The 122,433-nt window shown below is 50.8% G+C and overlaps 8 protein-coding genes across 8 annotated transcripts in view; 4 read left to right on the forward strand and 4 right to left on the reverse strand.

Moving 5' to 3' along the window:
* LOC118244706 (olfactory receptor 1020-like) overlaps positions 1–1,161 on the reverse strand; it is a 1,493-nt gene extending 332 nt beyond the window's left edge. Inside the window, exon 1 of the mRNA XM_035539849.1 lies at positions 268–1,161. Coding sequence (XP_035395742.1) covers positions 268–1,161 — 894 coding nt within the window. The remainder of the gene's footprint in view (positions 1–267) is intronic.
* Positions 1,162–12,686: 11,525 nt separating this feature from the next.
* Positions 12,687–13,667, forward strand: LOC118244727 (olfactory receptor 1052-like). The gene has a single exon (XM_035539870.1). The coding sequence runs from the start codon at positions 12,729–12,731 to the stop codon at positions 13,665–13,667; it is 939 nt and encodes a 312-aa protein (XP_035395763.1). The 5' UTR covers positions 12,687–12,728.
* Positions 13,668–19,665: 5,998 nt separating this feature from the next.
* Positions 19,666–20,631, forward strand: LOC118244302 (olfactory receptor 1020-like). Its single transcript, XM_035539189.1, has one exon. It carries the CDS (start codon positions 19,666–19,668, stop codon positions 20,629–20,631), a length of 966 nt encoding a protein of 321 aa, XP_035395082.1.
* Positions 20,632–24,988: 4,357 nt separating this feature from the next.
* Positions 24,989–25,933, forward strand: LOC118244303 (olfactory receptor 8I2-like). The gene has a single exon (XM_035539190.1). It carries the CDS (start codon positions 24,989–24,991, stop codon positions 25,931–25,933), a length of 945 nt encoding a protein of 314 aa, XP_035395083.1.
* A 2,829-nt stretch (positions 25,934–28,762) lies between these two features.
* LOC118244304 (olfactory receptor 1052-like) lies at positions 28,763–29,833 on the reverse strand. Its single transcript, XM_035539191.2, has one exon. The coding sequence runs from the start codon at positions 29,729–29,731 to the stop codon at positions 28,763–28,765; it is 969 nt and encodes a 322-aa protein (XP_035395084.1). The 5' UTR covers positions 29,732–29,833.
* Positions 29,834–33,544: 3,711 nt separating this feature from the next.
* Positions 33,545–36,123, reverse strand: FEN1 (flap structure-specific endonuclease 1). Its single transcript, XM_035539833.2, has 2 exons — positions 36,023–36,123; positions 33,545–35,489 (listed from the first exon to the last, which is right to left on the reverse strand). Exon 2 carries the CDS (start codon positions 35,486–35,488, stop codon positions 34,343–34,345), a length of 1,146 nt encoding a protein of 381 aa, XP_035395726.1. The 5' UTR covers position 35,489; positions 36,023–36,123; the 3' UTR covers positions 33,545–34,342.
* On the forward strand, positions 36,086–37,542 carry TMEM258 (transmembrane protein 258). The gene is made up of 4 exons (XM_035539868.2): positions 36,086–36,238; positions 36,500–36,609; positions 36,698–36,850; positions 37,396–37,542. Exons 1-3 carry the CDS (start codon positions 36,089–36,091, stop codon positions 36,822–36,824), a joined length of 387 nt encoding a protein of 128 aa, XP_035395761.2. The 5' UTR covers positions 36,086–36,088; the 3' UTR covers positions 36,825–36,850; positions 37,396–37,542.
* A 990-nt stretch (positions 37,543–38,532) lies between these two features.
* Positions 38,533–102,772, reverse strand: MYRF (myelin regulatory factor). The gene is made up of 27 exons (XM_050711298.1): positions 102,672–102,772; positions 77,486–77,573; positions 76,334–76,669; positions 72,284–72,345; positions 67,631–67,740; positions 67,430–67,593; positions 66,813–66,985; positions 66,369–66,492; positions 56,452–56,647; positions 55,927–56,003; positions 55,517–55,627; positions 55,137–55,227; positions 53,409–53,609; positions 52,600–52,708; positions 51,908–52,017; positions 50,410–50,570; positions 49,817–49,889; positions 49,408–49,496; positions 48,984–49,052; positions 46,144–46,229; positions 45,768–45,929; positions 44,695–44,988; positions 44,052–44,139; positions 43,638–43,712; positions 43,387–43,489; positions 42,880–42,954; positions 38,533–42,501 (listed from the first exon to the last, which is right to left on the reverse strand). The coding sequence occupies exons 1-27, from the start codon at positions 102,715–102,717 to the stop codon at positions 42,415–42,417; spliced, it is 3,360 nt and encodes a 1,119-aa protein (XP_050567255.1). The 5' UTR covers positions 102,718–102,772; the 3' UTR covers positions 38,533–42,414.
* Between the last annotated feature and the right edge of the window lie 19,661 nt (positions 102,773–122,433).

A 122,433-nucleotide genomic window follows, 5' to 3' on the forward strand; every position in this document is an offset into this window, starting at 1 on the left:
TGAAGTGAAATAAAGCTTGAGGTTCCCCCTCCTCCTGGTTTCCTTCAAAGGAAGATGTGATTATGGGGTCTATTTCTCAGGGCTAAACCCTGTAATTCACTTTTGTGCAGAAACTATGGAAGAACCTACATAAAGTTTTGAGGTCTAGGGAAAAATACATTTTTTAATGCAACATGGGCTTTCTCACATGAGATAAACTATTCATTTCACAGCTGGTTTACCTTCTTAATGTTACCAGTGGCTTAACACCTTTCTCCTGCTCTTGACAAGAGCGTCCTTCACCTCCTTGTTCCTCAGGCTGTAGATGAGTGGGTTGAGCATGGGGGTAACCAAGGTGTAGAACACAGAGGCCACCTTGTCCAGGCTGCCATGGCTGGATGCGGGTTGGAGGTACATGAAGAAAATTGTCCCATAAAACAGGGAAATGGCCATCAAATGGGAGGCACACGTGTTGAAGGCTCTGGACCTGCTCCCTGCTGAGTGCATCCTCAGGACAGTGTGGAGGATACAGATGTAGGAGAGCAAGATGACCATGCCTGTGCCCACCGCGTTTATGGCAACAGTGATGAAGATGACTATCTCACTGCTGTGGGTGTCAGAGCACACAAGCTTTAGCACGGGGCTGGCATCACAGAAGAAGTGGTTGATCTGGTTGGGTCCGCAGAAGGAGCCCCCAAACGTGCAGACCGTGTACACAATGGCGCTGAGAAAGGCAACAACGTAGGAAGCTGCCACCAACTGCTTGCAAATGCGCCTGGAGATGACCACCACGTGGAGCAGTGGGTTGCGGATGGCAACGTAGCGGTCGTAGGCCATGACAGCAAGGAGGTGACACTCAGCAGTCGCAAAGAACACAAAGCCATGGAATTGCATCACGCAGCTGGCAAAAGAAATTGTTTTGTTCTCTGATAACAGATCTGCTAGCATTTTGGGGGAGATGACTGTGGAATAGCAGATGTCAGTAAATGAAAAATGTGTGAGGAAGAAGTACATGGGAGTGTGAAGGCTGGGAACAGCCCAAACCAAGACCATAATCCCAATGTTCCCCACCAAAGTGAAAACGTAAATCAGTAGAAACAACCCAAAGAGAGGCACCTGCGCAAATGGACTGTCCGTAATTCCCAAGAGGACAAATTTAGTCAGCGTGTGATTTCCTACCATGACCAGGTGTTACCTGCTGAGGCAAAAGGAAGAGAAATATCAAAATGATAAAAAAAATAAAAGTACAGAGTTTCAGTGTTGGGTCATATTTCCCTGTAATCAGTCATCAGTTTAACTACTACATCTTTGTATATTCTGCTGTATTGTCCAAACCCAGATTATCTACGTTGTTTTTTTTTTTTTTTCCTTTTGAAGTGATGAAAAATTAATATGGAGTGAGTTGGAGTGAGACAAATGATGATTTTATTTTTTTAACCTATGCCTGGACACTTAAAATTATGTTTTGTTTGTTTGTTTCTAACACTTGTATTTTTGTATTTAAGACAACAATCAGGTATTTATTCAACTTCAGTTTGACAGAAATGTTGAGTTCCCACAGCTTGTGTTCATAGATGAGTTGGAAGGGAACTTTCCCATGATGGAAAAAAAGCCTGCAGAAGGTATAGTAGTTTTTACAGGAGATTCTAGGAAATTCATAAGTCAGCAAAACTCAAAATGGAAAATACAGTTCAGCTTTAAAGAGCAAGGCCTATGTCGTCATGCATTTTTAGAGCTTCCAATTGATTCTGTTTTGGTGCTAGTGATTTCATTTCAGAAGACACCTCAGAGCAGCCTTGTAGACTTGCACATAAACCTAGAGCAAGAAAAAGTCACGGTACCAGTGAAATCACAGATTACATAATGTAATTATGTTCAGACATTTTCCTTTGGCTTTTAATCATTATTGTGGTCTTAAAATCACATTTATCAAATTATTATATTTAATTTACAGTGGATAAAAGTCACATTGGTAAATTCATGATTTATGTCTTTTTGAGGTCCAGCACATCAAAGCATCCTTAAAAAAAAATAAAAATAAAAAAGGAGCATTAGGTTAAGACACTTACTTCAAAAACTGAGTAAATTTTAAAACATACTGATTCCAGAAGCTGGTTTGTAGGTGACTATATTCCTATTCTGCTGACAATTGGAAATGTCACATTTCTTTATAACAAAATGAGACCCCACCTTGTTTAACACCTGCATAAATTGATTCATCTTACTTTAATTGCCTAAGTAAAAGAAAAACAATTTGTATGAACCACTGTTCCCTCTTTTTGTAATGAAAACCTACTTTGGTACAGCTGATTTCTGAAAGAGCCCAAAAAAAGGCGGAAAAGAACATGAGCAAGAAAGCCAAATGCCTAAGCACAGGCAGGGCTCTGCTTTGTCACAGTGCTACAGCCCCTCCTGTGCTTTTGCAGCTACCAGGTGGTGGAAGACAAGGATTTATGTCAAATGCAGCAGAGAATATCGTGGGTTGGCAAAACCTCCATTAACCGGCAGAGAAGCTGTGGGGTTGTAACTTGCCTGATGTGAAGCAAGAGGCGCTCCTTTTCGGACTCCAGCAGCTCAGCTCCTGTGTGAGGGAGCAGTAAATACAGCCCCTCGTACTACCATGGGAGAAAGCCCCCAGGGCTCCTCACGGCACGATTTACCAGAGCAAAAAAAGAAAGACTGGAATGCATTTCCAGAAGTCGTTGTGCTGCTGCAGGTGTCTGAAAGACACCACGTGGATAAGCCATGGCTGAGGACAGGACACAGCAATGATCATAGACAAGCTCAGCAAGTGTAGCCTAGATGCGTGGGGGGTGAGGTGGGTTGGCAGTTGTCTGGATGGCAGAGCTCAGAGGGTTGTGCTCGGCGTTGCAGTCTAGTTGGAGGCCTGTAGCTACAGGTGTCCCCTAGGGGTCAGTACCGGGTGCAGTGTTGTTCAACTTATTCATCAATGACCTGGACGAAGGAACGGAGTGCGCCCTCAGCAGGCTTGCTGACGACACAGAGCTGTGAGGAGTGGCTGGTACCCCAGGGGGCTGTGCTGCCGTTCAGAGGGACCTGGACAGGCTAGAGAGATGGGCCAAGAGGAACCTCATGAAGTTCAACAAGGGCAAGTGAAGGGTCTTGCACCTAGGGAGGAATAACCCCAAGCACCAGTACAGGCTGGGGCTGACCTGCTGGAGAGCAGCTCTGCAGAGAGGGACCTGGGAGTCCTGGTGGACAGCAGGCTGACTGGAAGGGAGGCATCAATGCGCCCTTGTGACCAAGAAGGCCAATGGTACCCTGGGCTGCATTCAGAAGAGTGTTTCCAGCAGGTCAAGGGAGGTGATCCTCCCCCTCTACTCAGCCCTGGTGAGGCCACACTTGAGGTATTGTGTCCGGTTCTGGGCTCCCCAGTAACAGAGGGACACAGAACTATTGGAGCAAGTTCAGAGGAGGGCTACGAAGATGATCAGAGAACTGGAGCTCCTGTCATACGAGGACAGGCTGGAAGAGCTGGGCCTGCTTAGCTTGGAAAAGAGAAGACTGAGGAGAGACCACATCAATGTACATAAATATCTGAGGGGAGGGTGTCGAGAGGATGGAGCCAGTCTCTTTTCAGTTGTGCCCAGTGACAGAACGAGAGGCAACAGGCACAAACTGAAGTACAGGAGGTTCTGGCTCAGTATGAGGGGGCACTTCTTTACTGGGAGGGTGACAGAGCACTGGGACAGGTTGCCCAGAGAGGTTACGGAGTCTCCTTCTCTGGAGATATTCAAAACCTGCCTGGATGCCATCCTGTGCAACGTGCTCTAGGTGATCCTGCTTGGCAGAGGGGTGGACTAGATGATCTCCAGAGGTCCCTTCCAACCTTGACCATTCTGTGATTCTGTGATTCTGTGATTCTGACACACCGTGGCAGTGATGACCTGTTGACAGTGCTTCTGGGATGCCAGCAGACCATGCAAGGGTTTCAATCCGACCTTGCCTCTACAAAATGGAAATAGATTAGTTTCAGATTTTCCATAGCCTGTTGCTGTGCCCCCAGGGATGCATAAAGCACAACTAACTCCCTTCTCTGGAGCTGCTGATTTCCCTCCATTGACCCTGGATGGCCCACTGTGCCAGCTAGCATGGGCTTGCTATTGTCTTCAATAAGTTGGCAACATCTTGTCTTAAAATTTGGTTCAGTGATCCCTGTGACTTTCAAGGCTTAATTTTCTTTCTGACTATCACATGCATTTTTCCAAAGCCTCAATATGGCAATCACTTTCCAGTGTAAAACTGCATTGTAAATACTCTAAATATCATGACAGCCAGTCATGCCTAGTTAAGTTCAAAATTATGCAGTGTTAATACATAACCTTAAGTGATAACACAGGCGGAAATGTGTAAAGGGAAAAGTAGAAATCATACTTCTCCAAATCAATGAAGATGTTGATCATCATAGTCTCTATGTTAGGTTCATTTGCACTGTAGATGTTCAGATTTGGTAGATATCCATAATGATCTATCACATATACTGCACACAAACATATGTTTCCAATCAGTGTTGGTTCCCTGTTGCTCCTGGGGCTAGTTGAGAACTTTGGTCAATCTTTCCAACTTGTGTGTTTCCATAATTACAAGGTGCTAAGATGCTGCTGTTTCTTGATGATATTACAGCAGTTCTTGACCTCGGTGTATCCTTTCTCCCAGAAGACAGCCCATCTCAAAGGTTAAGGAAGTAATAGCTCCACACCTCTATCTTTCTCAGAATCACCAAGGGAAGCTTGCAATTATATCTGAAGTATAGAAAAAGTAAGAGATTGGCCTGGGGCGATGTGCCCAATGAGGCTGTTGGCAGCTTATCCCAGCCAGCTAAGCTGGAAAGCAATAAACAGTGAAGACAATAGCCTCTGGGAGGAACATTCATGTGTGGACGTCTAACATCACGTAAAATTAAGAGAGAAAAAGACTAGGAATAAATTCGTTTCTCTGAATCTCTGATTTATAAAGCAAGCTAGAAGGTGGAAAAAAATAATATTTTAAAGTCAATGATTGTGTGAAATAGTTGTTCAGACAGGTAAGAAAGATCAGGTTAGAGGCAATGTCAAAGAAATGTAGCAATAATTGACAACAGCAAAAAAAGCCATTTCTCTTTGAAAGCATCTTTGCCAACTGTTATGAGGTACACTGGGACAAACGCATTTGTTCGGAAGAAATCTTTAGTAGGTGTCTCTCTCCCCAGGGACAATCCTTTTTTGGAACATTCTTATTATTTCATCCTATTTGAAATAGGCACACACACACTTTCAGATGAATTTAATAGGATATTGCCTTATTTTCTGTATCGTTGCTGTTCTAATTTTCCTCAGAAGTAAAAAGGTGTAGATTCTGGCAATATCTTGTGAAAGATCTCCTCAGAGAAACTAATAACAGAGGTGGGCACAGAAGTAGTTAAGACTGAAGAAGTCTAATTCTTTTATAAGAAAACAGAAGAGGTGGAATCTAAGGTACTGTTCGGGGGGGTATTGGTGAAATTAGTGGAGAGCAGGAATACAGGGCAGTAAAAGTCTTCAGTTAAGTAGAGGACTGGATTAGGAAATAAAGAAATTGGCTATTGAAGTATATCCTAGCCCGGTATGAGGGCAGACTCTGGTTTTCTCATTGAGAAATAGGAACTATTTTTGTATTCCCCTCAAACTTCCACACTTAAGAAATACAAAGATAAGTCACAATTCTTTTCTGAATGAAAGAAACAATGCTTTACTCTCTAACTTTAATTTAGCATGTTAACTAGTTGTTTGAAAGTACTTAAGAAGTTACTGTTTGCTTAAAATGTTAACTTATGATAGAAATAAAGGAAAAAGCACAATTTTTAGGAAGTCACCAGCTAAGCTGCAAGATACAGTCTTGCAGAAAAGTATTTACCTCCTTCTGTTCACGTAGCTGTTCTCATGGGATGTGAGCAGTCATTGAAATGTAGAATGTAGTTAATTCGCCAAAGTAGTAACTAACTTTGTTAGTAATCACCTAAAAAAACCAACAAACCAAACTAAACCAAACCAACCAACCAACCAAACAAAAAAATTAGTTTTGTTTTTGAGCATTTAGAATAAAATGTCCTGAGCAGCAAATTCCAATTCTGAGCTACCTGGGATAATAAGTCTTTGGGACATTGTCAACATGGAAAGCAGAGTGGTTGCTGATACCTCTCCAGCTGGAGTGTTATCAGAGCAAATGTTAATGAATATGGGTTTCTCTTCCCTTAATGCGGTGAAAACTGCAGACAGACAGAAACAATGTGCATGGAGAAGACTAGGGTGATGTCAAAGGAAAAGCTTGTTTTATCACTTTTTTCTTTGGAATCAGTGTGTGAAGGCAGAAGTTGTATTTAAAGCATGGTTGAAAGTGCTTGAGTGGCCAGGAGACGTGGGTCCCTGCATCACTGGGTGCTTGTGGACCTAATGAGCAGCCTGCCAGGGTGTCCAGCAGTGTTTTGTTAGAGAGCTTCATTATCTACAGAGCATGGGATTAAAACCACACATAATTAAGCAAGGGATGAAGTCAGTGTGCTAAGGATGACTGATCTCATGGAAGCTGCCATCTTGCATGAGAGCAGTGTGTTCTTGCACACTGATGGCTTTGGGAAACCAGACTAGTCACAGATTTTATGTTCAAGGGTTTCTTGGATTACCCTGGCCTCCAAGCTACCCTCTTTGGAGTTTTCCTGCTTATCTGTCACCACGGTGGTGGGTAACCTTGGCATTGTCTGGCTTGATTCCCAACTGCAACCCCTGTGTATTGGATCTCTGCTTCTCCTCAGCTGTGACACCCAAAATACTGCTGAGTTTCTCAGCAGCTGCCTTGTACAGGTGTATTTTTATGTTGTATTTGTAATTGGAGTGTTACCAAGTGGTCTGGTCTGGGCTTTGGGGTTGTCAGAAGGAAGCTGTGGCAATTTTCTGTATATCATTGGGCATCTTGTATTGTGTCTGGCCCTACCAATGTGGGATTAACTTGTACCTTTGCCCCTAGATAGTTTATTTTGTAACAGCAGAGGTACAATGTATCCTTGAAGAACTGCCAGAGGCAGATTTGTGAGGAAAATGTGCTAAAATTTCCAGATTGCTACTGAATGTTTGGAGGTTAGCATGTGCTAGGTATCCTCGTGGATCTGTCATTCATTAGGCAACCCCAAGTCACCTATATTTTGAAGGAAATACAGTGACAAGGCTCAACCTTCCAAAAACGAAACATTTGTTAGATTTCTGCTAGTAACTCAGACAGTTTTCTTTACTTCTCAGTCATTTTTGAACTGGTAGACTCAGGTCATCATGATAGACCTGCTCTTTGTGTTTCGGTATTGTTTATTAGCCTGGTGGATTAAATCCACCAAATGGAACCTATCAATTTCAGGTAAGCCTCAATGCTGGAACAAACTTTTTCACAGCTGCTGAAATCAGCTGAAGTCACGGCAAGTGTTCCCTGACAGACTTGTCATGGGGCTGGTGTGCTGGGAGGATGCCCGGGTTATCTCCGCTTCTGCCAAGAAGTGAGTGCTATGGGCCCTTTCTTTATGGCCCTTTCCTTGGGACTAAGCCACCAACTTCATAGTAATGGTTTCAGTTTACTACCAGGCAATCCCTGCTCCAGACGGGAGCAGGCAAAGGAGCTTTGAATATGGTGTGTTTCCTTAAAGCTGCTGGAAACAGGGAAATTGGAATTTCCCTGGGAATCTTCCATAATGACCCATTCAAGGATGTATAAAGGTATTTTAAAAATTACTCTGCTGCACTTTAATCTTCATAATGCTTTCTATAGCAAGTAAATACCTCAAATGAGTTTAATACAGAACATTAAATATTGGACAGTGACAGTTCCTAAATGTGCTATTTAATGGAATTTTTCAGTATATATATTCAAACTGAGGATATACAGTAAAGCCATGGTGCACTAGTTGTAATGAAATTAATACTTTTTTTTCTTTGTTATTTTTTTTTCCAAACAGTTATCTATTACATTCACATGAGATTTAACTGGTCAAATTTGAGTTTAGTAGATAAATATTGCATCTGACCTTAATCTTCCTCCATAGCAGGAATGAAAGAGCAAGATCCTTGTTAAATTAAACAAATTAAACATGCATAAAGGCATAGCTTTCTCCCTACAGAAAATGTAGCATGTCTCTGACATTTCTTTTCAAGATGTTTGAATCAGAGTTGCAGTAACCCATCCAGCCCATGGGATGTATCACTTTGATAAGTCAATATTGCTGCCTTTCACTTTATATGCTATTTTAATGTGTGATTTTTTTAATTGCAATTCCGCCTTTCCATTTCTGCCTCCATTATAAGATGAATGTTAACAGGACAAAAATACTTAGATATAGCAATACATGACAACTGCAAAACTAATACAACAGATGTAAATAATTTAGTGATAAACATTTCAAAAGTTCATACCTGATTATCTGGTAAATGTATGTGTAACTGCTTTCCAAAAAAACCAATGCTTTTCCTTTGTCATTTTGCAGGAAAGAAAACTAGCTTATCTTTTAGAAATGACTCATATGTTTTTCCTTTTCTTTTCAAGTAGGGTATGCTCTGAGCTCTACCTGGATGTGTGGACAATAGTGGGAACAGAATTGCAAAACATCAGTAAAATTAGTAACCCCAGAAATCCCAAAATATAAACTTTCCTGTGACAGTATTGTCATTTGTAGAAATACCTTTTGCTCAATGAACACACTTATCTGGGGTCACCCCTGTTTTGTCAGCATTTGGGTTGCTGCTTCATGTGGCTCTGTGGCTGCTGCCTGTGCTGGCTCTGGTCTCCAGCACCATTTTGTGTACCCAAGGGCGTCTGCTGGGCTTCAGCTGCCCTTCCAGAAGGTTTTGGGTTTCCTGCAAACCCTGCAGGGTTTATGCCAGAGCCGCCCCTCTGGTTGTCCAACCGAATTGCACCTTGGACTTCCAGCTGGAACAGAAGCTGGTACCTACAGCTCATGTGGAGCTCTGTACATCATGCTCATCTGTAGCCAGGTGAACCCAAACCTGCCCCAGGTGTCCATCTCAGCAAGTCCTCAAGCCTCTCAGTAGTACTGATGGAGAACTTCTCCATCAGTGTGACCACGTGGGTCTCTCCTTTGGATGTGGAAAATCCCTCTCTGGGCTCTACTGAATCTACTGATGCACCTAATTCCATCTAAGAGGGCATCAACACAGAACTAGCAGATACAGCACAAAATGTTGGGAGACTTGCTTCCTTTGGGGAGCAGGAAAAATGCATGGTGGGCACTAAAAAGTCCTGAGCACCCATGTCTAAGCTACTAAACCACCACCTTCATGCCTACTGACTGTGAAAAGAGCCTAAGTCTTATATATCTATACAATGGATTTCTCAACTGATAGATGAGGAAATTCCACCTATGGAAGTCAGGGATCCAGACACGAGCTGCTAGTTATATAGTTTCTGTATCCGTGCAATCTCTTTAAAAACATGAGCTCCTATTACTGAAAGGGAAAAAAATCTATAGTGAAATTCATGTTATGAATTGGGATCTCATTAAGATGTTTCAGACACTGAAAGAGTGATACTTGAGTATGTTGCACTGAGGTGAATTACACTGAAATTACTGTGAATGTGCTATCCATTTTCTTCTAAACAAAAGTTTGTTTACAGAAAGTACTGAATTAATACCATCTCTTTCCAAAATATACTGAGATCGTTCTGATCTTTCAGTAGAGGTGGAGCAGTAGAATGACCCTGCTCTCTGTTAAAAGGGGGAAAAAACAGGCTGCTGAGATGTTCCTGGGAATATCTGGAACATAGAAAAAAGGTTTAGAGGACTGCCATCCTCAGTCATGTTCTGACAGGTGGGTCCAATACAGCCCTCCCCGTTCTTAATTGTCAGTAGTCTGGAAGTGGTTCAGGCTCATTCATTGTCTGGAGGCTTGGGCCAGCCGTCATCACCGTGATCCCAGCCATCTGTGCAGGCATCCAGCCAGCACCGATTACTGCAGCATAAGCTGCTTACAAGAGGTGTTTGAGATGCTTGGAGTAAATTGCCCTTTGGATCTACCTTCCCATCTTGCCCTTGGTTTTCAGAGGGGATTGTGAAGAGTGACTCGTACTCATTGGGATCTCTACCAGTTCTGTCTCTTGAGGTTACCAATTGTTGTCACAGGTTCTTGATATTTGTGACAACAATGTTGCTGTAGTCCAGGAATTAGCATAGGATTTTGCATCATCCTGCATGCATAGTTAAGCCTTTGTTAGTAGTTCAAGCTGTTATGACTCATGGACTCTCAGTAAGGAGCCAGCAGCATACAACCAAGACTCGCTTCTCTTAGAAACCTGAACTGTAGCCAAGGCAAGGACAAACACCCCCTCCCTGAGGAGGGGTGTCTTTTGCCCACAGAGACTTGCAGACACCCGTATAAAGGCAACATGTTGATGTAAGTGAAGAACTTCACCTGACAGAAATATGCATGAGGCTCTTGAAACCTCAGGAGAGATGTTCTTGTTTACCTGGAAACTGTGAAGATGGCTTCAAGTTTTAATCCCCAAGATTTACCATGCATGTTTCCTGAGTCTGTAGTTCCATCCAAGTGGAAGACAAAGTGGCCTCCATCCACAGGTCAAGGTGACCGTTCCCTGAATGGTCAGGGTGAGCTCTGTTGGGACTGTCCTCCTCTGGTGTAAACCTCTGCAGCTATACTACCTTCAGGGAGGCTGCTCTGATTTACACCAGCTAAAGGTTTTCTCCTCTGTCTTGGTTAAAGGTGAAGTATTTCTGCTGGGATGCACTTGGAATGCACACCAGTATATGAATTCAAAAGTGTGCAGGGATCAAAAGTCATGGTGCTTATGGTATCTTTAAGGAGCCTGTGAGAAGAAGAGAGGAGAGCACTCTCAAGGAGGAATTAACCCACCCACCAAGCCTGAGACAAAGTGTGTGTGTTCAGCTGATGGAAAAGGGCTCTGCAATGAGTCTTCTGATCCTTATGCTCACCTGATGGGGTAAGACTTTGATCTTCATCTTTACTCTTGTAAATTTGTAATTGTTCTGTTCTAAACCTTCATGTTATTAGGGACAGAAACCTATATTTTACCCTTTCACTAAGGTAAGCAGCCTGATTATGTGCCTAAATTCAGGTAACGGGAGCTGAGTGAGCCTGGCTCAGCACAACTCTGTGGTCTCCCCTCTGGCCAAGGGGAGAGGCAGGAGATGCTGGAGGGAGATGAGTTTTGCCTATGAAAAATGGGATGAGGGAAGTCCTCATGAGCATCCTCACCACCAGGATGCTGTGCTGTGCCACAGCCAAGATTCCTCTGTGAAGGATTTTCTTCACAGATTGCCTCTTAAAACAGTGAATTCTCACACTGGCTCTTTTTTTCCTTTTTTCCTTTGGCTGTTTTCCTCTCTTCTGCCAGAACTGTGAGCCATTCCCTGTTCTCACCTGGAAATGAGATGCAATTCAGTTGGATGCTGCTGCCTAAGCGCATTGGGGAAGGCACCAGGTGTTACTTTATATTCCAGGACATCACAGATCCTATTTCTGCCTGGTCTCGGCCAGTACATTACAGCTGGTTCATATTCATATTCATATTCATAAATGCTTGCAGCTCTCTCACCTGACACTTGAATCACTTCTGCAAATCAGGTTTCATCTCCTGGCCCATTTCTGAAAATGCAAGGCATGATGAATGTCATCAATATATTGTGGTGGTTAATGGTGCCTCATGGCAAGGGCAAGTGATGAGCAGGGATGCAACGGGCTCTGGTCAGCTCAACTCCATAACAGCTTTGAGTATTTATTGATAAACAGATTTATTTTCTATTAAATCCACATGAATTCTTTATACATGGGACCCTAACACCCAGAGTAATGTGTTTGCTCTCAATGTCATGGGGCAATCAAGACAGATTTTGATGTTTAACACTTAATTGTATATTCTCTAAGTTATATTAATGAAATGTTTGATGCTCATCCCAGTACAAAACAACAGCTTCAGATTCAAATTGCACTCATGGTCTCCCTGGCTTCCTCTCCCCAAGATTTCTGAGACTAATATTAAACTTCTCATTTATTTCTTGACTTTCAGGATCATGCAACTTCTTCTCACTCCCAAAAACTTTGTCTTTTCCACAGTCTCTCTTCCAAAACCAAGAAAGAAAAGCTATGGTATTTTTACTTTTACCCCAAACTGTTACAGTTGTAGCCAGAAAATGCTGCTGAAGACACAGCCATCCTGTTCAGGGCACCTTCTGATCTGTTCGAAATTGGCGAGGGGAGAGGAGTGAAACAAATAAGGAGAAAGGCTTAATTGCTAGAGAGCAAGGGCAGAGCTGGTAACTTAGCCTATGTCATCTGAATCTCTGTCTGATGTTTCATCCATCGATCTCATCAAACTGCAGGTACCAAAATGAGATCCTGAGTTAGAGATGAACATGACCTAAGGTCTGCCCACAGGCTGGTAGGTAAGATGCCTTCAACAGTGACTTGCTGCAGGCTGGTGTGGGTGTTTAGGAAAGCTGGAATGCCTTCTCTTCTCCTTCCCTTGGACTGTAGAAGACAAGCTCAGACCAGCTGGCTGACTTCTCATGGCTAATGTGTGGTCCCTACTGTCCTAGATCCCTAGAAATGAATGGTCTGGGTATCCTAGCTCTATGGCGTAAATTGTCAACTTATCCAATTTCAGATTAAAAATAATTTTAAAAGGCATCATTTTCATTGTCCTGTGTCTTTGTGCTCTCTCCCTTGGTAGACACGAGGCCCTGAATGGCAGAGGAGAATTGCACCTTGGTGGCAGAGTTCATTCTCGAGGGCCTGACTGACCAACCAGAGATGAAGGCAGCCCTCTTCGTGGTGTTTCTGCTCATCTACATGATCACCCTTTTGGGCAACATGGGGATAATCATCATCATCCAAGGTGACCCCCGGCTCCATACATCCATGTACTTCTTCCTTGGCAGCCTCTCGGTGGTGGACATCTGCTTCTCCTCTGTGATTGCCCCCAGGACTCTGGTGAACTTCCTATCAGAGAGGAGGACCATTTCCTTTGCTGGCTGCACAGGCCAAACCTTCTTCTACATTGTCTTTGTGACCACCGAGTGCTTTCTGCTGGCCGTCATGGCATATGACCGGTACGTGGCCATCTGTAACCCACTGCTCTATTCAGCCGTTATGACTCGGAGGCTGTGTGTGCAGCTGGTGGTGGGGTCCTACATCGGGGGCATCCTGAATGCCATCATACAGATGACCTTCATCATCAGGCTGCCCTTCTGCAACTCCAACGTCATCAATCACTTCTTCTGCGATGTTCCTCCCCTCCTGGCTCTGTCCTGTGCCAACACCTACATCAATGAGATGATCCTCTTCTCCTTAGCTGGTATCATTGAGCTTAGCACCATCTCCATCATCCTGGTCTCATACACCTTCATTTCCTTTGCCATCCTGAGGATCCGTTCAGCTGAAGGTAGGCAAAAAGCCTTCTCCACCTGTGTGTCCCACCTGACAGCTGTGACCCTGTTGTATGGGACGACAATCTTCATGTATTTGCGCCCCAGCTCTAGTTACTCCCTGAACACAGATAAGATGGTCTCTGTCTTCTACACAGTGGTGATTCCAATGCTGAACCCACTCATCTACAGCCTGAGGAACCAAGTGGTGAAGGATGCACTGAGGAGAAGAGCAGAAAGAATCACTGTTGGGGTCTGAGCAGAGTTAATGACACAGGAGCCGGCGAAGACCTTGGGAAACCACAAATGCACAGAGCATCATAGGTCAGGACTCAGGCCACCTGGCTGTGGGGCTTTGTCTCAGGCTGTGGAGCCTCCATCCATGCAGGTGTTCTAAACATGCCTGAATCAGGCCATGTGCAACTGTGTAGTGTGAGGTCAGCCCTGCTTTGAGCACGAGATGGGATTCTTTTGATCAGAAAGGACATCTGGGAGGCCTCTAGTCCTATGAGTGCCAAGTTATATGCATTCACATGTGTGCGTATCCACAAAAATGCAGCAATTCCATATTATACAACGTATTTATGTATTATATTCCTTTGTGTTCACATACACATTTGTTACTGATTTCCATGTCAATCCCTAGCTCAAATTAGCTGTAATACCAAGCTGTAGCCCTCTGCTTGGTAAATGAAGGGGTGTGGGACATGCTGTTGTTGGGTTTATCAGAAAAATGCCTATACCAGAAAAATGCCAAATAATGTCACAGAACATTTCCTGATCCTGCAGAGTTTAGCAGCATGCCATGATTTGGGATCAGCATTTCTCCTCAGGGTTAACCTGGGCTTACATTTTCTTGGTAAGAAATTAAAAATATTTATGTTATCCAGAAGGGTTCATGAAGGCAGGACATCCCCCCCAGGATTAGACCCAGGATCTGGCTGGGGAGGTGGCTCCTTCAAAAGCTCTTCCTGGGAAAGATGGGAACAATATCTGAATGGGTAAATTATGATGTTTTAGTGTTGGGGGTGAGGTGGGGGGGGGGATAACTGTATAAGGTGAATAAGACAACTGAATATGAAATATGATTTTTTAAATAGGTCTGTTTGAAACCAGGCTGCTAAGTTACCAGAACTTTGCAGAGTTAAATTGATCTTTTAGCTTTTTTTTTGGGTAGCCATATGCATTTCTCCATTTTTTTTTTCCTCTCACAATTTCTGACTTTCAAAGGCTTGAAACAAAGCTGTAATTGGCTTACTAATTTATGCCCATAGTGTCTTGTTAGATACAAAGAAAATATTTTCAGTAGCGGCTGCATCCTGTGATCTTTCACTTCACCATGAGGCAGTGGGGAAAAGGACTTTAAAAAGGGGGGGGGGGGAAGAAAAAAGGGGAGGGTAATAATAAAAATAATAAAAATAACAAAGTATGTATTTCTTACACAAGAAGCAACTCCTGCCACAAATTACAGCTCCCACCTTTCACCATTTTACCTAGAAACTGCTGTGGGTGCTGTGAAATGCTACTGTTCCCCTGGTGGGTTTGCCACAATCATTTTTTCCCCACCCCAAAAAACTTTTCTACATTCCTCTAGCACTTCCTCAGTTCAAAGTAATGGGTGTCCCCACAAAGGTCTCTGGAGGACACTCAGAGGGTCATCTGAGGAGAAGGCCAGGGCTCCTCCTGGATGAGGACTCTTTAACTTGGTGTGAGTTCTACCGTCATTTGAGGAAAAATCCTCTCCCAAACACATCAACCAGTGGAACATAACCCACACAGTGATGTGACCTTGGTCAGCACCTAAAACTTGAACAATTATTTTTAACACTGAAGTCACCACCCCAAAGCTGACTCTCATTGCTGCTGGCAAGGCAACACGGCAGGCTTGTACAAGTACACCACAGACAAAATGTTGTTCCTTGGACGTGCCTTTCCTTCTCAAATGCTGCATTTCACCTGCCACTGAATAAAATCCATGCCTGTGTGCACATATATGACTTATTGCTTCTGTAAGTGTTGTGCTGTCAGCCCCTAGAGACACACAATGACCAAAGCAGTCTCGTTCAGGTATTAAAAGGGAGCGCTGCAGGGGGGAAATGCTAAATTATTGGCTAGGAAAGTACTGATCAGCATTTCTTGTACATCGTCACCATCTATTGGGCACTGTTGGAAATATCTACTCCTCCTTCTGTTAGCTGAAAACTTTTTTTTTTTTTTTTTGGTCCTATTAAGCCTTGGGTAACTGAGAGGCTTGGCGTTGAGCAGAAGGACAGAGAAACAGCATGTAAGTAAAACAGGGCCCTTGTGTTGCCTCCACAGCCGGTGACCCATCACAGAACTGGGAGAGAGGGAAATTTTACTGCTGAAATGAGGTTTTTTTTGAGTGAGGCCTCAGGTTAGATGAAATCCAGATTGAATCCAGATTGAATCTTTTTATATATATATATATATATATATTTATTTATTTTTTTTATAAAAAAATAATCCCAGGTGAGCAGGTCTTCTCAGTGCACTCAGATGCTAAATTAAATGGGTTAGGCTGCTTGTGTGGCTGCCTGGCTCCTGCGTAAACATTTTGGATTCATTCTGTTGACATTCCCTGGGAAGAGTGACCCTTCATGGTTAAATTTTGGTTAGGGGGATAGCACTGGAGTCCCCCAACTCCCATTTGTTTTTTCTGGAGCAGATGAAGAGCTGACTTACATCTTCCTCTAGGATGAGCTGCAGCCTGCAGGGCCACACCTCAGCTTCCTGAACAAAGAGCAGGAAGAGTTTCTGGCTGAAAAATAAAGGCAGGTGCATCAAATGGAAAGTAAGGCTTTTCTCATTATAAGCATAAACTTAAAAAAGTAAGTGCTGGATTTCTCATCTCTTGTAGTCTGGACTGGGGGTTGAATGAGTTCAAGAGGAGCCATGATGTGTGTATGTGTGGAATAAGGGCTTCTGAATATAGACATCACATGCATAGTGTGGGGAACTACAAGAAATCATCTCTGGTATGAAACTATTAAAGACAACATTTTTGAGCTGATGTTGTTCAAATAAAACCTTCTGTTGCCATCAATGCTAAAAGACCTTTGGCTGTAGCTTGCCCTGCTGGGTCTCAGGACATGCCTGGGCTCTCCAGAGGCTGAGTTTAGCTCGATGGGACAATTCCCCATTGCTTGCACTGTTATTCCCCCCATTACCCCCAGCTTGGTGAATACTTCAAGCCGATGAGCCCTGGAAGCACAGGTTGATGCTGTGCACCTCTCCAGCATGAGCAGGGAGCAGCTGGAAGTACAACAACTGTCCTCTGCTTGAGGACAGCAAGGACAGCCGCCCTCAGAGACCAGAAGGGTGCTGGACGTGCAAACACAAGGAGCACTTGTGCAATTTGTATTAGTAAGCCTTTGTAATTAGTAATTAGTAATTAGTAAGCCCGCTGAGCAATCAGTGCAACCCACTTGCTCCATGTAGCATCAGTTGCATGATGTGTAGAGGGGACCCTTCCTTTGAACATCCAACCCAGTACCGGCAGTCGGGGTGCCAGGAGGTGCTGCGCTTCAGTACTGACCACTCCCGAAGCAGATCGAACTCCCTCATATGCTGCCAATATCTCCTTTTCGGTTGGAGTATAGCGGGCCTCAGATCCTCTGTATCCCCGACTCCAAAACCCCAGGGGTCGACCTCGAGTTTCCCCAGGTTCTTTCTGCCAGAGGCTCCAGGTGGGACCATTCTCCCCGGCTGCAGTGTAGAGCACATTCTTTACATCTGGTCCTGTTCGGACTGGCCCAAGGGCTACTGCATGAACTATTTCCTGTTTAATTTGTTCAAAGGCTTACTAATTACAGTAATTAGTAATTACTCTTACTAATGAGTCTTTTCTGTACTTTTAGATAATTTGGACTCTCTAGGACTCCTAAAATAACAGCAGGACATTTTAGGTCTATATTTTAGGCATGTTCCCATACCAAGATTTTGAGAATATCATTCACAGTGAGAGCGGATGAATGGCTACCTAAGCAGGACAACACATTGCAGACTGTTCTGCAAGGCATTGCTCTGCAGCCAGGGTCTCGTGTCTATACCTTTGTGGTTGAAGTGCTGGAAAAAACTAATGACGAGCTGCTCAGTGAGTCAAAGAGTGGCTTATTGAATGGTCTTGCAATGCTTTGCCTAAGAAATGCAAGATCTTATTGAATTTGAGCAGGTGGCGTAAATGCAGGTCCTTTTCCCATGAGGAAAAACAAGAATATTTGTGCTTTTGCTGGCAGCTAGTTAGCAGAATATTGAACTACTGGCTGTCAGCACGAGCAGTGTAGGACCCGAGGCAGGAAGGTATGGGTTTAATTTTAATTTATCTCCATTCCGGTCAATGTCTTCAAGAAGCGGGGAGATGTGATTCCTGACAGGGAGCTTCAGCTTCCCATTCTGAGATGAAGCCTGTGCCCCTGGTTAATTGTGCAGCTTGGGCCAATCCTCCCGGTGTCCCCATCTCAGCGTCTGGATGCTGCCTCCAGGGTAGGTCCAGCCCTGGGCCCCGGCAGCTCTGTTTTCATTAGCTGCAGCCCGTCCCCTGGCTCCTTGCAGGGGTCTCAGAGATGCTGCTTCCCCTCAGGCGGTGGAAAAAGTGTCTCTAAATCTCCATTAATAATAACGTGAGGCCAGACACATTGCTCACAGGACATCTGAAATTAGGTGTCTGGCTCTGGAGCGGAACCTCCCCCCTGAGCAAAGTGTCATAAGATCATGATGGCTTCTAAGTGTGGGTCCGCTTGTCAGGTTACAGATGAGATGCACTCTCTCTCTGCTCTCTGGTGTAATGCTATCAAGTGATGATTAATGTTATCCAGGAAAAAAAATCAATGTTTTTTTATTCCATCCATTGCAGAGTGTCATTTTAGGAGCTGCAGCTTTCTGTCTAGTGAGCAGAGAGTCTGAATTTATCTTTTACCTCTGGTTTCAGCATCAAGTCCAAAACAAAAACCCAGCAAGACAAGTCCCGGCTCCTATTACTGCTCCACCTTACACGAGGACAAGTTATGCTGGGAGAGGTCGCATTTTCCAGTGCTTTCACCCAGATGCAGTCTTCCTGGGAGATCTGCTGCCTGAATTCACAGGTGTGCTCACACTGGACATGGAGCACCCACCCAGGCTCTGATGCTGGCTGGAGAGGTGTTCCTGTCCTTGTCAGAAAAGACAGGGCAGATATGACCACATTTAAGCACACAGCATGCTTTAAATTAGATGTATTTAAGCAGAAATGATGCTTAAACTGCAATCTTGATGTGAGTGTGATCTGAGTATGACAGGTCTGAACCAATATAGCCAGATGGTGGATGTGGCATGCATGCTTTGTTATATGCTAACCTGTTACTTTTACTTTCTCCTTTTCTTTGGTTATGTGAAGCTGTACAAATTTGTCCAACAATTAAATCCATTTCCCTGGTGCTTTTGAGCAAACTGCAGGCCAGCAGTAGGGCCCAGACCATGAGCTGCACCACAACGTCTCCAGCAGCTCCATCGTTTGATGAGGTGAAGCCGCTCCAGAAGGTCCCATCCAGGAGGCGCCTTGGTTAAGAAGCTGCCTGTCTTTGTACCTAGCCAATGACTGTGTTTCATCACTTTCTTTTAGAGAAGAATTCACTAGTTACTCTTCCAAAGGCTTCCAAATTTCTGTCGCCTGCAGTAAGTCTGTACGGGGAGCTCAAAGGGTGAACCACTGCAAAGCCACAAGGAACTGGACAGTCTTCTCCTAGGGCTCTTCTGAGGGAGTTTATAAGCTTAAGTGGCAGGACTGTGAGACTCCATTTTAGTGCAATATCTCACATTTTTTTATTGTCTCTATCTGCCTCTTCTGCTGCTGATGTCTTTACAGTGTGGATGACTGTGCAACATGCCCTTATGGAGATGTCCTTACAGTGTGGTTTCCAATTGCATTCGAAACGTGGGTTCCTTCAAAGAGGTACCCAAAGTGTAATGCTGAAGTTTGAAGTTCCTGAAGAAACCACCACTGTCACTGGTCTGATTTTTTGCAAAATGGAGGCCAGAATCACTCACCTTTTTTCTGGTGGGCATGTGTATTCATCTATCACTGTACAGAAGACTGTCCTTGGGAACTTGAGGCTTTCTATAAATCCCTCAGAGATTTATACTGACTTAAAGCTTTGTGGCTGGTAGAAAAGAATTAATATTCAACATTGTTGACAGACTTGGGCCTATTAAGCATTGTCATTTGAAAGATGTATTGTGGGTACACTGCTTGTATACTCAGTATGGTTGAAGACAATTCTACATTTGCACCTGAATTCTTTCTCCTGGGCTTTACGAGCCAAGAAGACCTGCAGGTGATATGCTTTGTCTTATTCCTTGCCATCTACGTGGTCAGCCTAGTGGGAAATCTGGGGGTGATCACATTAATCAGAATTGATTCTTGCCTGCACACACCCATGTACTTCTTCCTCAGCCACTTGTCTCTCCTGGATGCCTGCTACTCCTCCACCATCATCCCTCAGGCCTTGCTGAACTTTTTGGTGAAGAGGAAGGCCATCTCCTTCATGAGGTGTGCCGGTCAACTCTTCTCCTTTGCCACCTGTGCCACTGCTGAGTGCTATGTGCTGGCTGCCATGGCTTACGACCGCTACGTGGCGATTTGCAACCCGCTGCTGTACCCTGTGGTCATGTCCCGGCGGCTCTGCATTGGGATGTTGGCAGGTGCCTACCTGGCCGGAGTGCTCAGCTCAGCCATCCACACGGTTTCCATATTCCATCTCCCGTTCTGCCATTCCAGGAGAATCAACCACTTCTTCTGTGATGGCCCGCCACTGCTAGCCCTCTCCTGCTCTGATGCCCATGTCAGCAGGGCGGTGGTTTCTGCTGTGGTGGGCTTCAACGTGCTAAGCACCACGGTCTTCATCCTGGTCTCTTACTGGCTGGTCCTGTCCGTGGTCCTGCAGATCCGCTCCGTAGCCGGGCGGCACAGAGCCTTCTCCACCTGTGCCTCTCACTTGGTCTCCGTCACTTTGTACTACGGCAGCTCCCTCTTCATGTACCTGCGCCCCGGCTCCACAGCCACCTTGGACCATGACAAGGTGGTCTCTGTGCTGTATGCAGTTGTAGTCCCCATGCTGAACCCTCTGATATACAGCCTGAGAAATACAGAAATGAAGAACGCCGTCAGGAAAGCGCAAGGTAGATTGCTCTCCTTGCTGCCCATCAGAGGTCCCATCAGGGCCAGCTGAAATGAGAGGGCTAGGGAGGCTTCAATATTACTTCCAATTACACACCTTCCAGCAGCAATTTATTATTTGGCTATTAACAAAAATAATAACCAACTTAATTTCATGCTTCAGAGAGCCAAAGGGAGGACATAGGCCCTGTCTTTGTCCCGCACCTTGCTGCTGTTGACATCAAATTGGTCCATGTCTGCTCGTTCATGTCTTCCATTAATGGCTGATGAATTTCCTGGCAATATGAGGCTGTTAACTGAATTTTCCAGCAGTTGGCTTGAGACCATGAATTTAGGTCACATGAAATAATGCTGTGACAGTGTTTTTTGTTTGAAATAATCTTTGAAGCCTGGTCTTGTTTTGGTTTGTTTTGTTTCCCCAACTTCAACTGCAGGTTATTTTTTCCCCGATTCACATTGCTTTTCCTATATTCATGAGCCTTGGTTTTTAGCCTAGTATTGAGTGTGGACAAAGCAAATCAAAGAAAAAAGAGAGTGGAAATTTTTTTCTACCCAGTTCTGGTACATTGCCAGAACTGACAGTCTGGTGCCTTCCAGCAGAAAAACAAATTGACAAAAAAGAAAAAGAAAAAAAAAAAGCACATTAAAACCATCTACATGTTTCTCCATCTCGCTTCCCCATCTTTACACAGTTTGGTGTTCTCTTCTGTCTTCCACTTCTTCTGTATTTTCTAGGTGTCTGGTACAAAATTATCATTTAATATTTGTGCTGTTTTATAACGTCTCTTCATCCAGCAGAAGCTTTCAGGAACATCCTCACTCATACTTTATTAGAGTAAACATAGGAATTCTGAGCTAATTCTGCTGCATCTTCAAAGCAGCTGTGCAAAATGATGCTTTTGAGCAAAGAAAGAGCATGCCATGCGGTCACCACCGAAGTGTATGGAAATATATCTGCTGAGAGGGCTCTCTGTGTCAACGCTCCAGCAATTCATGCAGCAAATGCTCTGTTAGGTTTGTTTTCAGCAACCTTCAATGCAATGTTAGATCAGCAATCAGCTTTTCCTGTTGCTTATAAAATGGTTCTACAGCAAAAGTTTGTGATATCTGGGGATAAATAAAAAGCAAGCTGCCCCGGGATTGTCTTCCAGTCTTTTCCTATCTGACTCATGTTTTCTGAGTTTTCTGCCTTGGAGCATTAACCATTCAGAGCAGAGCCAGCTTAGGCTTTCCTGGCAGTCAGTGGACACGTTGGCCTCCTGAAGGGACAGTTCAGATTTTGTCTTTTGCTGCAACCAAGTTAATGCGGGAAGGTACCAAACAATAATTCAAGCTTGACTGTAATGGTTGCTGCTGACCTGGCATGAAGAAATGTGTTTAGACAAATAATATAGAAGGTATTTAAATGAACATGTAAGCCATTTTATCTACGTTTTCCATATGATGCTCCACCAGTTTTTCTCAAGAGTCCTGCTCCTTTGAACCACATGCATGCTGGGTCTCTCCCAGCCTCCTTTTTGGAGAGAAAAGAGTGGTTCCTTCCAGTGTTGGAAAAAAGGTTAATTCTCTAATGGCTAAATTCAAAGCACACCACCTGGGAGGGAAGCCAGTTGACTAAACACAGTGCTCGAGTGTTGTTTTAGATGCCCCACAGTATTCTGGCTCCTCTTCCCAGAAGCTCTAAGTCTGAGTTATGTTTCCGACCTGCTACCCATCCAGCAGACCCCAAACTCCCAAATACCCATAGTCCCCTTAAATAACACATATTCAGGGGACTGGATTCCGTACCCATGTTTGGTCAGATGAAGTCATTTCAGTGACCGTTTGGGTACTAAATGGGATGAGATGTGAGATCCAGCTTTCATCTTCATACCGCGCAGGAGCACTTTTGAAATTGCAATGCTCTGTATGACAGAACTATTATTAACCATTCAACACGTGCACAAATACTTCTCAGGCAGTTTAGGTTCAGGGAGAAATCTGAGCATTTTGTTGGGAGATGAGTGCCTCGGACTGATGGGATACATGTCCAGACCCCACTGATGCCTTCTGCTTGATGCTTGAGCATTGGGATGTTTATGACGATGGAGAGGCACCCCGATATGTGTTTGACTCATGAGCTGAAGGACCAAACACAGCCCCTGGGATGCCTCCACTTGAAGTTTGAGGAAATAACCAAAAAAAAAATATTTCTGTTTGCTTATTACTGAGAGTTGTATGGTTATGAACAGATCTCAAGCACAAGCACATTAGTATGAAAGCTCTCATTAACAAATAGATTTCAGATCACATGAGTGTTCATTGTTTCTCAATATGACAATTTACTTATAAACAGCTAAATTTGAAAACATTTCAAACTAATTTTCCAAGCCCTGGTTCAGTCCAATATTGAAAATAATATTAATTACAGTGCATCCCTTCTCTCCCAGGCTTCAGACTTGGCATTGCTCAGGGAGCGAGTCCCAAAGGTCAGCAAATGACATCTCCCTTGTAAACACACATACATCTGCCTTATAACCACGCTTATATAAGGCTCAGAAAAATAATTATTTGCAGATACTTGCATAAAAAAATATATTTGCATCTCTCCCGTACATCTCTACTGAAAGAGATGGACTCTACAGCTTTCATGCTGTGGCTTTGGTGACACAGATCAGAGCCTGCTTTGAAGATGCTGCTGGACCGACTTGATCTCTTTTCTTAGGAAAAGGGTAAGAACCGCTCTGTTGTAAAGACAGAACAGTGGAAGCCCCTTAGTGGCAACTTGGGAATGAAATAAGCTTCAGCACAGATTTTCAGCCCTAGGCCATCTGTAGCTTCATTTTCTTTGTCTTATCACACTTCAGGAAAGAGCTGGAGGCATGAGTAGAATCATCTGTGTTGGAAAAGACATTCAAGATCATCAAGTCCAACCTTCAAAGAGAGTAAAGGGAAAAGATTCCGGAACAAGTGAGCACAGGGATGTACAACTGAGAAAGGAGGGTAGATAAGGTAGATAATAGAGGACTTTGGGGGTAATTTTGTTTATACCTTGTACATTTTATAATTGTTTTGCTTTCCAGTGATCAAGCAGCAAGCCTAATCAAAACAGACCAAAACAAATAAGCAAAAAGAAAGAAAGACAGCCTTAATTAGCGTTTCTGTTTATATGGCTGACCAGCAGCTGTTGTCACACATTTCTGTTGGGATGAGAAGAAAATTCAGAAAAAAAACCTTCTGCTCCATGAAACCCTGTAGCGTGTGCTCGTGCTCAGAAGGAGCTTCATCCATGTCGGCAAGGTCTTTAACATCTAGAATATTCTGAACTTTGAAGCAGGTTAAGTAAGGTCTGCTTTGCTCCAGGGCCGGGGGCTCATGCAGGAGGTGGTCGTAACAGATGATTTCTTTGGGATGGGATTGTGCACGTTGAGGTCACCATCAATTTAATTCCCTTGATGAAACTGGATGATTTGTGTCCTCAAAAGCATGCTTATTTCTGTTGACAACAAATGGAGGCTACGTCTACATTTCCAGCCTGTTTTGTCCTAGAAGATCTTAGTCCAGTAGAATAAAATGAGTGACCAGGAAATATGCTCAAAGAACATGCTCCTGATCCCACCTAAAACTGATCCAGAAACATTTTAGATGGCTGGTTGAGGTGTAGACATCTGTAGGCAGATCTTCCATCTGCAGAGTGACTGGACACAGGAGATGGAAATATCCAGGTAACAGCTAGCTGCAACTTCTGAATTTTGGCTTATATATTTATTTTAAGACCATTTTTTAAAAGGGGAAAGCTTGAGTTGGTCGTAGAAAGCTTGCTGCAAGCTCAGCAAAGCTGTTCCAGAGCCAACACCTCTGCTGTTCCCCCTACCTAGCACTGGCAGGGATTTTTCTTCAAAAACAGACAAATTAAAAAAAAAAAAGAAAGAAAGAAATACCAGTTGCAAGTGCACAGCTTTGTGTCAAAATGAAAAGGCTGTGCCCCAACTGGTGATGCTATAGAAGAACACTGATTCTGTCTGAGGAAAAAAAAAAAAAAAAGAAAAAGATGAGAGAAAAATCCTTAAAATTTCCAGAAAGCAGTAGTGGGGATTCCTAGCTTCTCTCTTTTACACATTTTGGAATGTGTTTATTTGACTTTGATTTCTTACATTTGAATAAACTTTATGGCTCCTTAGTATATGCTGTATAAATCACAGCAGTATTTATTTGCTTTTAACACCTGTGTGATTATAGCCTTCACTTGTTTGACTTGGAAGTTTTGGCTAAAGACAGAGTCGCCTTGTAATTTTCTAAAAATTATACCACTTTCTATTGCATTTACTTTATGGGTGAAGCTGTGATTCTTCCACAGTATTTCTCTCTCGGAGCTTTATTTCACTGATTCATTTTATTTCTATGCAATTTCACCAGAACTTGATAAAAATATGAACGGTGAAAACTTCACAGCTTTGTCCAGCTTCATCCTCTTGGGATTCTCTGATGTTCCAGAGCTACAAACGCCCATGTTCATTATTTTCTTATCATTGTATGCATTATTGGTGATGGGGAACCTGCTGCTGATGCTGCTTATCAACACTGACCCCCAGCTGTACAAGCCCATGTATTTCTTCCTGACCCACTTGTCCTTCATGGACCTCTGCCTTTCCTCTGCTGTCATCCCCAAAGCCCTGGAGATCTTCCTGTTTGAGACAAGCAACATCTCTTTTGTGGGCTGCTTTGCCCAGATGCATGTTTTCCTCATGCTTGTCATCTGCGAGTGCTTTCTCCTGGGGGTGATGGCTTATGACCGGTACGCGGCTGTGTGCCAGCCACTGCACTATGCCGCCCTCATGTCCCGGACACGTTGCTACAAAATGACCGTGCTGGTGTACGCCACAGGCTTCATCACCTCGCTGGTACACACGGTGCTGGCGGGGAGGTTGGCTTTCTGCCAGGCGAGGAGCATCAACCACTTCTTCTGCGAGCTGCCCGCTCTCCTGCACCTCTCCTGCTCCAGCACCCGCCCCAACCACATCCTGCAGGTATGCAGTGCTGAGTTCAACATCGTGGGCTCCATCGTGGTGATCCTGACATCCTACGCCTGCATCCTGTACACAGTCCTGCGGATGCCTTCTGCAGGGAGGCGGCTGAAGGTGTTCTCCACCTGCACCTCCCACCTGGCCACCGTCACCATCTTCTACGTGCCGGGGCTGGTCACCTACATGCTGCCCAGCAAAGCCAGACCTCAGGATGAAGAGAAGCTGGTTTCCATCTTCTACACTGCAGTGACCCCCTTGCTCAACCCCCTGGTCTACAGCCTGAGGAACAGGGAGGTGAAGGGGGCTCTGAGGAGGCTGTGGGGCCGAAGTCTGTTCCCACATGTGCCCTGACTTTGAAGCTGCATTGGGAGCTCTGCAACTCTTTGGTGGTAACGAAGGAATAGTCATTAGCCGTCGTTATTGTTGAGCTTACAGACAGGGAGATCACACAGCAATAACAGGTACTGAGTACCAACACAGCGAGTCATCCACTTCAAACAATCACAATTCATTTTAATCATGGCATGAGCCTTCGATAGTCCATCAGAATAATTGTCAGTGCTTTCCCAGCAAAAACAATATGGTACCATGAGGTTTTGTGTATAGGTCATGTTAAATGAAAATGTGGCCAGCTAAAGGGATGCTCAAATTGGAAGTAAAGACTTACTGATGTTTTCTTTTCCAGATTAGTAAGTTTTTTATGCCCAAACTGCAGATGTGCAAATGAGCTGGAAGAGCTGAGGCTGTGTTTGAGTCAGTGCAGTGATGTTTGGAGACCTGCAGCTTGCTCCAGGCTCTGAATTTCTCTAGGAGTTTTCTGCTTGGGCAGCGCGTGGTTAACAAATTGCATTTTGCAGGAAGGACTCAGGTCTTTCCCTCCCTGGGAGCTGCCCCAGTGACCACAGCACAGGTCTTTGCTCATGCCCATGCCCTGAGGAGCCTCCCCATGGAAAGCTGTCAGGGACATCCTGAGACTGTGGGCATCCAGGTCAAGGTACAGATGTGGACTAAAGTGCAGATTTTCCCTGCTGTATAGAAGAAACATCAGAAACCACAAAGCCATGGCATTGGCTCAGGGGACTTGTATCAGTACAAACAACTTTCCATGGGCACACATAGATTAATTAGCATGTTGCCAGAAGCATGTCCCAATCAAAATCTTCACAAAGATCTTCCTGGGGTATGTTTTTTTTTGTTTGTTTGTGTTTGGTTTTTTTTTTGTTTTTTTTTTTACATCTACTTATCTTTTCTTTTTGGATAATGAGAGGCTCAAATTCTTTGTGTGGCAATCACTGAACAACACCTGACAGAATTATGGCTCTTCTGCAGGGTGCAGCATGACTGGGGTGAAAGGTGCTCTAGAGAGAACAGTAGACAGAAAGATTTTTTAACGTTTAATCAACACATGCCCTATATGTTCAATGAACTATACAATTTCTGGAAGAATGTGTACAGCCATTGTTGCTTGTATAAATGCTAAAGTGAATAAATACTGTCTTATTTAAATAAGCATCTTTGTAAACTACACTGTTGGTGGTGTTTTTTTTTTTTCTAAAAGAGTCATAACAAAGAACGAATGAATGAATGAAATGGCAACCAGTTAAAGCCACTATAGAGCTTTTAAACAAACCTTGCGATGGAGTTTGTATGAAAAGCAGAGGCATTTGGGCAGTGCCCCCCACGAGACAGACAGGGGCTGCTGAAGTGCTTCATTCGGGGTGACTCAGGATAGTGGGGCGAGAACTGTCACACATGGCAGAGGAGCTCGGTGCTCCTTTCTGCTCTGTCCTTCCACCCTTGATACAGAGGAACACGTCAGAGCAGATGAAGCGCAGTGCTAGACCTGTTTAGGGTACTGGGTGGGAATAAAATAGTTCCTCTCTCACTGGGACATCAGAGAGGGCAGCCACGGTCATTGCCCCCACCTGGGACATCCACCTTCAGCCACACATCCACACGTCTCTTCACTACCTCCAGGGATGGGGACTCCACCCCCCCCCCCAAGGCAGCCTGTTCCAATGCCCAACCACCCTTTCCATGACTAAATTCTTCCTGACATCCAACCTAAACCTCCCCTGGCACAACTTGAGGCTGCTTCCTCGCATCCTATCACTTGTCACCTGAGATAAGAGACTGACAACCTCCTCACTGTGACCTTCCACGGAGGTGCAGAGAGCGAAGAGTTCTCCCCTCAGCCTCCTTTTCTCCAGACTAAACAGCCCCAGCTCCCTCAGCCACCCCTCATAACTCTGGTTTTCTTGTCCCTACACCAGCTTCATTGCTCGTCTCTGAACACATCCCAGCAACTCAATGCCCTTCTTTTAGTGAGGGCCCCAAACAGCAAAATGCACGAACTGCTCCTCATGCTGGGCAAGACCATCTAGTGCCCAAGCTGAGAGTAACAGAAGCTTTTGTGAAAGGGTTTACAAAGATTTTTGGTTTGTTTTTCTGGTTTTGCCTCTTGTGAAGTGACCCCTGCTAAGCTGGATGCTCCGGGCAGATTTTACTTTACTCTATGTTATGCATCCACAATGCAGACTTTTACAACTGAGAAAAAATAAAATAAAATAAAATAAAATAAAATAAAATAAAAAAGTTGGGTTATTGTTATAACCAATGCAGTGGTTATGCGTAGGTCATGATCCCTGTGGCCATCAAAATAAATCACAGTCACTCAACTATTTAGCATCTTGATAAGTACACCAGAGCACAGCATGTAGACTTACTGCCCTCATCACCTGATCGCTCAGTGTCTCTGCTCCCTTTCCCTTTCCTCACTTTCCACGGCACATCCTCCTGGAAGAAAATGAGATTATTTTCTTGTAGTTTGCAGAAGTGAGGCTTTTTTTGGTTAGACCTCCACAAAGCCCTCCAGTTCTTGAGCTTGCTCCTGGAGGGATCACTGCTTGAATTAGTGCAACTTCTTATGAAACTAAGGCTAAAAGGGAGAATCCTTTTGAGCTTATTTTTACCGCCTTCTCTGATATTACCTAATTTGTGAATAAAGCAAGAGGTGACAAGGAAATGCTTATAAGACCTTTGGAGACAGGATGTTGGGTAACATGGAGTCTGCAAAATTTAAAGCAGGGTTAAAATTTGCTGCATCTGTTTCTCTACAAGTATGTGACTCCTGACTACTCTGCAGAGCTGATACAAACCTCTTGCTGCTTTCCCTTTACATCAGCTGATTGGGGTCAACTTGGTCAGTGGGCAGCTTGCAAAAATGATTTTTGCTGTGGCTCTTCTGAGCACATCCTTGACCTCCTTGTTCCTCAAGCTGTAGATCACAGGGTTCAGCATAGGGACGACCATGGTGTAGAAGACTGCAGTGACTTTCTCCATTTGCAGTGAGTACTTGGAGCCCGGCTGCATGTGGCTGAGTCCGGCGGGCACGTAGAACAAGGCGACGGTCAGCAGGTGGGAGGCGCAGGTGGAGAAGGCTTTGTGCCTGCCTCTGGTAGACCTGATCCTCAGGATGGAGACGAGGATGTATGCATATGAGATAATGATGACGAAGAGCACGGACATGGAAATGGTCCCATTGAAGGTTACGAGCAAAAGCTCATTGAGGTGGTTGTCAGCGCAGGTGAGTTTCAGCAGAGGGTTGGTGTCACAGAAGTAATGGTTGATGACATTAGGCCCACAGAACGGCAAGGGCAGCAAGCAACACGTTTGGGTTAGGGAGTTCAAAATCCCCCCCAGGTACGACCCAGCCACCAGCTGCATGCAGACTCTCTTGGGCATGGAAACAGCATAGAGCAGGGGGTTGCAAATAGCTACGTAGCGGTCGTATGCCATCACAGCCAGCAAGAAAACCTCTGTGGTCACGAACACAAGAAAAAAGAAATGCTGGGTGAAGCAGGCAGAGTAAGAAATGGTTTTATTTTCAACCAGGAAGACAATAAGCAGCCTGGGACAAAAGACAGAGGAGTAGCAAAGATCAACAACAGACAAATTGCAGAGGAAGAAGTACATGGGAGTGTGCAGCTGGGGGGTTGTCATGATCAGTGTGATGAGCCCAAGATTGCCCATCAGGGTGATGAGATAAATCACTGAGAAGACTATGAAGAGAGGAGTCTGCAGCTCAGGCTCACTTGTCAGTCCTAGGAGGATAAACTGGGTCACCACGGTGCTATTGCCTTCAGCCATATCACCACGTATCAGAGTAGCATACCTGTTGGAAGGAGGAAAAACTGGGAAGTACAAAAAAGCAATGGCATGGCTTGCATATGATGCTGCTATCAGCAAGTACCTTATGTTGACTGCCCACTAAATGTACAAAGCTTTGATAGTCGAGGCACCAGCTAACTCTGGTTAGGTTCCCAGCAAGCCCCCACGGGCAGAGCAACTCACCCAAAGCCCTTCAGAAGCTGCATTTTGTCCTCTTTAGTCATGAGGCTGAATTTAAAAATGAGTTTTCATTTTCAGAAAAAAAGACAGTAATGCATGATTCGAAAAAGCATTTAGAGATGCTGTGGTATATTTGTGAGGACTTTACAAATGTGCTGCCTCCTTTCATTACAAGTGGCAGCAGAAGAGGGGAACGTGCTGCTTTGCCCCACGAGAAGGCTGAGTGTGCCGGGGTCATGAAGACGTGGGACAGAATAACTTCTCCCTAACTTCAGAGAGAGGGGAACATCCCCCAGCCAGTGTGGGAATTCAGAGAAATGGGGCTTTGTTACACTTAACGTGTGTGTCTGCTCCAGCTCAATTAGCATTTACATGTTTTTTCTGCACTCAGGATGGGCATTTTCAGTCTGGGCTTCACCATTGCAGGACTAAGACGTGACTTGTACGTAATATGTATTTAGTAGAAATCTGTTAGTTGTATCCATGGGAATCCAGGAGGTGAGGAACAACAACAAAAAATAAATCATGTATTAGAAGGCTCCATACAGCAGAAAGAAAATTGATGCCTTCACTTTTCAAACCACAAAACACTGTGCTCATGGTATTTTTCTAATCAAGACCCTCCAGTCCCCATTACTCACTCTTTCCAGTGGAGCACAGCAGATTTCAGGAATCCTTCCTATGCCTGGAAGCCTGATTCCTGGTATAAAAAGCTGTTCTCCCGTTAATTAACAATAACATGATTGTGATAAACTGCAGTGGAAAACTTTGTGTAGGGATACGTAGGGAAAAAGAAAAAGGTAGTGGAATGAGATGACCCAGAAGGCAGGCAGGTGGGTGGTACTTGAGATGAACAGCAAGGAAAGAGGGGCCCTAAATCAGAAGCTCCTGGAAGCAAACCTGTGCCACCGCATCAGGAAAACCTCCTCTGTGCCTCAGCACCCTCGTACCCCTCCTTCTGCTTCTCTGCAGTACTGAGACCTCTCCCTAACGCTCAGCTGTCTCACGATTTTCAAAGACCCTTGTTCTCCCTTATTAAAGGCATGATTATTACCTACCCAACTCGAGCATGCTGTTCTCTCTACAGCACATTGCCCCGAAGGGTGGCAGGATGCAGGGGGCAATGCCTGGTGGTTCTGCTCATGCACCAGGCATCAGTGAATGTGTTACTTAAACACCTGCGTTGTAGTGGTTCCCACCAGGGAAACCAAATTTGGGATCCATTACCACATCCCACATTTCCCGTATGCAGCTAGAGTCCTACTTACAGTTCCACAGCAGATACCGTCCTCCGTTTACAAATCCCTTTGTGAGTTGCCAACAACCACAGATAGCTGGTAGGATATTTCTTGGTTTTGGCTGCAGCTGCTTTTCCCTTCCACTAAATGAACATCTTCCTGAGTGCACCTGAACACCCTTACCATATAGAAAATCCACCCCACCCTAATGCTGGGACCAAGTTCTCTCTTTCTCAAGCAATGATCAATATTCCATCGGGAGTTGCTCCAGGCACTGCTGCACAGTTTTATTCTGCTTAGAGAAAAATCCTGATGGCCAAAAATCCCCCAGTACCAAAAGTCGTGCTGATTCCTCACGGGCTGAGACCTGTGCAGGTCTCCCAGACTACACAGCTCCTTCACAGCATGCTCCTGCCCTTGGCTTCCCTCTGTCTGCTCTATTCATTTTATGTGTTCAGGGCAGGAGAGCAACTCTTCAAATGTTTTCTCTGAGATTTTGTCCCAATGAGATGGTGACACCTACAAAGGGAGCCTCCAGGTAACACCTAGTCATTAGAATTTCAGATGTATGGAAAATGTAGAGTCTGGGTATATTTTGTTAATAAGCTTTTGCTATGTAACAGTAATCTTACAAACTTGAATGCTGTGTGATTTAACCCTACACTGGATTTGAAGCGTGTGCCTACAGTCCTGCTTTCCCTGCATAACACCGCGCTCTTACCCAGCATCCGAACGTGTTTCTGCGATTTGCACACCAAACGTGCATGTTGTCCTAAGGTAGAAAGAAGAAACACGATCCATTTTTCTCCATTCTTAGAAATATTCTGATGTTACACGCGGAGGGAAGTTTGCAGACGCGCCGCTGAGAAGTGAGGCAGAACGGCCATGGCAGCCCTGCCAGGCACCAGCCTTTTGACCAGGGCGGGTTATGCAGCATCCCCAAGGGCTTGTGCAGGGGGACAGCTGCAGGGTTTATTTACTCCTTTGGCCCTCATTGATAAAATCCCCAAAGTAAGTCGCAGCTCAGCAAAGAGTTTCATGCCAACCACAAAGGGGATCATTAGAAACTCTCGTAAGAGTCTGGGTAAGCGTGGACTTAGGTCTGGTCTCCCCCGGCTAACCATGTGGAAAGTGCTCATTAACCTTTGTTTGCTCAGTGCTGCTGTGGATGGGGTGAGATGAGGTGGGGGGAGGAACCTTCATTTTGGCAAAGCCACGGGGGGGAAAGAAGCCATATGAGTATGCCAGAAAAAGCTTAATGGGATGCCAAGGTTGGGCAGGTGTGCTCCCCAATTCATGTGTTAGGAAGATGGCTCCTAGAGAAGTGGAAGTCTGCTCGAGATGAAAGCGACTACTGGGTGCCTGCCTGAAGGCACCGATCGGTGACGTAGGTGCCCAAGCTCCTTATAATCTAATTGACAGTCTGATCTACCTCTCCGAGCTGCTTTTGCAGGCAGCAAAGGAGAAACACATTCTGCCCTGAAAATGTGCATCAGAGGATGCATTCCATCTGCAACCGCAGACCAGGTTCCTAACATTTAGACAAGCAAATGAGACCAGATTTGTAATTGCTAATAGGTGTGGGTTTGTTTTGTTTTCTGTAGTTTCTTCATTTTTGGACAGCGGTTACATTTGTTCCCTTCACCACGAAATCCTCCCTGTGATTTAAGACGCAGCAGCGCCCACAGCCAAGGCGATTGGCACTGGAACCTCTGTCAAAACCCCCAGACACTGTGGTTTTGAACACACCAGAGAGCACGAGTAACAAGGCCTTTTCAGCCCAAGCAGTGGCTATTTGGCAGCTATTAGGTGTATCATTAGCTTTGAGCACTGTATGTAGCAAGAGCACTTGGAGCACCTGAAGCTTCAGATTAATTTCCCTGCTGAGTGTTGGAAGAGGCTTAAAAACCAGGGTTATCTTAGCAATGTTAATAGGATCCCCCTCTGAAACAAGCCTGGCTTCTTGTTTTATAAGTCTGCAAAGAGCTGACCCACAGATCTGTTGTCTACAAATCTTTCAAGTCACTGTTAACACCTGGATTAAAACATGAATTTCCTGTATTCAGGCCTGAGCTTGATTTGTCAGCTATTGTCATTAATGGGTTTCCTCTTTAAAACTGAGATTTTACTTTACCTGTGCAAGCTTCAGCAACAAGGTTTAAGCTATCACTCCAGAGAATTTGGTAAATGTATTTGTATATAAATTTTATTCTGGAAAGAAAAAAATAAAGCACATTGCTTGGACAAGTAAAAGGTTATGCAAAATACAGAACAAAATTAAAAAAAAAAGGCATGTTTTTTCTCCTTAGTCTGGGATCTATGTCTCTGTGTGCACAATGTGGAAGGATGTATTAAGAAATCAAGAGGGTGAGGAGGTTTCCATTTTAGGTTTATTGACATTTTTCTTATTAAACATAAAATTGAGCCTAGCGGGAAGATTTGGGGTTGGAGAGCTGCAGTTTCAGGTCAGCTTGTCCTCGGTTTATGCATTAAGAGCAGGCTAGGGCTTTGGAATCCACAATACAGCTTTTTTTTCCTTTTTTTTTTTTTTTTAAACAACAAAAAAAATTACTACAGTAAGAGAAGGAAGCCAGTACCTGAGGTCCTCACTAAAGGGAGAAGCTTACATCATTATTTCAAGTCTCCTCCCAATTCCACCTTGCCTTCCATTCATGTCTCCCCATTTTCTGACTCTGCCGCTTGCACCTTACCTCTTTTTAGATGAGCTGTGTCAGGGAGAAACCTCTCCTCCAATACCTGTGCCTGATTCGCTCTCTAGGTGTTCAGCTTTTCATCTCTTAAATCTGAAGGGGATTTGTGGTTGGGTGTCACCTCCCATCCCTGAGGCCTCACTGTCGAAAGCCTCCAACCGACAGAGGCTGCAGCTGAACTGCTGAACGCAGCCCCCTCATTCCTCACCCACCACCTTCTTGCCCCTGTCAGCTCCACCCAGCTGCAGATCTCAACCCTCTTTGCCCCCCAGCCTTATGCCTTACTACCGCTGCTGAAGCACTCGCATCTTTCACTAGCCTAGCCTTGTTGGAAGGACTATGACAGCAACCCGCACAGCATCCTTCCAAGCAGTGACACACAGGACAGAAAGACGACTGTTTGTTATTAGCCAAAAATTCCCAGTTGAGCATAAAAACTAACAGCTGGGGTTTGAGTCTGCTTATTTCCCCTTTTTGAATTTGGCTGCGGCATTGCTGGTCTTGGCTTTCTTCTTCGCCGACCCCTTGGACTCAGGCTCCTTGCGCTTGGCCGACGTGATGGAGCCCGTCACCTTGAAGAAGTCGTCCAGCCGGCCCTGCGTGCTGCCCTGACGGCTTTTGCTCAGCCTTTTGACGCCGTTGCGGACGCGCTCCTCGTTGAACTGTTTCTCCACGCACATGAACTGGACGAGCTGCTCTTCGTTCGGCTCCATCCACTTCAGCTCGATGTCGTCAGGGTTGACCACGTCTGGCTCTAGAAAGAGCTTCTGGGCCTCCTTGTGCAACCAGTTCTCGGGCAGAGGGTACTTCTTGGTGTCTATGTGCTGAACGATCTCCTCAATGGTTTTGTGCTGTCTGATGAGCTCAACGGCCCGCTTGGGCCCGATGCCGCGGATGCTCTCGCAGTAGTCGCAGCCCAGGAGGATGCATAGATCCACAAACTGCTCCCAGGTCAGATCGAGGTCCTGCAGGATACGGTTCAGGTGGAACTCCTGGATGGGCAGCTTCTTAGCTTCACTGGCAGTAAGATGCCGCATCAGCACGGGACTGCCGAAGGTCAGGCAATCCATATCTTCCGTGGCGGCCGCGTAGACCTTCCCTGCCTTCACCAGGGTGGCACAGCTGGCTTCCGCCTCCCCCGGGGCCTCCACGTAGGGGATGCCCATCAGCATCAGCAGCTTCTTGCACTCGTCGGTGTGCTGCTGGGTCACCTTGACCAGCCTCTTGCTGAACTTCTCGATGTTGATCTCCTCTCCGGCCTGCTGGGCCTCCTGCAGGTGCTTCTCGGCCTCAGCCCGCCGCTCGGTCCTCTTGGCCAGCTCCCCCGACTTCAGCTGCGGCGGCTTGCCGTCGAAGACGTACACGGGCTTGATGCCGTTCTCCACCATGCGGATGGTGCGGTAGAACATGCCCATCAGGTGGCTGGTGGTCTCGCCCTCCTCGTTCTGCAGCACCTCGGCGCCCTGCCGCACGGCGATCAGGAACTGGTAGATGCTCATGGAGGCGTCGATGGCCACCTTCCGCCCGAAGTACGCCTTGATGTCGTTCTCACGGATGGCGCCGGGCGCCACGTCGGCGATCAGCTTGGCCAGGCCGTGGATCCCCATCCTGCGGGGCACAAGGGCTGCGCTCAGCGCCCGCAGGGGGCTGCGGGGACCGGGCAGGGACAGGGGGATGGGGACGGCACCCCCCAGCACCGGGAATCCGTGCCCTGCAGGCTGCAGACCCCGGCACCGGTCCCGGTTCCAGACCCTGGCCCTGGCCCCGATCCCATTCCCGGTCCCGTTCCCGGTCCCGTTCCCGGTCCCACCCCGCAGCCCCAGTTCCAAGCCCCATCCCCGGTCCCGGTCCCGGTCCCGGTTCCGGTTCCAGCCCCCGGCCCCGTTCCCGTTCCCGTTCCCGGCCCCGGTCCCGTTCCCGGTCCCTGGTCCCGGTCACAGCCCCTAGTCCGGTCCCGGTCCCGGTCCCGGTCCCGGTTCCAGCCCCCGGCCCCGGCCCCGGCCCCGGTCCCAGCACCGGCCCCGGGCCCGGGCCCCGGGTCCGGGTCCAGCTCCCGGACCCGGCCCCGGCCCAGGCCCCGGGTCCGGGTCCAGCTCCCGGACCCGGTCCCAGCCCCGCCGTTCTCCCCCCGCCGCCATTACCCGCCCCGTCCCGCCGCCGCCGCTCCCGCGCTCAGCCGCGACGCCCGCCGGGAGCCGGCGGAGCCAATGGGGCGCGGCTCCCGCCCGCTCCGTCCCCCCGTCCCGGCACGCACCGCTCGCGGTTCCGCTTCCGACGGGGGCGGGCAGCGGCGGGAGCCGGGGCGACGTGTCGGGACGGGACGGGACGGGACCGGGACCGGGACCTGCGGCGCCATGGTGGGAGCGGAAGCGGGACCGGGACCGGGACCGGGGACCGGGGACCGGGACCGGATAAACGGGGAACGGGGAACGGGAACGGGGGCTGAGGAAGGGAACCGGGAACGGGGCCGGGGAGGAGGAGAACGGGGCCTGCGGCGGAACCGGGAATGAGAACCGGGGCTGGGAATCAGGAGCTGAGGAGGGGAAGCGGGGACGGGGAACGGGGACCGGGGATCCCGGGAACCGCTAGCCCCGCTGCCCGTCGCCGTGCCCCCGCAGGAGCTGGAGGCGATGAGCCGGTACACCAGCCCGGTGAACCCGGCCGTGTTCCCGCACCTCACCGTGGTGCTGCTGGCCATCGGCATGTTCTTCACCGCCTGGTTCTTCGTGTATCCTGCGGGACCGGGGACGGGGACGGGGACGGGGGTGGTGGTGCCTCGCTGTGCCCCCGTTGTCGCCTTAACCCCCGGCCGGCAGCTATGAGGTGACCTCCACCAAGTACACGCGGGACATCTACAAGGAGCTGCTGATCTCGCTGGTGGCCTCGCTCTTCATGGGCTTCGGCGTCCTGTTCCTGCTGCTGTGGGTCGGTATCTACGTGTGAGGCCGCCCGGCGCCCCCCCGACGGCTGTAAGCTGCCCGAGACCTTCGTGCTGTGCGTGATGTCTGCGTGCAGGGGGTGCCTGGAGACCTGCCCCCAGGGCAGCTGCTCTGTACAAAACCCAGATTTCTTCGGGGGTAGATTTAGGGCATGTAAAGGGCCGGGCCCTGATCCCAGCCTCCGCAGGGCAGCCCTGGGGTTTAAGCAGTGCAGCTGCCTCACAGCACACACCTCTGCCGCTGCTTTTCCTCCATCAGCTGCGCTTCTGCCAGCGCTGAGCTGCAACGCAGCCACTGGCTGATTTAAGTGGAGAGGGGTCCTGTGCCCCTCTGTTAACTGCGGTCAGAACTGGTGTTCATCGCAGTTTGAGGAAGCGTGTTCGCTGTGCGCATTCCTCTGCTCAAGGCATGTTTCTGACCCAGCAGCTTCTGGTGGGGGATCTGCCCCCGCACTGTGCGGGGCTTTCTCTGTGCTCACACAGTGCTGGCAGGCTGCGGTTTGAGTGGCTGCAGCAGCGTCCAGGGCTGCTCTGGGTAAAGCTGTCTCACCTCCTTCCTCTCTCCTTTGGTTCCAGGTGGGAGGCCCTGCAGAAGTTCTTTTTATATTTCTTTTACACTTCTACAAAGAAGCCTGTGTCAGGCATGGACTGTGCTCCTGTCAGGTGTCTGCTGCCAGCACAACAAACCAAACCTGAATAAAGCTGGCTTCGTGATGTACCTGCCTTTGGACTTGCGGTTTGTCTTTCAGATGCTTTTCACCTGGCTTTTTGAAACAGCCTCGATTTCTGCACAAAATCCATGAGCCCTGGGATGGTCCCCGTATTGCACTTGAAATTCCAGCAGCCGTCTCCTTGGCTGATTTCAGCAGCTGGAGCAGCTGTTTTGTAAGGAATCAAGCACAGTTTGTATTTCCTTCTAGGCTATTGAACACACAATTGGAATTGAGCTGGACTTCCTACTGCAGAGAATAGTTAATGCTGTGAAACTGCAGCTGGTGGTGTGTGACACATCCCTGGTGTCAAACTTAGGCAGCTTGACAGTGGCTTTCTTTGGTAGTGGAGTTCCTGGGCTGCAGCAAGTGTGGGAAGCCAGGGGAAGCGGCTGTCAGATGTGGGCAGATTTCAGTGGTGAGAGGGTGTTATGTTGGGGAATTCATCAGCACTGTGCTGTGGTCCCAAGAGACTGGGGTCACTGATGTGACAAGATCAGAAAGGTGCTGCACAAAGACAGGTTACTTCCTTTCAGCAGCATGAGGAAGGTAAGGAATGGAGGCCTTCTCTCCAAAGTCGGCTTTTCTTTGCTAGGTGGATGTACTTACCTTCGGGCTGTGCAAGAGGAGTCTAAATTTGTAGTCCAGCTTTCAGAGCAATTAAGAGTTCGAAGTTGGAAATTCAACAGATTCTGTACAGATTTAAAGCCCTAATTTCCTATTTGGTAAAGAAGCTTTCCCTCTGTAAGTAGTCTCGGATGCCTCTGGGTCTGGACCTGGTCTTTGAGGCATGAGCCATGACCTTACATCTGGTCAAAAGTGTGCTGCATAGCAGTGAGCAGCCACAGCCTGCAGTTGTCCTGACCCCAACCTGTGCACGTGTGGAAACTCACGCCGAGCAGGTGGCGCTGGAGTTCCTCGGTCTTGTGACAAGCAGCTTATAACTACTGACCCGAAAGGCTGTTTTTTCATAGCAAGGGAGGAACACAGCCAGGAGCCATCCTTGGATACAAAGCAGTATTTATATATTTATTTATATGGGCATATTTACCTCGAGCATAAAACAAAGTCTAAATAAGCCAAACAAAAAAGTGGGGGATCCGGAGACTCAGCACTCAAATTCGGCAAAATATAAATATAAATCAGAAAGAAAGGAGGGAAACCACGCTTGTTTCCCACAAATAAAAACCGATAATCAATAATACCTGCTAAGAAGGCAATTCTACAAACTTGCTGGCAATATACAGTGATTAAAGCTGTGACAGCAACATTTAAACCAAACAAATTAGTGCTTTACTTTTTTTTTTCTTAATTCTTGCAGTGGTGGCATAGTCTCTATTTACAGGCTTTAAGCTCTAACAGTAGGACAGAATGTTTGTGAATTTGCTTTTGAAACAAACTCCGAAACAGCCAAACTTTGGCAAGTGGCCTCGTATCCATGCTCGTCTTCCTTCCTGCCAAGAATGTCTAGAGAGATGAAGCATCTTGTTTCCAGCTGAAGAGAGGGTTTTCCCCAGGCTGTAAGGCTGGAGACATTGGCTCAGAGCTCCCTCCGTCTCATGCAGGGAAAGGCCTGATTGTTAACTCTCTTGTTACTGATTGGGGATGGGGAACACATCTGTAGTTACCGGTGGGTAGGGCGGGAACCTCTAGGGGCAGTCTGTGCAAACAGCTGTTTCTGTGGGCTTAGAAGCAATCCTATGACCCTTCCATCACTACAAAACCCCTCTGAGCTCGTTCCTGCCTTGCTGTCATACTGCTGTGCAGCTGCCCGTGGAGCTGGTGTGTGATTTGTGATGTACTTTAAGACAAAAGATACGGTTTTCAGCAACATAAGATGCCGAAGATGGCATTCTGAATCTCTGATACTGTGGATCGCTGTCAGCCCATGTGTTTTTCTGCTGTAAAACAACTGTATGGGGGCTCAGACCACCCCTTGCACATTAGGTATTGCCTCCCCTCATTTATTGAGCTAACTGGCCACTGTTTTTGAGGCACGCAGCATTCAGTACACGCATGGGAAACCACCGTTCCCTTGTACAGTCCTGTTAGCAGAAAAAGGCACTAGAGATGTTCCCATAGCCCTTAGGCACTTGGTTCGCCGGGGCCCTGGTAAACCCCATGGCTAAGCATTGCAGGGACACCTGAGAGACTCCATCTCCTCCTGGGCCACCACTGGTAGCGTTTCCAGTGATTGATTGCTTTCTTCCCCCTCGGAGCAGCTTCCCTTGCGGCAGGGGAGAAGCACGCCTGGCTCTCGGCTGCCCTCGGCCATGACCATCAGTGAGGGGGGTCGGTGGTGGGGATTGCAGGCAGCGCTTTCAGCTCTGGCCCTCACGGCACCGCCCATTGCCTCTGCGGGGGCTGAAAAAGAGCATGGGCATTGAGCCCAGTTTGGCAGTAAGGGAAAACAGTGGCTGGGTCTGAGAAGGCTACCTCTCCGCTGAGCAGACCTCGAGGAGCACAGGGCATCGCTCGCCTCAGTAAGGACTTGCCAGCCTGGGCCACTGATTGCCAACTGGAGAGTAAAAGCTGCCAAGAAAGCAACTTCACGGGTTAAGGCTGGGCAAAAATGCCTAGGGCAGGTGGAGAGAAGAGCATCGAGCATCCTCTCTGGAGCACTACGCTGGAGGGTTTCCCTACCAGCTGCAGGCAGCAGAAAATCCTGCTGGAAGTGGAGCTGACTGACCTGTTTGTGCATAGGTACTCCTATGCCTTTGGACCTCTTGCTCTCTCTCCAAGCTCCCCAAACTGGGGCAGAAGGCCTTCGTGAGCTTCATTCCCACTTGGCTGCCTGGCACTCCCTGCTCACCCTCCGTTTCCTGGCTGTCCAGGCTTCAGTGCATTTTAGTAACTGGAGCGCATCACCGATGTAGTTCACTGTTTGCTGCCCACAGGCACAGCATGGGAATGAAGACCTGACCTCGCATCTGCCCTGCAAATAAAGGAAAGGGCCAAGTCCTCTGGAGGCAGGGACACAAACTCCCAGTGATGCTGCAAGGAAGTGCAAGGCTATGGCTGCTCTGCTGGGACAAACTCAGAAGGGAGCTCTGAAGCAGGCTGGGGAGGGAAGGCAGTGTAGGGTCCCACGAGGTGCACGCAGGAACCAACTCTCTATTGGCTAAAACATCTTTGCAGCTTCTTTCTCTGGAGCAGCTGAGCCAGCTGGTGGTGGCAGAGGGATTGCTGCATCCATCTCCACTGACAGGAACAAAATGCAGCAGCCAGAGCCTGATGCAGTTTCCCAAAAGCAGTTTGGTTTGAGCTGCCTGTGTCCAGCGATGGGACCGCAAGGGCCAAGGTTGCTCTTCTCTGAAGCCAGCTTTAGAGTTTCCTCCAGGACTGGAGAGTGGTGTTTCCCCCTCACTGCCCTTCCACAGCAGTGGCTGCTGCTTCCTTAGAAAAATGAGTCACGGCTGTATGGACCCGGTGGTGGCTCAGCCTCCAGGAGTGCAGAGGGCTCCTTCTTCAGCGAGAGGGGCTGGGGCAGGACGCATGAGCGCTGATCACTCCGACATGTCCCGGCACCGCTGTAGCAGTCAAGCTTTAACGTGGAGCTTAGCAGTGGCCCCCTTTGGTTTCCTATGTGAGACACATAGCTCAACAGGGACAGAATTAAGAGACCCATTTTTATACGGCTTTAAAAAAAAAATTCAGTAGTTTAGCAAGTTAAGAACTTGTAACAGTAAAAATACCCAAAGTACACTCAACATCACTGCCTTCTGAGAACGGTGACAGCGAGGACCCACAGTCACTGCTGTCTCCTCCTTAGTGGGAGAAAATCAGCCTCTTTTTGCCAGTGCCTGGCAGAGATCCGTTAGCCTGGTGGTGCATTGAGACCACACCATGCATCCCCAGCGACCCAGCCTGGCTCTGCAGGGCGCGCTGGGTGTTGCCGGTGGTCGTTCTCACCACATCTGGGTGGAGTGGCTGCGTTGACTCAAGAGACGACTGGGCAGCTCCACATGCCCTGTGAGAGGCCACATGCTGCTGGCAAATGAAGGAAACAGGTCCCCATGACACTTAACACAGGTGGCTTGGGGTAATTTTTCTCCCATGGGTTGATAGCAAGCGTCCCCACATGTGGTTTGGCCTGGGCACAGCCTCAGCAGCATCTTCAGTGGAGTTCTTACCTTTATCCATCCAGACCTGGATACAGTGACAGAGTACAGTGAGGAGAGGGGGACAGGCAGGGCAAACGTGGAAGCTGCACCTTCTCTTGCTGTCCGCAGAGAATGGTCGGTTCAGGGGTCCTGGGGTCTCCAGGGGTCTGTGGAGGGGGGCTGCAGGGGATGGCCCTGGGCCAACTAGAAGGAACAGCAACTCCAGTGTACAACTTCCAGTACGTCCAGGCACAGCCTTCCTTTCCTGGTGAAACTCCAGCGTTTCCCTCTTGGAAAGGGCTCCAGTGTTGAGCAATTCCAGTGTTGCGGAGAACTGACGTGACACATCTGGGACCACTAGGCCAGTACAGGATGGAGCTCCCATCCGTGCTCTGGGATGTGGCAGACCTGTCCACATTCAGTCCAGCGTAATGCTTTCAAATCCAGTGTCACAGGGGGCAGGAGAAGTGACGGGAGACACAAGTGTCCCCATAAGGGATGGAGAGGTGTTCGGGGCGGTGTGGGGTGGCGGGAGTTGGTGCTAGGTGAGCCCAGGAGACACTGCAAGGCTGGTTGTGTTTCTGTGGCTTAGGTCCTATGTTCTGTGTGTGCTGTGCTTCAGTATCTGCATCACCAGCCACAACCAAACCAGCTCCACGCCTGAAGCAGGTGATGGGGGTAAGATGGGGCTGGGGGCTATTGGAGGAGGGTGTACGGGAGTCTCCCCAGTGTCACCAGTCCCCCTCCTCTCTCCAACCAGAGGGCACTGGTGCTGCCAGGACTCACTCACAGAGCCAGTAAAACTGAAAATAATAGTCAGTGAAAAGGTGTCCCATCTGTTCGGGAGTAGTGCTGCAGTTGGCTCGGCCCTATGTGAGAAAGCAAGAAAAAGAGCTTACAGACAGAGGCAGGATGCATGCTCCAAGGAGGTGGGGGGGAATTGTGCCTGAACTATGTGCTGGCACAGACAAAGATCATAATCTGTTCTAGGCCTGTGTGTGAGCAGCTGGCTCTATCACACTGCCCTTCCCCATGTGTGGGTAGGCACTTGTTCCCCGCACCTCCCGAATTACATCTCTCTTCTACCTGTGTGCCTTGGAAGGGAACAGCCATGATAGAAAGGGCTGTGGAAGGCTCTCCACACAATGTGGACACTAAACCTGTGCCATGATGATGCCACATTCCCATTGCTCTCCTTCCACTTAGCCCTGGACAAAAGGAAAGGCAAAGCAGCTGCTTGTACTCACAGGCTGTGCTACTCTGAAGTGGTAGGTGAACTCCCTGAAAGACATCATCACGAGAGGCCAACGGTGCGTTGTTTCCTGGGGAAGAAAACAGAAGGGGGGGGGGGATGAGACCAGGGCTGAGCATCCCAGGATGTCCTCCTAGGGCAGACTAGCAAGGAAATGCACAACCCCCCTCCGTCAAGTGACCCTACAGCTGTCTCTGGAGCAGAAGCAGCACCTCCAAGATCAGCAACAGAGCTGGATTAAGAGTGGGGCAAGGAGGCACTTAGACATTTTATCCAGATCCACAGGCATCAAAAGCACTGAGCACTGCGTGACCAGCTGGTGCAGGGATGTCTGAGGTACATTTACAGTAGTCAGTGCAGAGTATGGCTATCAGAGCACAAAGTCCCTTCAGCAACTCTTGCGCTGCCCTAGCCAGACTGCTATAGTCCCTTCTGGAGGCATCTGTGTTGTGTTGGGGTGACACTTCACGAGTGTGGATTCTGTAAGCCCAACCCTACCTACCTGCGTGTCCGTGGCATTGGTGGAGGTGTCTGTGCTCACAGCATCCTGGCAGGGGTCGCTGGAGACAAGGCCACAAAGGGAGACGGTCAACGTGGAAGAGGAGCTGGGGAGACAAGATGTGGTGAGACCCTGGAAGGCACCAGCCTCTGCTGTCTCTTACCCAGGATGGGCAACACCACAGTGACACGGCACAGTATCCTGCTGACTTCAAGGGTGCAGAAACACCGAAGAAAGCAGCCCTGCCCACTCACTTCATCTCCAGGGTCAGGTTGGTGTTCACTGCTGTGAGCTGGCTGACAGGGATGCGGTAGGTGAAGTTCCCAGTCCTAGGGAGAAAGAGAGTGCATTAGACCTGACTGCAGCATTGCAGCTGTCTATGAGATGGCCGGGACAGGACCCAAAGTCTCTGTTGGGCTCGGACTTCAGAGGGGAGGGCTTCCCAGGCTAGTTCCCAAGGGCGAGCTCATCATCAAATGCAGTCTTCCTGCACTCTGGGTGAAGGAGCAGGGCTGGACCCCGAGCCCCAGCTCCTCTGTCCAAGGAGCGGCATGGGCTGCCTCTGGGTGACGGTAGGAAAAGGCCCAAAGCTCCAGGAGCTGCCCACCTGCTTCTGGAGCTCCCCAAGATGCCACCAACGTGCCAGCAGCTATCCCAGCCGTGCTCACCTGCATGCGTTGCTGGCTGTGCAGTACTGGGACTGGATGGCCATGTCGATCTCCAGGATCCGGATGGAGTGCAGCACTGGGCTTGGCCCTGCAGGTGGGAGACAGGCAATGTAGGAACGGCAAAGGGATGACAGCTGGGGCAGCCTGGGTGAGGAGGGCTAGCAGGGACGCCGGGCACTGAGACTGTCTTTCTGCATCCCCATGCCATCAGAGAGAAGGGTCACACTGCTGCAACACTGCGCTAACACCACGACCAGCCACAGAGAGCCAGGAGCAGGGCTGCCTCAGGCTCTGCCAGTGGCTGGTCAGCGAACTCCTTTCCCTCTGCTACCAACGTGACTGAACCTGTGTGTTTCTTCCTCTAAATCTAATTTGGAGAAGGCTGAGTGGTGGGGCTATGAAGGGAGTTGCCTAACGGCAGCCTCAGAAGGGAACCAAGGGACTAACACAACCAGAAAGCGTAGGGCAGCAGGGGGAGTAAGCGCAGGGCTGGAGGTTGAACCTGGCTGCACTGGAAGAGCTGAGGGCGAACAAGCCACAGCCCAGGGACACAGCGAGGGAACCAGATGATGGAGGATACCCCAGAAGGCTGCCCAGGGGTACGGTGCTGCTGTGGGGATGGAAGAGGAGAGGGCCCACCTACCATCTGTGCTAGGATCCTCTGTGCGGGGCCACTCGCTCACCGGCTGCTTGACACTGCGCTGCTGCCGGGCCTGCCCCAGTGGGGAGTTGCTGCGGGAGAGCGAGAGGTTGGAGATGTACTTGGATTTGCCCTGGAGGTGGGTGAAGGGGGAGGAGGGGCTGGCATTGGGGCTGCCGAAGCTCTGAGACCTGTCAGGCGTCTTTGGCCACTTGGTGTAGGAGGTCGCTTTTCCGGTGACACCCCTGGATTTGGCTTTGATATTTGTCACTGGCAGGAGTGAGGTCTGACTTTGGTCTGCAAAGGAAAGGGAGAGAGGTTGCGCTGAGAGGCAGAGGCTGGCAGCATTCCTGCCTCCAAGGCCAGTGCAGAGAGAAGGGCTGTCAGCTCTGGGCTCGTCCTGTCCCAGCGTCACCTCCGGCATTACACCCTCATGTGTAACAGCCTCCGTGCCTGGAGAGAATGGTGCAAAATCCTCGCAGCATAGGGAAGCTGTGACAGGCTGTGGGAACACAGGGCACTATTTAAGGCATGACTCCAGGGCTGTTACAGCTCTGCTCTGACTGCCTGAGGTGCTGTTGCTCCTACAATGGTGATAGAGTAAGAGAGCTTGCAAAAGCCCTGCTTGGGCAGCCAAGAGGCAGCACAGCTCCTGGCCTGCCAAAACCCTGCTCAAAGCAAACACAGGCCTGAGGCCAGACTGCAAGGTATGGCTGCTCAGGCACACTGGCCAGCCTGGCGTAGCCTCTCATGGCCCTGTCCTGGCTGAGCTCCAGAGACCTTCCAGTCCCCACTTACCCTGGCAGCGTGATCAGGGATGTACAAAACCATGCCACAAAGGAAGCAAAGGCTGCGCAGCCTGGCAGTCCCACTTTGCCCCCCGGCTGCCTGCTGGAGCAGGTCTCAGCCCCTCCAGGCAGTGGGTGTGGAGGAAACCAGGTACCTTGTGGAGGCTGCATGTCATTTTCATAAGGTGCAGAGATAGGTGAGAAACCAGGTGAGGGATCTGAGGTGACACAGTGGTGGGACGGACAGCGCAGGGTTGTCCCAGCACCTCCTGCTGGGCTGGTACTTACCTGTCCTGTTAGTGGCATGAGTAGGGCTGGTCTCAGAGAGGGCAATGGAGGAGACGTTGGTGGGAGCAGCAGAGCAGCACATGGAGAAACAAGGTGGGTTGAAGCATGCTAGCACACTGTGACCGGGTGAACTGCTGAGCAAGTCAAGCACGTTTGCCGTGACTGCAGGGCAAAGAGGAGAGACACTTGGGATAAGCCAAGGGAAGGAGCATCACATGCCGTCAGCATCCCGTCCATGAAACCACAGCCCCAGGACCTCTCTGCATGAAGACAGCTCCACATCACTGAACCCGTGGCATGGAGGTACAGCTGTGACCATCATCCAGCACCACAACCCCTGTGTGTCTGCTGTGCCCCCTGCCATGCTGTGACCTACCGTGCTGTGTGGGGGTCTTGCTACTGGCTCTGTCTGACGCAGCTGTGGATCGCACCATCTGTGTTTTATCAAAGTTCTGGCTTGCCCTGAAATGTAGGAAAACATGAGTGAAAACCTCTACCGCAGGGAACCATGGTGTCACTTCTACGTGAGGAGAGAAGCAGCTGTAGCAGTGAGTGGGTCGATGGGACCAGGTACACAGAGCAAGAGCAGGCATAGAGTGCAGTGGTGAGGAGCAGTAAAGACTGGAGTGCTCTGGGAAAGGAAAGCAAGGCAGGAGAGAGGCACACAAGCCACAAAGACAGCTAGGAGAGCTAGGAAATGTCACAAAAGATGGTGTGGCTGTCCCATGGCATGGACAAGCCTAATCTGGTTCAGAGGACACGAGCAATGCTCCCTTGGTGCTCACTGTGGAAAAGACTTTACTCAGTGAATTTACTTTCTAATAGTGATCTCTGGGGTGGATTTACATGCCTGGGTCTCAAGATGTGAGATACTTCCTCACCTTGTGTTTTGTGGGTTTTTTTTTTGTTTGTTTGTTTGTTTTTTTAGAAATACACACAATCCCACCTAGATTTGCCCTACTCAATTTCAGGCATTTCACTGAAGCTGAGGAAGCCACAGGCACCTCATGTGGATGGTGGGGCAAATGTGAAAAGTGAGGAACCACTGCCTGGTGCTGTTTTTCTCCCCTTTTCTTTTTTTCTAGGCACCAGCTACTGCCTGTGGAGAGATGGGATAAACACAGCCTCTTGCCTTCACAGACTGCAGCTGCCCACCAGGCAGAGATTCCTACTCAGTTCCTAACAAAGAAATTAAAGATTCCACCTGTCCGGTCCCTCCTCAGTTCAGTTTTCTCTGTCCCACATCTTGCTTGTCCTGAAACAATGTCCTACCTGTTCCCTTAGCATTGCTCAAGGTTTATCAAAGATAAATGGAGCCTTTGTTCATTTAGAGAAACCCAAATACCACTGTCACCTGCAAGACTTATTACATATACTTCTTTTTTTAGTTAAAGGAGACACAATAGTGGTCTCCTGGTGGACATGTGGACACCAGCCTCTGGAGCCAACCTTTATCCCAGCTGAAGATCTACCTCTATCCCTCAAGGTCCTCCACTGCCTTTGTCAACACTTCCCATGCCTGGTTTTATCTTGCAGCCCACAAGCAACTACTTTTTTAATAGCTTCTTGTGAAATACTGCTGTGTAGTTCTAAAAAGAACAAATTAACATGCCTTCCACTGCTCTTTATGCAGCACTTTGTTCAAAGGGTGCTGACAGACAAATAAGACCTGTTTTCCTTTAAAGGGAAGTACGTTGCTGCAGCCCTGCAGATCACATCAACAAAGATGCTTTACGGGTCTGTTCCTAATTAGTAGCTCAGCCAACTTTCCTGGTGTTGCAGTAAGATATTTAAGGCCATACCTCTCAAACATGCTTTCTATTTATTTTTCTGAAGATATTGCTTTTCCTGCAGTGGCAAAATATAGGAGTGGAGTTTATAGACCAGTTGGACACTTCAGTAACTTGCCTGTTAGTGAGTCAGACACCAGGAGAACTGAGTCAGTACCTTCTCAAGCATTCCCGGTAGTAATGGCTCATATAAAGAAACAATTAAGGTTTTGTTGTTGTTGTTGTTGTTATTGTTTTTTTTTATGTCCTTCTTTTGCACACTAAGCTGTCCTATAATTTAGAGTGACCCTTCATAATAAAACTACTCATATATGAAGAGAGGGTAGGAACATCTTTTGGGCTAATTCTTCAGTCTCCATCCTTTTCAAATACTCCCTTCACTTCTTTCATACTGCCCACTCCTGCTCTACCTGCAGTATGAAACTTCTTTATTTAGCCTTTGATTCACTGCTTCTTCAATCCACTATTCCTAATTTCCCTTTCATATTGCCTGACAGGGTCCATAGTCCTTCCTCCTGGAGCTCCAGCTGCTGAGCTGTATTTGTATCCCTTTCTTTGCCTTCACGTTTTGCCTAAGATTCTTTGTCTTCTGTGGTGCAGATGGGAGAAAGAAGAGGAACTGAGAGAAAGGATGCAACAATTAAATAACAGTAGAATGAAAGAGTAACGTACCGTGGGCATAGAGCGACCGGGACCCCAGGACCCCTGTGCCGAAAGAGGGCCAGGAGACAGGCAGTGGGCACAGCAAAAGAGCTATAGGGCAGTGAAGGGAGAAGGGAAGAAAAGGAGGGTTGGTAGAAGTGAGGAAGGGCAAGGGGGAATTAAAGAGGGCATGGAAGATAATGGAAATGGAAAGACAAGAAAGGGAAAATTAAAGTGAAAGTAGAAAGAAAATGGGTTGGATGGGAGATGTAACCAGAACAAGAGGGAGAGAAGTAGGACAGGGAAAAGAGAGAGAAAAAGAGACTCATTATCTGGTACTGTGAGCTCCCAAAGGAGTGAAGTGTGCTGAAACTGAATGCCCAGCACAGCCTAACTGTGTGCACACTGTGCTGGGGCCATTCCCTCGATACTCTCTCCACATTAAGGACACTGCTTGCAGTCTGCACCCTTGCCTCATACGGACTGGTCCAGCCCCACCAGAGGCAGTGGGACTGTGCTGTTTCAGTCCAGCAGAAGATGCATCCAAATAACATTCAGACAGGCCATGAGTATGTGAGCAGCCAAACATCAGGACATTTTCTTTTTCTTCTCTGTTCCTCACTTCTTGCTGTGAACAACGTAAGGCTCGGATGCACGGATACATTTGGCTGGCTTTACAGTATGGCTCACTGGAACTGTGGTTAGTAAACCCATGGTGGCTGCTCTTTCTGCCTCAGACTGCCCCAGGCACCACATCCTTCCCACAGAGCCCAGAGGTACCTACCCATCGATGTCCACAAGGTCCTCCTCACTGCGCAAGCTCAGCACATAGAGTGTGGACATGGACACCACACTGAAAAGACAGAGAGAGGTACAGGCTGAGGACAGGCATGAGGATGGCACGTCGCATGGTGCTGACCTGCTTCCAAGGGATTTCAGCCCATGAAAGAAACTGGAGGTCCACAGCCACTCAATGTCCACTCCACAGATGGTAATAAAAGCTAGACCTCCTTGTTCTGAGGCACCCGTAAGCCTCCCTACCACCCCATGGTGCTGGGAAGCCTCCAGGAGGCAGTAAGAAGTGAGACCACTCCTTGGAAATGAAGCAAACTGTGTTTCCAGCACTGCCTGTTTGGTTGGCCCAGCCTAGACCAAGCTGATGAGCTGGAGGGAGATGGTGAAGCAGCAGCCAGGGTGCATGGTCTCACCTGAAGGCCATGATGATGACCAGGGCAATGATGGTGCCTTGCAGGAAGCGCTGACTAATACAGGCCTGCTCCGGGACAACCGATGGTGACTACAAGACAGAAATCCCAATGTCGGCTCAGGACTCTTTATCACTCCGGTCCTCTCTGCTTCTGAACACAGATCCCACCCATCACATTCCAAACTTTCCTTCTGCTCCCTTGCAAGCCCTGAAACCCCTCAGAGCAGAAGCCAGATAATGCCTTCATTAGGCATGGACAAAAAGGAAAGAGAGATGAGGAAAATGGGAGCAGTCCGGGTCTCTCCCTCTGCAGCATGTGCAGGAAAACACTGGAGAACCATGCAGAAGACTGATCCCAAGCAGATCACCCTCCCCTGCACAGCAACACTTGGTTGGGAGCAGTCCCTTACCTTGCTGGCTACTTTGTGGGGCCTCTTTTTGTGGGGCATGCTTCCTGCACGGCTGAACTGGCTTCCTGCTTGGCTGCAAGGAGAAAGGGGGAATCAAGCTGAGCTGTGCAGGGACAGGCCCTGCCACTGCACCTTGAGTGGTTCTCAGGCAAAACTGTGATTCTCTGCCAGGGAAGAAATCTCTGTGTGACACGACAGTCACAAACCCTTGTCACTCAGCCTGCACTGGGGGGCAGGTCGGTGCTGGTGCATTGGCCCAGAAAGCCTGAATTCTGCCCCAAACCTTCATAAGCTGACATAGGTCAGTATAACAATTTTGGAAGCGCGAGAAACTCTTTGCTCTGAGAATGCCACTCACTAACTCTGGAAAAATGTGGTGATGATTTCATAGCGGGTTTTTTGGGGCTGGTCAGAGAGCAGGATTTTGGTATGTGTATGCCAGATCCTTCAGCTCTCTGAATCTACTGCAGACCACATAACAACTTGCCAATGCCCCACCACTCCTTCCCATCTCCTCTTTCCCCAAATGGGCTGCCATTCAGGGCTGCCCGGGCTTGAAGAAGACATCCCTTTTGGCTCCCTTGCCCTCATACCTGAATGTCCCAGAGCTCACAGTTGATTTCATGCTGTCGAGCCGTTTGAGCTTGGCCAGTTTGTGACTCCACCTCTCTAGCTCATCGATGCGAGTCTCCAGGTTGTCTGTCAGTTTGCACAGCTCCTTCACAGCTCCCACGTTCTCCATAAATATGCGCTCCTGCCAGGGAACAGGTCAGAAGTCTGAGTGGCCAGGCACATGGAGGCACTCCTTCTCCCCACTATGGATCCATCCACTCTGACTGCTTTCCCGTGCCCTGTTTCACGGGAAAGCCTACACAACACCCCCCCAGCACTGGGGGAGTGGAGACGAGACCCACCCAGTAAGGCACACAGCCCCTGGATGCGAGAACAAGAGGTCTCTTAAAATCCAACCCAAACAATAAGTGTTGTTCATTGATCCCTGAGAACTGTCCTCTGCTGGTGTTACTCCAAGGAGTCCTCCTCAGTTACAAAGGACAGACACAAAGTACTCATCTTCGTCAGGAGTCCTTGGTTAAATTAAGTGAGGAATTCTCCCCACTTGCCCCTTCTCTGCCCCTTCCCAGCCCTCCAAGACTGTCTCCTGCTTGTGGTGCAAGCTGTTGGAGCTATTTTGCATCATTATCCAAAAGCCAGTTGATTCAGACCAATGGAGAGCCCAAATTCAGAAGCTTCTGGAGAGCAGCCTTCCCCCTGCAGCCCCTCTGGTAAAGGCAGGGCTTTCCAGCACAAGCACATCCCTCTGGCGCAAGCACAGCTACATCCCACATACTGCTTCTGGCACTGTGGCATCACCCATGCCTCCTATCCACCCTCAGGCTCTGCTACTCCATATCCCTGTGCAAAGCTCCCTGAGGCGAGGCAGCACATCTCATTGGCACGCTGGTACAGCACTGAGCTCAGAGGGTTTTGGACACTATGGAAAAGCCCATGGTCCTGGCTACTGCTCGTTAGTGATGTAACTGCAGGGATCTAGGCTTCCACAAAGGATAAACATGGCACTAAGGTCAGTCCTGGCCATTCATACTCTGGGCACTGAGGACAGAGTGATGCAGGAGAAAACTGGCAGCTTTGGGAGAACTTTAGGGATTTGCGCTGTCTCCTCAATGCCCAGAGCAGCAAACAGGCTGCCACAGGTTATGGTGAGGTCAAGTAGCCAGGTGCTCCTGGTTATCTTGACATAACCACCTTATCTTATCTAGAAAGGAGAGATTATGACTAAGAGCCTCCCTACAGGCGGCTGCCAACAAGGAGTCCTTCCCGAGGGAGACGCTGCCAACTTTCACCAACATCAGGCTAGTTCCTCCCTGCAGATGGCTGCTGTCCACTCAGGTCTGCTCCTGACATCTGAAAGATCAGACAGGTCTGAAACTCGTACGGGTGGTATTGGCTTAGGAACATTTCCCAGGCACCATTCTCTCCTTCTTCCACTTCCAGCTCCATAACTCCCTTGACCCAGGTTCAACAACCTCCCCGGCTTCCCCACCCTTCCTGTCCCTTTGGGCTGCCACTGACCTTGTTTACTACCAGGAAGTTCTCGAGGGTCTTTCCATTGGAAAAGACCAGGTCCCCAGTGTCCTTCACAGCTTCAGGAAGGATCTCCTTTACCTCCTGTGCAATGACACCTGCGTGGAAATGACACTGTGGGTCACAGGGATCTGGACAGCGCTCCTCCTGCCACAAATCTTTTTCTTGCCTGAGCAGTTGTTGGCAGGAGCCCTCCGTGCTGGGGATAAAACAAAGGCTGTCTTCCCCTTCACCCCAGCCTGGGCAGGGCCAAGCAGAGCTCATAAAGAGGCCTCATTGCCTGGGCAGCCCATAGACCACTGAGTCTCAGCTGTGGAAGAAGAGGCTGTTCAGGCAAGTCTGGTTCCCAGATTACGTGCATGGGTATGTGCATTACCCTGCTGTAGCACATGGCTGTGTCCAGGCTCCCTGTGCACCCCTGGAGGGGTAGGTACTCGGAGGAGCCTTACCACAGCCCAAGTGAGGGGCTAGAAGCCACCTGTGGGAAATGCCACCTTCTTTCCAGCTCACTAAATAGAGAGCTTTATTAAATGCCTATGCTTCAGAGAGGCCCCCCCTCTCCAGCCCTGTGCCTGGTGGGGCTGCCCCACAAACAAAATGCTACTGTAGGTCATAGAATATAAGGTCCGGTGCTGCAGATGTAAGCAGGGTACCACAGCAGGGTTACGCAGGGCCTGTACCTGTCTCAGAGGTGTTGTCAATGCCCACTGTGGCTGCAAACTCGGGCTTGTAGTTGTAGTGTACTAGTCGCATACGGGAGATCCTCTTCAGCTGCTCTGTGGTGTCCACCTGGCACAAAACAGACATGTGCAACTCCTAAGTGGGGTGTTGCTTCTTAAGATCCCATGACTCTGACCCCAGGCAGCAAAACCCACTACAGTTCATGTTAATGCCTTTACGACAGGTCCCAAAGGCAAGAGGTACTTCGTGAAACAGTCCTGAACCCTACTCAGACCAGCCATGGGGACAAAGAGCATTTGCACTGGGATTAATCTCCAGTTCTCATCATTGGATATGTTCCTTGGGCAGAGAAGTCAGGAGGAAACCGAACCCCATTGCACAACCAGGCACAGGGCAGAGGCAGTTTTCATAAACATGAGACACAACTGCACCAAGCTTTCCTGTACAGAGACATCCAGCTGAGGGGACTTCGGATCAGAGCTGAGCCTCTCACCCAGGCTCTGGCAAGCCCCTATGTGCTGCCTGAGGTATTCGCTTGTTTTCAGGTTTGTCAGTTTTGCATGTGCTAGTTCTGGTTAGCAGTGGAAGTGCCAATATTCTTTAAGACATAATGGACAGGCTGTGTCTGGGACATACAGAGAAAGACAGACTGCTAATGTCATTCCTGTCCAGTCAATAAGAGCTCAGGCTTCCTATGACTTTGTCAAAATCAGCTGCTGAAACAAGCTCACAAGGACACCTACGCTTTCTGCAGTGCCTTTTCAGATCCCTGATCAGCCAAGCCTAGCCTGGTTTGCCTGGCTCTTACCTCCTGGATGTCCTCCTTCACTCGGACGTCTGACGGGTGCATCAGTGAACCCATGACCTTCACATTGCCATGGACCACAAGGGCTTCATCGGGGCGGTCTGTGTTGATGCCAACCCGGCCATGGTGAAAAACAGTATCAGGGAGCTGTGCCCGCTGCCAGAGCACGTCACTGTCGCTCTCAAACTGGCCGGGGTTGGAGGCCTGTAGAGAGACAGGAAATTGGGAACTGAAAAACAGCAGTAAGTAAACCAAGCAGCAAAATGCTGCAGTGCTGCTGGGCAGAGGCATTCTGAGACATGGACAGAGGGGTGACATCGGGAGAGCCCCACAGTCCTGTCCCACTATGCACCTTGCAGAGGAACTGGTTTGAAGGGAAGGCCACAGGGAACTGGTGGACATCAGAGAGCTCCAAGCACACTGTCCCCCTTAGTGTGGGTGGGAAACAGCTGGGAAACAAAGCTGGGGATAAGCAGAAGCACCCCAACAGCACGACTGTGTCCTTGCTCTGCAGAAGGGAGCCAGAAATAGGGAAGATCTCAGCTGAAATTGGGGCATGTTGATCCAGGTGGCCTGAGAAGCCAGAGGGGACTTTTGGGATGAAGAGTCCAAGGCACAGGATCTTGGCAGGGATGCCCTCTCCAGCCCGCAGCACACCACATTATGGCCCCAGGAATATCTCAAGGCCAAGCTGTGACAGCACCAGCCCCGCAGGAGGGACAGCAGGCAGTTGGGCAGACAGTCACAGCAGAGCCAGAAGAGGACAAGCAAGGCCATGGAGGTGTGAGACAGAGCTTTGCAGCAGCACAAAGGAAAGTGGCAGGGATCCACTGTCAGCTCTGGGAACAGATCCCAGCCTGCCCTTGCAACCTTGGCATTCATCTGCTTGTCCTGTCTAAGCCTCTTCCAGCAGGAACCAAATTTACGCCCACTCTGCTCCTCTCTCTAAAGGATAGTCCTTGCCTTCTTGAGCTGCCTGTTATCTCAGCTTTCAGAGCTCTTCCAACAATTCCAACCAGAACCATGCAGGACAGCTGGAGACCATAAGTGATATGGCTGTTGCTCCTGAGCCCCAAATCCCGGGGTTCTGGTCTGCTGCCACAGTTCTGTGACCCACTCACAGGTTGGGAGAGGGTAGTCCAGGCTGCCTGCAATTCCCTGAAGTTCTGGGCACCCTGGAGGCTGTGTAACTCATCATGCCCTTGTCTGCAGACTCCAAGGCCCCTCTGTGTGTGTGTTTTACTCCCTGCCTTCAGGCCGCAGAGCTGACTGCTCTCCTAACAGAGCCCTGGGAGGGTCTGGGGATGGTGCCTCTCTCTTCCTGCTCCGCTGCATTCCCAATTGAGCACTGCCACCTTAGTATGTGCAAAAAGTGCAGCCCTGAGAAGGCACCCAGTCTTCCTGCACCTGGAGGTCTTGTCCTTGCTATGAAGTCCTAACAACTGTTCTCCCAACAGCTCTACTTGGCACCAGGGCAGGGCTGGGACAAGGGGACACCTTCCCTGTCCTGCACTAGGTTCTTGCATGCCCTGAAGCTGCTCTCACCAAACAGATGTGGAAAGGCTGGAGTGAGAACCCAGGTACAGACAGGGATAGCTACAAGTAAGGCAGTGACAGTTTGGAGAAGGTATTCAAGGGCAGGGTGGGGAAAGCCAGAAAGAGAATTGCCCAGGTCACCCAGCAAAGGGCTGGGGGCACCCACAGAGGCTGAGGGAGGAGGGAAGGACTTACTCGAACGATGATGCGCTCAGAAATGTGGGCTGCGAGCGTGTAGTTCTGGTTCTGTGCGTGTGCTTGCAGGGCTACCACGAGCATGAAATACCTGCCAAGAGGGGGGAGAGGTCAGCATGTCGTCCTGCACTGGGAACTGCTGAGTCTGCCCCAAGGCCGAGGCACCAGGCTGTCACAGTGGGCTTGGCACATCCCCTCTCCCGTCTGCAACCCCTCATAGAACGGGGACAACCATTCCTGTGGCCACAGCAGACATCTCTTTTCCTCCACACAGAAAAGGAGGGCCAATGCTGGACCTGCCACTCCCCAGGCTGGGGACTGTGACATCCACAGGCCTTGAGAACTCAGAACAGCTTGAAGAAGGTGTCTTTGCTCCTCACCTCTGGTCTGGGTTGGGTTTGCCTTTCTTCCGCATGTTGTTGGCTGTGGTCTCACTGAAGTGCAGCCGCCCCACAGTGACCTTGGTGACCTGTTCTGGAGGCAGGTTGACCCTGGGGAAGGGGAAACAGAGGAGAGAGTGAGGATGCTGCTGGAGAGGAGTCTCCTTGGGGAATGGCCATCTCCTGGCCTGCTCCACCAAGGTAGGTCTATGAACTGGGCACAGAGTGGAGTGGGGAATGTAAAGAAAGGAAAATTTTGCCGTGGGCAACAGAGGACAAAACTAGAGGGTGTGCTACCCACAATACTGTCCCTGAGGCCTCCAGCTCAGCTCCCTTCCCCACCCTCTCCTGCTAATGCTTATTCCCCAGGAGCAATTCCCCGACATGAATGCAGCCTGGGCAATACTCACGTGACAGGGTTGAAGGGCCGTTTGCTGCGGTCAGACTGCGACTGCTCTATGTTGATTGACTGGTTCAAGGCCTCTAACTGGAAAGAAAGGTTTGGGTATGTGACAAAGAGCCCTTCCCCTTCCCGCCGCCTCTTCCCCAGCCTCCGCACATGCCAGCTGTCTGTCCAGCCTCTCCTGTGACTCTGCACAACTAAGGAGCAACACCAAGCTTGGGTGCCATTCTTGTCCAAGCACAGGTGCCTCCCTTGGCAGGGAGGAGGCTGAGGGCGAATGGATCTTCCCAAAGTGCCTGCAAACCTCTGGAGCCAAAGGTGAGTGAGAGGCAGCCCTGACGACACCCAGGGGGCAATTGAGTCTGTCTTAGGACTCATATTTCAAGGTCTGCCTTGTTCTGGCCTTCAGCACTCTCCTACAATCACCCTTATGACTTAGCACGTGAAAGACATGGTGTTGCCTGATCCCAGCTGTTTGCCAAGCTCCCCTTCTCCCTGCTGGATTTGCTACTGGCCCTTAGCTCCTGCTTGCCTTCACTCCGTGCAGCTTCAGGTAGAAGCACTCTAAGGGTTTCAGGCCCTCAGGGGTCTTCACATACTTGGGATCTCCAAGCATGCCGATGTAGACCGTGACCTGGAAGTGATTCTTCTTCTGGCACACAAAGGCGTCATCACCCACTGAGAAGTTGAACCCCTTGTCAGCATCGACGCGGTACGTGAGCATGGGGCTGTGGAAAAGGCAGCAGGTGTTAGACCAGATCCCTGAGCACACCACGAGAGGCTTACGTTTGTTGGGGGCAGGATGAGCCATGCACCCAGAAACAGAGGCAACGAGGGGTCTGTAGGGCATGGTACATGTCCCAAGTAAACCACCCCACCTGGGAAGGTCTCTGGGCTCACCTCCACGTGCCACCACAGACGAACAGTGACTGTGTCATGAACAGTCCCACCTCAACAGACTGAGGCCACCTCTACTTACACATATGGCCACAAAATAATCCTGAGGCACAGCAAGCACAAGGGAGGAGAAGGAGGGTGTGTTGGGGCAAAGGAGAGAGTGTCACATAGCTGCAGAGCACCAACACGTGCTGTGCCAGTCATGCAGGCGGTCCCTCTTGCTCTGCACCAACACTGCTCCGGGGTTCCCAGGTTCAGACATGAACCCAACACCTTGCCCAAGCCCTGCACAGCAATCTGTCCTGCCATGCAGGATAAGAGGCCTGAGAAGGTCTGTATCATCCCCTTAGAGCTGCAAGCATCACTTGAACAAAGCTTGAGTCTTCAACTGGAAAGAAATGTGGTTCCTGTGACTAGGATTTGATGAGGATGCTGGGGTAAACATCCCTCTACATGCTAAACTACAGTACCAACACAATAAAAGAGAGAAGTACAAGAGAAGTACAAGAGAAGTACAAGAGAAGTACAAGAGAAGCATAAGAGAGAATAAAACAAGCAAAAACAAACAAACAAACAAAAAAAAACCATGACAGCCTTGAGCCAGCAGCCAGCATCTCCTTAGCCCTGGCTCAATGCATGCTGCTGACACCGAGCACAAAGCAGCAGCCTGCCCAAAGCCTGGGGCAGACCCTGAGTGCTGCTTGCTGGTGCAGCACCTCGGGCTGGTCCCACAGCTCCGCTTACTCCACCACCGCGCTCCGGATGCTGCCCATGCTGCCCTGCTGCCGGGCGGTGCTGCCTGCGCACCAGACTCCTGCTGACACCACCGACACCTGCTCCAGCTGCTGCCAGCAGCTTCCAGCTCCCACTGGCACAGCCAGAGGAGGAAGAGGGGGCCCTGGCTGCCCAGCCAACACGCACCAGCTGGGGAGGTTTAATCTGCATCTCCCTAACAGGCTGGTGACCATGGGAACAAGGGAAATATGTGGCCTTTGCAGCAAGTCCCCTTTCTCTCACCATCCGAGAGCCCTGACCTGGGCTGGTGGGCCCCCGGGATGTGCTGCCCGCCTGGAGGAGATGCCTCTCGGCTTGCCTCCCCATCAACAATTTCTAGCAGAACACCAGAATCCCACCTTTTTGCCTTTTTTTTTTTTTTTGTGCCTAAAGAAATATTCAGGAGGTGAAAGGTAGCTCAGCCTAGCCTCTGACATAAGTCTTAAAAATTACTGAGTACTCTTCCATGAAAACAAACTACCTCTGACTTCCACCTCTAGGTCTCAGTACAGACAGATGGACACTGGGGAGGAGTACAGACTGACAGTGATGGATGGGGAAGACCGCAGCGAACTCCAAGAAGCAGAGACATGCAAGGGCTACTCTCACCTCCACACACACGCCTGGCTGCCACCTCCTTTCCTCTGCGACAACAGCCCTCCATGCCCTTGCACGGTTACTGCCAGGTGAAGTCTGGGGGGACTTTCCAGGCTGTCATGGATGCCTGTGAGCAAGCAGTCATCGCTTGCACCCGAGGGACCGAGGCCGCCCGTGCCGTCCCTGAACACAAACCAGACGGTGGGAGCAGAGCGCTACCTTAGCCTAGAAGCATGAAAGGAATTCCCCTTTGTGGTCGCCCTCCTCCTGGCCACAACCCCGAGTTCTTCATCTGGCTCTTCTCGCTTGGGCTGGCCCTGGCACCCTCTGTGGTCGCCCATGGGTGCTGGAGCCCTTTTCCCAGCTGCTTCCACCAAGACACCCCCCCTGCCCCTGAGCTGCCTCCGCATGCCCAGGATCCCAGGCATTAGCCACTTGCCTCAGGGGTTTGTAACAGAGAAAGCAGAGGAATGGGAAGGGCTGGCCAAAGTTCCAAACCATGGATGCTTCTAAAACATGCTCTGGTTAACGTCACTCAAACTGATGGCTGCTAAAAACATGCCGAAAACAAGAAGACAGGCTCCCCCTGTCTCCAGAAACACTTGGCCCCTCCACAGGTCTGTTCTCAGAGGCCCCCTTTCCCTGAGCTTCCAAAGGACTGAGCTGTCCCGATGGCTGTGATCGGTGCCAACCTCCAGAGTGGGGTCCCTGCTTTCAGAGTGCACCCCACTGCAAATGGTGCATGGGCTGGGGTATCCACCGGATCGTAAATCCCTCCTGGAAGCAGCAAAGCCATGTCCCCACTGTCATGCAGCCTTTCTTTTGCCCCAGGCCCTATCCTCAGGAGGCAAGCTGGCAGCAAGTCTCTCCCGAGAGATGCTCTTCGGTGGGTGGATGCTGCGACCACAGCGGGCGGAGAGGGAAGGGCAGGTGGCCCCGGGCCAGGAGCTGTTCCTGGGATTAGGGACAACACCAGTCAACAGCTCGGGGACCATTCCTGGGATTAAGGATGACACCAGTCAACAGCTCGGAGCTGTTCCTGGGATTAGGGATGACAGCAGTCAACGGCTTGGGGGCAGCCAGAGCAAGGCTGGCTTTTCCCAGAGAGACCTCAAGGGCCAGAGGGCAAAGCATCAGGAATAAAAGGTCTGGGGTCAAATGGATTATTTTAGCCAGAAGGTCCCCACTGACAAAAGCAGATTACTGCAGGATTCAGGAGGCTGGGATCAGAGGAGGGGCGGTTTCAGAGCTTTCTCCCTGTGCCAGTTGAGGGTGAGAGGTTACAAACTCCCCACGGACCATGTCTGGCATCCACACTTGGAGGAGCAGGGAGTGCCCTCATCCACTACGTGAACGTGCAACACTAAGGGAAAGGAAGTGCAAGGAAAAAAACGTGTCTCTGACAGAACGGGACCTGTATTTATATCCATGGCAGGAAACGGGATTGTCAGAGGGATGTTCTCATCCCATCAGCCGTTCCCCTTCCAGAAAAAAAAATCTCCCCCATCTCTCTCCTTTTACAGGTTCCCCAGTATCTCAGCCACTCCTAAGACATGATGTCTGGAGTCCCCCTAATTCAAGGACCACGAATTTCACACAGTCTCTGCTTTGTTTCTCTTCCAGGACACAAGCACCAGGATGGAGGACAGGAACCCACAGTTGAGCAGCACCACTGTGCCCCCTCAGCCAGTCTGTGTCAGACTGATACAGCCACGGCCACACTGGTGTGGCCGGGGCTCAGCACCCATGGATGGTCCCTGAGACACATGGCGTGAGGAGGTGAGATTCAGTGACCCATCACCAAGGTATTTCCCAGGCTGGCCAACAGGACTTAGCCCAAGACGCTTTTGTCACTCAACCTAAAACACACCCAGCAGGACGGGACCGTGTCACACTGCTCTCTGTCCCCTGCGGGATCTGCAGCAAGGATAAGCTCAGTGCTGTTTGTGAGGACGGTTCATCCAAATGAGGCTTCTGAAAGCCTGTGGGCATGCAGAGCACTGGTCTGCTTGATGGGAAGGGAACGGCACCAGCCCAGTTCCCAGAGCACAGAGGCAGTGGCCTCAGTGTGGAGAGGTTTCTGTTGAGTGCTGCACTACCCTTCCCCAGCTGCCTTACCTCAAACTGTAAACAAATGGGGAGAGGGAGGAGGGAGCCTGCTGGCATTTATCAGAGCACACTGTCAGGGAGATGAATTACTCCTGCTCCCAGGAGTAAATTAGTGAACTGCCTGGTTCCAGGCCTCTTCAGCACCGCTGCTGGAAACTAGCTAACCCTTTTGAAGGTTCAGCGAGTCTGAAACCACAAGACCAGTGCAAAAGGCCAAGGAGAAACATACTGTCAATAAAACTAATCCAGAAACTTTGGTCTCCTTCAACCAACACAGATTCCTCAGTCCACATAACCAAAGCCTGAGACATAAGCCCACCATGCCAAGACACAGATTTCCAGACACTTCCACTTAAATCCATGCTGCAACCCTTCCTTCCTTTCCTCCCTTTGTCCTCTCCTTCGCTTCCTTAATCTAGCCTGCTTCTAGGAGGACTGTATACTGAAATGACACACATGCAGCCCAGGTGAGCCTGGCTCATTTTTGCTCTTCTCCCAGCAGAGAGGGCTGCTGCAGCCCCTGCCTGGGCATGGGCATGTGTTACCATTAACAAAACAATATTCACTGGTGCTAGGTGGGTCTCAGAAGGCAGAAATGCTACCCAGGCAACGCAGGATTAGTTCCAATTCCCCATGGGTGTCCCCATGTCATCAAGCTTAGTCAACGGCTGAGAAGGAACCTGGCCTCAAGGTATAGCACAGAACAGCAAAAAAAAAAATAAAAAAAAAATAGAAATAGCTGAAAGGCCCCTGCTCTGCAGCTTTCTCCAGGAAAACAACTGAACAGAGATGAATTTTTCTACATATTTATAAGCAAGAGAATGCAAATATGATCTGATGTGACAGTGTCCACTCACTGCAGAAGAAAAAAGAGCTGTTATATGAGCCTGAATGGTGCTGATATGAGCTGGAACAAACTCTCATGGGGCTACTGATCATTACAAAACATAGTAGGAAACTTCTGAGGAACAAAAATCTTTCAGCATTGGTTATTAGTGCCTTCACCAAGAGCAGCATGAGTAGGGAGAAAAGGTGTCCTCATGTCCCATCACCAGCCAACACTAACGGCAGTGCAATCAGTTCTTCAGGAAGCCTCTGTACTGGAAAGAAAGGCCAGAGTGGCATCCACATACGTGGAAGCACAAACAAGTGGAAGGGGTCAGCAAGTGACCGCCAGTAGATTCATAGGTGAGCCTGTGCAGCTAGAGAGCTGGATGCAGCTCTTGTGTGTGCAGAACACACTGCATGACAAGGAGGTTGCTGTGAACTGTGTGCAACATGCACGTGTTACTCATCCTTAGCCAAAGAGTTTGGGACCACGAGAAGAGGAGGCTCAGGGGCGACCTTATCGCACTCTACAGGTACCTTAAAGGAGGCTGTAGCGAGGTGGGGACTGGTCTGTTCTCCCATGTGCCTGGTGACAGGACGAGGGGGAATGGGCTAAAGTTGCGCCAGGGGAGGTTTAGGTTGGATATTAGGAAGAACTTCTTTACTGAAAGGGCTGTTAGGCATTGGAATGGGCTGCCCAGGGAAGTGGTTGAGTCACCATCCCTGGAGGTCTTTAAAAGACGTTTAGATTTAGAGCTTAGTGATATGGTTTAGTGGAGGACTTGTTAGTATTAGGTCAGAGGTTGGACTAGGTGATCTTGGAGGTCTCTTCCAACCTAGATGATTCTGTGATTCTGTGAACTTTTATCTGTTCCCAGGAGACACTGCCAGATCAGACAGCTGGTGGGCACAGTGAATGTACGTGCAAAGTCCTGACAGAAGGCTGGCAAGAGCCCAGCAATTCGAGTTCCTCCCCAGAAAAGCAGTACAGTCAGAGAAGGTGGTACCTTTGGTTGACATAGACAGACTGCTGGATCTCCAGGAAACTCCCAGATCCCACCAGGTTTCAGCATCTCACAGCAAGATGTTCACAGCAGAAAGACAGTCTCATCTATATCTCAAATCTGGAAAAATCTTCTCAGCTAATCAACCTCCAAACATAACAGACTTTGAGACACTTCTATCCTGCTGTTGGCAGGGGGACCCGCTAAGGGACCCAATTTTGTGAGCGCAAGAGGAGCAGCATGGAAAATCATTTAGCTGTATTTTTTGCCCTGTAAGATTACACTTAGCATGGAACATTATACATAAATCCACAAGCATTCTATTCTGTATAGGTTCAGAAATATACTAGAGTACTGACAAAGCAATCACTGCACTAACCCAACAGAAAGTGTTGTACTTAGATGCAGGAGCAGAGCCAGGAGCAAAGCCGGGTCTCTTCCAGGCAGCAGTAAGTGCTGGACTGGCTTCCTCTGAGGCAGAACAGGAGGAAGATCAAACACTACGAACCAGAGAAATTTGCCCCCATGGAGGCTGTGAGCAGTTGCCCTGCCTCGTGGAAACACTGTGGGTTGGATGCAGGTTCTTCTCCCTTACGTCAGGGTGGATTAGAGTGACTGCTTTTGAGAAGTCAATCTCCTGCACATGCCAGGGCTCAGAGCTGCTCTTTGTGTGCAACAGTCACTGCTGTAACTCTGGCAAGCTCTTGACTGGTGAGAAGCCATGCCAGGGTAAGAACCTGAACAGCTTCCTATGGGCTCGTGGCTCAGTCTCTCTCCTTAACATGCCTTTCTGGTCTCTTTTCTTAAGAACAAGAGTAGGAAAAATCAGATGATTCAGATGATTCAAATTCCTGGGGCTGTGAATAGGTTGCGGGCACCTCGATGACAGGGGGAAAAATATGTTCCCTCTAGGGGCAGGAAACTATAATAGCACATACAAACTGCAGGACAGCTTCCAGCAGAAAACAGACCAGGAATGGCTGGTCTTTGCTTAATGATCTCAGGGGGAATTAAATTGTTGAAATATTCATGGATCTCAAAGAGACACAGATGCCTGCTCATTTGCTGAGTATACCCAACAGGCAGAAAGGAAGAAGGAGACTCCTACCTGCTAAAACATGAGTTGGTTGACCAAAAAAAGCTCTTACAGAAGAAAGAAAGGAAAGATGAGCTTTTGCAGTTCCTCACAGATCTATTCTGGTGCAGCGCTGTACCAAGTGAACTGTCTAAGTGACTGTTCACTTCGAAAGAGATGTAAGCTCACCATGTACTGCCTCTCCTAGAGCTCCCTGACCGCTAAGCCACCAGAAAAGAGCAGGAGCCCACTGAGGTAGTGCATAACAAGAAAATGTAATCGATCAATCCTTGACCTTAACTTTTTCTTTGGGTCAAATCCAGCTCCACACCAAACCGCATGTGAGTTCCTAAAATCTACATGAAGTCATTTCAAAGGAATTTATCCATTACACAACTGGATGATGACCTAAATGCTGCAGAAGTAGGTTTTTTCTGGCTTTCACCCCAAATCCTAAAAGCAGGTATTAGCAAGTGACCCCAAGCAGAGATCCAGGGAACACAGCAGTGCAGAGCTGGGTTTGTGGGAGTTAAAAGCTGTGGTTCACAGCAATCCAGCGACTTCTCTGCGCCCAGCAGTAAATACTGTGTAGTCTGCATCTGCCATTGTGTCTGTACAATACCGGGGTGCGTGGCAAATCTCTGGAACAGGAACCGTAACATCTGCAAACGGTCTGTGACAAGCTGAAAGAGCTGTGACGCGTTTCAGATGAGAGACCGTTTACCCAACACAGGTAAACAGTGAGATGGAAGGAAAAGGGGGACTCATTATGTCAAAGAGAAAAGTGAGGCCATGCGAGAGGTCTGCTCCACAATGCGTGGAGCTCTTTGGACCCTGCTGACTATAAAAGATGCATTCATGCTTCTGCCACACAGTAAAAACCATGCTGAGACTGACAGTGGAGGAGAGGCCACTTCAGGGACCAACAGGTTGTGACCAAGCATTGCCCAAGTCAGAGAAGGGGAGATCACCTCTCTTGATCTCCCTTCTCAGAACCCCTTTGACATGGGGTAAAGACACTGAGACTTACAGCTAGAGGCAGTACTGGCACAAAAACAGCCCGTGAGAAGTAAAACGGCAGCAGAAGCCGAAGGTGGCTTTGTCAGGTGGGAAAACCTCAGCACTGTAACTGCCCAGTAATGGCCAGGCCCTGGTTGAAAACCAGGAGATAGAGAGGATGTGTCCAGGCAGCGTGCAAGGTGGTGGGGTCCAGCTACAAACACTGCCCTGTGCAGAAAGCAGGAGCTTGGTATGGGGGCTACAGCACGCACATACGTGGTCAGTGAGAGGTGGCCGGCTTCCGTTGTCCCACAGCCTGCAGAAAAGCAAAGTGAAGGTGGAGAGCAGGGGAAGGGCTGCAGGACTGGACTTTGGAGCTACTCACGAGTTCCTAGAAGTAGCCCTCACATCAGTGCAACACATGACAGGAAAAGTTCAGCACTTCGGCAGGTGCCAGGCCATGGCACCCTAAAGACAAGATTTCACACCATGAAGGAAACACTGAAAGTAGAAGAAAAGCTCTGCAGAGGAGTTGCCCACTTCAGCAAACTACCAAATACACTGGGAAAGAGGATCCCAGGCTACATCATGGATTTAAAACTACCGCACAGGCAGAAACCGCATGAACTTGCCTACACTACACAGTGAAACACAGTCACAATGTAGAAAGCAGTGGAGAAAACTACCAGGGAGGGAAGAGGAGCAAAGTCTAGTGGGCAGCAAAGAGCATGCTGCTGTTGGTGAAGGCAGCCTTGCGTCTCAGGGTAGAAATCACCAATTATCACATTATCTCCCTTTTTCTCCTTCCCCCACTAGGAATAGGTCAATTGGGGTGTTGACATTCTACCTGAAGGTGGGAGATGCTTCTTTTATGGAAACAGTTTAGCAAAACGGAAGCAATCACCTCCCCCCATTACCCCTCTCCTGCTGTGCTTGCGGAAACAACCACAACCAGAACCTTTGCAAATGACAGGATGTCACCAAAGAAGTAACCAACTAATGGCCACTTCTCTGCAGGGCAACAACCCCCAGCACGCCATGTTAGCAGGAGAGGTCTGAATTAAAGGCAGTATGAAGACGAGGGCAGACTGAGATCTCTGAGCAGGAACTCTGGGGCTTGCAGCTGCAGCCTCCCTGCACATCACAGACCCTTCCCTGCCTCCACGACTGCTCTCGCCAGGTATCCTCGGTTCCCACCCTGAGCACCGTCTGGGCAAGCTATGATCATAGTCTTGGGTTATTTGGTATCACAAACAACAGAGCACCCCCTCCTCCACATCCCCTGAGAGGACCCTACCAGCCCCTGGCTGTCCAGAAAGAGGAGGAGGGGAAATGGGGGCGTTTGCTCAGTTCCTGGAACCCAGCCTGCTGCTTGCCAGCTCTCTGTCACCTCTGAGGAATGCAGGGAGGATCCACAGCGGTTTCCTCCTGAGCACTCTTTCCTACAAGGCTCATCGATGTGCTGCCCCCACCCTCCTCCGCCCCAATTTCTCCTGACAGCTCCTGACCCCCCCTTCCCACCCAGCCACTCTCTGCTTCCCCATCTGCCTCGGCCACCCCAGGCTTTCCTCTCTGCCTGCTCCTCTGGCCTCTCTGGCCCTCTGGCTTCCCTCAAAGCTCTCCTCAAACCCTTCTCTCATCCTTTCTTTCTCTCCTCTTCTCCCCGACTACTCCCACTCCTCCTCAAGCTCCTTTCTGTGCTGCTCTCAAGCAGTGCTGAAGTGGCTCTGGATTACCTCCAGTCTTTCATGCTATCTATTGTCCTGTAAATCCTAACATACATTTTAAAATCCAGGACATTTTGTAAGCCTGGGAAGGGGAAAAGTGTGCTGCGGGTCCAAACCATGCTCAGGCAAGGCTCTATTTGCCAAAACAACCCCCCATGGCAACCCAAGGTCTGAGTGGCTGCTGAACTGCTTTCTACTGGCTCCTACAGAACAGGCCCCATTTCTTAATCCTCCACCATCCCTGTAGAAGTGCAGAGAAGTGACTTTTCCAAAGGCACCACAGAGAGAGTATCTCCACCACAGTGCAGGCAAGCAGAGATCAGCAGGTGATAAAAGACAAGGGGAAGCCCAAGGTGAACTTTGTGAGAGGATCCTCCCAGCCTCAGTCCCTTGACACTGATAAATAAAAGGTGAATCTGACTTTGGGTGAATTACTTACAGTTCTTTGTAGTTGGCATCATAGAGAGTTGCCCATTTGTTTTGCTGATGCGGCTGCCACTTTATAGACTGGTAGTTGGGATCCAGGTAGGAACCATTTAAACTGTCATTGTCCTGAATCAGGCCTGCAGTGAGGGGGAAATACGTGTTTCAATTGCCCTGACACAGCATTCACTCAGGTTAGAGCACAAGAAAGCAACTTGCATCACCTGTGCTGCCAGCCTCCTGATGGCCAGGGAACTGCCACGGCGAGAGGTCTGGGCCCCAAGGGATGCATTGCCCTGCCCTCCTCCTGGGGGCCCAGCCGGGAGGAGCCCCACTGGCTGGCACCCTGCGGCCCCCACGTGCCCTCCCACTGGCACCCTGGCCCAGCGGGGTGCCCGGGCTGGCAGCAGGGGTTTGCATGCCGGGGGTATTAAGGGATGGGGGGGTGAAAACCACATACCTGGTGAGAGCGGTCCCGGCTGGTGCCAGGGAGGCGTTTGGACTCTGTCAGGGTTGAGCGGCACGGACCCCATACCTGGCTCCTGCTTTATCAGCCCATTGAGCATCTGTGCATTGAGGGTGTTGGGGGGCGACTCAGAGTGTTTCCTCTTCTTGGCAGGGTGCACCGGGAGGCTGCGAGACCAACGGGAGAGCAAAAGCTGAGCAGGAAAGGAAAAAGCTGCCACCTCACACAAAAACCAAGAACCTCTGCGCCTGGAGCCATGGGCTCTTTCAGCACCCTCACCTCCTTCTCCCACCAGGCTCTGCCCACCCACCCGGTGACGGCCAAGCCCTGTGCCAGGCGTGCACTGAGCCACATCTTGGTTTTTCTCTTGTCTTTCCCCACCACCCAGCTCCAAGCTATGCACTGCAATCCCTGCCCCACATTCTGGGTCATCTCCACATCGACACCTCCCCAGCCCGTTCCCAAAGAACCAGGACACGCTGGTTAACTTGTGGTTAAACCCATTAATTTTGCTCACGCACTCCACAAGCCTACATCTCCCATTTCCCCCCACCCCGCCAGGTCCCCAAATCACCCCAAGGACACAAAGTCCCAGCGCCCCGAGGCCTTACTCTGCTCCGTGCTGCTGGAGTAGCTGGTGCAGCATCTGCGACTGCTGGGCATGGTGCAGGTCGGCCGGCGCCATGCCCTGCCCGATGCCGTAGGGTGGCATCAGGGGCTCAGCCTTCATGTACAAATCCCGCTGCAGGCTGGGGAAGTGAGGGTTGTGCTGGGGCTGGTGCGGGTGGGGAGGAGGTGCGGGGGGGCCCTGCAGGTGGGGGGGGTGGTGGCGGAGGCGGCGGCGGAGGGGGGTGCTCCAGGCGAGATGGGGGAGTCATGTGGCACATGTTCTCAGGGGTCATGGTCCGAAGGAGGTGAGGGTCTCGAAAGAGAGAGAGAGAGAGAAAGAGGCACGCCTGTTAGAGCAGCAGGCAGGGCCACCACTGTGCGTCCAGCCCGTGTCCAGCCTCTCCTCCAAACTCACCCATCAGAAATTGTTATCAAGCACTCCTCTCCCCTCAAAACCATCCCAACCCTGGCTATCTTCAGCAACCCATACCTCCCTACCTCTTCTGCCCAGTCTCAGCACGGCTGCATCCCCGCAGCCACCCTGTCTGCTTGCAACAGCTGCCTTGACCTGCACTGACTTCTCCTCTCAGGCCCCGCAGTGCTCCTAGCATCCCAGGCACCCTCAGGGATACCCAGCACGAGAACTGGAGCACAGCTTCCCTTCTCGTGCCCGCAGCACTGGCTCAGTGTCAACCTCAGACACTGCCCAGGCGAGCGTGTAGCCAAGTGCTATCTCTGGTGCAAGGATGCAGCAGGGCACTGGCTGGCCAGCTGACGGGGGGACACACAGCCCCACCAAACCTGCTGTCCTGCACTGTCCGTCTTCTGCAAGGAGGTGAAACTGGAAGCACAAAGGAAGCCAGCAAGGCCCAGCATCTTGAAGCTGAAAGAACCAAAACTCAAGGGAGAAATAGGTTCTCAGGCTGAGGGAAGATTTTCACAAACATTCCTGGTATTTCCTAAACCTAGCTACCATGCATGGCCATTCTGTAGGGAAAGCATGCCTTTAGAAACTCCCAGGCAGCTTTTGTGTTAGCTTTGTATATCCCTTCGAGCAGAACAACCACCAGGCACAATATTCCTGCAGCACCAAGGAACTGCACAGGCCAAGAAAGTGCAGTGGGTGGTAAAGGCCCAGCAGTCAGCAAAAGGCTCTGCCCCAAAGCCTGTGCCTGGAAACACAGAGCTACAGAGAAAGCACCTGGACTTTGCCTAATTTTACTGATTCTAGGAGTGGCCCAAGGAACGTGCCCAGCAACATGTTCATGTGCCAAAGGCCAACAGCGCCCAGGGCTGCCCAGAGAGCACAGCCCCTTGCACAAAGCCAGCTGGGCTGCCCAGAAGCCAGGGGTGCCTGGACCAACCCCTCCATAGTCCCTGCAGAGAGATGTCCCAGGGATGTCCATACCCTGCTTGGGCCAGGGGCAGCAAAAAAGCCTTGTTGATATGTTAGAGTGCTACTGCGCACTACTAAGGACACTCACTGTGCTCTTCTCCGACAGCCGAGGCAGACAAGGGAACAACTAGAGAAGAGCAGGGACAACTGAACACCTCCAGCTCATCAGCGTCACCAGTGAGGATTTCTATGGGGGCAGCACTTGCTTGTTTTTTATTTTTTATATTTTTAATTTAAAACAGAATGAGACTTTGATCTCTAAATTTAAATAAACAAAAAAAAGGCATTCAAATGTGATCCTATCTTCCTCCTCCTCTGTGAGAAACTGGACACTAAAGTGATGCCATGATTAGGGTTGATTTGACTATATCACCATCCGAATAGATGCTTGGTGTCTAGAGGGGCACGCAAATCCATCTCTCTGCAGCTGCTTAACCATAACGTCAATGCCCAGCAATGCCCGTGCACAGCAGAGGGCTTTAACTAAAACCAAAACCCTTTGGGATCTAAGAGCAAAAATTAAAGTGTGTAAAGTAAAGATGGATGATTGAGTATCACTCAACTTGTCTACAGAATGCCTAGAAATTGAACAAAGTAAACAGTACTCATAGTTGTACTAAAGAAAACTAAACACATTGGTAAGAAGGTTGGTGCACTGGCAAACCTGAACAAGCTCAGTGCTCATCTCAGAGCAGAAAATGACTTCTGTGTTCTCTGAGCCCAGGTGCGTTTGTATGACACTGCCTTCAGAACAGTCCTTCCCTTCCATCCTAGCATTGAAACAGAAGATCTTAGGTCTGCTCCAAAAGCCTGTACTTGCTAAGGAAATCAACAACAAAGCCCTTGAAGTGACAGCAAAAAGACCACATAAGCTCAGGCTGCCCTCCAGGGACCTCCCCAGAGCCCAGCCCACCAAATCCGCACCAACACAGCACACGCAGACAGCTTTGGCTGAAAGCTGCGAGCAAGCCAGGTGCAGATGTCTGGCTGAAGCACTCCACCTGAGAGAAGCTGGGACTGAAAGGCCCCAGCAGCCCCAAAACGCGCAGCTGAGCCACTGATGGAGAACAGGAGCCCTCTGCTGGGCCCCCACCTGGGGAAACGGGTGGCCTGTTCCCCAGCCCCACAAAACCAGCCTCCACTGACCTCTACAACAGGACAAAGCTCCTCTGTTTTCACAGCCTGTGCTAACAGCCAGGGGTGTCTCTACATTGGGCACATCCAGGTGTCCCCGCAGGGTGCCAAGGTCCCTGTGGAAATGAGGCGCTTGGCCCCAGGGTGGGAAGGGACAGTGACTTCCAAACACTGGACGAAGCTTCTCTGCACCCTGCTATGGACATCTGGACATGTAAGCTAAGAACCAGCACATTGCACAAGGGAGAAAACACATGCAGGGACCAGCCAAGGCTGTTACAGGCCACTGGGACACGGAGGGGATAGCAGGGAAGACGTCTGCTTGGTCTTTGCTAGGTTGCTCCCCTAAGCAGGTGCCACCGGCCAGCCTTGACCCAGACACTGAGCTGGGTGGACTTTGGTCACTCAACCACCAGCCAGCGGCTGACTAATGCGGCCCAAACACTTGACCAGAAATCAGAAAACTCCTCCCGCTGTGAGGTCCGGGAAGGAAAGGTGCACTTGCGCAGAGTCCTCCTACCGAAGGCTGCTGGGAGGAGGGCTGCTGCCCGTTCTGCTCCCTTCAAAGGCTTTCTGCTGCTCGACGGGATCCCAGGGCCTTTCCCAGCACAGCTCCAACTGGGCTGCTCTGGCCAGGCTCACAGGCAGCGCTTGTGCTCCCCTGCCTCGCTGGGGCCACCTCAGGGACAGCTCAGCTGAGCAGCAGGGCCCTGGTGCTGCTGCAGGCAGGCTGGGAGCTCTCCTTCCTCAGGAGCCCAGGACCAAAAGGCAGCCTTGCTTTAACACAGCGGCTGGGGCTGACAGGTGACATCCCCGGGACGGAGCATCACTGCTTTTCAGCTGAGCACAGAGGGCACCGGGCATGCCATCCCCCTTACCCAGCTCTGCCCCTGCCTTCCTGACCAGCACTTGGCTTCCAGCAGTGTCACCTGGGGCACAGACCAGCACGGCTCAACGACACAGCCACCAGGCAGCTTTGGCACCGCTCAGCCGATGGATGAAGCTTCTAGGAGCCTCCCAACAACCCGCAGACCGAGCCCCTACAGACAGACAGCTGCTTCAGGGCTGGCACAGGAGCCTTGCACCCTCCCCACAAAGCACTGCAAGGAACAAACAGGTCTTTACAGCATCCTTAGTGACTGTCCTGTCCCTGCGGCGTGGGCAGCCTTGGCACTGGCAGCTGGGAGGCCTGTGCAGCTTTCAAGGGACAACCCGCACCCGCGTGTGCAAGAACATGCCCTCATGGCAGACACTCTGGACACCACATCTTCACCATCTCCACAGCACATCGCAATTTCCACGGGCTTCCAACCCAGGGAAGGGACCGGGACTGATGCGTTTGCTGAAGGCAGGACCTGTGCTCTGTGCTCCCAGCTCGGGTGCTCTCCACAGCCTCCTCTCCTCCCCAAGCAGAGGTGCTGCCGCTCCGCCAGTACGTCAAAGCAGCTCTCCCCGTGGTGAGCAACCCGGCCTCTTTGTTATATTTAAGGAAGGGCCAGGAGGAATTCCAGGGATTTTTTTTAGCAAGATAAACAGAACTCTTGACCTCTTCCATCGAAAAAAAAAAAAAAAAAAAAGAGCAGGCGCTGTTCCTGGTGGGGACTGGGCTGGAGCCTGGGGAAGAGGGTGCTGCTGATGAGGGGGAAGGGAGACCAGAAGCAACTTTCCCTCCTCACCAAGGAGTTTCTGCCACCAAAGAGCAGTGAAGGTCACCACAGGGACTGAATAACGCTCAGTGGCTTCCCTGTGGGGAGCCGGGAGTGCCTGACAGCGCCCCTGGCTGTGCCTGGCCGAGTGGGAACTAGCTCTCCCTTGCCCTTTGCAGGGGCAGCAGAAGACCCCCAGGATCAGCTGGCCCCACTGGAGGGGAGGGAAGGGCTGGGAAGGAACTTACTGCTGAACGGCGGGTTCATTTCGGTCTCCCCGAGCCAGGCTCCATTTCAGGGACGCACTCACGCTCCTTGCTTTTTGCTCACCCAAGGCAGAGGGCAGGACAAGGAGGCTCGCAGGCTCCACATCCCACCCTCCGGGGGACAAGCCACACTGCCGATCTCTCCCCACGTAAGTGGATTCACACCTCGCCTTCTCTCCTGTTCCCTCTCTTGCTCGCTCTCCCCCCTTGCAAAGACTAGCAGGCGAACAATAGGCGAAAGTCTAGGGATATTTACTAACTGATAATATCCCCACGTATTGCAGCCGCCTGTTTTCTCCCGTCTGATAAAGATTTCAGAGCCAACCACTTTCACAGAACAAGAAGGGGGAGGATGTTGGGTTTGGGGTTTTGATTATTAAACTTTTCCCCCCTCTCTCTCTTTTAAGCACTTACCATTCACCTGCTGAGGGGAGTAGGCTTCTGATCCAGAGTCCGGGGGAGAGTCAGGTAAAGTGCTGCAGAGCGATCGGGAAAGAAAAGGGAAGGTCATTTTAAACCAGCTTCCAGCACAACCGATAGGGTCCAGTTTGATAAAGGCACCCTCCAGGCTCTGGTTGGAAATCCCAGAGTGGATCCCCATCACCCCGAGCATGGCCAGCTGGCAAGCTGGGGACTGCCATCGCTGTCACCACTGCCCTGCTCTCCACAGCGCTGCCCTGGACCTTGGCCACAGGGACAGACATTATGTTGGCATGCCTATGAGACTGCTCCTCTGCTCAGCAGCTCCTGTCCAGTTGAAAGAAGTCAAACAGAAATGTATCTGTTCCCCTGAGAAAGACCCTGTGCTTTACCATGGGTAAATGGGTGGCTCTGGGGGAGCTGGGATCTGATACACGAAAGCAAAAGCTGGGAAGCCTGTGGGCTGGATTCTGCCGTATGACCTGTACGCACCTGAGCACCACCACAGCTGCCGGCTGTATCACCCTGGCTCTACTCCACTGGCATCAGGAGCAGGATTTGGCCCTGACTGCAAAATGCAACCAAATAAAAGTGGGAGCTCTCAGCTGCGTTCTACAGCACACCCATGGCTTGGAGACTGCAGGACTGATGACTAGACCCACCGTGTGCAGTGTCAGCACAGGTGCACAGCAGGGAGCTTGTTAGCTTCTGCTTGCTCCTTTATTTTACCTGAAGCCAGAGCACGCTCCAGGCAGCTGGACCCTTTAGCCATTTCCAAAGCCCCTTCAAAATTAGTCTGAACCATTTTTTTTCCTTCTCCTTTTCCCAGCCCCTCCTCAATATGCATGCTCCTGCAGAAGAATCTTGGGCCTCGTACATCTTCAGGCCAAGGTAAATCTTCAACTATGCTGGTACACAAGTGAACAATTTGCTCGTCTCAGACACCAGTTCTTCTTTGGCAGTATTTTGCAGATCAAATGTATGGAAAAAATTGAGGCCCTGACACCAGCTAGATTGAGCCATGGTCACCACAAACCAAAGCTGCAGCAGGGATGAGCAGGGAGATAGCAGCTCTGGTGGCTGGAGCAATCGTTGTCTACGCTGTAGAGAAAGCCCATGCAATGTGCTCTGCCCCTGTGCAGGCCTGTGGCGGGAAGATGTCGTTGGGGGGAGATGTCGTGGCGGGGAGATGTCGTGGCGGGGAGATGTCTTGTCTGCCCACTCATACCCTCCACATCCTGGGTGACATCCAGCTGTGGCAAGCCCTGCCACGTTTCAGCAGCCCAGCGCTCTGGCAAAGCCTGTTCTTTCTAAGACAGAAATGGCTGCTTTCCTCCCTGTCTCCCAACACCACACTCCTCATCACAAGCAGATATTACATGGGGAGCCTTTTCCATTCCCCCATCTTACACCATCAGCTTTGTGGCAGCAAAATAGTCCCAGACAAACCAATGCTTCTTGTACAAAAGCTGTCCAAAAAGCAAGCGAGAGGCTTAGGGCTGCACGGGAGGAAAGCTACAGCGTACCATGCACACACCATTCTGAAACCAGATCCCGCTGCTCCTGAGGGCACCTGCAACAGCTGTGAACCAGGACACCCACCAGCATCTTCCTGCACCAGAGGATTCCATGACCCAGTAAATGGGTTCTCCATGACCAGGTGGTGTGCAGCAGTTTTTGGAGAGGGATGGGCTGAGGTAACCCCAACAAAGAGCCCTCAGCACACTTCCCTCATGCTCCACCTTCATTTAGTGGCACCTTTCCATTCCCCTCCTATGCTTGGTCTAGAGCATCCATCACCACCCTTATTTTCAGGCCCTGTCCAAGCTGTCCACAATGTCCTATGGTATTTCCTGTGAATTTATCACGATTTGTGTCTCAGCAAGCCTTGTTTTGAACAACAACAAAAGGGTGAGGGACAATTCAGGGAATAGTAGAGACTGGAAAAAGAGTTGGAACAGAAAGATGGGCACTATCAAACTCAACGCAGGCAGGTTGTGCAGGCACAGCCAGCCTATGGACAGAGTTTGCTGGTATTCAACACTGAGACTGCTTCTCTGGGAAAAGCTTAGTACAGCAGAATGAGTCATTCCGTGATGCTGAAGAAATGCTGCCATCAACGCTGAACCAGTTCATCTACACCCAAACCATCTCCATCTCCAATAGTAACGATTTGCTATGAACCCCACTTCCACTACATGCGATGATCACCAGGTCCTGGTGGAGCCCACTCGCATAGCCATATGATCCACCACAGACAAAGCTGCATCTGTCCCCAACAAATGCCCCAGTGACAGCCTTAAATGATTACAGCATTCTTCTCTTGGCCACAGCGGTTCCTGATGTCTCCATGAGGGGTTTGTTGTCCTGGTGCAAGTCAAGATGACATGTAGCCAGCAGACAGGTAATCTGGCCTGGTTTATGAATGGAGGAGAGCTATGATCTCACTCATGTATCCTCACATCCTGGAGAATGCCAGATGTATGCAGAAGAAAGGGATATGACAAAGGCATCCCGTCATACCTTTGGGTATAGTTCCCCCTCAGCCACATGCAGCCTTCTGGGTATATAGCAACTGGAATTTATTCTGGGAATAAATTACGTGCAGATTTTGTTTAGATTGCCACATTCTGGAAGATCTTTTCAAGTTCATGCAAAGGGCCAAAGTCATCCCAGTGGAGCTATGTTAGAGCTAAATCATTCGTTCAGTGAGCTGGTGGCTTCCGAGCCTGGGAATCACCACGCCGTACTGGCTGGCAACACTAGAGGGCACACAGCAGAGGGAGAAAAGCCAGACAAGGGCTTGTAGAGATGAGCAGTCCTGGGCCCATCCTTGCTTCTGTGTCCCTTACATCCGCAGGCTCCACTGGAGAAGGCACAGAGACTGGCTATGCAGAGAACACAGCATGGCCACCCACCTCCTGTGCCACAGGGATGGGTTGGACCACGACACTGTTCCTTGAGGTACAACCACCACCAACGGGCGAGGCCTCCTCCTGATGGATATGCTGTGGCATGCTTTAATTTCCATCTGCCCTGTTTCAGAACACCTTCTTGTTTTGCTCCCCCGTGGCTGGGGAAGAGCAGCATGGACCAGAGGGATGAGGAGGAAGAAGACACAAGACATAGTCTTCTGTGTGGATCTCCAGGCAGCAAAACTTCCCCCTCCCACCATGCCAGCTCCTAGCCCAGATGCCACTGCCATACCCTCCTGGCACACCACGCCGAAGTGCTCTCCACTGAGGTGATCACTGCAGATGGCAGCTGCCATGTCACCATGCTCTCGGCAAGGCCATCACACGGAGCAGGAACCGCATCCTTCCTCCTCCCAGGACTAGTTCTCCAGTTGAGTCCATCAGCAGTACTAAAACTGTTATCCTCTTCCCCTTCACCAGGGCTGCATCCACAGCTTGTTGCAAAGGAATATAAATCCAGCTCAAAAATTCTCTCCTCTTGAGTGGAGTATCTAAAACATCAGGCCAAGAGAAATGCATCTCTCTGCCCAACTTAATTAACACCTTTCCCTGGGATAGTCATGGGAACATCCTGGAAACTGAGTTTTATTTTCTTCAAATGTATTCTGCATCTCTTCCTTCTTAAACTGGACGGTACCACAATATTCTGATTTATTTTTTTTTTTTGGGGGGGGTAGTCCTTTGGAGACCCAGGAGCTGGACTCAACGATCCTTGTGGGTCCCTTCCAACTCAAATATTCTATGATTCTGTGATTATCCCATCACGTGCTTGCAGATGTAGAGCATGGACAACCCAGTCATCTGTCTACCTGCAGAAGTGTGGGATGTCACTGATCCTCCCTAAATCCATGCAGACAGACAAGACCAAAACTGAACAACCTGTCAGGAAACTTCAGGACATACGCTTGTGAAAAAGCCTTTCTCTGTGAAGCAAGGGCTTAAAACAGACTGACGTGGTCAGCAGTTAAGGCACTGTGGGAAAAGCTACCTCAGGCCTCCGAGCACCACCAGCCTGGAGGAACGCCGGTCCCACCACATGCCCTTATTCTGCCACCCCAGCCCCACTTACCCAGGTGCGTAGGAGGCCTTGGGCTCCGATTTGATTGGAGGGACCACGTTGTTTAGGCAGTGGCCACCAAGGTAGCCCTTGGGCACCACCATGCCATTGTTGTTATTGCAGTTGAGGTGAGCACCGTAGCTGGGTCCGCAAGGGTTGGCCAGAAGAGGACCATGACGGATCGGGATCTGGCTGCCCGGGGGAGGAAGGTGGAGGGAACCGCTGGGAGCGGGGTTGGTGACATGCCCAGCGCTGGTGACGGAGCTGGGAAGAGGCGCACTGATGGCAGCTGAGCTGGAGGGCTGGGGGTGCGCATAGCCAGCTGAAGCAGGGATGTCAGGGAAACAGCTGAGAGAGAGAAGGGGACAACCTCAGCAGCAAGACAGGCAGATGGTATTTTCCACCCGCTACCCAGCCCTTCAGCAATGGGGACGGAGCCATTTGGGTGATCTGGGACACCCAAAAGATGAGTGAAACAGCCAGCATTGTGGTGGCACGAGCAAGAGCGCACAGGTTGGTCACCCAGGTCAGTGGGACTGATGCAGCCCCAATGCCACAAAATCCACCCATGGAGCTGTAAAGGCCAGAAGTGCCCAGGAAACCAACCTCAAAGCTTTTGAAGGCACCGGGAGACAGTAGGATCTGTGCTGCACCTTATAGACCAGCACAGGAAAGCTGCTTTGTCGCATCAGCCCAAGACCCTGCTCCCAGACTATGGCCCAGACCCCACTGGCTGCTGCCCAGGTCTGCCTTCCCCCCCATTTGCCAGTGCACACAGGGAGACCCTTCCCTTCCCCACACTCATGCTGCACTGGGGATTTAATCTTTCACACCAAGCTGCTAGTGCTTGCTTTCATGTTGCTCAAATTCAGAAACGTCTTTTGCAGTGCCCTCAAGGAGGGAGAAGAGAAGGGACAGAAGACAGTGGCTAAGAGACAAGAAATTCAAAGGCAAGAAGCAGGGAAGAGATAGGAGGAAGAACTGGAAATAAATAAGGGAACAAAGAGCTATAAAGGAGGACTCTAGGAGGGACAGAAATACAGCTAGGGCACACAGTGATTTCCAGATTATTTCTCACATTGCAGGACTGGAAATTGCTCAACACCTCTCCACAAAAAACATCAGTGAATACCGTTTCTATTGTGGAGCAAGGGAAGCACTTACATATCTGGTGAGTCCTCCTTGCTGATGTACTCTTCCAGGATGCTAGTGTCGATGTTAGATGGCTCCAGAGCTCCATTAATGTCATGGCCTGCAAGGGGAGAGGAGGCAGAAGCAAGAGCCATGAGAAGGACATGAAAGGCAAAGGCCCTCACCGTGCAGGTCAGAAATACCACCAAAGACCTTTGCCAAGTCAAGAAACCAATCTGAGAAGATTAGTAGATCCTTTGTTTTGAAAAGGACCGTCTGTCCATACCCATTTGCACCCCAGCATAAAACCAGACAGGGACAGCGCGTATGGGACAAGTCAGGGTGGTGACACAGCCCGGGAAGTTGGACACGCAGGTGGGGCTCATCTGCAGCATCCTGCAGGGCACACTCCGGCCGTGGGTCAAGCGGGCTTTGTAGGGGCTGGGTTCAGGACACATGGGAGAAGGGAGGTCATGGAACCAGGCCTGAGCTCCACGGAGCACGAGACCCAGTTCTTGCCCAACCACCACCAACTTGGCCCTGACGCAGCCCGCAGCAGCTTTGTCAGCAAAGCTACAAGAGCCGTTGGCCTTGCCGGGGCTGCAGTTAATGGCTGATGGAGGGGCCACAGCAGAGAGCAATCTGTGCAGAGGCCAGGGCCCTGAGGCAGGACTCGGTGGTGCTTTGGGAAAGCTGGAGTCCTTCCCTTTGGACCCTTGCCTCCGCTCTGCAGAACGTGCTGGAATTTCTCCACTGCTGCCATGATGGCTCTGGAGCAGCTCTGGATGCTTGCTGCAGGAGCCCTCCTCCCTCTCCTCTCTCCTGCGGGGGCAAGCGGTGGGCTTCCCTCTCCTTTCTCCTGGAGGGCTCCTCCTCCCCTCTCCTGCTCTGGGGAAGCTGGGCCGGGTTTTGTTGACAGAAAGTGCTTTCTTTATCTGTCTCTCTCTTAAGTGGGAGTCTGCAGCCCTCTGGGGTCGGTGCCAGCCCTCGGTGCCAAAGACACTGCCAAGAAAGTGGAAGAGAAGGCCCGGCCCCCCCGCCGCCCTCAGCTCCGATAACGAAGACGGGCCCTTCCCAAGAGGCCCGAACGCTTCACGTCCAAGCACAGTGTCCCCAGCCCAGGAGGAGACCTGCTCATGGCCCCCACCTCCCGCAGGCGAGGTGGTGGGGAAAGGTCAGCCATTGAACCGCAAAACCGAAAACGGGGGGTTTCAGCCCGCACCCGGCCAATTGCAGCACTCCCCTCTGCAAATCCCTTTCATACCAAGACAAGCAAATCGGCAGGAATAAATCCAGCCAGGAATTCTGCCAAACGGACAGGGTGTGTGTGCGGATGGGGGATCTCTCCTTTAGTAACCCTGCCTAGGGGGGACAATCCCAGGCATCCGTTCCCTTGCAGGACACCTAACACTTTGTGCACCATGCGCCTCCACAGTAGTGCCCGGGGACTCCGGGGACAAGGAGGTGACACTCTCCCATGTGAATCCTTGTTACAAAGGGACGCATCTAGAGCACAGACATGCAATGCTAGTGCCGGGCTGGCACTGCAGTAGGACAAGAACAAGGCAGGCAGAGCCTGTGAGGTCCTGAGCTGCACCAGCACCTCCCTCGTAGAGCTGCAGATGCTCCTTCATGACAGCCATGTCCTCTCAACTCCTGAAGTGGCAGAGATGTGGTAGTGACCATGCAGTTGTCCTCCTTCGAGTTGTGGTTGGCTGGAAGGGCTCATCAAGGGCCAGCACCACGGGTGCTTGTGTCCCTCACCCAAGCCCCAGGACCTTCACTATACCCTGCTCCTAATTCTTCCCCACCTATGGCTCTACCTAGGCACTTCTTGTGCAAGGAGCCACCCCTCGGCTTCCCCCCCTGTGAGCATCATCATTGGCCAAAACCTTCTGCCAGGGGTGAGCACTGCCCCTCTCCGTCACCTCGCCCTGTGTCAGACACCAAGCTATAAATCACGATGTGTTTGGCAAACATCCACCTCAAAAGCTATCGGAAGGCCCATCTTCATCCCAAGGCCTAGGGTGGGGACCCAGGTTCAAAGAAGCAAAAAAGGCACTTGACCGATTTTGCTGCTTTTTTTCACAAGCTACTGAGCCTGTCCATAAAAAGATCTCAAGATGTCTGACCCCAACAGGATCCCCTCACACCTACACACTCCAACAGCTTCTCCACAGTGGAAGAGGAACCTGGGACCTGTCCAGAAAGGATGGGAAGCCCTCAACAGACAGCAGAGCTGCTGGGCTCTCATATTTTTCTGCTACCTTCTCTTAAAAGTCACCTTCAGGAGCGCTCAGCTGAGACCCAGGCAAAGGGTGCGATAAGCAACCTGACGTGAGAGGTGCGTCAGCTGTGCCACTGTGATAACAGCATGGCGGGGGGCTGGCTGCGCATGTGTGATGGGAAAAATCTGAAAATAAAGGACTTTCCTCGGCCTGCGGATGGAGGCACTTGCACCAGCGACAACGAAGCAGGAACATCGGGGCAGCGGGTCTCGCCAGCGTGCCCGCACGAGGAACATCCCACCACCCGTAGCTTCCATGCAGGCCAGGCTCTAACCAAAAGCCAGCTTAGGTGATTAATTAAAAGCTAATACTTCTCCACAGAGTCACGAGCTCCTAATGACACTAACACTCCCTCCCCCTCCAATGTGGGGATTAGGATGGAGTAGGAAGCCACAAAGCAGGGACCCTGGGAAGCATAACACCTGCACGGCCCCACACTAGACGGACTCCTGCATCCCCTTGTCCCAGCAGGAGAGAGGTGGAGGAGCCCAAGGAGGCCCCAAGCGCTCCTGTGCTGCCAGCATTCACCTCCTTGCCTTGGGAAGAACAACAGCAATGCCCACATAGCACCTCCTGCCCTACGGCCCTGCCTCTGCACCAGCACCCACTCCAAAATGTTCACTAGAACTTTTGTCACCTGTAACCCCGCTGACGTTCCTGAAGCTCAACAGGACAAATTCTGCTCTCCAGCCTGGAGCAGTGAGCCTGGAGAGGTGCTGCGGTCCCCCGCAGAGCTGCCCAAAGAGCACCTTCTTGCAGAGCAGCTTATTAGCGTGCTCTGCACACAATGACCATCGTGGGGCAGGAGGGCACCAGGGCCAAGTAATTCAGCCACGCTGTACAACCCCCCTGCTAACATGCTGACCTCCCTGTACAGACATGGAGAGGCTCCTCAGGTCAAACTCTTACAGGAAAACCTTCCATTTCACCACTCCTTCAGTCGGTGCTGCAAACAAACTCCCAAACCTGCCAGATCCCTTTGTCCTGCCTTCCTCTTGACCCCCACATTTCCACCCCTTCCTCACAAGAGGAAGGAGGAGACCCCAAAGGTAAACTCTGCCAGAAAAACAAGATGTTAAACCCGCAGCACCATCCTTGTGAGCAGCGCTGGGCGAGCAGAGGCCCCTGTACGTGTGAGAATGTCAGGAATCCCAATGTTTGGACTGGTTTTCTCTGCCTTTCCCAAACCTCCAAACACGATCGACATCCAAACGGAGGTGCTTCCTGCACTGCCGTCTCCCCACTGCTCTGCTTGGATGGCGTGGGTCTGTCAGCTCGTCTCTTCTGGCGACGTCCTCTTGGCTCAGGGTGCTCCCTGTCCTCTTTTCAGGTACTCTGCTGCATCCCATTTTCGATCTGAGACGGGCACGCAGCCTCGGGGTGCTGAAAGAGTTAAAGGTGTCTGGCCCCTGCGAGTCGTCATATTTACAGGTCTGAGAGATTAAACCCAGAATTTACCTCGAGTGATAGGCTGATAAGTTTATGGTATTTCTATTTATAACAGTCCCTCCCCCACCTATTCTTGCTCTGTTGCCTGTCTTCTAATCGCCCATAATCCTGCCTGGGTCACCTGCGGGTGGGAGGAAGGGAGAGAGCCGAGGAACTTCATCCTGGGATCTGCTAACGAGAACCAGATGTGGGAACCTGGAGATGACAACGAGGTCAACTGTTTTCACGGGCTGGGGAACATCAGCGAAGGGTGGGGGAATGCCAGCGATGAAGAGGAAGAGAAGAGGTTGTGCCAAGCCGAGGGCCTCCCCGCAGCACTGTAGCCGTGCACCAGAGGCTGAATTTTTGTTCTCAGTTTAAGGGACCCACCGCAGGGGTGCTGGTTTGAATTAGAAATGAAGCACTCTGCTCCGCCCTGAGTGCTGTGAAAGCCAGTGAGAAGAGGACTGCAATGAAGACAAATGAAAACCCACAGACACTGGTGAGTGTTTGCTGCACGCTTCCATTCCTCTGCTGCCATCTCAGCACTGTTTGGCTCCCAAAACAGAAAGGCTCAGGAAAGGTACCTGCGACGGCCTCCGCCACGCCTGCACTGAAGGTCTGCCTGTTTCCCCAGACACTTCTGAAGTGCCGCAGACGTCAGGGCTGTAGTGCTGCTGTGCACTCACTCCAGACAGGACAAGGAGCTCCCAAGGAGCTGTGGAGGCCAAGCCCTGACCCCATGGCCAGGAGGGGGGCAAATACCTGTGGTCTCCAGCATGCGTTGGAACAGGCGCCGAGCCTCAGGAGCACACCAGGCTGAGCAGGACAAATGCTGCCGGGCACTGCTCCCAGCTGCGAGGCATTGCCCGATTCAGCACAGCATCACTCACAAGCTCAGCAGCGGCACACCATGCTCAGACGGTCAGTGCCGCAGCGAGGCGCGTGGCCCAACCATGTTCCCCCCAGGTTGTGCAATCGGCAGGCTGGGCTGCCGCATCGGCACATTCCCGGGGCCCCACGCCGCTCTGCACCCCCTTCACCTTCCTCCTGTGTTTATCCTTCAGCCCTGGAGGATTGGCTGCCGGCCGGGCCGCGAGCACGAGGAATCCAGGCCACGGCTCGCTAACCAAACACCGCCTAAGCCCGGGGAGCTGTGGGGCCAGCGCTTGGCTTCAGATCCGCTCCTTCCAGCCGGCTCTGCCCAGCACAACAGCTCTGGCCCACTCTCGCAGGGAATGGCATCTCCCTGTGCCTGCACTGCCCTGGGATGAGACACAGACAGGGGCGGGAGGCCATGATGGAGTTCTGTCCCTGCCCAGAGACCTGGGTGACACAGCGGCCAGCTGGGGACAGCGCACGCCTTGCTGAAGGGACAGCGGGATGAACTCCCCCTCCTGCCATGCTCCCAACCCAGAGCTGCCCAGAGGGTGCGGAGGGGGGACACATCCCCTTCAGCAGGAGGGAACGCGACCCCGCAGCCCTCGCCTCCCCCCAGATACCGGCCCAGCATTCCTCCTTAATTAATGCTCTTTATTACCTGACTGTAACGATAACCAGTCACTCCCAGCAGAAGTGGCTCCTGTAACCCGAGTGGGACGCCAAGCCAGACCTCTCCCCCATCTCCCCTAAAGAGCTTTCAGGACCACCCCAGAGCGAAGCCTCTGCTGCCCACAGCACAGAAAGGGCCCCCAGGGCCCCCTCCCCGACCTGCAGTGCGGCTCCCCCCGGGGTGAGCCCCTCCTGACACATGGCTCCCCTTCAGCCCCTCCAGGACAGCCTGCTGGGGTCTGCACAGGCTGCCAGTAGGGGCAACATTTATGTGGTGCCAACCCACACAGCTCCATGACTTTGGGGACCTTCACTTGATCCAAGAGTGATGGAGCTGACCTGTGCCAGCTGGTTACTCACCCCAACGTGCCATCACCAAGTGGCTCCAGCTGAGTTAAGACACCCTCCTCTGGCACACACAAACCCAGTGCATGCCCCTTCCCACCACGAAGGGCAGCACTGCCTCAGTCGATGCAGAAGTACAGCCGCTACCCCACATCTCCTCCCAGGGACATCACGTTGTCAGCCCACCGCCAAGGACATCACCTGCCCTCCTGAAGCAATGGGGAGGCTCCTGCATCCGCACTGATACAGAGGTGGGGTTTAGCCAACGCCCCAGATTCCAAGAAAGAGCTGTAGGGTCTGCAGTGGCCAGAAGGACCCTGGAGCAACAACTGGGCTGAACGGCGAGACAGTGGCAAACCTCCCAGATTACAAGGTGCAACCAAACCATCACTGGACTGCAGCCCAATGCTGAGGCAGCAGCAGCATCACCAGCAGCATCCCCACATTGCCTGGAAAGCCCCCCTCTGCTCTCACACAGGCCCACATCTCTTTAGCTTACATGCGCAGAATAGATCTTACAAAAGTGCCTTCGGATAAGCCAGGAACTGTCCCTAAGTGTTTAACATGTCCTGTCTCAGGCCCACAGCAACCCTTCCTCCCATACCTGTTGCTACTCCTGACCTCCTAGTAGGGAGGTGATACGAGCCAGTATATGAAGCCTGTACAGGTATACAGATAGAGATAATGCCCTCTCTCCCAGGCCCTGGGGAAGACAAGGTGTGTAGTGAGACATCCCAAGGCAGAAGAGGAGGCAAAGAAAAGCATCACGCTACACAACGGCAGGGCAAGGGCATGTCCCTCAAGGAGCCTTGCAGAAAAAGGCAAGTGGCTCCATACAGAAGAGGTGAGTGAGCCCCATCCTCCCTCCTGAACCCTCTTCTTCCTCCTCCCACCTTCCTTCTGGCCTCTCCACCAGACACCTGTCAGCACCTTCTCCCTCTTCCAGGCCCTCCCAAATTTCCCCAGCTCCCATCTCTCCTTGTCCGTTCCCTCTCAGAGCCACTATCCCTCCGGACCCAAGTCCCTTCTCCTTCCGGCTCCCCACCCTGGTCCTGGCCTCTCCTCCGCCCTTGCCAGCTGTGAACCTTGGCTTGGATAGAGCCATTGTCCTCCGGGCATCAGGGCCGAGGAGGAGGAGGGGAAGGTGTGAGAGGGGACACAGTGGAGCGTTTGTGTGTGTCCCCGCTGCCGTCAATGCCCTGCTTGTCAATTCATGCACTAAGATGGCAGAAACAGCAGCACCCACACAAGCGTCGCCATTTGGCGGGTCCAAGGTGCCTGCCCAGGGGGGCACATTGCCCTGTTTGTTTGGAGAACCAGAGGCAGAAGATAACGCCTTTATCTCCCTCCCCAGGCTGAGGGTGCTGGAGGGCTGGGAGGGAGGACAGCAGGACCAGAGAAGGCCACTCCATCTGAGCGCGCTGGCGGCTCCCACAATCGAGCTGAAACAGGGGCACCGCCATGTGAGGCCGGCTCCGTGACCCTCGCACCTCCGTTCCCTGCCCCAGGAAGAAGATGGAATGGGGAGAGGCCTTCAGCCTCTGGATGCCTTCGCTGAGGCTCCTCCGTGCTGCTGGCTGACCGCCCCAAGGCCGAGCAGCACCGCGCGCCCTCCTGAAGCCCTGCTCTGGCTAGGGTTACGGCACACTGGCCACATGGCCGCTCTGCTTGGCCAGCCTCAGGTGAAGGACAGGGCAGAAAAAAGGAGACCTCTAAGCCAAAGCTTCCGCTCTGGCACAGAAACCCCAGCTGTGCTGCTCCTCTCGGCCACTGGCTATACATAGATTGCAAGTTTTGGGGACAGGAGCTTCTGTCAGGTGATGTCCGTGAAGGCCTGACTCAGCTCTCCTCCCTGTCAGTGTAAACTCTCTTCAATGAGAATTATTATCTGAACATATTGGCAATACATAAAAAAAAAAAAAAAAAAAAAGAATTGCCAGCTACATATTGATATTAAGCAGAGACTATGACCCACTGCCCCAGGTCGGCAGTGACTGGGAAAGGAAATAAAAGTCAGGGAGGCAAAGGGATTTGACAAGACTGGCAGAAGGTGTCTGTGCAATGTCACTGCCCTGCTACTGCCAGGCAGAGCGTCCCAGGGACACAGCCCCAGACACTGACCTCGCTGCTGGGCCACTGACACTGCCGGGCTCCTGGAAAGGCTTTGGGGAAACTCAGTGGCCCGGGAGCCACACTGGGGCCCACTTTCAGCCCCGTTGTGAAGACCTGCACAGGAGACTCAGGACTTGGAACTGCGCTGCTTCCCCTGGAAGCCCCCCAGCACAAAACAATCCTTGGGCGTGAAGCTGAACAATCAAACAGCAACAGAATACAAACCTACAGGCAGCCAAGCATCGCCAGGAACACCATGTCCAGATCAGACGTCTCGTTCCTCCCTTCTAGCTGGGAGGCAACAAGGTCCCTCCTGTCCAGCCTGGACAGCCTCCAGAGGAGGCTGAGTGTACGAAGGCAGAGCTCTTTATCCAGATGGGACTTCTGCCAGGGATTGGGGAGGGCCATCACTGCTTTTGTGCAACCAATCTTTCACAAACAGGAGCATCGGGTCATTGAGATCTTCCTTCTCACACTGCTGGGACACGCAACTGTGCAGCATTTGCTCTTGGCACTGCATGGCAATAGCATTTGCTCCAGAAATACTCCTGCAAACACCACAAAGGGCACCAAGAGCTTCTTTTATCACTGGTTTCCCCTACCATCACTTCAGGAAGTCCTCATTCACCTCTGCTTCACTGGTGGCACAAACCTCCCAAGACCCAATACCACTTCCCAGGATCCAAGAGCAGAGCAGCACGACCAAAAGAAGCAGACCAGTTGGGCAGACAGGTTCAGGGCAGTCATTTCTTTCCCCAAGAAGGAAAGAAGATTCAACGCATCCTGCTTCAGCATTCCAAGTCTTGCTTGGCAGCCACGGAGTATGAACAGGGTGTTTGTAGGTACTGCCACGGGTGCACGCTGCCCTAGAGAGCAATGGTGGGGTTGCCCAGTGTGAATCTTCCTGCTCTGCCACTTGGCTCCGGCTCAGGACTGGTTCATGAGCTGATGTGCCGTGCTTGTGAGTTCTTGCCCTCCTTGTGCTTTTGATGGAGGGATGGACTGAAGGACACTGTAAGCACTATTTCTCTGACTTCATCCATCTTAAGACAATACAGACTTATATCCCCGAGTCCACAGAATTTTACTCAGTGTCCCCCATCAAACCCAGAACTTCTCGCTGCACTGGACGCATCCTTTGGACAGATGCAGTCCTGAATTAGGCTTCAAAAGATCAATTCATCTCCTGAGGAAGGAGAGACACTAATAAACCTGCACCCTTTTTTCCTTGTCTCAGTTTGCATGATGTATCTCCATACCCTTACCTACTAAAGAGCCTTCTGCTCTAAGAAAGCTACTTTTCAGCAAGACATTCATGGACTAGCTCAGTCACCTTCATACTTTGCCTTTTCCTGAGCTAAACTAAACTTCTCTAGCCAATAATAATTTTTAAAAAAAGGCTCAATTAAAATGGTTATTTAGAAAAAAAACTTAGAGATTATTGCCATACTGGCTATTTCCTTATAGGCTTTCAGACTGAATGTTGTTTTTGTTTTGTTTTGTTTTAATTTTATTTTAATTTTATTTTATTTGCTGTTTGCATTTTCTGACTAACTGTGAGCTTTCTCCTGCACTGGAACATAGCTCCTGCACCAGGGATTTAGCAGTTACCAGACAATACAAATCAGATACGGAACATGCCGCTTGGATCCCATCCACCCTGCAGGCTCTCTGTGTGTTCTGGGTCTCACTTCAAAGCAGCACGTTGTCCGGAGCAGTGCAAGCGAGGAGAGGGAAGGTGCCTGGCATGCTGCTGGAGGACGTGGGGTGGGGTGGGCAGCGCAGAAGTATTCACACAGACTGGAGGATGAGGAGGTCAGCCTGTTGGGAGGCACTGGCTGCACGTGTGCCTGGAGGCAGAACGGTTCCATGGGCTCTCAATGCACAGAACGAGCAGTGTCCACGCAGAAGACAAGTGGAGGCAAATTCCGGCACTGAGAGGAGGGCAAGATGTACCCAAAGCAGCAGAACTGTGAGACGAACGTCATGGCAACATGGCCTGGGCTGCAAGGGGCGGACAACAGCAGGTGAGAGGTCCCCACCAAGTAATGAGTGCAGAAGAGATGCACGGGGAAGGTCAGGGACCTGGGAACCAAACCAAGAGCCCTCTCCTGGCACCTCAACCTGGGCAGACCTCTGGGAGCCATCCCTCCTGTCCTCAGCATGGAGGCCAAGCGGCAGCAACAGCGGCTGCTGCCCAGCGCTGCTCACCCAGCTCCTGCCCCAAGAGCAGAGTTCACACGCAGCTCCCGTGTCGCAGCACCTGCTGGGAAAAGCAGGTCCCAGGCGAACCAGGCAGCCTGCTGCCAGTGCTGTGACAGAGTCAAGTTACGAGGGAAGGCAAATCACACAAATCGCGTGAGTCATTAGATCAACAGATTAACAAAACTCTTAGAGCCTTCTGTCCAGGCCAGCACAAGGTCACTCACTCCCAGCTTGCCCTGCGGGGCTCCGCGCCGTGCGTCTGGACTTTCATCTCTTCCATTTGGGAGACAATGCCACAGGCCCACACTCAAAGTCTGGCTGCTCTCCTCGAAGCCTGACCTGAATGCTCCCTTTCTTATCTCCATTCACTGCCAGTGCCTAAATAGCACAAGGATCTCACAGCTGGGCCATTCACTATCTCCTAGCCACAACTGCTCGCACACCAACTCCTCCGGTCTCGACCGCCACCAACCTGACATTATCTGTCTCCTGCGACTGTCTCCAGCCTGTGCACAGCAATCCCCTCACTATCACCTTCCATTGCCACCCCAGCATCTGTCACAACCAGCAGCAGGAAGGAAGGCTGCCTCTCTCCCTGGCAGTATCTCTGGAATTATTTTTCCCCAGGTGCATCTTGCTTTGCTTTCCAAAAAATGAGGGACACAGCTTCAGTTGGGCAGAACCACAGCTCTTCAGCTGACATCATCAGCAATGGTGCAAAAAGCCCAGGCTTCCTGCAAAACATGCTTTTTGTCTTTCCGCTCTGTGCTTGTGGTACCAGTAGCATCTCGAGGTTGTTGCAGACACCTGTTAGGGAGGTGACTGTAACAACATGCTCTGGGGCTGCTGGGACCAGGGCTGTCCGTTCAAGTCCCTGCCCTGAGCGTCTACAGTCTTGAATTTCTGCAGTGCATTTCACTTAATGCCAAACAACATCCTGATTAGCAACTTCCCCTGCATGGAACTGGCAGGGAGAACACAAGAGAGATCAAACGCTGCATCATTGACAGAGCTAAAGTACTGCTGCTTATATCAAGACATCAAAGAGCAGTGTAGTTACTGTCAGGGCTCCCCAGGACTAGTACCAGCACCAAAGCCATTCAGCATTTCTTATTGCTGATCTCCGCCTGGCAAAGTTTGACGGTGGCACGCTGACTGGTGGGATAGCAACAAAAAGGAAAAAATATATATATTCATTCTTACAAAGCGTCCTGAATCACCACTTGAATGCAGCACATACAGGCTGGGAAACACATAAAAAAAATTCCTAATAGAAAGGCTCCAGTATTTAGGACTAACCACAGCCACACGAGCCCTTGACATGACATGGCATCTATGGCGGTGACTGCAGAGTTCCCTGCGCACAAGTGGGCCATCGAGCAGACACAGGAGAAATGGTCCTGGCTTTCTGCACACCATGGCTGGAGTACACAGCCTGCTCGGTGCAGAGGAGGATATGGAAATATTGCACAGGTTTTGGAAAAGGTTGAAGTAATACTGCCAGGGATGCATATAAGAAGCTTTACAAAAGCAGGTCCCCGCCTGGCCTATTTGTTGCCGGGAGGCCGAGCGGTGGTGGTTGGGTCCCCACATACAGGAGCTCACATTTGGAGAAAGCAGTCTGCTGGGAGCGAGTTGCAGCTTCACAGAGAGGATATGGCAGCTCGCGTGTGAGATTTGACAGTGTCAGCCACGAAACAAGATGTTGTTCCTAGCACAGAAGAGCAGCTCTCCACGAGGGGTGAAACCCATGGGTCGAGGCCCATCTGCTCCTCCGTGCCTGCAGAGCGCAGCCACAGCAGGCCCGAAGCCCTCGTGCACGACTGCAGTACAGAATCCTAACATTACTGGTCACCATCTTGGGACCTGTCAAAAACTACCCTCAAAGAGGTGCTCTAGGAGCAATTATACTTCTCAGACATCGTAGAGGCCCCTTCTACTTGTAGGGCCCACAGAGCCCTGAATCCCACACTGCAGAGAGGCAGCAGAAAGCTTCTCAGCAGACACATAAGAAGTTCAAGGAGACAAGACCAACCTTGCTCAGCACAGAAGGCCACCACCATGGCCTGCTCACTGACTGTCCTTCAGGTTCCTCACGTCACTGGGTAAAAGGTTTCAGAGGTAACTTAGTGATTACAGGTTAATTTTGGATTTTCTGCTCTACAGGAACAATTTGGAAAATATTTTCCTATTTCCTTATCCCCACTGTAGCTCACCAGTCCTGCCAAGGGACTACTGTTGGCTAAATTCATTCAAAGCACGTTACTGCAATTCCCAAACTCACAAACTGTCCATGCAAGGGGAGCAGAGTGCGCTGACTTCGTCTCGCTGCCCCCAGCGCCAGCACAGCGCGCGGGGCTCGTCCCTTGCCTGAAGGCTTTCTGCCAGTTGCCAGCTGTGACGGGAGCTTGCCTGGAAGCTGCCACACAAGTGACAAAAACATTCCTTCACCTCACAAGAGAAGTGCTAAAATCTACCACAGAGCTGAGATCCCTCCAAGGGCTGCAGGACAACTCCTCGCTGTCTGTGAACAGCAGCAGGAGCTACGATTGAAAGGTGACAGAAGAGGCTGGAACGGCTGCGGTGGTGGCTGTGACCAGTTCTGGGGGGGAAGCTGAGTCAAGAACACGAGCGATGAGAGTCAGCCACCCAGCCACCCCCACGGCAGCACAGCCACTTTGCTTTATTACCCTACTCTCCTTTCTTTTGTGACAGACCCCAACACACCTTTGGAACAGCACTGGTGTAACCCACAGCCAGGCCCTACCCCACCAGTGAACTTCTGTGCTTCCTTGGGGGGCTCACTGCGCGCTGGGCTCTGTCACTAAACAAAATGCCCCTTTCCCCTTTTGCAGGTTCCTGGGTCTCCTCTAGCAGTCCCTTCACACACTAGGAAAGAGCAATACCACATCACCAGTTGTGTATGTCAGCGCTTTTGCTTTAGGTCGAGAGCTGAATTAAACGGGACATTTGGCATGATATGCCGCCCTCTCAGTGCTCAGGGAACTCCCCGGCGCCCTTCCACCCAGCTGCACCTGCAGACTGGAAGTGGGATGCCTTCATCCCGGAGAGGCTGACCGTCCTGCTGCCCCCCCGTGTCATCCGTCCCTGTCCTGCTCGCCGCAGCAGGAGGGCCATGAGCCGTGCGGGGACAGCAACTGCTGTCCAAGGTACCGCTGCTCCCGCACGCCTGCCGCCGTGCTGGAGGCGAGAAACAAGATGTCTCTTTCCCTGGACTGTCCGCACCCACCGAGCGAGCACAGCAATCTCCATAGGTTGTTTTTACAGTACTGGCTCACAAAGCGTCAGACCCCATGACGTCTCTGCTCACAATGGGAGAAGGCAGTTCCCAAGATCACTCACCTCTCAAATCTTCGCGGGGACTACGCCGATGCAGGTTTTTAAAGGTTACTACAAATGAATATCTGATGGTGTGTGCTAAGTCTCTTTGACTCAGTGTCCCCCAGAGAAGTCCTCAGCCCAGGCAGACTCCCAGGGCTGAGCCAAGGGCAAAGGCTATTTTGCATAGTCCAGTGGGATGTATTCTTTCCTGTAAAAGCCCCCAACTACAGCTATATTTTTATTTATTTGTTTGTTTTGTTTTTTAACAGATAAAACACAAACCCACAAACACACATGATGAGAAGTCCCACAGTTCTCCCAGCAAGGCTAGGATGTGAAGGTCAATCTCATGGGTAAATTCTTATTGGCAGCAAAAACAACCATCCCATTGTTCTTTCACTGCTTTATCTGGAGGTTGCGCTGCTCAAGGCTGTTGCATGGGTCAGGCTAGAAGACCTGATGGTCCTCTTTGGCCTGAAACTCAGTTAAGCCTCGTTATTTTAAGAAAGGTAATTCCAGAAGGTAATTTCATCAGAAGATGCTGCCACTACCTGGGCCTTATGAAATCAGCAAGGAAAGAGGAGCAAGCAGCGCTAAGAACAGAGGCAAGAGGTCACTTTACCCCAGGCAGTCCTCAGCTGCCTCTGTAGGTGGGGAGGCTCATCCTTCCACCCAGACCATCACAACTTGAGGGCAGAGCCTACCTCTCACCACCAGCCTGAAGAGCTGCTATGCAGCCAGCGCTGAGGGCAAGCACCTCGAACTTCCCAGAGGCTCGCTGACACGAGGCTGCTGGATTTATTAACAGTCCCATGACATTGCAGAACAGCAAAACGAGATTTAACACTGCTCTCCTGTATTGACAAAAACCAACAACCAACACCCTGACCCCTTTAAACAACAAGTCAGCCAAAGCACAAATTCTACAGAAGTTGGGCTTCAGCCCTGCCGAAAGAGAGAGCTCCACATGTTTCCTTCAGTGACCATCATCCGGGAGCAGCCCGCGTTCCTGAAGCTCATGTCCCCTTCCCATTTGCTAACGTGAATTGTTCACTGGCTGGCCATCGCCAGCTCAAAACACAAAACAGGGACACATCCGACCAACTTTCTCCATCCTGTTCCTATCTAGCTCTCAACACTCACTCTGTGTGGTTTAGTTTCCCAAACTGCAGAGAAGGGGGCTGACATAAAAAGCTAAATAAAACCTCACTACCACTCCCCCTCAGAGAGCCAACTGAAAGCACGCCAGCCTGTGTATGAGGGGCCAGACCTCTGCTAGTAAAAAGCACCGTGAGTGCCTAGTGAGGCACTGCTCTGCAGCAGGGGGGGCAAGCATTTGTGGTGTCTGGTACCAGGCTTTAAAACCATCACGGCTCACTGTCACTGGTACCATCCTCATCTCTTTCAAAGCTAAACTTGGCTTGGGTGAAACACTGCAGGTTCTGGACAGCCCAGTGGTACAATCACCAACTTATTTGTGCCTTGGCTAAATTAAGAGAACTGCGCTGAAAAGTCACATAAAAAACCTGTAAAAGTTCAGTACAAACATCTATCAGTGATCATCCATGATGTTTCAACCACAGATGCCTCCTGGGTATAACAGGGACATAGTGTCCATGTCTGAAAGCAGAGGAGCAGAAAAGGTCCCTGCCCTGATGTTCCAGAAGAGCATCCTGTTAGACTGCATTGACTTTTGACCAGTTTCCCCTCTCAAGCCCCTGCACAACCTCCAGCAGCTGAACGTTTCATTCTGGGACAAGAAGCCCTGTCTGCAGGTCCCGCATTGGTCTATCTGGTGTCCCTTCGGGCCCCACAATGCCAACAATGAAATTAGTTTTGAAACATCACTTATCACCCCTCTTTCCCCTCTATGTTTTCCACTATGCTGCATGTGAAAACTCATCACCACCCAGCTGTCCATCCCAACAACCCCTCATGAGGGTTGAACTAAAACAGGGGAGATGGACAGATGCTCTCCTGCTGCCCACCCAGAACTCCCCACTGACCTCAGGTTTCGATTCAGATGGGATCTCATCAGGAAAAGGACTGTTTCTGCTCTTACACTGAGCTGAGCATGGATCATATTGTCAGCAAGCAGCCAACTGTGAAATGGCTTGATGGCCCTTATAATGCCCTTCTTAGGCTTTTGCTTTACTTTAAGCAGGTGTTTCATTTCCAATAAAGTCAAAGCGCGCTTTTTAGTGCTTTATTGAATCAATGTCCATAACCATTGCTTGTCATAACAGAAGAGATAAGCCAAGATCAAGCTCACTGATAAATTGTTTGGTTTCCTGTTTATCTGGATTTCCAGCAGTTAGCTGTAATCCGCACAACGGACTAAAAGTTATAAATGATAGCTGTTTATTAATAAATATTGTCAGGCATACAAAATAAGTGAATCTACATGTTCCAAATTAAGTTTTATGCTCTCTTTATGCAACGTTCACTCCTCAAAGCTGCAAGCAAGAGCAGCTCTGCATGCCCTACAGTCCTTGTCATTAAAACAGACAGACAGACAGCTTATAGGACCTAGGCTTCCAACTCTTTGGGGAACCCTGCCTGTGTCTTCCCCAGATCCTGTCCCATGCCCACCCCACACCTTCTGCATCATCTCCTCCCCATCAAGTATTACCATCTTCTCTTTGGAGAAGGAAATCAGACCTGTTTGGCACTCCAAGTCTCAGGAGGCAATACACCACTGCAATGTTAGGGTGATAAGGAGACCCTACAGAAGAAAAATTCGGTCCCAGCAAAAACTGCTTTCATCACCCTTTTATAAAAATCAGAGACATTAAAGGCTAGACCATGGCTGTTGGCACTGCATGTGCCTATCAGCTCCTTATTTACTTCTGGTCCCTTCCCACACTGCTTCAGCTAGCCTGTTCAGTCTCTATTCACACTATGCACTGGTTTGCAATCACAGCCCCACTTGTTTTGCTCTTCCCAGTGATGCGGTTTGTGACTACTTAGGGCATAATTCAGTACATCTCCTTCAATACACTGCAAATGAATAATGAGAGCAGCAGAAGAAAAGAGGATTTGATAGAGCAAAAGGGATGAGAGATGGGGAAGGGGAAGAGTGGGGAAAAAAGGAAAAGTTTATGCAGCCTAGAGAGGCTAGGAAAACCTTAACCACTGCAGACTGACGCCAGCTCTCCTTCCACTAAGCCCATCACAGCAACTGGGGTGTGAGAGAGAAGCAATGATGCAGCACCAGAGGGAATGGCTTCCACCCCTGCCTGCAGCTCTGCACACAAGCCCTAGCCCTGGACACGTCAGGGGTTATGATCACAGCCGTGCAGCACCACACCAAGACCTCTTCCCCCTGGTTCTCCCTAGCCTCTGCCCTCAAATCCCAACACTAAAGCTATTTAAAACTCCGGTCTTGGCCCTTCCAACCAGCCCTCCTCCCCAGCAAAGCCAGCGAGTGTTTGCTCTCATTCCCCAACAGGTCTGGTATCTCTGCTTTGCCACTCTCTCCAGCCCCGCGGCCCTACTCCTAGACCTCCCTTTCACCATTTTCTGTAGTCACATCAAAACAGACAAAGTTCAGGGAGATTAGTGCGGACCCTGAGTATCACGTTGCACTTTCCCTCGGGAAGGAAGCCTTTCATTCAAACATGCCTTGAACATGCCCTGGGGCATGCTAGAAGGAAGGCATGCTAGATGTGCAAGGGTTTGCCAAAGCATGCCGGTCAGGAGGAGCAAGAGGTTTTATCCATGAGACCCGATGCGGGAGCCAACAGGTAGCCAAGCACGGTGTCCAAAGCAACCCACCCCCCTACATCTAGGAGCACCCCTTCTCCCCACGCACAACGGTCTCCTCCATGGGCTCTGCACCCCCCTTGCTGATCTGACAAGCTCATCTCTCTCTGTCTACCCCGAGCTCTGGAAAAGCCCAAGGTGTCACGGTGCAGGATCTCTCTCCTGCAGGATGCTGGCCCCTGAGCGGGCGCACAGGAGAGGCACCCAGCAAGCACCAGCTTGGGCCCAAGAGCCACGAGCCCCTTCCTGTTTGTGTCTCCAGTCACAGCTGCTCCCCTGTCCTCTGGCAACGCACATGCTAGTTAATCATTCCTCAGACACATTTAGCTTATCGGAGAGTGCAAAGTCCAAGCCCCTACCAGTAATACCACTGGAGAGAGGCAAAGGGGTTACCCAGTGAGCTCTGCCACAGCAACACCACCCCGAGCAGGGAAATCCCAGGCAGAGGTGCACCGTGGGGACACCAAGCCATGGCCTGGGACCCTGTGAGGGTGGCACCAAGGACAGGCAGACTCCAACAGCACTGCTGCGCGCCAGGGGTCCGTAGGTCACACAGCCTTGCACCATCCTGGCACAGCTCCCAGCTCCAAGGAGTGTTTCACTCTCACCCCAGCCACAAGGCCGCAGAGCAGAGCAGGACAAGTGCAGCAGGGTCCCATCTCACTTCCATCTTTAAGAGGCCTCTTCTGGTTTTATTTCTCACTAAATGACCATGGGCTGAGAGTGACAGCAGGGTAGAAAGTGGTGTGGAAGCAGAAAACAAGAAGAGGCCACAACCACTTGGGTAGGGATGTACGTCTGGGCAGTGCCCAGCTCTCCGCAGCGCTAACCCAGCGGCCGCTCCGTCCCAGGGTCCTTGCAGCCAGCAACACAGCAACTGGGATGAGTCCGGCCCCAGACAGCCCGCCCCAGCAAACGCTTTGCTCTAGCAGAAAAGTGAGAGAGAGCAGAGAGAAACCCTGCCTCGCCTACAGCTCTGTGCAGCTGGCGGGTCGCTGGTCACAAGAGGCCAAAGAGGAGGCTCCAGGGCTCCACAGGGGCTTTCATCATCTCTCCTCAGCCCCCAGAGTACATCAGGAAGCTGCTGAGATGCTCTACACTTCCAAGTGAATGTTTCCAGGTCACTAAATCTGCTTTGCCTCCTTACCTTGCAAGCAGCCTTGATCCCAGTGAAGAAGCCAAAGTGCCCCTGCTCTTCATGGGGTCCAGACACAAAAAACATGGATGGGCAATGGGGGGGCTTTTGGAGAAGTTGTGGTGCTGGTTGTGCATGAAAGCTTTCCTCCTCCAGACTTACAGTCCCTTGGGCCTCTCTGCGAGATACCACAGGACAGATGCCAGCACACATCCCAGGTTAAGCTCAGTGAATGATTCTCAAGCACCAGCTCCTGCTTTGTACCTTAGGGGGAAGCTGGTTTTAACCTCCTGGACAGGATCCACACCCTTAGATCCTACTCACATCAATAGTCCTAACCCTTGTGCCCCCCAAAGCCACATGAGAGCTTCCACATCCACATCTGCTCTCCAAAAGACCAAGCCACTCGCTTCCACTGCTGCCTTCTCGCACTCATGTCTGTGCCCATAGGACTCCCAGCTCACTGACATCCCACCAGAAAAACGCTCCCCCTGCAAACACCTCTACGAAAGGGCAGCACCAAGGAAAGGAGAGATCACGTCTGTGCTCCAGGGCACAGCACCAAATGAAGAAACACCTCTCCACAAGGCTCCTGGCCCCAGCCACCCGTTGAGCCCAGTGTGCCAGGTCCAGACCAGCGCTGCGGCCGCCTGCCCCTTCAGCTCACAGGGCAGGGCCGGTACCTTCATTTCACAACAGGCTTGATGGGGTCAGTGCCAGCACCTTGCAGTGCCTGCCCTCATACGAAGGGATACGGAAGGACCTACAGCTGCGCTTTTCCCTCAGTCCAGCCGGACCCCCCTGTCCTACCACTCCTGTCGGGCATCTCCCTCCCGCAGCAGCCCTTGTGCAATCCCAGCCCGGGAGCAGCCCAGGTCAGCTCTGAGTCACCAGCATGCCCGTTTCCACCAGCCCGGTCACACCTCCACGCGCCTCCCTTCATCTTCCCCAATGGCCCCTCTCGCTGCCACCTCCTCTCCTCCCAAGCCCTGCCTGGTCCCTGTCCAGCCATGGCTCGCAGGATGCCAGCCTGTGGAGGACACATTAACCAGAGCGTGGACAAAGTACCTCTCGCCTACCCCATGGAGCCTCCGCGGGCGTGGGCACACATCGCTGTCTGAATCACAACCCACCCCTTATCAGACATCCTCAGGGACCCGCCCTCCTACCAGCAGCTCCCTGGCCTCTCTCCATCTGGATGTACCCCATCCTTTTCCCCCAGGAGCTTTGGGGAAGCTGAGGAGTGAGGGCTGCCCCCAGAGAAGCGCCAGCACACTCTGGAGGCACTAGCCTTGCTCTAAGAAGCAGAAGAGGACAAGTGCTTTGGCTGAAGGCTCTCGGGACCTCCTGCTGCTGGCCCTGCCGAGATGGAGGTAGCAGCTCGCTCTGCCCAGGAACACCTCCCAGAGCTGCAGAGGGCTGCTGATGAGCTCAGGGGAAAGCTTTTCTCTCCTCTCTTCCTCCCTCCTCTGGGCAGGGCCTGGGATGGAGCCATGCTCCCCAGCAGCCTCACGTTACCTGCCCTCGTTCAGGACACGTGCTGAGCAGATGCGGACACCAGGCTGGTCAGGCAGGGGAAGCTGGAGATGGAGGGCAGAGATGGGAGGTCCAGCAAATAAATCATGCTGGAAAAAGAGATGGAGAGGGCAGAGAGGAAAGAAAGTGGAGCTGTGGAAGGTAAGGAGGGATCTGTGCAGTTACCTGCTCGGATCCAGCGCATCCTGAGCATGGTGAGAGCAGATGTCAAGCTCCCGCCGTGTCCCTGCTCTCCCCCTCTGTCATTATGCTGCCTAGCTCAGCTTGTCCAGGTCCCAGGGCTGCTGCCTGCTGGTTTTTCTATTCCCCCAGGGAAGAGTGGGAGGGCCAGGGAGGAGGCTCGGAGGCTGCTGCTGCACTCTGGGATTTGGGCCTGTGAGGGGATTACCAGGAGGGATGGTCATGTGTTTGTGCTGTACCAGGTTCCCCAGGACCACTCTGTTACGGGCTAACTCTGCTCAACAAAGGGCTGTGCACAAAGCCTCTTACCTTCCCCGCTGCGCCAGCCCGGCCCCAGAGAGATGGTCACACTGCAAAGCCACCACTTCCCCGGCCAACCCTCCCGAGAGCCGGGTCTCGGCACGGAGCACCTGGAGCAACACACAGCAAAGACCACGCTGTGCTTTTTGTGTGGAGCCTGTGATTCTCCGCGGCCTTTCACCAGTGCTTCCCCTCACTCCTGTAAGGCCAAAGAGCTCTGCACAAGCACTACAGGTCAGCCTCTCTCCAGCGCAGCGCCAGAGCTCCAGGATGCACTCAGGGATGCAAGGGCAGACAGCAGCTGGACAGGCAGAGGCTGAACAGTGAACATGAAACCCAGCTCACAAAAAGCCATTCCACTCTGTAACTCAAAGGAGCCACTCTGATCCTCTGTAGTTACATCGCTACATCAAGACCTGGTGTCAAAAAATGCACGTGGGGATGGCCGTCCTGGCCCATGGCAGGCTTCTGTCCCTACTGCTACCACTGTTCTCAGCCACAAGAGACCACCAGTCTCCCCTCTGCACTCCTAAGCAGCCAGGAAGCCTCCAAAGCAGCCCCTTCTTTCTCTACAACTCTTTTGTGCACTCCTCCAAGGTTTGTCCCCCGGCAGAAACAAGGTCGCCATGTGCTCAGCAGCCCCTGGTGAGCTGTAACTCACAGCGGGGGTCACCAGCACTGCCGGCAGCCAGAGCCCCTCCAGCTCAGGGACTCTTTCCCCCCACCGTTTGGCCAGCTCTGAAGAAGAAAGAACGATTCCTCGTCCCTCGAGCTCACCACTTTGCAGTTTCACATTGGCAAAAGCTTCACCGGTGGAGTCCTCTGCTGGTTCCTGTCCATCAGCAGATCCCCGTGCAGGTGTGCAGCACACCCAAGCAGCACGCAGACACAGCCCTCATGACACAGCACGGTGGACGGGATGCGAACCCACAAGTCCTGGGTTCAGCTCTCTGCCTCAGCCCCCTCATTTCCTCTCTGCACCCAGGGAAGACGGGGTGATGGCCCTGATCTCCTGCAGGGCACCATTTCCTATGCACACGTGGAAAGTGCTCCATAATACACAATAAAAATCACCAAGAAAGGAACCAATACCATTAACACACATATGCAAGCACTCCTACGGGTGAAAACATTCACTAATACAAACACACTTGCTGCCTCACTGATAAACCACCCGGCGCTCGCCTGCTCCCCCCGAGCCGGGAGGCTCCCGCAACCGCCCCAGCAGCAAGCGCAGCGCCTTGCGCGCAGGGGCACACGGACACACAGCCGCCCCGCTTCCAACTGCTCCAGCCACTCGTGCACAGCAAAACATCGTGAGGACCAAGATAAATCTGCTGGGTTTCACGGCTCTCATTGAAAATCCAGCCCCTTCCTTTTTACTGTCTTTCCCAACTAGAGTTCAACTCAAAATCCTCTAAACTTTTTGCGTTCGCTATTCTTTCTCCATCTCTTGCCCTATCGCCGTGCAGCCATCTGTCAAACCGCCCACTCCCCTGCCCCCCAAGCCCAGCTCTGCACATCTTTCCCGATATACATTCTTTAACAACCTCTTATCTCATAAATTAGCCGAGAGAGAGAGGGATCCCGAATAGCTGAGCTCTGTCGTAACTGTTTCCCTTACGCGAGTGGTAGGCAGGGAGGAAGGTAAGGTTTCTAGCAGGATGCCAGCCAAGGGTCAGACACTTTCAACTCCCTACTTTTCCTTTGATACAAAATACAAGCGCTCTGGATAAACACTCCCAATACTATGGAAAGACCAAACTGAGCTCCTTTACCTCCGTTGCCAGAACCCCCAGCATCCCACGCTCTCTCCTCGAAGCCCTCCCAGCCGCCTGCCCGCAGCTCTCCTCGCCAGCTGCAGTACCAAGCCAGGGCAGCAGTGACCCCAGGCCCAGCTGGAGGACGCTGAGGCCACGCTGCCAGCGGTGGCACCCACAGCATCTTCATCCCCGGGAGGGCATGAACCTGGGTCCAATCCACCTCCCCCCTCCAAGGCTGCGCACACTTCCTCCTAGTCCTTTCCCAACATCAGAGCAAAGTCCTAGACAGTTCACATCATTCTTCTACTTCCCCATCCTTGCAAGTCTCAGATCTCACTGTCACAGAGCGGACAACTACGCTCCAGGGAAATAAGGATACCCTGCCCCAGCAGATGCCCAGAGCCCACTTTATGAAAATCAGGGCCCGTCCCTTGCAGCTGAGAAGACCTGAGTCAGGACCCCAGATCTCGGGTGTGTCTGCTCCCCAAGACAAGCCCTGCTCTGCAGCCAGGACCCACGGCACCGTGGCCGCAGCCACGCGCCAGGATTTGCCCTCGGCAGACACCAGCTCTCTGCCGCACCTCGGGCGAGCACAGCCCCCACTCCCCAAAAGTCTGCGAGAGACCAGTTAATCCTTGTCTGACACTTTGAAATACCGAGCGCTGCTCAAGCACTAAAGGATTACTCTTAAATATGGTAGGGTTGCCTGCAGCCGACTCAGGTATTGTGCAAGCCAGCTTCAGGCAAATGAAAGGGAATTCCCTAATTATTTCAGGGCTTTCAGTGTACAGGAAGAAGAGCCTTTAGCATGAAATCTCCACTTGAGAGAAGGTGATCTGTGAGAAGAAAAAAGATTTCACTATAAAAGAAAACTGCAGTTTGAACACATGTTCCCTGCAGGAAGGGGGACAGCACACACCTTTGAAGAAGTTACAGGATAGTGAGGAAGCTGGTTCCACTAATGAATTTAGCCCCATAAATTAATAAACTCTAACAGGTCCATTGTTCATCGTTATATTACGCATCCAGGAACTATTAATCCTCCTGCACACCGAGATTCCAGGGCAAATCCAACTCTGCGCTGCAGAACTGGCCATTTCAGGCGCTGCCTTTCACTTCCAAATAACAGGGTCAGTTTGGCCGCTGACTCCTTCGGAGCACCGCTACTGGAAGCACGCACAAGAGGAAAGAGTCTCACTCCCTCACCTCGCTGCATCAACTGAACAGCAACCCTTCGTGCTCAAACTTTCTCCGTTTCCCTTCTCGCTCTCAAGCACCGTGTCGTAACAGCCGCTCTTTAACAGCACCACCAAAGGAAGTAAGGAGCCACGCTGGGCTCTGCGAAAAAGCTATGCTCAGAGAAGTTCTTCAAAGGAAGTCACACGAGTAAGCGAATAGCAAAGATGGAGAAATCTCCTTCAGCCCTGGTTTCCCTCACTCTCTGTTTTTACATAGGCAAGATGCTTTTGGTTCAAGAAGGAGAAAGAGAAAGAAAGAGAACTAGAACGACAGAAAGAAGGAGAAAATCAAAGAGAGAAAGACAAATATAGCAAAGAGAAAGAAGGAAAGAGAAAGAGAAGAGTCCCAGGATAGTTGAGGCTGGCAGGGACCTCCTGAGGCCATCTCGTCCAACCTTCCTGCTGAAGCAGGGTCACCTAGACCACCTGGAAAGGAAGTCAGATAGACAGAAAAAGAAAGAAGCCCTCCAGCCTAAGAAAAGATGCTCTGGGAGAGAACGAGATTCCACTTTTACAAGCAAAAACAAGAGGCAAATGGCTGAAGCCTAACGCCTGTAGATAATGTTGGGGTGCTGAGCGAGGGCTGCGTGGGGTGCTGGGGAGGCGCACAGTGCGCCGAGGACAGCAGGTGGGTGGGCAGGGTTAGGAGCTTGGTCCCAGTGGAAACCCCAAAACAAAACGAGCCCCCTGAAAGCTGAGGAGAAAACAGGCTGGGAGCACATGATAAGAACGCGCGTGGCGAGGCTTCCGTCCTCGCTAATCCTGTCGCTCCCAGGAACCCAGAACCACGGCTGGAACAAAGAGGGGATGCTTCGGCCTCTGAGGGGACGCGTTACTGAGGCATCGCACAGACACTAGGAGAGGGGAAAGCGAGAGGTAAGCAGCTCAAGCCTCGGCTCGGTCCCAGCCTCTCCTGAGAGCATCTTCTGCTTGTGGTGCACCTTCCTCTTCCTCCACGGGCCCAGTCCTCCGGCCAGCCAGAAAAACGGAGGGGCTGTGGTGCTCCCACAGCGGCGGAGCGAAGCGAGCGCAGCGCAGCAGGCAGCACACTGCCCAGCGCCCCTGCAGCCAAAGCACAGCACAAGGACCCCCGGGGGAGTCCCACGCTCCAGACCTGACCCGCGCACGCAGACAGCTCTCTGCCAACCACGGGCTGAGCCACAGGCCGTGCTGCCACCAGCGCCGGGACCTGTGGACGCAACAAAGCCTCGCTGGGACGGGTGTGTTGTCGCCCCTCGACAGGCCCACAGCCCACACAACCGAAACGTCCACCTGGGAACGGGCCCACCAGACAACAAGGGGCACGCGGCGTGGGGCGCAGCGCCAGAAAGAGAGAAACAAAGCGAGCGAGCGGGGAAGAGAAGCAACGAGGGTCAACCAGGAAGAGAGGAACGTGCCAACAAAACCGGCCCAGAGAGAAGCTGCGCTGAGCCAAGGGAGGGACAAGAAAGGGCATGAGGGTCCCAGCGCCTCCCCAGCGGCACGGTTCAGCCCTACGGACTCCCCAGCTGCCGCAAGCAACCACATCTCACCCCTGCTTGACAAATTCTCTTAGCAATCGCTTTTCCACCCCGGGCTTTGGTAAAAGCTGCCTCCAGTTCGCACTCACATGAAGGAGGCTGCGCTCTGTGACCGGGTCCGGGCTGCGGGCGAACAGCAGAGCCCTGCAGACACCGGTTGAGGCACCGGTTGTTGCGGGGTCCTCTGCCAGCCCCCCCGACGGCTGCCGAAGACGGGCGACGTCCCCGCTGAAGCTCGCAGCGGGGAGCCCGTCCCGGCGGCCGCAGTGCGTGGGGAACACGAGTGGGCAGAAACTCGGCCCCGAGGCGAGCCGGGGGCGTCCAGGAGCCGCGACCCCTACGCCGAAGTGGCTGCCAGGAGCCCGGCCCCAGGCACGGGGACGGTCCCCGCGGGGCAGCGGGTGGAGAGCGCAGCGCTGCCAGCCCCGGGGCGGCTCCGCGGGGCCCGGAGGATGCGACCCGGGCCGGGAGCTGCCCAGGCGGTTTGGACCTGTCCCGGGGCTCCGCTTACCTTCAAAGAAGCGCTGCAGAGCCTCCGTCTCGTCCACCACCTCCATAGCTGTGCCATGCACCGGGCGGCCGGGCTACTGTCCGCCGCGGGGCATCCCCCGGGGCCGCTCCGCAGCGCTCCGCAGGGCTCCCGGAGCCGCCGGCGCCCAGCGCGGCCGCCGCTGCCCACCGGCCGGCCCGGGCTCGGGCTCGGGGCTGCGGCGCCGCGCTCCGCCTCCCTCCCTCCGGCCCCGGTCCCGGCCCCGGTCCCGCTCCGCCTCCGCCGCCCGCCGCCCCCCTGGCGGCCCCGGCGGGCAGCGCAGCCCGGAGGCGGCCCCACGGCGGCCGGGGGGCGGCCGGCGAGCGGAGTCGGGGCGCGGGGCGTAAATGAAGTCACAGTTGTCCGAGCGCAGTTAACCAAACGCCGGGCCCCTGCCAGGCGCAGACTGTGGGACCATTCTCTTCTGGGCAGATAAAGCGCACAATGAGGTTTTGTCCGTCCCCACAAACCAATTCAGAAGGGCAGATTCTCTTACATATATAAATATATTTTTCTCGCTCCCACAGCTGTGCAGTGACCAATTCTTCTCTGGGGAGGGGAGGGGGGCTGAGGTTTGGGGAGAGTAATGGGTCTATTATTTCAGGGATGGAAAGAAAGAGCTCAACAGCCCTTTTTTCTTCTCTCTCCCTCTTTCCATTAAGACAATTGTTATTCTCTGTTACCCCACAGCCCTTGTTCCTGGGCACACACACTCACATCCCCCCATCTTCGGGCACAAGCTGCGTGGGAAGGAAGCAAAACATTTTCTGTGTCGAAGTTTATTCTCGCCATGGAGCCCGAGGGCCAGCCCGGCCAGACCCACATCTGCTCGGGGCCAGGCCAGGCGCTAGGCCCTACCAGGTATTAGACCTCAGAATTAAATGCTCCTGGATCTAACGAAGGACCCCACCAGCTCCAAATGCAGCCAGGACTAACTAGTGACTGGGTTCCTCTCCTGGCCCTGAGCTTGCCAGGATGTCTGGGAGGGAGGTATACATCTTAAAGATCACCTCCAGTCTCCTATGCACACAAAAGTAGCTACACACAGGGTAAGATGCTCCTTGCCATAAATAAGGGTATGCAAAGGAGGCCCCTTAGGATCCCTCACATCTCGCATGCATCTCTTCCATGTCCCCGTGAGTTCCCAAGCATCACCTGGACCTCTCTCCTGTAATAATTTACAGGAGTGGCAGGAGGGAGCCGGAGCTTCAGCTGCTCAGGCACAATAAAACAACAGGGGAAGGCCAAGGCTATTCTGGGTCACTTCACTGGTGACTGCCAAAGCCTGCAAGAGAACCGGCAAACAGGCTGAGCTAGCAGAAGATCAAGTCCCTGCCAGATATGGCATTAGACCCTAAAGCCAAGTCCAAAGATGATCCAAAGACTTGAAAGGCGAATGACCCTCAGACCGATCCGCCTCGGATCCGTAACCCTCTGGATCACCTGCGCCGTTCCCTGCCTGAGATTCCCCACCCCAAGGAGTGAATTCCCGTGCGGCGACTGGCTTCAGGCAGAACTCAGTGACCTCTCTGCTTTCCCTCAGCAGCCACACCACAGGCTGGGGCATAGCAGAGCAGCCAGTTGCTGTCGTGCCCACTCCCAGCCCACTGCCGAGCTGCAAGAGCCCTCCGACAGCATCCCACTAGCAACTGGGATGCAGCAGAGCAGCTACCAGCCCCGGCAAGCTGCCTCCCGACAAATACCCCATGTACTTACGGGGGGAGCAAGATAAACGAATGCTCGGCTCCATTGTCCACGCCACAGAGTTATCATAAGAACAAGCAGGCCGATGGCTCAGAAATAATTTCTGAAATAACTCCGTGTCTTTGGGCAATAGCACGAAGCTCGCCAGGTATTTGCGCACGGCGCACAGCCGGGGTATCCCAGACTCAACGTGGTTTTACCTGTGTGGTGCCATTACCGCGGTATCACACACTTCATTATCTTAGTAGTAAGAGGCGTCAGTGATTAATAACCGTTACTCCCACTTCTCACGGGGAAGGCAGAAGTCCCAGCTGGCAGCCCATGAAACACAAGCCACGTCTCCTTATCCCAAGCCAGTGCCCGGTCCTTGGACCAAACTCCCCCCCCGGGGCTGGTGCACCCATCTTTGCTGTGCCTGGACCACTCAAGGTATCAGCTGTCCGCCCTTCTCACCTTTGTTTTTTTCCTGCATGTTTGGATCTCTGTCCCAAGGAGTACTGCTGTCTCATTCCTGGACCTAACTAAAGGGAAAAGACAGTTTGGGCACGCGCTCCTGGTGGCACCAAGACACGCACTCGGGCTCATCCCTTCTGGAAACGGGACAGTGCACCTGGCCCCTCACTGCAATGAGCTCCGACCCTGGCACATCAGGGTCGTAATTGTGTAACCCCCAAGAAATACTGGAGAGTTTTGAGCCCAGAAACACTTAAAGGTATTTGATCTACTGTTGTTGCACACTAAGCAGCACCAGGGGATAGAAATCCAGCCCCCATCACAGGGGGCTGTTTGCTTTCCTTCCCGCTGCCTCCCCTCTGCCACTCTCCCTCCCGCTCAGCCCGTGTCCTCCCGTTTCCCCATCTCTCCCCCTCGGATACACACACACACTCCCTTCCTCATTTCCTCCGGGTCACGCTCTCTGTAAACACTGCTCTCTCTGTGCCATGTGGTTGGTCGGGAGCTTGAGCCAAGGAGGGGGTGGAGGGATATTACTCATGGAAGGTGTGGCTGTTGCTCCCTCCAGCGCTAAATTTCAAAGTCCAATTGAAAACAAAAAAATAATTCAGCAGTGCCCCCCACCCCGCCTCACACCCCGGCACCCCATCAAGCTTCTCAGACACAGCCCTAAGTCTTCTGGGTCTCTTATTACCTTCCTTCGGCCACTGTCCCGGGGGCCAGGTTAGCAGGCATGTGCCCCCAGGAGCCAGAACCAGCAGCCCAGCTGAGGTGAGGTTCAGCGGAGCAGGGCGCTTGGGCACCAGACGTGGGGTTGCCCTGATGCGGCTGTGCCATCAGATGCCAAAGGAGATGCTGGAGGTGCTGGAACATTCGGCCTCTCACACTAATGGTTCCTGTGTTACGTACTCGGCGCGCGCACACCCACTGGTTTAGCACCTTCACGATATATCAGTTTCAAAGCTGGTTTAGAGCCCACTCGAGTTACAAGAAGTGACGGTGCTCAGTTTCACCACAGAAAAAATCAGGGGGCAATGGGTTGCGCCCGTGTCGAAGCGGTCGTACACCAGCAGTCTTCGCGCCTTGTTCCTGTGTGTCCTCTTGGGAAGTGAGCTTATGAAACCGCCCTGTGCATGCAGCTGTGCCTGCCCTGACTTTAGCCTGTGCTAGTCTGCCTCACCAGCATTTATTGGAGGCACAATTAGGGCAAACTGTACACATTTTACGTGTACTAAATAGGACATACTGACACTTCCCCATGGACCCTGTGAACTGTGTTCAGGTGGCCTCCTTAGCTACGCAGTTTTGGAATGCTTCCTGTTGGATATGTCAGCCAGGACTCGGATTTAGTCACACTGCACACGGTTAAAAATGAAGATAAGGCACTACACATGCAGCCCCTGTGCCGTTTCCACAGGTTGCTGTAGCCACTGGGCTTAAAAAGCAGAGAAACCATAATATGGACAATTTACTGTCACCCTCAAAGTCTGCGAAGGAGGGCTGTAGAAAGCAGGCTATAATATTGCCAGTATTAGTACTTGAATGGTGTTTTGGGTGAGAAAGGAGCTGCTGTGTAAGGGCTTCATGTGGGGATGGTCCGTGCAGCCTCCCCTGCACTCTGCCCGGTTTATATCTGCTCGGGGCTTGGAGTCAGCTCATCCCCAGGGGCTGTGCAGGACTTGTATTTCCCATGGTTATTTGGCTGCACCAGGGGACAGGGAAACTTCTCTCCTTGACCTTACCTGACTTCCCTGGGGAAGAGCTGGTGCTCTTATCTGGTGTGACAATGCTTCTTTGAGCCAGCCAGCGAATTCAGTGTGATCACACGGTGATCCAGAACCTTCAAGCGAAGACTACAGCTTCGATTAGTAACACCATGGGAATGCAGGCAATGCGGGGAGCCAGAAAGCTGGCGACAAAGCTCCCTCTCACGCAGCGCTGGCCTTGTGCACCCGTGTGCTCTGCCCCAGCCACGTCCCCGCAGGCTCCCACCTCCTGCACCGCACCTCCCCAAGCCCCAGCGCTGAGCAAGGCCACCAGAAAGCCAAGGGCCTTTCGCTGCCAGCAGCAGGAGCGTCAGGGAGACATCACTACTCACTCACTGAGACCCCATTTGGGAACAAATCCTTTTGCGACGTCAGAGGTCTCACAGCAAGTCAGCAACAGAACCAGGCTCAGCTCTGGGGTTCTCTCGTTTGTTTTACAACGCTTAGTTTGTGGGATGGTGCTGGCAGGCAGAGCTGGGGAGCTTGCAGATCTCACCAGCTCTCTAAACGGTTCGAGGCGCTTTGGGAAACCCTCACATGAGCTTGGGAAGAGCTCATCAGATTGACTGACCTGATTAAGGAATTTACAAAGCTCACAGCTGGATTTCAAGGGCTGCAAGGCAAGTGACAGTGCTTAGGAAAGACTCTGCAGGTGCAGGATTCAGACTTGCATTCCGTACAGCATGCTGCTCCTCTGGGATGCCGTCAGCCACATAAACTGCATGCTGCTCCTCTGTGCTACCACTTAACAGCTATCGGCAGCGTCCATTTTTGATCCAACAAAAGAAACCACCAAAGATGACTACAGATTTTAAAGCTGTAAACTTTAGCTTGCTCTAGAATTGCAGCAATCTAAGTCTAATATTTCCAGTATTTCTTGATTTATCAGGGCAGAAAGAATGAATTCAGAACTCTGAAGAGTCCAGGAATCCTGCCTTCCTAGTGTGCCAGAGAAAGCACCTACTTTCTTGTTTCACAAATCCCTACTGCTATCCTATCTAATGCTTTCCAACCTTACTATTGTTCCTGAAGTGTTCTCTCTCCCGACATGTACGTAAGGACTAAGTTCCGACAGGAACCAAGGGGGGGTTGGAATCAATCCCCATCAGTTTTCAGTTGGAACCGGGTGCTTACCTGCCCCTTGTGCCTTTGAAAATCCAACCTGGAAGCAAGAGGAAAGCACCACCAGACCGCCCACATCACACTGCAGCGAGGAGCTAAACTGCTGCCCGAGGCTGCGCTCCCCGGGCACTGCCCCTCCGCCAGACCCCGTCAGGGGCTGTGCCATACAGAGCCAGGTTCTGTCCCGCATCTCATCACAGACTGAAGAGGTCACACCACGGGGACTGCGCTCTGTATTTACCGTGGTCCGTGCCAGCCAGATGTCACAGAGTGACTGCTCATCTCAGCTGTGTTCTCTTGCTCTCAAATGAACATGCAGTGGAGTCTGGCTCAGATCCCATTGAATTTGACAGTGAACACATCTCTGTGCCACCCCTTCATGTAGGTCGGCCTGGCTTAACACTAAATTTAACCTGTGTGGGGAAAATAAGGATCTCTCACACCCTTAGCCAGCATTTGAAGCTGAAATCCCTTAAGGTAATGTAATGTAGTGGGATGCAGAGAGGAAGGATGCTGGGATGGAGGAAAAAGTGTTTGGAAACCTCACTGAGACAGGATGCAGTAGCTTGAGGCTTGCAGCCAAAGGCTGGTGTATAGTCTCTTCGATGAGCATGGCTGAGAAGGGGATTATTTTGCGTCTCAATAGCAGAAGGCAGGTGGGATGGAGGGTCAGGTTTTGACCTACACTGTGGTAGGCCCGCAAGATACTGCTGCTGGCATACATAAGAGCTGTGGTATCAAGCAGAGGATGCACAGCACAGGGTGTGAACTAGCTGGCAAGATTACAGAGCGTTTCAGATGCCTGCTGTTCTCTCCAATTCTTACCTCACTCGATGGCCTCAGGCAGGAGGCACTGTGGTCTGGAGGCTCAGAAGGGAGACAAATGGGGGGAGCACACGTGTGACATTTCTGCTGAGCTGGGGGCACAGGGGAAAGGATGAGAGCCTTAACGCTGCTCTGTTTCCTGCTACTATACTCTATCAAAACTTCCTTTTGTTGAACTCGGCACCTTCCTCCTGTTCCTGTAATTGGGCTTTGCCTGAGGACACAGAAAGGCAGAGGGAAATGCAAATAGAGCAGCAAGAGGTAACACTAGCGCAGTACAAAGGAGAGTGTCATTCGCTCTGGGGTCATTGGCCTTGTTAGCTCCAACACCGCCGATACGGTTATCATGGATGTGTAAGGTACATCCTAGATTGCTCTGCCAGCATGCCGGGAGCAGCCTGCCTGCAGAAGTGAACCCACTCCTCTCTGCTCTCACTGTTGCCAGATGCCCCCTGCCACACCACCAGCACTTCCCAGCTCAGCAGAGCTCGCCCTGCTTGCACACAAGGTGATGCTGAATGAAGGCATGGTGGGAACAGCCAGCTCTCCGTGCTCCCTGACATTTCAAACCCATTCTCCCTTCAACGCTGCTGACGTAACTGGATTCAACAAGTAGGCCAACTGAAGAACCAGGGATCACGCCACAAGTCCAGTCAGTTGATTCCTTTCCTCAGTTTTGCACTTACACAAATATTCCAACCTTCAAGACCCTTTCCCCTTACCCTCCAGCCTCACAAAGCAAGCATCCTTTTCTACGGGTTCCTCTGAGACAGCCAGCAGGCAGTCCTATGAAATCAAGGTACACTGAATTCTTCCCCCAGCCCCAACATACATCTCTTCCTCTCCATGGGTCTGGCTGCCTCTCTCTCTCTCTCTCTCTCTTTCTCTAAGCTGCCCAACAGCTTTCATCTTTGTGTTATAGCGTCTCCTTGCCTCAAACACTGCTGCAATTCTTCCCCTTCTCAGCAAGCGTGGTTATTCTGGGAGCCCCCTGCCAGCTGTGCAGAACGAAGGCATTTCATAATGGAAGTTGTGCGGCCACCTAAACAAAACACTGCTTGCTCGGGCTGCCTCTCACTTGCAACTCCTGCCAGTTTCTAGGCAAACTGGAACTCCAGCGGGCCTCGCTAGGAGCTGCCGCCTCAGCTTGAAGGATGCAAAAATGCTCAGGGAAGAGCCTCCATTCCCAAGAGCTCTGGTTTGTCTTCAAAACAGAGGAAAAAGATGAGCAGAGGTACCCTCTGTACTTTTGGGGCAAGACATCTCAAATCAACACACAGCAACAGAAGGCGACCAGTTTGGCTCCCTCAGCAAAGAACCACAGAGAACAAAAACATCCCAGCGGTAGACACAGAGGCCTTGGCAGACATGACAAACTATCAAAGCTGAGGAACATGTCCTCCGGCGAAGCCCCCACAGATCAGTACTAATCAGCAGGGCTGGGGCAAGAACACACACTCATCCAGGAACACTCCCCACGTACAAGCATTTTGGCACCCGGGCGTGCAGTCACCGCCATGAGGGCCAATGCAGGCCTGTGGAGCTCAGCCAGCCCGAGGAGATCCATCCCATACAGTCCTTCTCAGGTGAGCCTCCTTCTGCTGAGTCCTCACGCAGAGGCTGCAAGCCTCCTTCGTGATCAGCCAGTGGACAGGGTGAGACGGCAGAGGATACAACCTCACCCTTCCCCAACGCCCCGTACACACCCAAGGTAGCTCCCACACTGCTGGAGGCGGAAGCTGACTGCTGCAGGCTCGCTCTGTTATCTCCTCTTGGCAAGAAAATGGCACTGATAAATCCCTCGCTGGTTATTCATTAACTGCGAGAGGTTTGTTCCCAAGATGGAGAGAACACCACCATTGATTTAGAAAAAGGATAAAGGAAGGTCACCAGCGAGGGACACCCATTCCAGGAAACCTCTGTGCCCTGGCACCCCAGCTGCTACCAGGAGCATGGGGACTCGCATCAGCACTGCTGAGATTCAGAACAACTAGGGCAGCACGAGAAACTTGAAAACTCCTTGGGCAGGTTGGGAAGGAGCTCCTGCTGCACTCATTTCTGGGGCTTTTCCCCACAGAGCTCGTGCCAATTCATGGTACTGCTGAGGCCTGTTATCCCCAGGCCTGCACTTACCAGCAGCACAGCAAGCACCGGGAGCAGACAGAAAGCAGCATTTCAGAGAACCCCTACAGAGGGCAGGTGCCCAAGGCAGGCAGCACAGTGAGCACGGGCACAGCACCCTCTGCTGCAGCATGGCCGAGCGACACAGGACACCATGGAGCAGGCACACCAACCGCAGGCAAGCATCGTACACCAGCTTCTGCATCTCCAGACAATCAAATCCAAGCTTGACTGAGCTCCTGTGCTGACTTTCATAGGAACAAATGCACTCACAAACGCTGGGCTTGCCTTTCAAGGAAGCTCTGTTACTGGAAGAAGAGCAGCGTAACTAGAGATCGCTGAGAAGGCAGGGAAATTCAGATAGTTAGTGTTATAGAAAAGCATGTGTGTTCTGAGGTTTCAGAGCAATACATGCAGGCAACGCAGCCCTTCGGTCTATGAGTCGCACCCCTCTGCATGCCCAGCACTGCTGTCACGGCCTGACACACCACCACCCACCGCTCTTCCATTTCTACAGTTTTCCAAGCTTCTCCTTACACCGGGGCAGGCTGACCTGACTCCTCATCGCTTTGTACCAATCTGGCCTCATAAAACAAGCAAAAGTCACCCTGCAATGGCAAGCAGCATCCCTGTGTTCTCTATTGTACTATTAATTGAAAGAACTAAGTTAGCTAGAGCCATCACCTAGCTAGAAATCCTTCCAGATGTTCTTTTTATTTCCCTTAACATTCTTCCCAAGAAAGATCACTTGGTCAAGTAAGGCTTTATGTAATACAACTGACCAGACCATTACCTCTTTTGAAACAGTACAGGCTAAATAACCTCACACCTTGAATTTTTAAAGCATACTTTCTGCACAATCACCTCCAAATCTCTGTTTCTTAACCTTTTCTTTTTCCTCTTTTCTAACTGAAGGACAACCTAGCACTTGAAAAAAAGGCAATGAACCAGCTTATGAAGTGTTGTTACTGTGGTTGCCATTTACAAATCATTTAAAAATTAGATTACAGCTTTAACTACTTACATATTTTCCATTAGTTGACACCCATTTTCTTTTTTTTGCTTGGGAATGCATTAGTCTGGTTTACAAATTGTCAGAAAATTTGTTTTCAGGTGTAATTCTGGATGCTTTATGGGCTGCTGGTTGGAAAACTTTCCTCAATAAGCTGTAAATTTCTCCAACAGCCACCAACATACCAAAAAGCCAGAGAGTCATCTGGGAAATAGCAGCTACATCCCTCGCTATGTCCAATAGCTAAGGCTTTTAATAGCAAAACAGGTTTTAAAGCAACATCCACAGTGCCTGCTGTGTACACATTCATATACTTTCTCCTTAGTAACTGTATTAAAACAGGCACTCCTAAGCGTGGATTATTTCACGTTTATACCAGAGTAGTATGCAGAGTTTAATGTCTTTCTTTCCTCATGAGAGGAAGCGTTTATAGAAGTAATATCTTTTTATGAGACTACCTGATATAGTTATGGGCAGGGGGGAAAAAAAAAAAAAAAGCAAAGCATCAGCAAGCACTTACACATACCATCACTTTTTACAGGCATTTTTATAGGAACTCAGTAGTTCAGCCACCTTTGAGCTCTTAATTCCCTGATAGTACTTAGTCTCTTCAGGAACAACCACTAAAACTATTCCATGCAGCCATTAATAGGATTATTTTCTTCCAGGCATTCCTTTTCCTGCCTGTATTTCTAATGGTTGGTCAGAAAGCTCCTGTTCCTCTGCTGAACCTGTTCCACTGACTTCCCATATTTCTCCTTCTCCCTCTAACACCATAGTCACAGCATTGCTTTTCCCTTTCTAGAATATATATTACTATGGCATTATTCATCCGTAAACAGCACCAGGCATAGTGCTGCCTTACAAACCTACACAAAGATGCGCCCCTTGCTCTGCAGGGCACTTACTGCCAAGCTTCTGTGAAACTTGCTCACTGATTTGAACTCACCTTCTTTGCAAAAAAAATCCAGCACCTTGCCATTTTCCCACAGGGTAGGCTCCTACACTATTCTTGCTTGCACTCAGTCCCCCTCTCCCTGCCGCTTTCTCATACCTTTCCAAAGAATCACTCTTACTCAACTGCCTTTGTTCACACTAATGTCTTTGTGTATGGCATGTTGAATTTTAGTACTTGATAGCTAAAACCATCAAGCAGAAGAGAAATTGCTAGAGCTGAGTCTCCTGCTGTTTCCACCCTTGGCTGCACAGGGCCATGCTGGAGCTAGTGACTGCCACACAGAAAGGCAGGGCTCTCTAGGACATGAGGCTCTCTCATAGGACAAGAAGGAAAGGCCTCAAGCTGTGTCAAGGGAGGTCCAGGTTAGATAGTAGGAAAAAATTCTTTTCAGAAAGAGTGGTTAGGCGTTGGAACAGGTTGTCCAGGGAAGTGGTAGAGTCATAATCCCTGGAGGTGTTTAAGGAGAGGTCAGAATGTGGTACTTTGGAACGTGGTTTATTGGGCAATAGTGGTGGTAGGTGGATGGTTGGACCAGATGATCTCAGAGGTCTTTTCCAACCTTAATGATTCTGTGATTCTAACCTAAGTGTCAAGGGACAGAGATGCTTCCCCCATTCCATCAAAGACTGAGATCCAGAAGAGACAGAGCCAGCGAGGAGACAAACAGCCCCCTTTGGCACCTGAATTGTTCCCTAGAGTCTTCCAGACAGCTGTAGTGATGCACCATCTTAGGCCTTGACCCACTGCAATGAGAGATCACAGTGTGGGTTTTTCCAGCTCTCAAACTCACGCACAATCCTTTGGGACATGACCCCAGGCAAATCACAACTATCATTCTCCAGGTCAGACTTGGGAACAGTCACATACACCAGTCATGCTTCTACATCCATTTTATACACAGTGCCATACAATATACAGAAAAGTTTATATACATATATCTTTATATAATATGCTATATTAATCTGTATCTTTCTTTACAGCAATATTAGTTTAGATCTTTCATACATAGGTACAAAAAGTCACATGAGAATGGCACATGAAGAGTGCTTTAGTTTCCTTGTAGTCTTCATGCTGGGGCAGCTCGGAGCAGGGATCTGAAGGGCAGCATTCCTGGGACAGGCAGTGCCCTGTCAGTTGAGCATGGGGACACAAGATCCTGTGCTGTTTTCCCCCTGATTGCATATGCAAGTGCTCCAAGTCCTGCAAGAGGCAGTCAGAGCTCTCTAGAAGGGCTGCTTCACCCATAAACACAAAAGGCTTTACCTCTAAAGAGGCAATTGGGGTCAAAGAGTTAATTCACAGCTACCCTAGAGTCTGAGCTGCCCCAGCACACGACGTGAGATAGGTGACAGCAGGCAGAAGGGCTTTTTCCATAGAGGCATTGGTGTCTGCTGAGAGAGAGAGGAGCGGGAGGCAAGGGAGTTGCTGTGTGCCATTGCTGTGTGGAGCGCCCCACCAGCAGACAGCTCCTGTCACACAGAGGCCGTGCAGCTGGGCTCCACCCAGCACGGCTGGCACTAAAGAGCACAAAAAGAGGAGAAGGGAAACAGCTTCCCACAGCTCCTCTGGCCTTGCTGTCTCTGCTCGTTCACAGCCATACAGGAGGAGAGGCAAGACTAGTGGCTGTCACAGCAGGACATGGCAGCAGACAACTGAGCTAAAGGAAAGGGTCTTAAAGGGCAGAGCGCTCCTCTCCTGCTGTCCCAAGCATGCAGATATAATCCCTGTTGACATTAGTAATTAAGTTTATCACAAAGAAAGGAAGGAGCTTGAGACTATTCCCTGGACATCACCTCTGCCATCAACTGCAGTGTTTGTGGAGGGAAAGCTGGGAAGCTGTGTAGCCTCAGCAGCTGCAGATGATGCCGCTGGGCCACCAGACACTGAGCACTGTGGACATGCTGATAACGGAGATAAGACCCTAAAAAGGTGCCTGGTAGTAGTCTAGCAAGCACACCATATTGCGATTGCTTTGCGCAGACAACATGCCTCAAGCTATGCATCACGGCAGGACAGACGGCACAGGCAAGTGTCGCTCAGCCAGTCTGAGTGCTGCGTGATGCACATGCTGCTTTGGGCTGCTCCCTCGTCCTGGTACTGCCAACATGCACCAGGTACCTCCAACTCTGAGCCATCAGAACTGCACAAAGCACCAGATGGAAAGCGGGGCAGTGGAATCCCAATTAAAAAAAAAAAAGCTAATGCTTGTTTCTGTGCTGCTGTGTTAAATGTTCTTGCAGAAATAAGTAGCCAGATTAAGGTTCCCTCATCATACAGATATGCTGGGTGGATAGGAAGGTTCAGTAAGTGAAAAACAAAGTGCAGGGTGACGTGGTGAGGTCAGGCGTCAAACACAGCAGTGACAGCTGCAAGAATGCCCGACCCTCCAAAAATAGATTACCTGTGGAAGATGGCTGTTCCAGAACCAGTCTGGGAACGTCAGTAAAATCAAAACTGCAGTGGACAGTTCAGAATGTGTTAGGTCCCTTTCAGCTTAAGTCCTTGCAAAAAAAAAAAAAAAAAAGTCAGATCTTGAGTAGAGGAGTTTTACTCCTGAATAGACCTGAGAGGAAGTTTTACTCACGAACAGACCTGTTAAACACTGGCTGAGGTCACATACACCACAGGTAAGAAATGCTGGGAAGTCCTCCCTTCCTACCGCACAGGAGGGGGCTGCAGGGTAACTGCGGTGCGGGTAGGAGGAAGCATCCTGCCTCAGGTCAGGCTTTGCTGCTGGCACTTGGAGATGACCTGAGTGAGCAGGGGACAGTGAGGAAATCTGAGAAGTCCTAGCTGAGGCAGAAAGAGGGGGACCTGTAGCAAAGATGACTCTGAACCAGTCCCTGGCCACACCACATTTCCTTTCGTACAGCCAGAGAAGAAACACCACGAAGTGGGAGAGGAAGGTAGTTGTCTGATCCCAAGCAGGAGGCCTGCACCTCAAGCCAATGGAAAACAAAGGCACAACAGGCATGAATTCAAGAGAATAAGCAGAAAAGAAACCAACAACAATGGAGACAGCAAAGTGCTCGTGGACAGCTGCATTTCCTGATGCTTTTTAGGACTGCAAGTCACTGTGACCAAGCTAGGAACTGCTCCTCAATTGCTTCGTATTTCCAGTATGCAAGGCCTTTAGCAGCCAAAGTTTAGGCTGGCAACATCCTCTCATGCTATGTGCAGAGCATACCAGCTCTTAGGGAAGCGCAGGATGCGGATACAGTCGGGAGATGGTGAAGAAAGAAGCGCAGAAGTTTGGCAGCCTGCAGTGCTCCAGCCGCACAAGAAAGCCAACAGCTTTGCTGCTCTGCAGAACATACTGCTCTCTGCACAGTGGGCGACTGTCATACAATGAGAGATCTCCTTCTTAAACCACTTCTCAATTCTACCAACAGTTTACAAATTAGAGGGGTTTTGGTTCTGGTTCATGTAATACCCACCCACCTGGGCAGCGAAGGCCCTGCTCTGAACTGGAATATCAAACTCTGAAGCAAACCAAGCTCAGGCTGACCCCTGCCATCCAACCTGTCACATCTCACTGCAAGGGGCAGCAGCTCCTCCCTTGGAGGGAACGGAGCAGGCACACCACCCACTCTAGAGCTGGCAAGGGGAAAAGGACATCACTGAATATCAGTACGATCTGGTTCACATACCTCTCACATGAACGAACTATAATGTCAGCATGACCGCCTGACCAGAGAGCAAGGAACACCCAGATTAAGTCCCATCTCTTAGATGGGATCTTCCCTTCACTCCCTCCTCCCGTATCTGCAGAGAAAGAGCAGTGCTTGCCTCCCAACAGGATGCACTCTGCCTGTGACACAGAGCATAGCCTCCTCCACGCAGGAGCACCATGAGGGGGAGCTTTGGCGCACGAGATGCAGTTCTTCCCTAAATCCAGTTCTGCAGTTCAGTACTGAACGGGCCCTGAGAAAGATGTGCAAAAAGCCTGATTCAGACGATGCTTTCCAGTGCTTCAGAGGTGCATACTCCTTCATTCAGAGCATCAGAGCAGTGTGTGCAAAACAACTGCTGAATTTCCAACCCTCCCTTTCATTAGGCAGGTAAGGAGGCACCTGTACACTGCAGACAGGGAAGAAGCTGATGTTTCACCTGCTAAGAAACATATGCCTGTTAAATCTTTGTTTTTACACTGAGCTTTCAGGTTCAGTGTGTTAATTATTCTACCATTTTCCTGTCGCTTCCTGGTATTTCTGTAACTCATTACTTCTGCTGTTACAGAACTACCAAGGAAGCATTTAGACAATAAATATTTACTCACCCTATGCTTTTCCTATGAGAAAGAGGATTGCAGAGGTTGTCTTTAGACTTCCTACAGTGGAGTTCTGAGAGTCTGTTGGCAGCAGCATAATTAAAAAACAGCTCAGCAAAAATCCAGCTTTGGTGGGGTAAGTTTAAACAGGAGAAGGGATAACAAACAAGTGACAGCATAGAAGGATTGTCAGCAAAAGGCATTTCAGACTTCAATTGTCTGAGCAGAAAAGTGTAATGCTACAGAAGGGAGGAAAGCCGAAAGAGCTTTTAAGCAAAAAGTAAAGCTGCTAGGTTTGTTGAGGACCAGAGGTTATTTTAAATGTCTGCCAGTATTTGCATTACATTTGAAGACTTTTTAAAGGTCTTTGAAAACTTTTCAAGTATTTAAATGTAAACCACTTCACTGGCAAATTACCAGCCTGTGTGGCTTAACATGGTTGCAACTACTGCCTGCAGAAGATCATCCCTTTAAAAAAAAAAAAGAAAAAGGAGATCAAATACTACTGCTAGCCTTGCTGCAAAGCAAGAAAAGATGCTGCAGCCACAATGTCCTCTTACTGCTGAGGCAAGAGAATATTCCAGCAGTGGGTATACATAAGCACAGCGGGAACACAGCACCAAGCAGAGCTCCAGGCTAGCCAGTTCCTGGGTTCTGGGTGAACACAAAAGTGCTTCTGCTGAGCGTGGAAATGCAACAGGGTAGGCTAGAATGCCCTCCAGTGTCCCAGGCCTCACGAGATCTAGATGTGGTCAGCACTGACAAGTATACGCAGTACTTGCATGTGCAAACGGCATCCAGCAGAAACAAGCAGGAGCTTGTAACTCAGTAGATAAAAGACACCCCCACAAATTTCACTACACTTAGAAATCTATTTCTTCAGATTTTAAAATCCATAGAAGAGCCCAGGCAGTTTGCATAGTCAGGGTAACATGCATCCAGTTTTGCTACCAGACCTGACAAGTATCCTAGGAAAGTGGCAAGTATCAGGGTGCCAATACGATGAAAGGACAAAACATGCATTTGGGGCTGGCTGAGACTGAAGCTCCTTCTCCCTGTCTTCCTTGCAATGATATAGCTACAAAAGGAAAGTTCTAAATACACCAACACATGCATTTCAGCAACAATTAATATCAGTTAAGTGCATGAAGAATATATTACAAGAGGACATTTTTACAACTCAACAGGATGTTCTCAAGCATGTATAGAGCTCATCACTCAGTCTGAAAACAGGGTGCAGCAAGGATTAAAATGAATTTAAAACTGGGAAGCAGTATTAATCAAAAACATGGAGAAGCTTCAGAGAACATTAAGACTGAGACCACTGAATCCAGAGCAGTGACAAATCAAAAAGACACCTGACAACAAAACAAAATCATCCAAGATATTAAGGGAAGATTTTAAAAACCCTCCTAATTAGGCCCAGATTACAAACACTGAAACTGAGCAGAGGGCAACCTTACTAGGAGTACCTTAAAAAGTACCTAAAAAAACACCTAAAAAAATAGTGCCATATTCATTCAGTTTGCCGGGCTTCATACACAACAGCCCTGTTCTCTTTCCTCTGATGGAGACCAGGTACAGAGTAACAAAAGACTCCCGCAGCAGGAGAAGCTCCAAGGAGCACACACGCGCCAAACATGCCTGGTGCTTCTCCTTTCTCATGTGCCATTGTTCACTGGCAGCAGCAACTACTTCCCACTTAAATCCTACTGCTGCTTGGGATCTGCAGCTGCTATTGCAATTTACGTAACAACATCATAAAAGCACATAAACGGGAACCTTTGGATTTGAATACCTGTGCTCACAACTAGCTTTGGCATCTCAGTCAACTGGACCACATTTGCATCTAATGACCCTCTTGGTGTTGAGAATGCTTTGACCTTTCTAGATAGCCTCATCTGCCACAGAAGGCAGTAGCTTTCTCAAGTGAATCAAGAATCCTGGGAAGACACACAGCATCTGGAATCCCGTTCACCCTCGTTTTGGGTCATCACAAGATCATCGGGGATAGCTTTTTAAGTGGTGCTGCCAAGGACGTGGACCAAGACACCACTGACACCATCATCCCGAGATGGTGTAACCACAACGACAGGTACGGTAGCTCCTGGTTCGGTAACAGGAATGGAGAAGAGGAAAGGTTAGAGTGACAGCTTTAGGAGAAAATACACGTACCAAATGGAGAGGGAAGCTCCACAGAGAAGGAGAGGGGATAATACTAGGTTTTGGGCAAGGGCTGTCCTTTTGTTTAGCACTTGTGCATATAAACACAGCAGAATCCTGTCTATGTTGGCACCACTGCAATTAAAACAATAATAAAAGCAATTATTATTGATGCAGAAGAGCCTCCAAAAAATGCAGCCAGCCAGCATTACATGTTAAGGGCTTGGTTATCAAAACTTCCTAGAATATTATCAAAGAGATTTTCTTCCACAGTGGACACACCCAAAAGGGTTGGAGGACAGCCTGTAGACGTGAAAACCAGACAGCAGTACCGAACCCTTCACAACCTGTGAGCAAGTTCGGGGCAGGGTCAGAGGCTGTTCCCTAAGCTGTTGGACAGAGTTCAACAGACACCTAGCTAACGGCCCTCCTTGTTGCCCCTGAGTGTTTCAAGGCCTTGGGATCACATTCCACTACTGTCTGCTGAGAACATCATGAACAAACATGCCAAGTCCTGTTCTTATGCAGTCAGCTGAAATCTGCTGCACCAGGGGATTGTGGAAAGACTGTGCTAGACTCTTTGGCAAAGCTGCATTGGTGTATATAGCTTCACTTACTATGCTTTGCTTTTAAGGTGCACAAAGCCCACGCTCTGCTCTCCAGGAACCTGGTGGTCTTAGCTCCACTCCTCTGCCAATAAACCTCAGGGGATTTAAGGATGTGCTATTGAACTGGATGAACTATCACCTGTTTTTACTGAGGTTCAGCGTGTCAGGCACTACGAACTGCTCTTCCAGCATTGCCTCCTCACAGGGTGGAACATCCCACTGAAATATCAAGGAAGCATACAAACATTAAAAGGCACAAAGCTTAAGAGTAGGAACCAGAAGCTGAGAGGTTAAGAAATCTGAAGAAGCTTCACATTTCCAAAGAGAGCTACACATGGAGCTGAGTGAGGAGAGTGTGGAGTGAGGGCAGAGAAAGCAAGCAGTAGTATGCAGTATGAATGAAGGAGGTAGCTACAGATTTAGCATGCATTTGTACCTTTCCAGGTATACTTTGTCAGGATAGAATAGGAGACCAGCCTGTCCAAACAATCCTACAGCATAGGAGGGATAAGAATGAAGACACTCAGCCATTTAAAGCAGAAATAATGCAAAGAACATGGAACTACTTAGCAAGGGCTTTTTGTGAGGACTGGGAACAGATCTGTTTGTCAACAGAGTAATGGAAAACAGGAATCACCCCCAATGCAATGCAACTAGAACTTTAACTTTGAGGTTTCTCTTGTACCTTTACTGCCTTGGTATATGGCAAGGCCAGGTCACAAGCATTAGGCATTTCCAGGCTTTTCAAAAGAAGCCTAATAATCACAGAGCACAAAACAGAAAAATCCAGCATGCCAAGCTGTTTCCTGCTACAGCTGGCTGGGACAAGGTCACCCCATTCCCCCAGGACGCAGTTCCAATGGCACAGAGAAGGAAACAGTCACACAATGATTGTGTTTTCCAGGACATAAGGGAGCTACCCAGGTCAGAAGTGACTTTCTAGTGCAATATTGCGACCCATTAAACATCATCAGGTCGCTACTGAAACAACTTTTTTGTAAGAGGGAGGCTATCCACCTTCCTCACCTTGAGTCATCTCCCCACCATCCTCGGGTAGGGCACCAGTAGTTCTACCTAGTCTCAGAGAGACTTCTCCTAATACCTCACTGCCAGGGACAGAGATGATTCTTTCATCAATGTTTGTAAAGTGCTTTGCAGATATAATGCTCTGCCGAAGTGCTAAGTGTTATTACTACCCACCTTCTGCCAAAAATTAAAGGCAGAAGTGAAGATTGAATCCTTTTCCCCACTGTACGTGCATGTCAGCAGTCTGCATTGGGAGCTGAGCTAGCCTGCTAGCCTCAGTCTCCCTATGCTTCAGCTCCCTTTCCCCTCAAAACTACCCAGTTCATTGTACATATTCCTGGACACCACCTTTTTAGTGCTTCTAGTAGTGCTTCTAGGCTATCTGCAGCAGTTCAGCCTTACCCTGCGGTCTGCAATAGTGGATGACCTGATGGCACTTCCACAGCTGTTCTGTGTGAGCTCTTGAACTACACAACCTCTCAGCAAGGGGAACACTGCTCTGTTCTGAAGGACCTACAAACCAAAAAGTAACTTCTTGTTGCTCAGAATGAAATGTGTTTTCTTTTACAAATTACATTGAATTCAGAGGGACTTCTTCCCTCCAATTCAAGACTGTATAGAAGAGGTCCCCTTTGGAACCCAAAGCACAGGGACAATATTTTACTGCCTGTTTAACAAAGTCCCTGCAATTCTAGAGGACCTGTAATTTCTAAGGAGCAGGGGGTACAGTATCCCACATTAAATTGAGTGGGAGATCAGCACTTGGACAAAGTCCAGTTCATTTCTGTGCACCTGAAGTCATTTACATCAATGCACACTGGCTCTAAAGGACTCCCGTTCTGATGCGATGGTATTTGATACCACTCGGGCCTGGTTTGTGCAGCACCCAGGCCAGCAAAGCCCTGATCCATCACTGGGGCTTCCAGAGGCCACTCAGCAAACGCAGCCAGAGGCTGAGGGATACCGGGAGCCCAGGGAGTTGTCATGAACCAAGCTCCTGGGAAGCACGGCATCCTCCCACAATGGAAACACCACAGCTAAAGAGGGGGAAGTAACATCCCTGGCATTACAGGGAAGTTAAGAGAGGATTTTCTCTTCCACTGAGGGAGGACAGAGCTCCAGTGAGACTGACTGGTAACTCCGCTGAGCTTTGATATGAAGGTGTTTTGTCAGTTAAAGGATTTCACCAGGTAACAGTATGTTTAACTTTCTAGATAGTTTCATACATGCTTTCACCATCAGAAATTCACTGCTTAGATAGCTCTAGCAGGCTCCTCTGTGCACCGAGGCTCTGCACAGCAGTGCTCAGGTAGTTTTGCTGATGACTTGGTCCAGCTTTGTAACACATTGTGCAACAGGGAGGTGGACAAGTGAGGGTGGGCAAGGGACACGCAGCTTCCCCCAGACTCTGATCCAAGGGGTTCTCCCAACACCCTACTCCACTTCAAAAGCAGGGGATTCGCAGTCATACTTGCGCACCCTCTCTCCCCCTCAGTCGCCAGAGGGAATGGCACAGGAAGGACAGAATGAACATGCTTCTTGCCTAGAGAAAGCCTCCCTGTTTGCTTAATAAATACCTTCCATAAAGCTTAGCAGCTCTGTAAACATACAAAAAATTTCAATACTTAGTAAAAGTTCATCTTTTCCCTGAACTCCCAATGACAGAGGCTGGCACTGATCTGTGATTACTGCATACGGGTGGTGTGAAGACCCAGC

This window comes from Cygnus atratus, chromosome 5, assembly GCF_013377495.2.
Source record: "Cygnus atratus isolate AKBS03 ecotype Queensland, Australia chromosome 5, CAtr_DNAZoo_HiC_assembly, whole genome shotgun sequence".
Classification (NCBI taxonomy): domain Eukaryota; kingdom Metazoa; phylum Chordata; class Aves; order Anseriformes; family Anatidae; genus Cygnus; species Cygnus atratus.

Coding starts and splice junctions, on each gene's coding strand:
- LOC118244727 (XM_035539870.1), top strand. CDS start 12,729: ATGGCAGAGGAGAATTGCACCTTGGTGGCAGAGTTCATTCTCGAGGGC.
- LOC118244302 (XM_035539189.1), top strand. CDS start 19,666: ATGGTTGAAGACAATTCTACATTTGCACCTGAATTCTTTCTCCTGGGC.
- LOC118244303 (XM_035539190.1), top strand. CDS start 24,989: ATGAACGGTGAAAACTTCACAGCTTTGTCCAGCTTCATCCTCTTGGGA.
- LOC118244304 (XM_035539191.2), bottom strand. CDS start 29,731: ATGGCTGAAGGCAATAGCACCGTGGTGACCCAGTTTATCCTCCTAGGA.
- FEN1 (XM_035539833.2), bottom strand. CDS start 35,488: ATGGGGATCCACGGCCTGGCCAAGCTGATCGCCGACGTGGCGCCCGGC.
- TMEM258 (XM_035539868.2), top strand. CDS start 36,089: ATGGGGCGCGGCTCCCGCCCGCTCCGTCCCCCCGTCCCGGCACGCACC. Junction 36,239..36,499: donor CCGGGACCTGCGGCGCCATG/GTGGGAGCGGAA, acceptor GTGCCCCCGCAG/GAGCTGGAGGCGATGAGCCG. Junction 36,610..36,697: donor TTCACCGCCTGGTTCTTCGT/GTATCCTGCGGG, acceptor CCCGGCCGGCAG/CTATGAGGTGACCTCCACCA.
- MYRF (XM_050711298.1), bottom strand. CDS start 102,717: ATGGAGGTGGTGGACGAGACGGAGGCTCTGCAGCGCTTCTTTGAAG. Junction 46,230..48,983: donor GACCTTGTGGACATCGATGG/GTAGGTACCTCT, acceptor CCTACATTTCAG/GGCAAGCCAGAACTTTGATA. Junction 43,713..44,051: donor ACAGCCAGCAACGCATGCAG/GTGAGCACGGCT, acceptor CTTTCTCCCTAG/GACTGGGAACTTCACCTACC.